We start from the raw sequence: 144,179 nt of genomic DNA on the forward strand, positions 1-144,179 counted from the left end.
GTATTTCCATTAAACAAGTGCCACAATTAAAGATTTGACCATCATCAACTGGTAATTTGCGCAAAGCCAAGTGTGCACAACCTTTAGACAGTTTTCCTGATCAATCATAGTCATTAAATCTCCTACTTTGAATCGAGTTAAATCAAGGGATTTTTTCGATTTTCCAATCATTCGTATATTTTTGAATTTCCTTAATTCAAAATATTCATCGACTTGATCAGCTAAATTGTAAATCATTTTAATAAATTCCCGCAACATAATTATTTGAGAAAATAAATATTTAATAATATATTAATTTTACAAAAATTACGTCACTACTTTTCTTCAAAATATATTCAGATAAAATTCTAATTTAGCTTGAACTATCATCGAGTTTACGTAGGGTAATTGTATTCTATCTGTTAAGGCATCTGCACACTAAAATTAAATATAATTAAATATAACTTAATCAGGACTTCCACAGCTAATTCCTCAACTTCGATCGGCACATTGCAATGAGTCCCGGCATGGGCATTCATCACTCTGTCCCGTGTAATGCCCTATGTCTCATACCAAAGAGTTCACCACAAAGGCTTCTCTACATAAGTGTGCTGTGTACACACTATCGTAATACAGTGCACGTTATTCAACATATTCTAGAAAAATGTACATTAGCCCAATTTTGTCGAATTTCTTTTCAATCCCTCGCACATCTGTATATTTCCACTTGTTGTGAATGAGCACATTCCAGTGTGAGACACACCAACACATGATTCACCAGTCTTTAGGAGGCAATCCCTTCAGATAGAACCCTAACGGAACATTCCAAGTACCACGTTCAGGGTTTTATTCCATCGGCAAGTCTCATGATTCTATCACCACTGCCCGATGTATTCAGTGGTCTTATCCTAGCACTAATTAGGTCAGTACATATTCCTGACACTTTGCTCACCCTGGAAATATATGTACAAGCCGACTAAAAGGATTTTCCAATATTCCATCAATCACATGATTACATTATTAGAGTACCACAAGAGAAAATTAGGGTAGTTTCAATGAAATGGTCCTGCAAGGCCACACAAAATGCCATAAATCCCAACATTATCTTCCTTTCTCTGGTGAAAAAAATAATTTCTCTATTCTCGTTCATTAAAAAAATAGTAAATCTCGGATATTGAAATCTCAGCATTTGTTTCAAACAAAACACTTATCTAATCTGTGACCGCCTTATTTATGTCCACCTCCCACCCTGTGGACATCCTCCCTCTTCCTTAATTACTTCCTATCCAACCTCTATGTATGTCTGATCTCATATCTCTAGGGATAACCAGATTGCTGTGCCGAATAACCCCAATAATATTGAGGCCTTGTTTTCTTTGGATTTTGAGAAAATTTAAGTCCAATAATCAGTTTTAGACTCACAATCGGTTCTCAAAATCCAAAACTAATAGGGCCTAAGGCCTATTTGGTTTTATGTGGATAGGCTCATGAATTTTGTCCTATATTGACAACCAGACAGGGGGTTTTGTGCAGCCAAAAAGATTGCTTTCATTTAGGCCACGTTTGGATACCCACAAGATTTAGATTTGGATTTCTCACATTTGAAGTTGAGATTTGGAACTGGATCGGATCATTTGATTTCCAAATCAGCTACAACAGTGAAAAAAAAATCTGATTTTCAAATCTTTTTTGCGAGACATTATTTGGAAATCCATATTTGTGGCAATTACCTTCACCCTCGCTGCTCCTCGACCCTGCTGCAGCAACATCAAGACCTCCCTCCCTCTCCCGTACAACAGAAGCATGAGGATGATTGATGTATTTTGAATCCAAAACTCAGATCCAAATGCAAAAAAATGAGGTATCCAAACATGGCCTTAATTTTGAGTCTAATAATCAGTTTCAGGCACAAAAGCAAGTCTCAAACTCCAAAGAGACTTTTCTTTTTCGCATTTTGAGTCCAAAGCAAGGTTTTAAATTTCAACAGAAATCGAAAAGCACTATACTCGAAACGGTATTTTATTTCGATTGAAATTTCGAAATTTGCTTATCCAGAAATTTCGTCCAAAATTTAAGGGATTTCACCCAAAATATGATTATTTAATATTATCCCAAAATTTCGGCCTAAATTTTAGAAATTTCCGTCGAAATTATGTACCCTATAAAATAGTCGTTGGAAAGGTTTCGGCAAAGATTTTGTCAGATTTCGTCAGATTTAGCCGAAATTTCAGAAATTTCGGTGAGGACCGAAATGCATTCCGAAACTGAAATTTAAAACCTTGGTCCAAAGCTAATTTTTGAAGTGATAGTAAATGCAATTTGAGGGCGAAGCTCGTGAGCTCAAGCTCAGGCTGAGCTAGAGGTCATAATACACCATCTCCCATAGTTTTTTCAGTCATCCAACCTATTCATTCTATAGGACCTGACATAAGTAAGGTGTTCCTAACAAACCATTTCCATATGGCTCTGTTCACTTGTTTTCCCGGGAAAGGAAAGGAAAGGAAAGGAAAGGAATCTGACGTGGCAAAATGGAAAGGAAAGGAAAAGAAACTGTGATTTTCCCATGCTTTCTCACTGTTCACTTGCCCAGAAAGGGAGGGAAAATATGCAGGAAAGTTATTTTCTCGCTGTTCACTTGCCCAGAAAGCAAGGGAAAATATGCAGAAACCCAAATTTTAAGCAGTTGGGGAACCAAGATGGGTCCTACCGACTAGTTGTCTAGATCCAAATAAGGAGGGCTACCTCTGCAATATAGGCACACTTCATTGTATTATGATGAAGAGCCCACCCCAAATGACAAAAAAACATGGAATAGGCAAATAAATTACAAAGAAACTCTGCATTTTGTGGATAACTTGGGTCCCTATACGGCCATTGTTAGTTGAACATGAAAGATGGCTCGGCTTGAAACAGACTTTCAGGACATCTATTGTATCGAGTAAAAGATATCCCGATAAACTCTTTTTATCTTTTTGAAATTCCAACAAACATGAAAGTTTGTTTATGGAGAGGCATATGCAAGCACTCCCACACAATTTATTGTTATTAGCTGTTGGATTTAAATATTAGACTGCAATAATACTATTTATCTTTTGTTTATTACATAAACTCACTTAATTTCAGGGCTACGACACATTAGTAGGCGAGCAAGGGGTCCAATTGTCTGGGGGACAGAAGCAACGGGTGGCGATAGCTCGTGTCATAGTGAAGGAACCCAAGATCTTGCTATTGGATGAAGCGACAAGTGCACTTGACGCCGAGTCTGAGTGAGTACTTCAGGAGGCTCTGGACCAAGTGACGGTGAACCGGACAACGATCGTGGTGGCCCACCGGTTATCCACCATTAAAGGGGCTGATCTAATTGCAGTGATTAAAAATGGGGTTATCATAGAGAAAGGAAAGCATGAGACTTTAATCAATATCAAAGATGGGGCTTATGCCTCCTTAGTAGCATTTCACATGAGCGGCACTGCATCTGTGTAATCTTCATGTAATTCTCATCTCAATACACTAGAAAAGTGTAGATCGTCAGAACTTTGGAATTGGTTGCAAGATATAAAAAATATATATATAAAATAAAAATGTGATGTTACACCAGTTCCTGAACAAAGGCTGAAGAACTAAATAAACTAAAAAAGAGGTCAACTATCATCTTCTTCGCTTTCATCGTTGTATGATACCAGACCCCCAAATGCCCCATTGTTAACATCAGGCATCTTCTCTACAACACCAGCCGAGGGTGTCTCCATGTTGACAGGTTTTGCTTGAATTGAGCACTGATAACATCAAATTTTTGAAAATTAATAATAAAACATGTTCAATGTTAAAAGGAAGCATGTCCAATATTAAGTAAACTCGAGCCTGAAATTTAAAAAAGGACAAAGAGGAAATCTGGGTCAATAAGTTATACTATTGTTTTCTTGCCTTGAGACCCGACTACAAATATCGAAAGACTACGAGGACGTTTGAACCTGATCATAGAAGTATCCATAGAGCTGTATTATATTTGGATGCCGCAGATTGTTCTACCTGAGACTGTTTCAGCTGGCTTTTGAAGAGAACTTTTAATGCTACGATTTGGTTGCTCTATTTCAGGGAAAATGGAGAAATTATTGGTCATTAATATGACTAATTCACGTGAAAATTAAATAAAAATCTCTTCAATACATGAAGGACACATTTAGACATGATATCAAAAGACTAATTGGTAGACTAATTTTTACTATCATAGCTCACTTGCAGACCATGATGGTGCATGCATAAAAAATCTCAATGTACAGAGCCATATGTCTGTAACTTTACAGAGTGTAAGAAAATTAATATCAAACTTATCCATTGATTTTCTTTCCATATTGAGATCACTTGTTTTAAAATAAATTGCTGACTCTAACTCTAGGCATATCCAGGCTAAGGTTTAAGTAGAAGTTTCCATTGCAAGTATGGGATAATGCAATCCATGGAAATGTAAATCTATTATGTAGGTGTAGTCACATTAACATTGAGATAAATAACAGACAAATGATCTAACTTGCAGAGTATGATGATTCCCACAAAAATTCATCATGAAAACAGCCTTACAGTACTTAACTTTTTGTTAGGCAAGTAAAGATTCCAGTGGTATCCAAAGATACCCCAAAACTCATTCACATATATGAGAACACTCGACAGTATAATACCTTTTAAGTGTATTAATAAGTAGAACTACAACACCAAATACTCATCTTCTAGCTTAGGTTTACAGACTAACCATGACTTGGTAGATCTTTTAGATGAAAATCTGATATTTGAGCAATGGAAGATTTCTAAGGGCATTCAAAGAAGAGATAAAAGTCATAAAACCATGAACATGAATATACCTATCTAATGGCTAGTGTTCAAATCTCAACCCAACACTACAAAGAGCTAAAATTTGAGTGGTTCGCATAAGCTTTACAACAGGAAACATGGTAGCTATATCTACCTTCTTCTTTTCCATATTTTGGCAACCATTTACTTGATATGGGAGAAAACTAACTAAAATTCCAGCAATAGTTCTTAAGGATTAAGCTGAATAATATCAGTAACAGATGAATCAAGTGCTTTGTGGCTTCAACCCATATAGAGATAAATTTCTGGCCTTTATCTAATCAGACAGCATGAGAGCCACTTACTAAGGAACAATGTATTTAGTTTTAAGCAATTGGCTTCAGTTTTTCAGTTTACATACCCAAACAGCAGAGCTGGATATTCAGAACCTGCTGTAAACATCAACCATCTCCTCATGCATCCAGTCCATCAAGACCCTGCATTTGGAAATCAACAATTGGAACCTTCAGATATATTATAAGAAAATCCCAAGTGTGCAAACATGCATAGATAAATCACATATACTGTTGATGAAGAGGTGCCATCCCCCTCAGGCCTTCCATAGTCCACACCATGGCTTGAATCAAATGGGCTGCTCGAGAAAAAAAAAAGAGTTTAGTGCATTAGAATAGTAACATATAACATACATAAATAGAGAATCACAGGAAAATGCTTCACCTGGAAAACCGTCCCTCAAATATATCTCTAGTCACAACCTCAAACATGTCCTGGAAAAGAATCACAGCAAAACCTTTTCCTGTTACAGGCCAAAATCCTCTTTAAAAAAAAAAATTAAACATTAGTTGAACCCATAATCTTAAAAATTAAACCCATAATCTTAAATCACATTTAAGTACTATCAGAAACAACAAAATTATCATAAACTAAAACTAACCAATTATAAGAATCAAATCATCCAAAAAGAAATTAAACATTAGTTATAACATTTCCACCTAACTCATACATCCAAAATATAGTTCATATATAAACGGTTCAACCAAAAATAGATAAATTTCACATAGCCAAACGGCGCATACGGCGCAGAATGCGCCTCAACATCTCCACTCGGTCCATCTCGTCGAGAGAAAGGAAGGCCCTAGCTTCCTTGTGATGCCTGTGAAGGTACACATAAGCATCAATAAGGTCACCTCTAACGAAACCATCAATGTTCAGCACTGCATCTTTGAGGCCAAGGAGGCTGTGTACCTCACTGGTAGAACTTTTGGCATCAGCAACCATTTTAATGCCCAGTCTGCATATAAAACCATAATGTGAGTAAACATACCTCATAAACAAGTGGGAAAAAAGTCTAAAATACTACTATCACAGGTACTAACCTCACACCAATGGCAAACCCCAAAAACCAAGGAACACTGTGGATGTCCTCTTCACGCTTGTCTTGCAAATCCTCATGGCGCTTATCATATGCATTTAAGGCTGCTTCTGCCTCCTTCCTTGTGGCATAGGAGCGATAAGATGCTCCACTATACCTGTTCACTTGAAGGTGACAATCTGCCCAACTGTCGAATATGCCCACCTGCTGTCCCTTGAAAACGACATAAAACTTATCCTTCGCCATTACCTGGTACCACATAAACAACACATAATAGTTGCAATAACAAATGATAGATAAACAACATTTACTTAGATCTCAAGCTTCGGTTTTTCATTCAGAAGCTTTATAAGATAACATACAAAAACTATTGATGCAATCAAACCCATACATAATTTAGTCCATCAAACCCACACCAACAAACCCATACATAAGTTAGTCCATCAAACCCATCACATGGTTAGTTCAAATATAAACGGTTCAACAAAAGACCCAACCACCAAAAAACATCGACCGAAAAAAGGAACTCATAACTGCATAGGCAAGCGCCGCATTATGCGCCCCAACATCGAAACGCGGTCCATATTGTCCAAAGAAAGGAATGCCTCAGCTTCCTTGTGACGCCCGTGTAGGTACACATAAGCATCTAGGAGGTCATCTCTGGGGAAACCACCAATGTTCAGCACCGCATCTTTCAAGTCAGGGAGGCTGTGCACCTCACCAGTAGAAATTATGGCATCAGCAACCCTATTAATGCTGGAAGACACAACTTGCAACTCCGATAGAAGTGCAGCATTAGGACGCTTCTTTGACTTCTTCCCACCAGTAGCAGAAGTTGGGCCCCTGATAGAAGAGGAGTCACTATAGCCCATGGATGCATCTACGGCAGGTGTAGATGAAGAAGGTCTAGCACGTGGCGGAGTACGGAGGAAGCTGTCGTCCATATCATCGAGGCCAACCGGTAGGGTCGATGAAGAAGCAGCCGGTGTTTCCTGCATCGCCTGAGTGGGGACCGCTCTCCTATCTCTCACCTCCTCTCCACGTGCGTAATCATCATCGCATACAGCTTTCATCTCTTCGTAGAGTGGATATCGTTTCGAAAAGAACCTCTGGTTTTCTGGATGCATCTGCAAACAATAATTGTCATTATCATGAAGAGATGATTTAAACACGTAACTTATAAATGACTCGCAGTGATATACGATAAAAATTTATTACCTTCAAGTAATCATTCTTAACTTCTTCGTCAACCGATATCTTGCACAAGGTTTCATCCCAGCCAAAGCCACTGAGATTAATAATGGAGTTCAGAGTCCTGTAGGTTGTCTTGAGTGTCTTTAACCGATTCTTGACATTATCTTTAGTCAAGGTCTTCTTCAGGACATCAGACACTTCATGCGCAACAGCATTGTAAGCGCACTCCTTGAACCCGCACCAGTCTTTTGCCCTTCAGCTATCTGATTCTTAAGGGCTGCTAAAAGAACCCCATCCATAGCTCCATTCCACTCGACATTCGCCTTCTTTTCTGTCGTACCTGCAGTTGTTGCCATCTCGCCTGCAACTTTCCAAAAGCATTCATATAAAAAATATTCACTCAAAGAAGTATAGATAACCAGTACTAATGCAAACATAGAAGTAACATTAACCCATGAACCAATACTATTGCAAACATCGAAATTATATAAATCTCAAGAAAGCAAGGAATATAAGCTACGGTTCCAGCAAACTACACATCGAAATTGTGAAATCCACATCCAAACACAGGTGGTGCACAACTATTGCGACCATGTCATTTCCTAGCGACGACGTGCTTCGAAATCATTCCACATTTGATTCATGATTGCGGTTCGAATGTTACGACCTTCCCTTACATCCTCGGCCCTGGTCATAGGAGGAGGAGGAACAGGTCCTTCTTCCTCCTCTTCCTCCTCAGCTACAAGCGATGCCCGCTCATCGTCAACATCCTGAATGTAGGAGTCGTCAGGCATCTCCCTCCTAATGTGGTTGTGGACGCAGCAACAGGCCAACACTATGTCGATCTGCTTGGAATATGAATACATGGGTGCTGAATTTAATATGCTGAATCGCTTCTTCAAGACACCAAAAGTTCGCTCGATTACATTCCTGGCTGAAGAATGCCTTTGATTATACAACTCCTCGGCTTTCCTAGGTCTGTGCCCTCTAATCTGATTGAGATGGTAACCAATACCTCGGATTGGAGTTATAAAATGGGACGGACACGGATACCCGGCATCACCAAGGTAAAACTTTCCTACAATCAAACAAAGGATTACAATTAAATTAGCTAAGTACTACAGAAACCGCATCAATACAAACAGTCTAATAAGCTAATTATTACCTGGCAAAATGAAAATCCCGTTCGGCTTTGATATAGCAGATGCTAACACCCGTGAGTCCGATGCCGACCCCTCCCACCCACAAAGGACGTAGGTAAACTTTAGGTCAAAGTCGCAACAGGCTAACACATTTTGGGATGGGAAGTGCTTACGACAAATATATCTTTTTTGAATATCCTCAGATACTTTTGCATGAATGTGGGTCCCGTCAATTGCACCAATACAATCTTATAATCAGGACATTCAGATGTCAACCGTAAGTGTTAACATACTGGCCTCAATTACTAACAACCTTCAGTCGAAATGCGTAGCTATCGTAAATGTACCTTAAAGTAAGGCATAAAATTACGATTATCAAGGATTGCCCGTGGTGTCTCCCTTGATGGACGTACTATGAACATGTCTTGTAGGATGAGAACAGCGTCGAGAACCTTATTAAAATACTTTGAAACAGTAGCCCCTGACCTTCTTGTGGTTGCCCTAACAGTACGATTCCTTTCATTGTGTGCAATCACACTTAAGAAAATAGCCACCTGTTCCTCAACAGTGCAGTGAATTGTGTCTTTCAACAATGTTGTGCTTCTGAAAAGGCCCACGAAGGCGCGGAAGCACCGAACATCCATTCGAAGAAGAGCAACACAATGGTTCTCTGCGTGCGTGATACGTCTAACAAAGGTCCTACGGGTTAATTACCCGCTTTCGTAAGGGGCTCTTGCAATATTCTGCTCAAGGTATAGTCGAACCCTAAGCGTAACTGCGGCCGCCGCAGAGATTACTATAGCTGCAGCTCGAAAGATCAACATCCGCCTATCTGCTGGTTGACGAGGCATGATGGTAACCCTACCAAATACTAAAACAAATAACATTTAGGATAAGAACACAACCAGCAAAGACACCATAACCACAGTCACAACCATCGAAACAAAACTCCTACAGCCACCACCAACCACCAAAGCACCAACAAGCAACCACAACCACCGTAACACCAAACAACATCATCCACAAAAATATATCCCCTACCCTGATCAGCACCTCAGATCCACCACCAAAAAAATACATCCCCATTAGCACCTCAAATCCACCACAAAAATATGCATCCCCAACCCACATCACCAACAACCAAATTTTTTTTTCACATTTAATGCTACCGCATAAACAACACGTACATACTATCACAAAAATCTTGCAAGAAAAACTACTCATCTGTTCCAATTAATTCTACTCATATGCTCCAATTAAAACAATGTAGCCCATGGTCCAAATCAAAACAAGAAAGATAATTAGGAGTTGAAAATCAATCACAAAAAAAAACCCCTCTAATCTAGAGGGAGGGAAAGACAAAAACACAAAACCCTAACAATTGAACCCCCAACATAACATATCCTCTATAAATCAGAAACTCTCATCAAGAAAAAAATAAAAAGATGAAGCTCTCGCATGGGGAAGAAGGAACGAAACAATACCTTCTTCGACAGAGGAGAAAGATGTGCTTCGTTGGTATTTGTGTACTCGCCGGAGTATTTACCGTGACCGGAGTGCCCGAGGAAGATGAAGACGAGCGGCTAGGGTTTCATTTCTAGTTTTAAGAAAAAACAACAAACAGAAAGAAAAATGAGAAGAAACAAAGGCAATAACAATAAATCAGGCAATAACAAGAAACCAGATTTGTTCTGTAAAAATGAGAATGGTTTAAACCACCATCGATTTAAACCCGTTAGAATCGAAACCCTAAAATGAAAAAAAAAACCCTAAACCGAACCCTCAAAGCGGAATAAACCCTAAAAGGTTACAAATCGGAGCCCAAACAATTGAAATAGCTTATAAAACCTAAAAAAAATTCAGCACAAACCCCACAAAAATGAAAAAAACAAGAAGGCATTCCACATTTGAAGAAGAAAGAGGAAAAAAAGGAGTAAATGAGAGAGAGGGAGAGGAGATCTTACCTTTTTTTGCCTTGCCGGAGGGGAGAGGTCGCCGGAGATGATGATGGAGCCGGTGGGTTTCGTCGGAGGGTTTGTAGCTAGAACAGTTTTGCGGAGGGGAGCCTGACGTTTTTTCTCGAGACTTTATCCCTCGCTTTTTCCCATGTTTTTCGTCGGAAAATTGCAAAGGAAATGGCGAGAAAATTTCAGTTTCCACATCATTTTTTGACGTTAAATACATTTTCCACATCCTCTAAACAACTTTCTCGAGAAAGCAAGCGAACATGCGAAAATGTGTTTTCCCGAGAAAATTTGGGTTACTTTCCTATCCTTTCCTTTCTCGAGATGACAAGTGAACAGAGCCTATCATAATCCTAACCATTCAATCTATAGAAAAACATCTTCTAGCCCTCCATTTTAAACCTCCACAAATCATAAATCAAACCATAACCATAAACCATAATCTTATAACCTATAGAATGAATGGGTTGGATGAATCAAACAACTACAGGGGACATGGTTGGTTTGGTGAGCTCGAGCTGAGAAACCTTTTGACTTGGAAATCCAAAACAAATAGAAGGCCCTTAAACCCAGTCCCCTCCCCCTCTTGGAGGGAAAAACAAAGGTGAACGGTCTCTCTCTCTCTCTCTCTCTGCTCCATCACAATGGGCAGCAAAAAACGCAGAAAATTGGAACCCCCAACCATACATCCTCGCAACAGATACGCAGAAAATCCCCCAGATTTCCGACTCCTGGCTTCTCTCTACCCCTCATTCGAGCCCTTCGTCTTCTATTCCCGCGACGGCCGCCCTCGCATCGACTGGACTGATTTCAACGCCACCCGAGAGCTCACCAGAATCCTTCTCCATCACCACCACTCCATCAATTGGTAATTCCTCCCTTGTTAGGGTTTCTTTTTCAATTTCAATATACTTTTTTTTCTCTTTAAGATTTCAGACTTTTGTGGTAAACTAGGGTTTTTCCATTACTTAGTCTCTCAGGGCCTTTTTGGATTCATGAATTTTATAAGCTAGTAGCTGGATTTTACAAGCTATAGCCTGGATTTTATTAGGTAAAATCTGAATTTGTACAATCCTGGATTTTACAAGCTAGAACCTGGATTTTACAAGCTATAGCCTGAATTTTATAAGCTAAAAATTGGATTTTTCTAATAAAAAATCTAGGATTGTAAAAATCCTAGATTTCACAAGCTTAAACCAGGATTTTATTAGCCAAAACTTGGATTTTACAATCCTGGATTATAAAATCCATGTATCCAAACTGCTCCTTAGGGTTTTTCTTTCCCCCTTTACACCCTTTTTGGATTGTAAGAATTTGTGAAACACCCAATTACTCCAAAACTTAAGCTGTTGGAGTTGGTGTTATTTAGTCATTTATACTTCAGATGAAATGAACTGTTAAGGCGTTGTTGAGAAAGAGATGGCTTTTCCCTGATAAAATGAACCATTTGATAGAGGGACCTTCAATTTATGATAATCTCGTTCTAAATTAATCATAATTAAAGCATTTTCGTCTGAATCGTGGAAAGAAAAAATTTCCCATCATAAATGTTTTCCTTGCAATCGAAACAGGACCTTTCTTCCATTTCAAGCGATTTTAGGTCCTTTGAAGATTTCAGGTAAATTAGGGTTTTGGAAACAGGTGGATTCCCGATGGGCAGCTCTGTCCCACTGTCCCCAACAGGTCGAATTACATCCATTGGATTGAAGATTTGCTCTCTTCAGATGTTATTCCGAAGATCGATGGCGGTGGCGTTAGAGTCAGGGGTTTCGATATTGGAACCGGCGCCAACTGCATATATCCACTTCTTGGCGCGTCTCTTTTGGGTTGGAATTTCGTTGGGTCAGGTTTGATTGTTCTTCTTCACTTTTAGTGTTTTAAAGGTTTTTCCTTTCTCGAACAGTAGAATGAATTAGTTTATATTTTTTATAGCTTGTGGAATTTTCTCTCCATTTGTTTGTTGTGGATTGTAGTCTTAGACATGGTTTTAAATTTCGTCCGAAATTCGAAACTTCGGATTTTGGTTGGGACCAAACCGAAATTTTGCGAAATCTGAAATTTCGAGAAATTCTTTTTTTTTTTCAAAAATTTAGTATTTTCCGAAATTTTGGCCGAAATTACCAAAATAATTAATTAATGCTTTTACCAGATTTCGGCTGAAATTTAAATCCATGGTCGTAGATTATAAGGGTTATCTAGATCGGTGTAGGAGTTTTAGAAGAAGTGGTCAAGTGGGTTTTCTATTTATAAATAACATGTAAGCAGTCTTCTTGAAATCAACGAAGAAATTTATCTTGGAAATTGTGCTTTTGCACACAAAGGAGGAGTAACCCTTCCCTCGAAGTGGGTCGAGAGGCTGATCTTCCCTCTAAGAAGATCAATCACGCTGCAAACTGTTTTGGGTTTGTAACAAAATTGGTGTTTTTTTTAATGTTAATATTAGCGTAATTCTGTTACATTGGTTGCAGATGTTACCGATGTAGCGTTAGAATGGGCAGAGAAGAATGTTGGGAATAATCCCCATCTTTCAGAGTTGATTGAGATACGAAAGGCTGTTGATCAATCTTTTTCGGATGGAGTTACGTCTGATTTGGGAGAGATTGTTAGCGTTGTACCCGGCATTGAGGAAGAAAGTGATAAAGACGGGTCAGTAGTTGTTGAAGTGGATGCACTTTCTGATGGGAAGAAGAGTTACCAAGGTCCACCTGTACTTATCGGTGTCGTAAGGGATGGTGAGAAATTTGACTTCTGTATGTGTAATCCTCCATTTTTCGAGAGCATAGCAGAGGCAGGACTTAACCCGAAAACTTCATGTGGCGGGACCTTTGAAGAGATGGTTTGTCCTGGCGGAGAACAGGCTTTTATTACTCAGATTATTGAAGATAGTGTCAAGCTGAAACAGTCTTTCCGGTAAGAACTTCTGTGCAATTATCATTCCATTTATTTTCCTTTATACAGTTCTTGAAATGGGCCTTTATCAGTTATTCTATTTGTTGATATGGTTTAGGTGGTACACAACAATGGTTGGAAGAAAAGCAAACTTGAAAGTTCTCGTTCCAAAGCTTCGTGAGGTTGGGGTCTCAATAGTAAAAACTACTGAATTTGTCCAAGGCCAAACATCTCGATGGGGGCTTGCCTGGTCTTTTTTAGCTCCAACCAAGAAGATAATAGCATCTCACGTATCTGAAAAGAACCATCAGACCTTCATGCTTGAGGTATGGGAATCAAAGATTTTACTTGATATTTGACTTTACTGTCAGTTTCATCTCATCTCTTTCTATGTTGCACTTGACAAATTCATTTCAAGGCAATTCAATTTTCTCAATTTCATGAATGTTGGCAGTTGCACAATATGTTCTAGTTTTGTGGATGAGCCTCAGGTAAGGGTGTCCAAACCTTTATGCTTCCCATCAAAGAGGCTTGAGCAGAAGACTGACCCGTGCATGGCAATTTATTTTTTTATTGTTTGCTGCCGAAAAAGGCTTGATGTCTCCCCCTTTCAGTGACTAGTAACTATGCTTTTACCAACTGACCGCTCTGCTTACTACTGTAATTTGCCCGAGATTTTATAGTTTGAGTTCTTTTTCATTTTGTTGGAAGTCCATGAAAACTGTGTCCCTTTTGCTCATTGCTTCAAAGATTGAATGGGTGCTTGGGCTGATAGATGTTTTGATCTTTGATACTTATCTGAGTTTGGTTCTGACTGTACAAAGGGAACCTCTTTGACAAACATAAGGAGCATCTTCACTGGTAGAATGCCTTTCACCAAGAGGGTCTGCCCAGTCATCATCTTAAATATTATAGCTTATTCTAATGCTGATTGAGTAGGGTCTCCTTATCATAGATGTTCTACCTTAGGGTAATGCATGTATGTGGGCAGCAATCTCGTCAATTGGAACAAATAGAAAGAAATAGTGGTTGGTTGTTCAAGCACTGAGGGCGACTATGGTGCCACCTGTGAGATTGTTCATTTTATGCTTGAATTTAGTTTTTCTGTTAGGGAGCCTATAGAGATGCTTTATGATGATTAAACTGCCGTCCATATTGCATTGAAATTTGTCTTCCATGGGTGGACCATAGACAAAGAGGTGGATTTCCATTCTGTAGAGGAGAAGGTGGCGTCAAAGGACATTTCTAACTGAACATTACAAAAAAAAAAGGACATTTCTTACTCTTTGTTGAGTCTGCTGATCTATTGGGGGATATCTTCACCTATTTCATAGCCACAATCGCTTCAAAGGAATTACTGAATTAGTCATGCTGCGCATGATCGGTGCTTCTGATTGTGGAGGATTGTAGAAATAAGGTTATTAGCTTCTTTTCCTTTCTTAGTTTTTTATTTGTTTTCCCCCTTCTTAGTTGATTACTTAGGGCTAAGTGATGCAACTTTGTTTATGATCATTATTTTAATATAGTCCAACTATGAGAGGGCTGTGAATCATACTGTGTCCTTCCCAACTTCTTATTTTGTGCCTTAGTTAGCAAAACATAATATGGCAAAAAATGGGAAGGAAAAAATTCTGGTTTAATACAATATTGATTAAAAAAAATGTAGTAAAAAACAGTCAAATAAACAAAAATGGAAAAAAAAGATATTCAATGAATAGAATGGGTTTAATAAGTTTTGGTTATAAAAAAGGATTAGGAAAAAATGGAAAAATATATGTGTCTCTATATATGTACATATAACACAAAATATTAAGAATACATATAATACAACCCTTTTTATAATATCATGTTTTGCTAACAATGGCTCTCAGGGGTAATTTTGTAATTTAAAAGGGAAGTGATATACTCGGCCCCCATCATTAAAAAAAGTGGTATATTCGCCCCTCTTTCTTCCCCAGGGCACCCCCTCTAATGTATTTATGACTACTCTTTTTACATTACAAGGGGTTGGCCCAGAGAAGATAAAGGGGCGAATATATCATTCACTTTAAAAAATATAAGGCTGGGGCCAATTTGGAAAGTTGCTATTTAAACACATTTAATATGTCTAAAATACATTTTACCGTTTTTTCTCATGTGTTTTTTTTTGCTATAAAATTTTTAAACAGTGTATTCATTCAGAGCACTATTTAAACAGTGTATCACATGCCTGTCCTTCGTGAGCGTGTTTGCTAATGGGATCTATTATTGTAATTATTCATGTAGAAAACTGAGAAATGCCTTTTCAACTTGGATCAAACAAGATGCGCAGCAAAACGTCCAGAGGAGATGCAATGCAAAGAAACACAATCACACAAAAAAGAACACAAAATTTATGTGGTTTGGCAGTGTGTCTACGTCCACAAGAGTAGAGTTTTCACTATTTCGGTTTAGGGTACACACTCTTCTTCTTCTTGGCCAAGAAAGCACAAAGAAAAACCTGACTACTCGTAACCCTAATTTGTGGCTTATATATCCATGCCACTATATCGAGAAAATTACTGAAATACCCTTTAGCGGAGAACCGAAAAAATTAAATTTTCGATCCGCGTGTGCATCACCCACCTTAGTTCGCCAGGGTCCTGTATAATGCCCTAATGCAAGACATCTGCACAACAATTCAAATGATAGATCTTAATAAACCCTCATCCAAATTCCAAACAGAATGTCAATCTTTCTTTGTTTGTAAAATGAATGTCTTGCTATAGAATACTGTAAATTATATAATGCCTTCCGTTCCTTACTTCACTTGCATTGTTTCATTTTTTTTAATCTCATCTTAATACTTTTTATGTGGGAAATATGTTCTCTTAGTTCGATTTCTCTGTTGTTTCAGGGTCTTCAACGTCAATTTGGTGCCATGCAAGTACTTAAATCAGTGGAGTTCTTTTTCCTTGCTAGTGGTGCATCTTGTAAATCTAATTTATCATCATTTATTATTGATGTAAGATTTCTCACCGTTGATAAATTGAGCGCATGGATTTTAATGTTCGTTATGTTCATGTTTCTAATGCGGTGATCTGTTTTTAATAGATCACTGCATCAAATGAACAATGTGAAGCAGTTCTAAAAGATGGCCTCCAGATTTGTGATGGAAGTGCTGGTCAATTTATATGTGAGACTTCCAATGTCTCAAGCAATTTGCACCGTCAATCAGATGAACTATGCTTCCGTGTCTCAGTAAGTTCAACTCTTTTCTTTTGGTTTACTCATAATATCTATTTGGGTTCTTAACTCTGTTTTGCTTATGGCTGATCTATTGCTTATTCCTTAATGTAGGTATTTGAGCAAATTCCGGGCACACTTTTACTGAGAGGATCATTACTGCATAAGCAAAGTCCACTTTCAGGTTCTTATTTCCTTATTTAGATCAATTATGATGGCCTCCAGATGGAAAATCATCGATACACAATATAATATCACACCTGTGTTTGAACATTCTGGTTATATTTACACAACTTTACACTCTTTAAGGCCCTATTTGTTTTGGATTTTGAGAACCAATTGTGAGTCCAAAACTAGGCTCAAATTTGTGTTTAACGAAACAATTGTGAGTCCAAAATTGATTATTGGACTCAAATTTACGTTTAACAAAACCTCAGAACAACTCTATTTGCTGGCACTCATACTCTGCTGCCAAGAGCAAAACTTCACAACAACTCCATCTGGTTGATAGTCACACTTTGAATCCCTATTAGGCTGTTCACCATGCAAGCCGGGATTTCTTTATGGCTGGATAGACTTGCTATCCTCTCTTCACATCAACCTTTATTCTTGACCAAACACATAGAGAGTAATTCTAATTAATTGAATTTTTAACAAATGTAGTTAATTATACATCAACCCTTTTCTTCCAAAAAAAAATTATGCATTAACGCTTAATGGTCATGTTTTATAGTAATTGTAAGATCACATGCCTTTTCTCATATGGGAAAAGAAGGGTAATATGCGCATTTCTTCGGTAGTAGCTGTCATTCCGAAGCAGTTGGAGATATGAGACATGAAATGTGTCCCCTTCCTTTCTTAGCGAAAATGTATTTGCACTCCAATATTTATAATGATACATTGACACTCCTTTCTTCACTCAATGAGGTTAGAGTTTCCCAAAAAACCAATGACATCCAAACATAAAAAAGAGAGTGACAAAGTAAAAGAATGTTTTTCAAGGGATTTTCTAGGCAATTTCGCAAAAAGCCATTTCGCAGTCGCAACTCACTTGTGGCGGAGACAACAGCACCACAGGCTCACTTTTTTTTCCAGGTTTTATCTTATTAATTTGTTGTTGTCTCATGCAAAAGTGGGGTGTAGGGGCTATGTGATCTAGGTATTTAACTTCAAGGCCCTACAATAGGTGGGGCGGATGTTGGAAAGTGCTATTGAATCAAACAATTCTAACCATTCGATATGGGGGGACCACTGCATTGGATTCTAATTCTTTTAGAAACATCCATTTCACAAGAAACCAATATAAGGGTTAGGATCATCCAATGGAGCTGTTGGGCAAGCCAGGGCCGCCCCGTGTATTGTAAAAAGAGTAGTCATAAATACACTAGAGAGGGTGGTCTGGGGAAGAAAAGAAGGCGAATATATCACTCACCCTTTCCATAAAATCAATGGATATCTGTTTCAAGGACGCACTCCATTATAAGCCAACTGACTACCAAATCACCAAGCCTACCTTACTTTTCCCACATGCAGCATATAAACTCATATTATGACAATACTCCAAAGGATTGCAAATGGAGTGATGGTCCACAACACCTTTTCTGCCAAGCCTTTTGCATATCAGGCTGCTGAATAAAAGGCTAATAGAGTTAGGGTAAACCCAAAACACACCAAAACAATTGAGGATGGCATACCAAAATGAGGAGACTTACTCACAGTGTCAAAAGATATGATTGGTGGATTCTTCATCCTTATTGCATAGAATTGACCTATTTGCCAAATGGTTCTTTTTCTTTTTAATCATGTCTAAGTGTTCATTCTTTCTGATGATGCAGTCCAAACAAGTGCAGCAACTCTTGGAGTAGCGGTAACATGCCAAAGTGATTGGTCTTAAGTTTTTGGCTTCCAGAACTCTTTTCGTAGTCAGGGAAATAAAATAAGCGCTCAAAAATTATCCGACCATTGTGGAAGAACTCAAACTCTCTTGAGGTCCTCTTTGATAAGATCCCACCATACGAATTGTACGAATGGCCCATTTAGAAGTTTAGATATCATTTTGCTTCCCTACATGCATAATCACTTAGCATCAATCACCAACTCATAAAAGAGAAGTCGGGAAGGCTGATACTTTTGTGCATTGATCAACTATTGAATTGTACGACGGATGCATGGCGGAGTCCCAATGGGTAATGTCTACATCGAAGTCAAAATCCATATTTCATGTTTCTGTTTTAAGGGAAAAAATTTGGACCATTTATTGATTTATGCGTGTATTCATGTGTATGGGACATATTAATCTTCTCATCATTTCAATTTATATCCTGAATTCTGATATAAGCAGTATTGTCAGTCCAATTAGATAGGTTCTGGGCTGAAACTCTAATTGTTGGATGATCTTAAGCATCTGACATTGAGTATTACTTAAACTGATCATCATTTAACTCTCTTAACATGGGCATGAAAGACAATGCATAAGATTTTGAATTACCAAGAAATGGTGAAATTGTTCAATGTATACGCTTAGCTGCACGTAATGGGGTATGCCATAGGTGCCATCTTTGATGTTTGATCCAATAGCTTCTTATAAAATCAGCTGTGGTCAGATCAAATATCAAGAACAGCGCCCTGATTGAGTGCAGCTAAGCGGGGACACCATATAAAAACGCCCAATAAATGATATTGGTATGGTTTAATCTTTAAACCAATCTTCTCATTCTGGTAACATCTCTTTTGCTTTCCTCCACTGTCAATATAATCTATTTATTGCGAATATCAAGTCATGGCTGCTTTCTTTGCAGGTTTATTCTCATCAATATTCCGGCGACTAGAGGAAGCTTTGAAAAAGGAATTCTTAGAGAAAAGCATCAGACCCTGCAGAGCATAGGGGCTCAGTAATATGGTCATTAGAGACAAAAAGTACAATGCTTTGTGCATCACTTGTTAAAGACCAGGCAGAGATCCTACTAAAGAGAGAACATTTTCAAGATCTGTCCCGAATTTTTCGCCCCGCCACCGACCATTGGCTGATGGGTTTCTCAAATTGTAACTTGTAGACCATTCTTCATATTTTTTTTGCTGAAATAACTCATCAGAGATGATTGCCTCCATTCCAAGTTTGAGTTTTTTGTTCCTCCTCTTCATACATAATCAGAAGTTACTCATGGTACTTTGGCATGATGTTTTGCTTCTTTGCATCCAAACATATGATATTTGATAAAGAGGTGAGCTACAAGCCCTCATCATCATGGATATTCATAAAATAAAGGGTAATCTGGTTTGGTGGGGAGCCCGATGTAGCATTCCCTCAACCCTAACCCTATTCAACCGACGCCTCAGGTTAACCTTGACCCAACCCGCCTCCAAACTTCTCAAGTCTCAACACTTAACTCCTAATCCTATTTTTCCTAATCAGGTCAGGTCGGGTTGTCCAAGGCATCAACCCCAACCCAACCCAAAATTAAATCAGGTTGGCTTTTCCCAACCCTAACCCGAGCTGAAATTAGGTTGAACCCGCCAGGGTAGGGTTGAGCTGACCCAAGTTGCACGCCTAGCAATAGGGGTGGTTATTTGGTTATAACCGAACCAAAATAACCGAAATTTGATAACCGAAATAATTTCCGTTATCAAATATAGGAAACCGAAACCGAACCGAATTTTACTAAAGCCGAACCAAAACCGAACCGATTAAAAATTCAGTTGTTCGGTTATAACTGAATTTTGATAGAAAAAGACAAAAAAATATTTATTTGGACGGTTTGATCGGAGGGCTATGATCAATCTATCGAAACGGTTTTTTAGGCACAACATATTAAAGTTGTGATCAATCAAATAGACGGTTTGGATCATCCTACGGAGTGCCCATACACCATTTTTTGAAAAAAATAATGTTTATTTTTGGTTATTTCGGTTAACTGAATTTTTTCCCGAGATAACTGAAACCGAAACTGAATAATTGAATTAACCAAAAAAAAAAAAAAAAACCGAAACCGAACCGAATTAGCAAAAAACCGAACTGAACCGACCGAATCAATTCGGTTCGGTTCGGTTATTCAGTTTTAACCGAATAATGAACACCCCTACCTAGCAAATAGACATCCATAGGAATTAGCTTAGCATAGGGACTCACTCTCAGTATTGTCACTATAAGAATCCGTAATGAAAATCCCTCCTCGTACGTTGCCCAACAAGGGCCCTGCTAGCCAATAAAGCTAATGTTGTCTCTCTGTAACGTTTCAAATGAAAGATGTTACGTGGCTAGAGAGTCCCACTAGGGATGTGGAGTAAATTACATTAGATTTTCTAGCCTGTGAGATTTGCTCTCTTAGTTGTTTGGCATGGGTAGGGTTGTTAGAGAAACGGTTTGATTGTGAAAAGAGACCCACATGCATGATTGTGCGGACCTTCTCTGGCTTCAATATCTATCAAAACAAAGGCTGAAATCCTCGTAGCTATTTTCATCAACAATTTGACAACCTGTACCTACAAAATTGTCCTTTATGAACCGATCATTTTTTTTTCTATAACCCTTTTTTCAGCTAAGCAAAAATGGGAAATGAAAACCTAAAAACTCAATAGCACCATCTCATCATTTTTCAACCATAACAAACTTACAAATTGGGATTGACAAAGTTCATGGATGGTTGGACGCCCCTGTTGTTTTGGCATCGGGGCAATGTAGGCTCTGCGGTGAACTCAATCGAGCGATCTCTACAAATAGGGCAGAACGAAGAGCGATGCAGCCATTGATCAATGCAGTACTTATGAAAAATATGGTTACATTTCAGCAATCGGATTTCCTCCCCGGCCGAGAATTCAGCCAAGCAAATAGAGCAGTTTTTGGATTCGGAGCAGGAATCTGATGATGTTGATGCGATTGGGTAGATGAGTATAGGGATAGATTGGATTTCGTCGTGGGGAATTTGTTGGGTTGATGTGCGTGGATCCTGGGTTGTGGTGGTATTGGACGGTCGACCGAGGAAACATCTTATAATGGAGATGAGGATGAGGAAGAAGAGAGTTGTCATGAGAAATGAGGTAAAGGCTATACTAAGGATTTTGTCAAGGTGGGAGTTTGTTTGTGTTGATGAGTAGTTTTGTAAGAGGTGCCTATGATGATGATGGGATAGAGACATGGTGTAGAGAGACAGAGAGAGAAATAGAGAGCACAAAAGTATGAGATGAAGAGAGGGGAAAAGAGAAGCATTTATGAAGAGGAAAAAATAATGAGAATTTTACTTGCTGTAATTCTTTTTTTCTAAATTAAGATAAATCTCTAGGAAGGTTTGAGAAAGAGACTGAGAGATATATTTGCATGCTGTTTTATTTCTAAATTAAGAATAGTTGGAGAGGAAGTTTGAGAGAGTTAAAGCTTTGATAATCTTGACAGGGTAATTTTGTTGTCATGTTTTTTAAATTGTTGATTTTGTCTTCTATCTTATGCATGGGCATCTACAAGATCAATGGCCTCAATTCCACCACGAAAATGTTCTCCTATTGGACCTAGAAATTGACTACCAATGCCTTTTACTATAGATCATGAAAGTGACTTTTGCATCGTGGTTCTTGATAATGAAGCATATACAAGGCTAAAAGGATCAAGGACATAAAATCATCCGATCAAAGATGATCTCAATGTCATTTTATTGGCCTTAGGGTTGTCATTCGAATCAACAGATTTGATTACATAAACAAGGTAGAATTGGGGCCCAATTGAGGTTTTTTTTATGAAGGAGCATAAAAGTGACTTTCAACTGAGCTTTTCTTTCAAACAAATATGCCATGCAAAACCCCTCTTTAGTACATATCTGTTTGGTTGGCTATTTTTAAGGAGATTGAGGGGAGAACATCTTCTTGAGATCTGAGATTGTTTGGTTGCCTTTTAAGGTCTTTGACCACTAGCACTGTCGGGTGACGGTCGGGTGATGTGGTGCGCTCGAGATCTTCTCTTCAAATTTCTTCAAATCAAAGAAATTGTGGAGAAGATCTTGGGGAGATCTTTTTGCCCTTATCCCAAACCCCCCCAATATTTGCAAGACAAGTTAGGAAATAATCCTAACGGTGGATGTGGCTTTTGCAAGATCGACGGTCAAGATCATTTGGTTAGTTAATTACTTTTGTGAAAAGTCATTAATGAAAAGACTTTATGTGAAAAGGTATAAACGTAAAGAGACGTTTGGGGAGAGGGATCGGCGCGATGAGGAGTCGCATCTCTTCCCACAAACGCTTATAAAAAGTACTCTTGGGTCCTATTTGCACACAACGAATTTGTTTTCAAACTTTGAGAATCCACGCTTGAAGAGAAAGGAAACCGGTCCCCATCACCGACTATTGTGTAGCAAAGAGAAACCTTAAGAGAAAGAAAATAAGATTCATGGCTTCCGATATGTTTTTTTCTCATTTCAATTTATTCCATATTGTTACATGTGATTTTCTCAATGTTGAATCGCTAAGATCCGTTGCCGGTGTTCATATTGTATCGAACACTTACATGTGGTATCAGAGCCACGGTTTTGGCGAGAAAATGGCGAGAAAATCGCATTAAAAGTAATTGAAGTAGCGTTTGTGAAAACTTGTATTTTGAGTGCCGCCATCAATTTTAGAGTCGGATCGATGATTAAATGGCATTGAAACGTTGCTTGTGTTCCCATGAATCCAACGCAACAAACGGTTCGTCGATCCGATGTCTGGATTGCGTTTGGCGGCGATTTAAAGATGAAAATTTTAACTTTTGGGGAAGTTTTGGACCTTGCCGGAAAACCGTGTGCCGCCGGCGACCGGCTTGTCCCACCGGAGATTTTCCGGCGTGGTTGCGAAGTTCATCGAGAGACGAGTCCAACGGCGTATTCTGAGCCTCAATCGGACTTCAAACGAAGCCGCAATAATAAATCGAACTTTGAGTGTTTTTTCGGATTTTGCTGGAATTTTCACTATTTTAATGAAGAAGACGATGAATAGTGTCGGGCTTGGCGGGCCGAACCGGGCCGCGCGGGCCCATCAAGGATCCGCGACGGGCTTTTCAATTAAAAAGGGCCGAGTAGACCCTCTAAGCTCACCAGACCGCATGGCCCAACCTGACCTGAACCGGCCCATAGGCCTAAACGGCCCAAATCTGTGTTTGACTCGGTTTGGCCAATTTTTGTGAGATTTTTGGCCAGATTATAGTGGTTCTGGAGGTTTTGCACCATTTTGAATCCATTTTTTGGGTCAGTTTTGGCATCTGGCATATGTATCATATAGGTATAGTGTAAATTCAAAAACTTTTGATTTTTCAACTTGGTTTTTGAGTCAAATATTTTAGGGTTTTAGCCCAAGTAAAACTGGTTCCGAACGTTTTGCAACCCTTTGAAACCATTTTTGCTATCCATTTTGCCATTTGAGCACTGTATAATACACTTATAGTGTATTTTTAACACTTTTGACTTTATAAATTTGGTTTTAAGTCAAAAGTTTTGGAGTTTTGGGCTCCGATTAGATTCGTTCCTAAGGTTACAGATCGTTCTGGACCTATTTTTGAGGTCATTTTTGGTATTTAAGCACTGTATGATATAGTTACAGTGTAAAATCAAGACTTTTGGTTTTGTAAGTTTGATTTTAAGTCAAATATTTTGGGGTTTTGGACTTGGGTTAGACCATTCCTATGGTTTTAGACCATTATGAACCCGTTTCCAAGGTCTGTTTTGGTGTTCGGAGTCTGGATTTTAAAATTTCAGTGTAATTTAATAACTTTTGGGTTTTTTAAAGTGGGCCTTGAGTTTAATTTTGATTTCAAACTCTTGAAGAATTAACTAAATGCCATGGAGACCCAGTTATGTAAAGTTTTGATGTTGTTTAATGATTAAAACTCAGTCAATGAACACCTTTGGTTTCTAATTCTTAACTTAAGCACCCCTATATGTTGTTTATATACTTTATGTTTTGCATATAACTTAAGGGTTAAAATGATTAGTTGAAATCATATATGGGACTAAACTTTTAACTTGAATGCACATTAGTTCATGCCAGATATGCTTAAAACCCAAGCTTATGGTTATAATAAACTGATAGTGTGTATTTTCAAATCCTAAAACATTGAATTATGTTTGATCATGGAACTTGAAAGTTGGTTTTGTATACACAAGTTTATTACGTTGTTCATTATTTTTAGTTGAAATTGAACTATATCTTGTTATGATTGGTCACTAAATGAATGAACAAAGAACTACGATTCCAACTGGGAAACGAAATCGCTTAAGGTTACGTGGTTAATTTTGAGAACAGTGTCGCATACAATGACACATTTATGGACTATGAACCACTTTCAATTGCGACTATTTGTCCAAGAGCAACACTTAGCCCAACGGATGACTGTTGTTTTGCACAAATAGGCGGTGTGAGAGGACTAGGCCTGGGTAACCTGGTTTGGGGTTATACTTCTGCCCAACGGTGATGTGCGCCTCAAGTATAGGGTTATCAGGCCCTAGTTGGTCTCATGGGAGAGCCAATTGTGTGCTGTGGCACGGCCCAACGGACGGCCCACGGTGACACGCCTGGTGTCTCGCCAGAATCACAGTATTGTGATTTCCTGAATTGAAAATCGTTTGTGTGTTGTGGCACGGCCCAACGGACGACCCACAATGACACGTCTGATGTTTCGTCAGGGTCACATTTTTGTGATTCTGGGCAATCTAACTAATTTTCCCTTAAATAGATTGATTGAGTATTGTATGTGAGAACCAATTGTGTGTCGTGGCACGGCCCAACGGACGACCACGGTGATACGCCGGTGTCTCTTCATAATCATGGTATTGTGTTTTCTAAACTAGAAACCAATTCTGCATCATGGCACGGTCCAATGGACGACCCACGATGGCACATATGGTATCTAATTAGAAGCACACTTATGTATCATCATGATTTTATACATTTTAGTCATTCTTTTCAGTTGGATTGATTAAAATCGTGGATTGAGTTAATTAAACTCCATTTCTGGACTGAATAGGTGTTATAAGAAGTGAGCATGTTTGGAACTGCAAGTCTGTGTCTGTGACATTGAAGTTGTTGGTATCTTAGTGTCTTTTCTAGATACCGATTATGTTGAGTACTTTAGTGGGTCAGAAACCTTAGCAAGTGATGGAATAGATCTGCATAATTCAAGACTACAAAAGGCTAGACTATATATCATTGAATGACAGGCTCACTAAACCCACATATAAAAGATGCTTATGAATAGTGGGAGTTCAATGTTAGTATCACTCTAGTAGTAATGGTAGACCTCTATTTTTTATGCAATTCGAGATATTTTTAAGACTCGAAAATGCAAAGGAGTTCTTGAATGTAGTTAGTGAATATTTTAGAGGATCATTGGAAGCACTTGTAAATACCCTTATGATGTGTTTTGATAACCTTAAAGTATATTCACCAAAGTTGTAGTTTTGAGCACACTTTGAAAGGCTTTAGATTCAGAACCTTGGTTGTGCTCACTTTCGACACACCTCTTGGTTATTTTAAATGGCAGCATTAGAGTCATGAAGATATAGACTAGTCTTAGCATTATCAATTAAAGAGAGTGAACTTTGTATCAAGTGCCATTATCTTGAATAATAAATGACACATACTTAAAGTATGGATCCCTTAAGTTTGATATGGCCTGGAATTAATACCATATCTTTGTATATTATGATTTCTATTTCGTAAGTACTCCGGAAAAAGATTTGCACATTTAGAATTCTATGTGAGGTCTTGGTGCGAGTTAGGTGCTTAGTAGAGGAGAGTATACCATTATATCGGGAAATAGAATAAAGGTGGCTGTTGAATCTATTATTACTCGCCACTCTTTTCTGAAATTTTGGTTTCATATGAACTAGAAATCTTATTCTAGAAAAACTTGATTCCTTTGGCTATGAATCAAGGTTTGGAAGTATAATGGATTCTCTCTAGTTTTCCATTTCCCATTTAGTGATTTTGGTTCTCTTCAGGGCAATCCTTATTGTCTTGGATTGCACTTCTCTCAAGGTCAGACTTGGCCTACCTTGCATTAGAATAAGATAATCAGTATTGTTAGAAATCGCGTGAACAAGAATTTATCCAATCAGTAGGTTAAGTTTTTTAACCACATATCTGAGGATAGTTGGGTAAAAGAAGAATTCTAGATTCACTTGATTTTATCGATTTAAACAATGATACGGGGTACATTGAAGGAGAAATATACAAAGATTAATCGGTTTAGGGTGTTACCAAGAGTATTGATCTACTAAAAGTCATTCACAATGACATCTTGGATCTTTGGACTCTGACAGTTGGTGGCGGAAGGTGTTACCCTTTTAGTTAAATTTTCTAGCCATATTTAAATGTGTCTCTCTAATCAGAAATAGAGGCCCTATCTTTGTTTGTGATCTATAAGGTAAGAGTCGAGAATTAACTTGACATAAACGATCAAAACAATAAGGGTCATTTATGCAACTCTCTGTTGCCTAAGATTGTAGGTTAAAACTCTTAAAACACCCATGTATTTTGTGATCCAAGTAAGGCTGTGCCTAAGACCCTTTAAGATTTATAGGTCATAAGGAAGCTGAAATTGGGAAACATGCAACTTTGGGTTGTTTACATGAGGCAAAAGTTTATAACCCACGAATATAATGATTAAGCTCTATGACCATAAGTTACAATTTCATAGATTATCTTAAAGTATTTAAGGGTTTTAGGTTCTGTTGATTGACCCATAGTACGTATATTGTCGGGATTAAATGTGCCAAGACTTCTAAAGGATGGTGACCTTAGTGGGAGTGTAATGTCTTTAGTAAAATCACCTTTAAGGAGAACCAGATTGTAGTACCGGTACTGGTGATCCAAGATAAGGTGGTACCAATGCTCATTGGAACATTAAAAGACACATATAAGTTAACAACCCACATTATAGATGTTTTAGTGGTGACAACTACCGAACAATCCTTGAGGCTAAGGAAAGAGGCACATAGTCTGTAGACTTAGAGATTCTGCTTAAGGTTTAGAGCAGACTTCTCGACAATTGTACATAAAGTTTCATCAAGTATTCTCTATGTTAAGTTTTAAGGAATTGTCACAGGATAATGGATATATGTTAAGGTCGGAGGAGTAATATTATTTTCCTCGTGTTATGTGTTTATGGTATACTACTTGCTAGTAGTACTTAGCCATGTTCAATGATATTCATACAAAAGAATTCAGGTGAAGCATCCTACATAATAGGAGTTTAGATTCACCTAGTTGGGACTCGAGGATTGCTGAGATTGCAGAAAGTCTATCTTGGTAAAGTCCTAAGTATTGAACATGGATAAATTACTCAATTTGTAATGTTCCTATAGTTAAGGGTGATATATTCAGTCAGTTCCAAGGTCCCAGGATCGATTCATTATAGGAGTAGATAAAGAGGTTCCCTAATAGTTCCGCAATTGGGGTCTATTGAATATTTAAATCTGCACCTATCTGTGTATAACCTATATGGTGGGCAAATTTAGAAAGTACCAATGTTATTTATGTATGGATCATTGGAAATTTGCCAAAAGGTTATATATTGTCTGTAAGGGACTAAAGGTTTAATGCTCACATAAAGTAAATGAGATAACCCTAGTGTGATTGGTTAATCTAATTCCGACTGTTGTCGGAACACCTAGAGTTCTGCTCTAATATATTTTGCAGAAAGTCCTAAATCGTGGAAGAATGTCAAATTGACACTCAGTTGCTTCCACCTTGGGTACGGAGTTTATTGTGTACTTCAAGGCCTTGTACTATGCCTTGAAGTCGCGGAATTTTATCTCAGGGTTTTATCTTCTTGATAGTCGACAAGTTACTGGGAATGTATTGTGATAATTCCGCTGCGGTTTTACAATTCCAAGAACGACAAATCAAGTAATGTGGTCAATGTATTGACATATTGTCGTGAGGAAGTTCGGAATCAATGTGTATCTGAAGATTACATAAGCACCGCACTTATGTTGGCAGATCCTTTGACTGAGGGCTTGTCACCAAAGCTCTTCAGAGAGCATGTAGCGCGCATAAGGTTGGTTGACACTTTTGATAGCCTATGACAGTGGGAGTCTGCATTAGGTATTGAGATACACTGTTGTGATCACATTTTATTTTATGATTCTGATATATATTATTTTTTACCGCTCCATTTTGTGCACATTACGTAAATGGATTGTGAGTAAGAGGTAGAATGTCTGTAGACTATTTTGGACCATGTTTACATCTTATGCATGTATGCTTTTACATTCATGTTAGTAAGAATTACTAATAATATAATCATGGGGTAGGCTATTGGGTAGAGTTGGTGACCCAATGGTTACATGGTTTATTGTTGGTAGTTTTTGCTAAACGGAATGTTGGGTTTATTATCTAACTAATTTAAAGTTATGATCCTTATGTTTGGCTCAAAGATCTTGCTAGCCAAGTGGGAGAATGTTAGGAAATAATCCTAACGGTGGATGTGGCTTTTGCAAGATCGACGGTCAAGATCATTTGGTTAGTTAATTACTTTTGTGAAAAGTCATTAATGAAAAGACTTTATGTGAAAAGGTATAAACGCAAAGAGACGTTTAGGGAGAGGGATCGGCGCGATGAGGAGTCGCATCTCTTCCCACAAACGCTTATAAAAAGTACTCTTGGGTCATATTTGCACACAACGAATTTGTTTTCAAACTTTGAGAATCCACGCTTGAAGAGAAAGGAAACCGGTCCCCATCACCGACTATTGTGTAGCAAAGAGAAACCTTAAGAGAAAGAAAATAAGATTCATGGCTTCCGGTATGTCTTTTTCTCATTTCAATTTATTCCATATTGTTACATGTGATTTTCTCAATGTTGAATCGCTAAGATCCGTTGCCGGTGTTCATATTGTATCGAACACTTACAAGACAAACCAAACAATGTTATTCCACCCTTAATCTTCCCGTTGACTGATCTGGTTTAGATCTCCCCTTTAATCTCCCCTTTGACCGCGAGGCCTGTTTGGTTGCCAGGTTTTTTTTTTCCCTGGGATTTATGTGGGAGAAAAAAAAACGAAGGAGATTGGTGGGGAAAAAAAAGTCCTAGAAGTATCCCGGTAAAATAAAAAAAACCCATGTTTGGTTGACCTTTGGTTGCTTGAAGTGTTGGGAAGAACAAAATTCTTCTCAAGCATATTTTTGGTTCCTAGCATTATTTTGGTTCCTTGGAGTTTTTTTTTTCCTTCCTCGGATTTCATGCGGGTTTATTTTGGTTCCTGGGATTATTTTGGGCCCACCAACCAAACGTGGGTGAACCTGAGGAAATCCCACAAAAGTCCCAAGAATAAAATCCCACAAAAGGCCCAAGAATATTAAAAAAACCCTAAGAAAAACTGTTGATTTTTTAGATCCTACGCATGGGTGGGACCAAAATCTTGTGGGCCGACTTATAAAGTTTTACAAAATCAACTGACGGTAAAAGTGACTTTCTGCGTGTTTATTTGTTTTTAAAAGAGGTTTTGCAAAAAAGAGTCCCCAAAAATGACTCATTTTTGCCAAAAGAGTCTACATCCATCTTAAGTTACAGAATGACTAAAATGCCCCTTATTCCCAAATATTACTTTACAAAATACTCACAAAAGTGGGACCAACCTCATTTTATTACAATTTACCCAAAAGTGGGACCCGCTATAGCGAGTGACTCACACCGTTACTTGATCTGACCCTCCATCACATAGGCAATTATGACTTACGAGATCCAACCATCCATCATATTAAATTTATCAATGTGATAAAATGAGGTGTTACAGTGGGTCCCATTTTTGGATGATGTCATAGGCCAAAAAGTGGGACCCACCTTTAATTGATCTGATCATCCATCACACAGTGCAAGTGAGCCACAAAAACCAGCCCTGTTGCACTCGGTTTTAGGAGGATGGCTGAAATTTTGTGGCAAAATTGATCAAATATATGGTGGAAGGCTGTGCATGTTACCCACATAAAAAAGGTCCCTATTTCTTAGCCCCTATTAAAACAGGAGAAATTATATGGTGGAAGGCTGTGCATGCACGTGCAGCGGACAAAAAGGGCCCACATTCTTTGGGTGATCCAAACCGTTCAATTGTTGGGCCTTGATGTAGATACGGTGTGCCCAGGAAATCTTCTCCATAGGATGATCCTAACCCTCTAATCCGTGCAGGTTTTTATACTGTGCCATCCATTTTAAACCTCCACAAATCGAAGAGTTAGGAACATCTTATGGAGAAGATTTTTCTAGCTCATACAAAGACTAAAAGGTCATTACATAATACCTTAACAAAAAGGGAAATGATAAATGGACCCTTTTTAATTACTTGGGACACCCAGTAGCAGCGTACGTGGTAATCAGCCTCATTGATACACTGCTGCTGGTGTCCCAAGTGATCAAAACGGGGCGGATATATCACTTCCCTAACAAAAGAGACCAAAATAGGCTTAGTGATATGTTTTTGGGTGAGTGCCACATGTCACTAACTCAAAACAAGAAGTCGAGTAGGCGCCACCATTTTACCTCTTGTTTCAGGCAAAAAACATGTAATATTTTACCTAGAGCTTCTTTTACATGGTTTGCAAACCTTTGGCAAAACTGTTTTTCTCATGGTTACCAAACATGAGAAAGGGTAACCCACATTATTAGTTTTAATATGGTGGACAAACTTACATGCAGTGTAGCTAAAAAATATTGTATATTCGGGCCCATGTTATTGGGTCATCTACACCATTCATTTGTTGGGCCCAGTGGACGTAGGCAGTTCCCATTAAATCTTCTCCTTGGGATGATCACAACCATCCAATTTCTTGAGGTTTAAAATGCAATAGTGATCAAAGATTTATCAAAGGGTTACGAACAGTAGAATAATTTGGTCAATTGTGCATACAATCTCTGGCTTCAATATCCATCACATTCTAGTCATAAGTACGAGACATTACACAAAAGGAGGGAAAGGAATGGAAACAAAGGATGAAATATTGAAATCCTTGTATTACTTCTATCTTCATTAACAATCTTACAACCTACAAAACTAATCAAAAATGGAAAAAAAAAACCCAAAAACTCAATAGCACAATCCGATCATTACAACTCAACAACTAGAAACTTATTCAGAAAACACACACACACACACACAAATGTCACAGGAAAAAGGGTTGATGGTTGGGCCCGGGATTGACAAAAATCATGGATCGTTCGGCGCTTAGGCAGCGGGGCCCTGAGGGTTCTGCGGTGTACTCGATCGAGCGATCTCTACAAATAGGACAGAACGAAGAGCGATGCAACCATTGATCAATGCAGTACTTATGGAATATGTGATTACACTTCAGTACGCGGATTTCCTCTCCGAATGTGAATTCAGCCAAGCAAATGGAACAATTTTCGGATTCGAAGCACGGATTTGATGGTGATGATGAGATGGGGTAGATGTGAATGGGGATGGATTGGATTTCGTCGGGATTTTGTTGGGTGGGTTTGGGTGAGTCATTGGTTGAGGTGGGGTTAGGCCTTCGGCGGCAGAAAAATATTATAATGGAGGTGAGGAGGAGGAAGAAGAGAGCTGTGATGAGAAATGAAGCAAGAGTTATACTTAAGATTTTGTCTAGGTGTATTAAGATTTTGTCTAGGTGTGTTTGTTTTGATGGGTGGTTTTGTAAGAAGTGTCTATGATGGTGATGAGAGAGAGAGAGAGAGAGAGAGAGAGAGAGAGAGAGAGAGAGAGAGAGAAGGAGCACAAAAGTATGAGATGGAGAGAGGGGAAAGAGAAGCATTTATAAAGAGGAATAAATTATGAGATTTTTGCCTGATGTTATTCTTTTTTACTAGATTAAGATAATCTCTAGGAAGGTTCTCAGAAAGAGTCTGAGAGAGATTTTTGCTTGTTTTTCTTTCTTTCTAAATTAAGAATTCTTGGTGAGGAAGTTTGAGAGAGAGCATTGGGTTTTCTAGAGGCATTTTTTTAATATTGTTTCCTATTTTCTCCCTTCATAATCCCTATTCTAATCCTATGATCCTAAAATTCCTGTATTTGGATTATGGCTCTATCCCTCTCTCTAAAAACGCATAAATACCCACTTTACTTTAGAGATGAAAATGGGTGCTTTTGTTCTGATTAATTAGGTAGAGGCCAATCGAATTGGATAGTTTGGAGGGATGATCCCTAGCAGGTCTACCATAATGGCTTGTTCAGATTATCAAATCATAAACCCATATGTAAATTTTTGGATAAGCTCAATGGGCCCAACTTAACTGGGTCTGACTATGTTCTATAGATAATCATACCCATTGTGATTAGATTAGATCTTAATTGAACTTCCACATAGAAGAAAGTCACTTTTATGCTCCTTCCTGAAAGACACACTAGTAAAAAACATAGAAGAAAGTTACTTTTATGCTCCTTCCTGAAAGAATGGCAACCATAAGTGATGATCCTAGGCCCTTTATACATCGCGTTTTTAGTCAACACATAAATGTTGCTCCTAGGCCTCCTTGTAAAAGCCAAAAGTTGTCTTTTAGAATTGATGGTAAAAGTGACTTTCTGCCTAGTCCTTTATTTGTATTTTAAAAAGTAGCACTTGTAGAGGAATTTTACTGTTTTCATTTATGATCAGATTTTTCTGGAGAATCCATATTGGTAATTAGGATGAATAATGAGTAAGAAGGGTATAATAGTCATAATAACAATTTCATTATTATATAAAGAAGGTTTTGGACGCGGCCACATTAAATTGATTAATTGAATCTGATATTTCTTGTTACTTAAGAAACCTAAATCGTCACGTAGGAGGATTGCTAGCAAAACGGAAATCCGAACTGAAAAAAAAAAAACACTTCTAAAAATGAATTCCGTGCCGAAAATAAAGAGAGAGGTGAAAAGAAACATGATTTTGCCATTTTCATCGCGTTTTTGCCATCTGAAGCGGATTCGTACACTCTTTTCCTTCTCTTGCGCAAGTGTCACGATAAAGTGGCCGCTAGGGTTGCTACTTGGGTTGGGCTCAAATCAAACCGACGGGTTCAACCCAATTTTCACTTGGGTCGGGTTGGCATTTCCTCAGGTTGGGTTGGGTTCGAGTATCAATAATCAAAACATAGCAGTGCCAATATCAGTAGCCAAAAATATATTGGTGCGGTGGTGCCCATTCCATTCTATGATCCAATTGTGACCTAACAAAAATAGGAAAGAAAAAACATCTCTGTAGGATGAGCTAGCCCTCCAATCTCTAGATGTTTTTATGATTTATCATCCCATCTATATAGATCGAAGAGTTATGAATCATCCCGTGGAGATGATTCTTGGGGCATGACTTATTTACGTTGGGTCCCAACAAATGAATGGTTTGGAATTTGGACCCTCAAATTGAATGAGGAGCATTTTATTTTTTACACACCACATAAAACTTGAGTTTAAAGTGACAGGTTTTTTTTTATCATGCACCTTGGTAGGTAACAAGTGGAGAGCATGAGAACTCCCTAAAACTAGTGAAAATAAAAAAAATGATACTTGACTTTTTTGATGATCCAACTGCGCCCTAACAAAAAAAAGGCATTTATTATTCCTTTAGGGCCCGTTTGGATACCTCCCATTTTGTATTTGGATTTGGAATTGAGTTTTGAATACAAATTGAATATATCCGTCAGCTCATGTAGAGGGAGATAGAGAGGAAAGGGGGTACTTCCTAGTGGAGGGGAGAGGTTGAGGAGCAAAGAGGGTGAAGGAAACTACCAGATCTGTGGATTTCCAAGTTCTTATTTCCACAGCATATTTAGAAATCTGATTTTTTTCACAGTCAGCTGCTGAATTAGAAATCCAAGAATTTGATCCGATCCAAATTATAATGCAAAAAGGGCTGCAATGGTGAGAAATCCAAATCAAAATCTTCTTGGCATCCAAACGACGGAATTTCTCATATGGTCACAAATCCATGGGGCTTAATACGATCTAAATGGTGCAGACACGATATAATTCTATAGTAAACAAACCCCAAGCAACACAATGAAGACACTAGTTTATATCGTTCCACAAGATCTCCTACAGTCATAGGAGAGAAACTATCTTCCACTATGAGCAACAAACCCAAAATATTACAAGAAAATAATTGCCAATTCCATAACCCTAAAATTTACACTCTCAACACACACAACACGGAAGATCAAACACAACCTAGACAACTGCATCACTCATTCAACTCTTGTCACGCACTCATTTTCAGAGTTGCCATATAGTATTGAAGATTGTTGTCTAGGGCCTAAGCAGTACTTGATGGAGGACTTGAAATTCATCCCAAGAAGGGCTCATAGCCCTCCTATGGTTACAGGATTTGGAAGGTGTTAGGCACAAGCCCGACTGGTACGTAAAACTGGTCTTGCTAATACTTAATCTTATTTTCAACTATTTTCAAATGATCAAGACAATCATTTGACCATTTTGCATGGTTTCACTATGATAAAAAGCGACTCTATACTATAATTTGTAAAGCATAAAGAAAAAGTACAAGTTAATAACATGGTAATAGAACATAACCAAGCTGAAAGTGAGATCCATGGCAATATAACATAACCAAGTTACTCTAAACTATACTTAAAACTGTTATTGTTAGTAACATTTAAAGTGTTATTGTTAATAACACTTAAAGGTTTTATTTAATAAAGTATTTTTTTAATTAAAAATACTTTATTTTGTTTAAAATAATAAATTTTCAATGACAAAAAAAATAGGGATTTTTTCCAATTAGTCCCTACTTGACAATTTAAATGCAAAATAGTCCCTAAAAAACATATTATCTATTAGCTTGCTTTTAAAAGATAACTGCTATTACGTCCCAAAAACAAACAGACTTGAATTTGCTCGTCAAAATATTAAAAATGGGCCTAGCAAAAAAAAATAAAATATATATATATATATATATATATATATATATATATATATATATATATATATATATATATATATATATATTGAGAATGGCAAATTTACCCTCTTTCCCTTGAATCATTTTAGCCCATTTTCAACATAACTTGTTACGAAAATTTTCCAAAGATAGGTGAAACTAATATCTCTCTCTAAGAAATTATTTGAAGACAAAAGAATTTCTACTCCCTAGTATTAAAATACAGTGGGGGCACATTGTTTGGGTGATCCAAAGCATTCATTTGGTGTACCCAAAAAAAATCAGCTCCGAGCATCCCATCCCTTCTATTTGTGGAGATATAAACCTTTTGGAAACATTTTCTTTCTTTCCCTGATTTAGAGGGATATTATATGGGTGCTTAATTTTGATGGATATTTTCATAAATTGAAGGTCGGTTCAAGTCAAAATTTAATAGGACTGTTTCAAGTTACTGCAGAGGAAATCCACTCAGTTGTGATGAACTGTGATGGAAGCAAAGCCCCTGGCCCGGATGGTTTCAATGGACAATTCTTCCAGTCCTTCTGGTACCTCATCAGCAAAGACACAACCAAAGCAATTTCTCACTTCTTCCGCTCTGGTAAGCTTCTCCCTAAAGTTAATGCTACAAATGTCACCCTAATTCCCAAGACTTCTGATGCCTCCTCCCCGGAAATGTTCCGGCCAATCTCGCTCTGTAACTTCCTATATAAGCTAATCACCAAAATCCTGGCTAACAAACTCCGCTTAATAATGCACAAGATTATCAGCCCAAATCAATCTGCATTTATCAAAGGCCGCAACATCCAAGACAACATCCTTTTAGCCCATGATTTGGTTCATAATTTTCACCTCAAATCCAATGTAGCTGGATTGTGTATTAAGCTTGATCTCAAGAAAGCTTTCGACATGATCAGAAGAGAATCCCTCCTACTCTTTTTGAAAAAAATTGGATGCAATGATATCTGGTGCAACTGGATCCACGAGTGTATAGACACACCATCGTTCTCCATCCTTATCAATGGATCCCCTGTCGGTTACTTCACCTCCAGAAATGGAATTAGGCAGGGTGACCCTATTTCTCCCCTCCTCTTCTGTATTTGCATGGAGATGTTTTCCTGCATCGTTGAGAATGCTATCCACTCTAAGTCCTTTTCCTCTCCTTTCTGTCGTGGAGACTTAATTGTCTCACACCTCCTCTTCGCAGATGACATGCTTGTCTTCTCGAAAGCTTCCCCTGCCTCTGCTCAAGGTATTAGAAATTGCATCCATCAATTCAATGATTGCTCTGGTCTTGAAGTGAACATTAGCAAGAGCAAAAATTTTTACTCTGAATCTGCTAAGTCTCTCAGAACAACAATTGATCCAATCCTTCATATCCCGGAAGGCCAATTCCCGGTGAGATACCTTGGCCTCCCTCTCATCTCCACTAGACTTAAAGGTTCAGACTGCTCCCCCTTGATCAGTAAGATACAAAAACGCATTGCCAGCTGGGCCAACAAGCTCCTCTCCAGAGCTGGGAGAATTGAATTAGTCAAGTCAGTCCTCAATTCATTCCATCTGTTCTGGTCAGCTTCTTTTAACCTCCCTGCTAGTGTCCTTGACAAAATCGACCAAATCATAAGAAATTTCATTTAGGCTGGGTGCTCTGAGAGAAAGTCTTTCCATCCAGTTGCTTGAGACACTATTTGCAGACCCAAAGATGAAGGGGGCCTGGGAATTAGAAAAATCCGAGACATTAACCTTGCTTGTCAGCTCAAAAACCTCTGGTCTATCGTTAATGGTAAAAGTACATTGTGGACTGAGTGGTTTACAAGAAAATATCTGAAGAATAAAAATTTCTGGACTAGGAAAATGCCGGCTTCTCCCTCCTGGGGAGCCCGAAGCATTTTCAGAGTTAGAGAGGAAGCTGGATACCATATTTGCTACATCTTGGGAGATGGTAAAGGCATTGACTTCTGGAAACAACCATGGCACCCTGCTGGCCTCCTAACCCATCTATACCCCGAAAGTTCCTTGCCGAATACTGTCTCCCCCACTGCTACGGTGGACCAACTGTTGAATGATGGTGAATGGGATCCAAATATTCAGTTTACCCTCCCAAACATTAATACCATTCTCAATACAGCTCTCATCTCTCCCAACCCTTCAAACTTAGCTATCTGGAAACCCACTCCATCTGGGGATTTCTCCCTGTCCAGTGCTTGGAAATGCATTCGTACCCACAATCCCAAACCCCCATGGACTCCCTCGATCTGGTTCAAAGGCCATGTCCCAAGACATAGCATTGTATCTTGGCAAGCCCTCCACAGCAAACTGAGTACCAAAGCTAGACTTCTCATGTTGGGATCCATCCGAGATATCTCCTGTCCTCTTTGCAGTACTGGTAGAGAAGACAAAGATCATCTATTTTTCAATTGTTCATATTCAGCTTGGATCTAGAAAACTCTTCTGATGCGCTTCTCCGTCCGGAAAACCCCATCTCGAACTCTAGATAAGAATGAAGAATGGATTCGCCTCAACTCGAAGTCTTGTTCCAGATATGGGACTGCCCTTCGTATGGCCTTCTGTGCAGCTATCTACTTCATTTGAAAGGAAAGAAATTGCAGAGTTTTTGAGAACAAAAAAAGACACAAGCAAGTTGTTCTCACTGACATTCTATACACCATCAGAACCAAAATCCTACATCTGAACCTTGATGTAAACTCCAGTTCTATGGAAATCAATCTGGCCAAGACTCTAAACCTCCCAAACTTTATCCTCAAAAAAGACCCCAAAACCTGTAATTGGATTACTCCTGATCCTGGCTGGTGGAAACTAAATACAGATGCTTCCTTAAAAGAAGACAAGGCAGCAATTGGAGGATTACTTAGAGATGCAGCCTGCAACATCATCGGCTCCTTCTCCATCAACAAAAGCCCGAAGACAATTCAGGAATTAGAGATGGAGGCTATTCAGAAAGGTATCTGCACTGCATTGAGACACAATATCAGTAATTTATGGCTGGAATCTGACTCCCTGTACTCAGTCAGTGTGATCAATGGAAAGGCCAGATGTCTTTGGAAACTAATTCCAACCCTTGCAACTATTAGCGCCAAGTTATCGGAACTCCCTGCTTGGAAAATCACCCATTCTTGGCGAGAAGCAAATGGAGCAGCAGATTCCCTATCCAAATTCGAATGCCCCATAAAAGGTGAAGACATCCCATCTGATTCCCTCCCTCTTGATCTGATAAACATCATCAGATCCGACTTCTCCGGCACAATTTACACTCGTTCATAACGCCCTCCAGCTGCTGTTTATGCCTTGGCTAGTCTGTTTCTTGACTTTAGGTTATTGTGGTATTGGGAACTTGTATGATTTTTCTTTTATTTCCCATGTAGCTGCCCTCGTGGCCCCCTTCTGTATTGTTCAGTTCTTTTATAATTACCTCTGGTAGGGGTCAGCCTAACCCCAGCTTGCCTACCAAAAAAAAAAAAAGTTATCTTTATTTGTGCGCAAATTTAGATAGGGAGATGAAATTTTCACCACCTGCATTACGTGCACACCCCTTATAAACTGATTTGACGTGAAAAGTGGGCAACTTTATGTCAAATCACGTTATAAAGGGGTGTGCAAGCACTGCAGGGGTGTGAAAATATCATCACCCTTTAGAAAGGAAGTCTAAACTGAAGGGAGCCCTTGAAAAAAAGAGGTGAAAGGGCTCCCCCATTGGCTAGACTCAATTTAAAACTATCCTCAAGCCAATCGGATTTTTCTCTAGACTTACGGATATATGCCAGCAGTTCTTCCAACCGCTAAACCAAATATAAAAATGAAACTAGTATCATTCTCGTGACAAACCTTCCTCTCATTCTTTTCTCTTCTTCACCCTTTTTTTCTCTCTCCAAAAACCAATTTTTCCTATGCAAGTTAGAGTCTCTTAGTTTCCTTCTTTTGGGTTTCTTTATTTCATGTAATCCAAAGATCATATGGCTTCCATGAATAGTTTTCTTGCTTGTTTGACTCTTATTTTCTTCACGTCTCTACATGGGTTTGTGGAGGCTGATAATCCAACGATCAACTTTGATTGGACTGTTTCTTATTCTCAAATGGCTCCTCTCGGGATTGAAAAACAGGTTTGTTTTAAGTTTCTTTAATGGTTATTATTTATCTATTAGGATTTGATATTTGATATTTCCAAGCCATGTTTTTTGTTAATGTTATGATGTTTGTTTTGAAGATTATTGTGATCAACGATCAGTTTCCGGGTCCGCTGTTAAACGCGACGACGAACGATATCGTTAACATAAACGTTCATAACAATATAACAGAGCCATTCCTTCTTACCTGGTAAATGATCATCTTTATTCTTGATTTCTAGGGTTTTCTTTTTTTTCTTTTTGTGGTGCAAGTTCAAATATTTTGCAACTTGACTCGGGCTCGAATTGGGTCGAGTCATGTCAACACGGACGAGTCCCGAGTGAATTGTTTGTATTCGGCAACTACGCTAGAGGTCCTTATAATTTGGTTAGATTGGGATATTTTTAATTTTAGCTCACTCCAGATTAAATCATCTTCCTATGTTTATCTTTATCTCTCATGTTCTATATAAAAACTCATTAGGGAATCTTTGTAAATCATCCAAGAATAGTAAAAATTTCCATTATTTTACAAATATAATCCTAAGTTTACAAATATAATCCTAAGATTTTTAAACCATCACGTTGTAGTCGTCTAGTAATTTATGTCCAAATATGAGGCTTCAAAGATACTTCAATTTTACACAACTACCGAGTTGATAGCGGGTCAACCCATTTTGCAAGGAATCGAGCCAACCCGGATGAGTTTTGAGTTATCATTGGTGCAATTTACATGCTATCTATGTATTTATTTTGAAATTTGGATTTGGGTTTTAGGAATGGAGTGCAACAGAGGAGGAATTCATGGCAAGATGGGTTGCAAGAGACAAATTGCCCAATTCTACCGGGCAAGAACTGGACTTATAGTTTCCAAATGAAAGACCAAATTGGTAGCTTCTTTTACTACCCGTCCTTGCTTTTACAAAAGGCAGGAGGGGGATATGGGCCAATCCGAGTCAATAACCGAATTCTGATTCCGATTCCGTTCCCTAAACCGCTCGACGAGTTTGATATCTTGATCGGAGACTGGTACAATAGTGATCACAGAGTAAGTTGTAATTTGATTTTTCTTTTCTACTTACTCTTTATAAAATAATTTGTATGGTTTGATTGGATATTTTTGTTTATTTGGTTTTGATTGATTTAGGACATGAGATCATCTCTTGATGAAGGAACCCTTTTGCCCCCTGACCCAGATGGTATCCTCATCAATGGCCTTGGCCCTTACGAGACCAACTTCACCTTACAGCCCGGTGAGATTTCACATACAAAACTACACACGTATGTTGTCGAGTTATAGTAGAGAGGCACAGCCTGTTTTGTTATTTCAAACTTCTTAGTTTGTAGTTTGAACCAAGGTTTTAAATATAGTACGGAATCCGAAATTTCGGGTTTTGGTCGATAATGAAACCGAAATCGATTAAACCGAGACCATGGTTTGAAATTTTGGTTTCGGCATATATTACGGACCTAGCGAAACCGAAATTTCAGCCGAAATTCGGTAATGGCACAGGAAATGTCCATTATTTGGGCGGAAATTTCAGTAATTTAGGCTGAAATTTGAAAAGGAATAAAAAACTAATATATAAATTTTCAAATTTTTCCGAAATTGACGAAATTTCGACCGAAATTTCCTACATTTTGCCAATTTCGGTTTCGGAACGTTTCGGACAAAAATTAAAACCATGCACTGTAGTTTATTTTGGCCAAAGTTTCAAAATTCTGTCGAAATTTTGTTTATCCCTAAATTCCATCTGAAATTTTAGGGATTTCACCCAAAAATCCGGATTTTGATAATTATTTAATATTATCTCGAAATTTACTATCGAAAAAAATTAGGAGAAAAAATAGCCGTTCAATAGTCGAATTTCGGCCGCATTCCGAAACCGAAATTTGAAACATTGGTTTAAACTATTCAATGAAAGAAAAGAAAAGGGTGTAGATATCAATCCCTAATCTATAAAATAATTTCCCAATTAATGATTTAAAATTATGCAATGGTAACTTTTTGAAAATTATTTTCAAAAGCTCTCTAGATAGTAAGCAATTTGGGGGAGGATCCAAACATACGCCCAATCACATTTTATTTATTTAATCCCTTATGTATTAGGTGCATGTACGAGTGATTAAAGCGAATCATTCCTCTCTTTTGTACACGAGCTGTGAACCTGCTTCATTCCTCGACTCTATCTAATCTGATATGTCTACGAAGCATGAGTTCATGTAGTAGTGTGGCACATGTACGTGTAATCAAGATAGTCATTTTTTTTTATGAATCTAGACCGTTCATTATGTGGGACCTTTCGTGGATAAGCCACAACCCTCCCCCACTTATTACAATTACATTGATGAAGTTTTAACTTAGTTAATTTTTCTAGACAGGGTTCAAGATCATTTTCCTTTCTCTTTATTTAATTATTTAATTAAAGGGGACCTAAGAATAAGGAAAGAGTTCATTAACATATTTTCCCTGTCCAAAATCCTAGAGAACTCTCTGTAATTAGAGAAGAAATCATTAAAAAAAATCTAATCTATAAGGGTTCTTTAGAAAATTTTGATTAAAATATAAAATTTTAAAAATGACACCAAAAAATTCACGAAATTTCCACAAAAAAACTGTAACATTAATGAAGAAATTAGTTGTTGAAACTTTATGAAGAAATTTGGGATTTTCAGAAGAGGAATTGCTTTGAGTTTTTCCTTATTTCATTTGCAGGTGCCACATATCGGCTAAGAATATCAAATGTGGGACTGAAAACATCACTGAATTTCAAAATTCAGGACCATCCAATGCTTTTAGTTGAAACCGAAGGCTCCTACACTGTACAACAATACTATGAGAGTTTGGACATTCATGTAGGCCAGTCTTACTCAGTTCTAGTTACTGCAAATCAATCGGCTAATGCATACTACATGGTTGCGGGTTCCCGATTTCTCGATACAGAAATCTCCGGCGTCGGAGTTCTACGATATGCTGGCTTCCAAGGTGACCCAACAGGCCCCCTTCCAACGGGACCCGACCCAATGGACTACGCCTATTCTATTGATCAAGCAAATTCCATAAGGTATAATATACTTCAAATTATTTATTTCCTGCGTTTAACTTTAAAATGCATTATAGTGAGTCTTCATGAAAATTTTCTAAAGGATTCATTAGCCGACCCCAACTAGTTTGGGACAAAGGCTTAGTTGAGTTGAGTATAGTGAGTTTTTATTTCGATAGGGTATACATAACATGGTTCTTAAATTTTCTGGATAATGGAAAAGTCCCTTAATTTTTCATTCCCCGTTTTAAACTTGGCCTTGTCTGGATTGCAAGAAAAACATTTTTGACGGAAAATTTTTTCTTGGGATTTTCTTTCTTTCCACAGTTTAGAAGGAAATGATATGATTACGGTTAATTTAGATTGATATTATCATAAATTGAAGGTCCCTCTAAATACAATTGAATAGGATTGGTTCAAGTTATCATTTTTAGTATGCACAAAAATTAGAAACATTTAAAATTATTTTTCCTTTCCAAGCTCTTACAAAAAATTCTTCCAATCCAAAGAGGGCCAGAGAATCCGGAATAATTAAATTTTTTTCACATTTTTGTGAATTAAATACCAATTTTCATAGTTAAATCCAAAATTTCAGATTAAAATTGTTTTTGACAGCATTTTCTCATACATTATTTGTAGTTATAAAATTTATTTCATGGGTATAAATATAAAATACATTATGGGATGGGGTACATAACAGTCATAAAATTCTCTGGACAATGGAAAATTTCTTGAAATTTTCATTCACCCCTTTTAAACTATAAAGAGTCCCTAATAATAAAAAGACTCATTTTTCAAATTAAATGCCAATTTTCAAAGTAAAACAAACAAATGTCCAATTAAATGCTAATTTGACATCATTTTTGCATATATTATTTGATAAATTTTAAGAAAGAAATTGTAAAGAAAACTTATCTTATTCAAGAAAATACATGCACTTGGCATTCCTCCTATGCTTTGTGTTGAGTTACTCAGAAAATGTGTACACATATGGTAGTGTTTTAAATAGAAAAACAAATGGGGTTTTATTTCTAAAGTTTCCCAATCATTTCCCGAATTTTCGAGCATTTTACCTTGCCAAATTATTCCCGAATCCATACTAATTTGTATCTGTTGAGCCTTCTGTAATGTGATTTGCTCCTGTGTTCTCACAGGTGGGACTCAGCAGTTGGAGCGGCGACGCCGAACCCACAAGGCTCTTTCCATTACGGCCAAATCAATGTTTCCCGAACCATCGTTCTCCAAAATGGCGTAGCGACCTTTGGTAACCATACACGATACATTGTCAATGGCATATCTTTCGTGCACCCTGACACGCCATTGAAGCTAATAGACTACTTCCGGCTCCATGATGTGGTTGTACTTGATACCGCCCCAGACTTCCCCGATGGCCGTCCACCTGTGCTTGGGACTTCTGTCATATACGCTACATACCGGGAATTCATCCACATTGTCTTTGAAAACACCCAGCCTAAGCTCCAAGTGTGGCATTTGGATGGATATATTGCCTTTGTTGTAGGGTAAGTTGGTTTTATAAATTACTTATGAATCTAAAATAAAAAAAGGGCAGCCCGGTGCACGAGGCTCCAACCATTGCAGGATCTGGGGCGGGCTAGATTATGCAGCCTTACCCATGCTTTGCAGAGAGGCTGTTTCTGTGATTCGAACCCGTGACCACAGGGTCACAATGGAGCAACCTTACCGTTATGCCAAGGCTCGCCCTCTCACTAATGAATCTAAAATAACCAAAAAATAATAATAATAAATAAATAATGCTACAAATGAAAATGAGATTTTAATTGCCTTTAAAATAGACTTCTATGTTACAAATAGCATTCTCAGGAGTTTCTCGGCAAGGGAAAATCTCGGGATGTGCTGAATTTTTTTTCTTGTTTATATTAGGAAAACAATAATATGAAATTATTTAAAAACATATAAAATAAGAAAAAATAAAAAATATCATGATATTATCGTGGTAAATGAAAATATTGCTATTTTTTTTTTTATCAATTTTCCAGATTGTTTCAGGATTCTTTTGTTCTATCAAAATATTGTGATACAATCGCTATGTTTTAAAAATATCAGAGATATTTGTGACTTGACTGCTCTTCTTTTCTGTTTCAAAGAAAAAAGAAGCAAAGGCATCGTAGTCATTGCAGTATTAAAAACTAGATTAGTTAATTGGACTGATTATCTTATAAAAATTGTATGCATATAATCTATTATATGCAAATGGTTTTGAAGCAACTATGACTATTTGCACATATGGCTATAATAGTTTCAAAAATGGTATAGTTAATGGCTTACAGAGAGACCTAATGACCCATGCATTAAGATTAAACAAAATAATTTTATTTGCAAATAAAGACCGATATTTTGTTAACATAATTTAAAGGACTTGATCTGGTAATCTTATGAATGGATGGACTCAACAGGATGGGTGTTGGCCCGTGGGATGATAGTAAAAGATCCACGTACAACCTGTTCGATGCCGTTTCGCGTTCAACTGTGCAGGTATGTGATAATTTCTGGTTAATTAAATTGTTCAACGCTAGTCATGAGTATTCACTTTTTGGGAATTTCTCCATAAGGGTACTTTGTAAAAATTGGAAAAAAAATATAATATTAATGAGAAAAATATAATAAAATTAGGGAGATGATATTTTCACCCCCTTGCAGTACGCATGCGCCCCACTTATAACGTGATTTGACATGAATAGTGGGCAACTTTAACGCTTTTTGACGTCAAATCACATTATAAGGGGGCCGCATGCTTACTGCAGGGGTGAAAATATCATCTCCCTAAAATTATAGCATCATTATCGCAGTAATTTTTTATGATAAATGATAAAAATATCATGATGTTTTTTTTTTTTTTTTTTTAAAATCTTGAGATCATTTCAGGGTTTTTATTTTATCCAAATGTTAAGATATTATGAAATAATCAGAGATAATTGTGACTGCTCAACACACACACACACACGCACGCACATAGTGGAAGTTTTGCTGTGGGTGGTGAGACTTATCACTGTTGGATCGAAGATCCAATGGCGATTTGAACTGGGTCACTCCTAATTCGCTAACTTTTCATTGTGATACTAATAATTCACTTGTAGCAAAGTCTTACTAATGGTGTTTTGCGCTGATCTAACGTAATCTTTGTGTAATAAATACATTTATGTATGGTTATGCAGGTTTACCCCTTTTCGTGGACTTCGATAATGATGGAATTGGACAATCAAGGGATGTGGAACATAAGGTCACAAGATGCAGAAAAGAGCTACCTAGGCCAAGAGTTGTACATGAGAGTGAAGGGGAAAGGTGAGGATGACCCTTCTTCTGTGCCTACAAGGGATGAGGCACCAGTACCAGAAAATCTCATCAGGTGTGGGAAGGCTCCCTCTGTATGACCTCTCTCGCGTTAGGAATCCGTGTGCATCTTTCTCTCTCTCTCTCTCTCTCTCACACACACACACACGAATTTGGTTGTTAGGGGTAGGATAAAATTTACATAGGCTAGTGTTCATTGGAGTCACCAACAAACAAAATATTAAATGAATTTAAGTTTTTCATGTTTGTTCAAGGTTTAGGATTTAGGGAAATATTGGACCAACTTTGTCATTGAAACTTATAATTGTTTTGGATTGAATGGTGATGATAAGTGTGCCCACACTTTCTTTAAATTTTGGGATTTTTGCTGATTAGTCCCTACATGGCAAAATAATTGCTTATTAGTCCCTAAGAAAAGCGTATTTGCTTAACAGTCCTACTTTTAGAAAATATTTGCTAAAAGGTCCCTAGAACTCACGAATTTGACCCCAACCCATTTAATCATTTTTAGCATTTTTTGGATTTCCCTTCCAAGTTTTTAGGAAAAAAACTAGGAAATAAGCAATATTATCTCTTCCAATATTTACTTTCTAAGGAATTTGCACCACTTGTGTGAGAACTTCAAGTCTGAAATAAAGGGGGTTTTTTCATCAGAATTTAAAAACAAGATGGTTTTTTCACCAAGGAAAATGGAATCCTGTGCTGAAGAAAAAGATGGGATCATCTATTGTTACATGTGCGCATACACCAAAAAAAGAGAGGCATGTACCTTGAGAAATGCAAAAAACATCCAAATCGATACGTCATATTTACATCTTTATTTTCAATACGGTATCAAATTTTAGAAGTGTTTTCCTATTTTGAAATTGGTTTGTAAGAAATTTTTTGAAACTGCAGCTCTTTCCTAGCAAGATGGATTAGTGCTTCTCTTACAAAATGCCTTCTACTTTGGCCTCGTTGGAATGTAGGAATTTTATTGAAAAAGTTCGGACAGGAAAAAAAATCTAAAATTTCTTATTTCTTACACATAAAAAAGAGATAAGGTAAACCAACCCCTATCCAATTTTTCAGTTAGGGACCTTCGGTTTATGATGGTATCCCTCTAAATTAATCAGACATAATTCCTCAATGAAAAAAATTCCATAGAAATAATTTTCCATGAGAGATATTTTCTTGCAATCCAACCAAGATAGGAATTTCTTAGAAAAATTAGAAACGAAAAATATTCATAAAATTTCTTTCTTTATTTATCTATGAAGAAAATATAACTCAAACCGACCCTATTTAATTTATTTTAGAGGGATTTTCAATTTTTTTAATTCCTAAAACGATTTTGTTGTTGAAGATTTTTTGACAAGAGTATTGGAAGAGATAATATTGTTGCTTATTTCCTAGTTTTTTTCCTAAAAAATTGGAAGGGAAATCCAAAAATGCTAAAAATGATTAAATGGGTTGGGGGTTAAATTTGCCAATTTAAAAGTTGTAACGGAGAAAATTGAAGTTCGTGAGTTTTAGAGACCTTTTAGCAAATATTTTCTAAAAGTAGGACTGTTAAGCAAATATCCTTTTCTTAGGGACTAATAAGCAATTATTTTGCCATGTAGGGACTAATCAGCAAAAATCCCTTAAATTTTTAGGAGTGATGGGACATGTTGGATCTAATTTGCAGTACCACACGATCTTGATTGAACGGGTGATTAAGATGTTAGAGTAATTAGGTCAAGCAAGAGGCTGCTTGAAGCATTACACCCAAGGTATCTAATTTGGAATACCAAGTTTGTTGCCTCCAGCCCCTATATATATATATATATATATATATATATATATATATATATATATATATATATATTAGATACACTAGGGTTTTAATAGGTTAGTGGGCTCTAGCCCAAATAGGCCCACTACACCGGTCCATTATCTTATTGGGCTTATATTAGAACATACATGGGTTATATTATATACCCAACCATCTCCTCCTATGTTCTACATATAGCACAATCCAATAGATAGATATTGTAATATTCAAAATAAAATATTGAATCATCCACATCACCATATGGTCTATATCATAAAAGATCTGTAATCCAACTGAAAACATGAATCCTTTTATGACAAACCAAGAGTTTTAGATATACAATAAGCTAAACTCAACCAAAAGGTAGTTTCACATATAAGTGAACCCTACTGATCTTAGATGAATTCATTCATGGGGTATGATTCTCATCGAGATCCAAAATAAAGTTCCACAAAAAAGTGAACTCTATGCATACTGAAATGCAAGCATAGTCTTTATGACTTTAGAATATTTACTCATCAAGTAAGTCATCTTCATCAAAGTCCAAATCAAGACAAGCTTCTCCTTTTTCGCCAATCCCTGTGAATTACCAAATATGGATTGCATGAAAATGAATCCAACCAATAGTGTGAACATGAAAGTATCTAGTTCTACCTGAAGAAGAACTTAGTGCATTTCCATAATTCACGAAAGTATCTAGTTCTACCTGAGGAAGAACTTAGTACAATTCCTTAATTCACGAAAGTATCTAGTTCTACCTGAAGAAGAACTTAGTACAATTCCATAATTCACGAAAGTATCTAGTTCTACCTGAAGAAGAACTTAGTACAATTCCAAAATGGCTGAAAAAGTATCAGTATCACTCACACCATAAGCATCATTGTCAAGTTTCAATAAAGAACAAGACATAAACAGCTTCTTTTGCAAAGAACCATTCATCATTGTCGAGTTTCAATAAAGAACAAGACCTAATAGTTTCTTTTGCAAAGAACCATTTCATGTTTCTTTTTGGAATGTTACAGTTCTTATTATCCATATTTGAGTTAAGCTGTATCATCAAGTTTGGAATGTACAACCTTTCCCAAAAAGGACATGTCATCAAATGTGGAATGACACACAACAACTGTAAACATCATCAAAACATATCAAGTGCCTATCTTGGCCAAAAGGGAGATTCAAAAATTCAAAATAACATGAATGTAGGTTAAGTCTTGTCTGTACAGACTTTAACCCCATCTCCCCCACAGTTTTGAATATTCGATCTTTGTTCAGTCCCTTGGACAGAGCATCGACCATATTATCCTTCGATCTCACATCAATCAAAGTGATAACCCCGTGTTCAATGAGATAATTCAGCATGGCATGTTTCAGCCTAAGATGTCTCCTCTTACCATTAAAGAGTGAGTTCTTCACAATCGTAATTGTAGCTTGATTATCACAGAACACACTTAAGGAACTAATCCTTAACTGGGTCAGTGGAATGTCCATAATCATAATCAAAATCTTTATCTCCTCTGCTCTCATTTGCAGCTGAAGCTAGAGCATAAAGTTCCAATTCAACTTCCACACAACAGCAGTAGATTTGCTGTCCCCTGATTCTGATCCCCATGATTCATCAGAATATTCTTCCATGAGAAGTGGATGGCCATCATAGTTTTGAGCATACTCTTGAGTACACGAAAGGTATCTCATCAGCCTTATAAGGGCATATCTATGCTCATGGCCAGGATTGCTAGTAAAATAACTCAGCATGCCAACTATAAAGGCTATGTCTGGCCTAGTGCAACACAAACATGAGACGACCAATCAGTTTAGAATAATCTAACTGGCTCGCACTATCTCTTCCTTAGAGATCGGCTTCTTGGTATAATCAAAATGGTGTCTCAATCGGTTTGCACTCACTGCATCATAAAAAATGAAAGTAGTTCTTCATATAATGGGCTAGGCCAAGGGTGATTCCCTGTCTTTCAAAAACTTACTTTCATACCAAGAATGATGTTAACAACACCCAGGACTTTTCATGTCGAAGTCTTTACCCAAGGGTAGTTTCACATTTCTCATCACAGAGAGAGATTGGAAAGAAGAATCAACATCTACATACAAACAAATAATCATGACCTTATTCGACATAAAACGATAGTAAAGGCATTTATCCGAGTTATATGTCAGAAACCCAAAGTTCTTTACTACTTTGCCAAATTTCTGATGTCACAAATCACATACAAATATCTACTTGCATCCCGTAATCTTAGCCCCTTTTGGCAAATTGACTAGTTGCCAAGTTAGATTTTCTAACAGAAAGCTCATTTCATCATGAATGGCTTCTGCCCACAACATAGAGTCCCTAGATCTCATCACGTCCTGATAGGATGATGGATCATTCTCCAATTGGTAGGTCACAAAGTCCTCACCAAATTCTTGGGTACTCTATCACATGGAGGAGCATATAGAGATTTAGGATGTGATTTGCAGTCAAAGCTGCCTCTCCCCAAATGCAACTAGGCATGCCGGCTAATAGTAACATGGAGTTTAACATTGAAGTTAACGTCCTGTTCTTACACTCAGCTATGCCAATTGATTGAGGCAAGAGAGGAGCAATAGTTTCAAGGATTACGCCATGAGAGGCACAGAATTCCTTGAACTCTATCAATGTGTATCTTCTCCTTCTCTATCACCCCTAACTCTCACACTTGTCAAATGTAATTGACATATATAATGGTATCTTATGAGTATTAGTAAGTTAGACCATTTTCTGATAGTGCACATGTCCCGATCGGTTGTGTAACAACTTATGAGCAATTAGCGGTGAACTAGCCTAACTAACAGTCTCATTATCTAAACTCAAATCAAACATACCATCTATCAAATATGCTCAATCAAGATAGTATGAGTTAACAATCAAAGTTCCTCAACCACACATAAATGAAGTACATATGCCAGCATAGTCTAAAAAACATAGTCTAAAAGACTAATAGAAATTAAATTCTTTTGAAGAGCAAGAACTACTTTAACAATTTTTAAAGTTAGTATTTGTCCTGAAGAAATGACCAAGTTCGCAGTACCAGGGTGAGGCACCTCTACCTCTGCTCCACTGGCCACTGTAACGGTCTCTTTCGCGGCAACAACATCAACTAGTAGTTTTTTGGAGTTGCAAACATGACAAGTAGCTCCTGTATCTAACCACGAATCTGAAGAAGTAATGGCCTTACCGTTACCCAACATAGCAACAAAACTCTTAGGCGCAGTCTTACCCACCATCATATGAGCGTCCTTTTATTGTGTGTCAGATTTAGCCTTTTTAGGGTGTTTACACACTGCAGCAAAGTGACCGCATTTCCCATAGTTGTGGCGCTTCCCCTTCTTTTGCTGAAAGATAGTCTTTTTGGCCTCCAACTTGAGATGTTCACTTTTTAGGTGACTTGGATTTCCGAGGAAATTTCTTGGGATATATTACCGCGTTAGCAGCATACTGTTGCTGTCTAACCATCTTTAAGTTATTCCTGGCTCGATTCTCATCTTCGATTCAAATGAATCGTTTGAGATCATCCAGTCCCACTTGCACATTTTTCTGATACATTTCAGATTTAAAAGAGTGTCATGCAGATGGTAACTTATATATGCTTGCACCCACAAGAAACGAGTCACAGACTACTATTTGTTCATTATGCAACTTAGATCTCAAATTCTCTAGATCAGTTACTTGATGAGTGATTTTCGTGTCCTCTTGAAACTTGAAATTCATGAATTTGTCCACAAGTTGAGTCTTGGACAATTCATCCTCATTCTTGAATTGAGCATCTAAGTTGTCACATAGGTCTTTAGCAGTGTTATATTTACTAGAGGTTTCTGCAAGACGGTCTGAAAGACAATTCAACAAGTAGTCTTTGCAGAAATCCTCATCTTTAAGCCATTGAGATTCATCAACTTCTTCATCCGTCTCAGCAAAGGTACTCAAAACGGTGTAAAAATAATTCACGTATTTTAGACCGAACTGAGTCTTTCGCTTCCATGAGTTAAACTCAGATCCACCAAAGGATTGAAGTTTGACCATCTCAAAAAGCATACCATTCTTTCCCATTGTATTATTTATATGAAATAAAAAAGTGGAAAGAGTGCACCTAATTGGCGAAGCGCGAGAACCCAATCCAAGTTGAAAGCAAGATCCGAATCCAAAAATCGAGCTCCAAGAGTACGATATGGGTTTTGTACCCAAAAGAAGATTTCGTCAATGGAAGTTCCTTCAACAGAAAATTCAACTACAGTCTTGTACCCAAACAGGGGGTTCAGCCACCACTTAATTTCTACAACTCCATTGTTGGGGGTTCGGCCAAATTATAATCGGCAATTGAAATTACAAATTGCACCGATCAAAGGAGTCTGATAATCACGCCCAAAAAATTCCACCAAAAAACTGAATTTCAGTTGAGGGGTCTGCAAATTAAAAGGCTGAAGAAGAAGGTGAAGCCACCAAGGCACCAAATATTTGGACTTCACAATTCATCAAAGCTCCAAAATTTGGCAAAATTCGTGTCAATAGTAGCCTTGAAGAGATGGACAAACAAGGGTTGCCACAACCAAGAGCCAATCACAAGCACTTGGGCAAACAAAAGATGGAAAGGGCTGCTCTGTGTGGTGTTCTCAACAAGCACATAAAAGCAGGTTGTTCGAAACCCTTTTAAGAGAGAATTTTGGTCGTGGGTTTTCATATCCCTTTGGGTTTGGGTTTTCTCAGTCGAAACTTGTGCAGCAAGCTTTCCTTGCCCACGATTACTACTCGTTGGTTTTGTCTCTCATCTCATGCTCTGTTTTTTGCAAAGTTTTTCACATCTCAGAAAAGAAATCCCAATCGGATTACACACAGACGTTGGAATTCTGAGAAAAATCTAGGGCGTGGGTATAATCCCAATTGAAGTACACCACAACGACGTTTGCCTCTAACACCAACAGATACGTCTTTCTTGTGGTTTTTTATTTTCTATCGTCCACGATCCCTTCTTTCGTTGTGGGGTTCCAAAAAACGAGAGAGAGACGCAACATCACACACGACGTTCTGTTGATGGGATTCTAAGAGAATCGGCAATAATGGATTCTCAAAAACAAAAGTGGAAAACGGAGGCAAATGTATCTCTTGGGGGAAGGGGAAAAAACCAAGATGGAGTGAGGTGAAGACGTTCCAGAAATTAGGGTTCTACATAATGCTTCAAGATTGTTAGAGTAATTAGGTCAAGCAAGAGGTTGCTTGAAGCATTACACCCAAGGTATCTAATTTGGAATACCAAGTTTGTTGCCTCCAGCCCCTATATATATTAGATACACTAGGGTTTTAATAGGTTAGTGGGCTCTAGCCCAAATAGGCCCACTACACCGGTCCATTATCTTATTGGGCTTATATTAGAACATACATGGGTTATTTTTGTTTGATTATGAGTTGAAATTCATCAACTAGATCTTCATTACCCATTTTAGGTACTTCTAAAATTTGTATTTGGGAGAAGTCATTTAAACAGTCTCTCTCTCTCTCTCTCTTATAAATCAGGAAAGGGTAATTTTACTATTTAATAAAAAAAAACAGCTGTAAAAGAGGACACATAAAAGGGGGTGACTGTTGAAAATTGTAAATCTAAATCAATGTTTATGGTTTTGTGAAAAATCTTTGTAGAGTACTAGAGATTATTATTTGTGGAAAATGTAAGTAGTTTTTGTGTTTTCTATAATCCTTAATGTCTAAGCTAGAATATCAAAACGTAAATGTAGATTTCCTATGATGTTGCTTAGGACTCCTAAAGGACTCATGGGGACCAAAAGGCATTTAATATATTTAATTATTTTAGGAGTGTCTTGGGTCTATAAATATGAAGTGTGATTTGTGTAGTGATTGTAAGCTTATAGAGAGAAGCTTCAAGGGTAAAGTTTCAAGGGGAGAAGTGTAGAGATTCTAAGGAAAAAGAGAAAATAATGTATTAGTAGTTTTTGATTTATATAAAAGTCTTTTTATTTTGGTGTTACATTTGTGTTTTAGTGGAGCTCTATAGGGGCCCTTTGGCAGTGTCTCCTAAGCTCCCTTACCTTTTATGAAGTTATGATCACGATACTACATAATCGATCCAGCTAATTGGGGCCAATTGGCTCCAATTGGAGAATGTAATATCAGCCTACATGATTGTAAGCTTATGATCTCGAAGTCTCCAGTTTTTTGGGTTCTCTTTATTCGTTTTCTATGAATGAAGGGGAAATTATATGGTGAGCACCTGTTGGACAGTTTTGCTGCGACTGGAATGTGTCATCTAAGATTCGATGGTGATAATAAGTGATCACAGTATGATGAGTTCGTCGGATTATGTTAGGCAACTTGTAACCACTATCAGATCTTGATAATCTGATGATGAGATTCACGTATAGTACGTAAACTATGGCTTTGTTTCAGGTAAAGTTTTTATTTGATTATTAATTGCAAGAAGCAATTCATGAGGTATATTATCTTCAGCACCATTTTGGTTAGCATTTTGATCCCTGTTTTATGGGATGATGCTTAGAAGGCATGCTACATTGCAGCTTGGAGTTCAAAATGCTTCAGTCCAATCTAGGCTTATGGCACTCTATAAAGCCCATTTGTGACTCAAAGGTCCATGAACCAACATAGGGTTACATCCAAACACACCCTTTTAGATAGTCCACAACATTGCACAATAGAAGTGATTTGTGACTCAAAGGAGGTGCTACATCCATGGGGATAGCAAGCCAAGAATCCAAGCAGCATAGGCAACCCTTGAAACAGCCTATCCAAGGATTTCTAATCCTGTGAATAGTCCGAAGGTATTAACTAATGTTAGTCAACATGGTGCAGGATGCATTTATTGTGGTGTACCAAGCTTAGTTGTGGACCTTGTAGCAGACCATTATCAAAATCCATCACAAGTCACCTCACATGCTTTAACTACCAAATAGGACAAAATACACTCGCATTGCCATTAAAAACGAGGAATGATTGTAAATGTGGATAATGATAGACGCTAACATGATGCCATGTGCTAGACACATAGTGGAATTGGGGGGGCCATTCTTCTACCCAACATCAATAATGGAGAGTAAGATAAATGATATTTCGCACTCCCTTGTTTCAGTAATGACACTCCTCTTTATTTGCAAACAAACAATAATTTTGGTGTGGCTGCCAAAGATGATAAGTGTATGGAGGGGAGTTTTCTATTATCCCCGTTCACTTAGTTGACGTGCTAATGGCATCATTGGATACTACTAAAATCTATTTTGGGATTAATTTAGCTGACTCATATCGGCACTACCATATTTTGATAATGGCAATTCTCACTTTCTTGTGCACTTTTCCAATTGGATTTTGATAGCATCTCGAGTACTGTAGCAGCCATGAAACAAAGTGAGTGGTCTCAATTATCAAAATATGGCTGTGCCGATATCATTTCCCTTAGTTTATTCATCAGGCATTTAGAAGTTTGTTTTCAATCATAAGAAACCTTTTTTGAATGCAAAAAAACTGATACAATTAAAAAGTAGTAAAAAGAGGAAAATTGAAGGGAACAACAAAACACAAAATTAAATTTCTTTTTGGAGAAAACTGAATGAATCAAGTTTAATGCTTCAGTGATAGATGATCCTAAGAAAAACCCAATGATAGAGTTTACAGCAGATCTTATAAATGTATAAGATAGTGTAAATACATAAGTTTAAAACCCACAAATCATAAATCACATTCATTAACAAAAACCACTTGAATTTCCTTATTTACATAAAAAAAGGACTAGGAGGAAGAAGAAGAAGAAGAAGAAGCAACAACAACAACAAGATCATCATAACAAACATGAAATTAAAGAACCCATAAATTGAATATCAAACCTTCCCTTATAGAAATGAATCTCAAGCCTTCCCTTCTACTCTAGCATATGTAACTCCCACACAAGCATCAACAAAATCTTCATCGATGAAATCAGTTGAAAATACCTGCAACCGATCAACACAACCCCTAGCAAATGCTTGAGCTATGAACAACCTCGCATACCCATGAATTCTCTCCGTCACCGGCTTTACGCATACCACCGGATTATCAGCCTGCGGTGTCACCGTATTTTCAACCCGATAAAAGAATTTCCTATCCGATACCCGCGGTTGTTTGCTCAAATTATTTATATTGCACTCGAATTTCGTCGAAGGCAAATCGGTGTCAATCCAATTATCTTTTAAATACCCGGAGCTCCATAATGGATCCCCGGGTTTCGCCTGAGGCGAATTTCTTGGTTTCCATACACAAATTATTCTTTTTGGAAGCAACTCGGAGACGGGTTTTTGAAAAACGCGCTCGTCCTGATGGATCAAGAACTCGCTGAGTTGTTCTACTAAGTACTTGTCGAATTCGGGCGGGTCTTGGTGGCCGAACTCAGTGCGAATCTCTAGAATTATAATCTCAGACTGAGTCTCACCTAGGAATTTCTTAATGTCTTTTATGACGACGTCGATGTTGTATGATTTGAGGATTCCATGACAAACTCGGCGATCCTCTTGGACTCGGATGTCTAAGACTCGGGTTCCTTTGATGAGTTGGCGGTAAATTGAGGTAGATTGGCATTGCGCGAATGGTCGAGAGATGAATCGGATTCCAATCTTGTTCGTCGCCGAGTCATGGGTACCGGGCCAGACGATTTTCCAAATTATAAGTTTTTGAGGATCGAGATTCGACATCCAGTTTTTACGATCAGGAGGACGGTAGTCGGCGCCGGGGTATTCGGTGCCGGAGTTTTCTTTAAGGTCATAGAGAGTTTTCTTCTCGGTCGAGATGGATTTTCGACGTTGGACTTGTTTGGAGACTTGGGTGCCCATGAATAGAATTCAAGAACACCTTCTTCTTCTTCTTCTTCTCTTTGTTTTGGTTTGGCTATGGGTTGGTCTTTAATATATTGCATATTGTAAGATAAGATGGGAACATTGGTTTGAAGGTGGGGGTGAAAAGGGTCGTTTTCATTAGTTGGGGTTAACGTGTTTGGCTGTCAGCAGTTGTTTTTGTTTTCTTTTTTTGACAATTTTGTGGTGACCACATGATTTTGGATTTTACATTTCTATGTAGGAATTTGACACCCTGTAGTTTGTTTGATCTGGTGGGGGTTTTGGCCTATGAATCTGTGGGGGAAGATGATTTTGCTGAATATTTGAATGATTACAATCAAACCCAAATTGTGCTTAGGGGGGATGAACATATACTAATCCAACCTAGTTGCCTAATCTCTCTAGGTTATCTCATCTTAACTTATTTGCCTAATCCACCACTGATCATCGGTGAGATCACAACCCAATACAGCAGTGATATCAAACGTATTCTACAAAATTCCTATTTCTCAACATCCTAAGTAGTCACAAGGGATTTCCTAGGCAGTTTTGGGGAAAGCCATTTCGCGGTTGGCTTTTGCATGATAGAACAGCCACTCAATGAATTAAATGAATAAGACAGATTCTGCCAAAAGCTCAAGCTGTTCTCACATGCATAAGCCAGCCGCGAAATGGCTTTCCATGTAAGTGCCTAGCAAATCGCTAGTCATAATTAAAAAAGGATGAAACTCTTGCTCTACCGTTTCGGCATGTTTCATCTGATCGAGAAGGGTGCAAATTTTTCAAGAATTGAAATTTGGAGGGCAGGAAAAAATATTTTTAAGGATAATTCTTTTCATTTTCAGTCTTAGGATTATTTTTTTCCTTTAACAATTTGAAACGAAATTATATGATTTTTTGAATGATAAACAAAATGATATGATCATAAGTTGGGATTTGCTAGCGTCGATTATAGTAATGGGTTACTGCATGAGAGACCAGCCACCTCATGAATAAAGACAAAATCTGCTGAAAAGCGAGTCTGTGTGGCTCTCACATGCAACAGCCTGTCCACGAAATGCCTTATGTGATGGACGCTAGCAAATCCCTTATAAGCTTTTTAGAGGGATATCATTATAAATTAAAGGTCCCTATATATAATGCTTGAAGTGTAGGGATTCAAGTTACTTTGTCATGTTTAATCAAACAGTGAAAGCATGAAACTCTAGAAAAAAATTCTTTTCCAAACGTTTTCATAAAACTCCTGCAATCCAAACAGGGCCTAAAGGGAAGTTATTCTTTCTGCCCCATTTTTTGTCTTTTCCTAAAATGACAACATTTCTACCCTCTTTTATTTGTCTTTTCCTGAAAATGGACTTTATTTCATGCTACAAGCCTACAACAAAATATAGCTGAAAGTAATGTAAAACGGGGTCGAAATATCAAATCCCTTTACAAAATTTCTCGAAACATGGGAAATGATATCGAAACTCCAATGTTTTGATAAGATGCGGAAGCATTTTGGGATTTTACAGTTCTCAAAAAGCTCTTACAAGCCCTTTTGATTAGACCTGGCAAACGGGCGGGCCGGGCCGGTTTTGACCCGGCCCGTATGGGTCTGGGTCAAAATGACCCGGAAAATCTTACGGGTCACTTAGGTTGGACCCGGTCCCGGCCCGTGCGGGCCGGGTCGACCCGTGGGTCACCCGGATATTTGACATATTTTTTAAGATTCTTTTTATTTGTAGAGGGATTTGCTAGCTACTTTCGCCAACCATTTATGTTGACTGTTTGAGAGATTTGTCTCATTGTAGCGTGGTTCAAACTTCAAAGATTTTGCAGAAGTACGATTTGTGAAAAGGTGGCTAGCAATAAATAATAATCACAGGTACTAAGTTTTAAATGAGAAATTATCGAAAAATGGCACCAAAGTAGAAAAATTAAGGGAAAAAAACCGAAAAGATGTTCTAAAATAAGACAATTACGGAAAAAATTACATAGAACAACGAAATGTTACAGAAAAAAATACATAGAAAAAGTAAAAGTTATGACAATTACAGAAAAAAAAAGTTCTAAAATAAACCCTTATGCACTCTTTTAAGGGCACCCGCGGGTCCACCCGCCCCGGCCCAGTTTTGACGGGCTGGGTGGATCCGCAGGTCAATTTCAATCGGGTCACTGATTGGTGACCCGGACTCATAATTTACGGGCGGGCCGGGTGGACCCGCAGGTCTGGGTCACTTTTTGCCAGGTCTGCTTTTGATACTAAATGACATGCCCTTTAGATACTAAATGACAAGATGGCATCTTATCAAAACTGCTGAAATCATTTCCCTTTACCACAAAAGTACTCTTTAATTAAAAAACTAATTTTTTTGTGTACAGTTTTTAAAGGGAAATGATCTCAGCGCTCCAATGTTTCGATTAAAATGCAGAAGCATTTTGTCATGTAGTATTTTAAGGGCTGTCAGATGAATATTACAATTCTCATAAAGCTCTTCAAGCCATTAAACACTATACGACAAGATGCTTCGCGTATCTTTATCAAATATTGGAGTGCTCAAATCATTACCCTTTTTAAATTGTTATTGTTTCTCAAAGTTATCATAAGAACATACACACATCAAAGTTATCAAATTTGTTTTATATTCATTTTACGTCAAAAGAATAGAAAAGGTTTAATTGCTGGTGTATTTGAAGAACAACTTAGTATTTTGGGGCATGTTGAAATATTTTTCAAACAGACATCTTGCCTAAATCATGAATTTTTGTGAATTAACATTTTCCCTTGGATGTGATGGCTGTAGTAATCTTTTCTCTTTTTAATTGTAGAAAAATTACTGCAAAGAGAGTGGACTTAATGCGTGGAGAGCATTTAAAAGACCCTCTTCTTTTAAAGAAGGGAAAATGACTAAAAAAAAAAAAAAAAAAGCTTTGTACTGACTATGACGTGGCAGGGGGTGTTTTCTAAATTACCAATTTGAAGTGATGTTGACAGGTTTGGATGGCTTTCGGACGAAAATGCCCTCAATTTGAAAACTCAAACGTTTTTACTTTTTTTTTACGTTAGACTTAACGTATATGGCCCGTTTCCCAACCTTTTTACCGGTCTCTCTCTCTCTCTCTCTCTCTCTCTCTCTCTCTCTCTCACCAACGAGCAGAGTTGGTGGGCCCAACAGGAAACATGCCCTGCCCATACTTTTCAGAATGAACGCCACACCATAGGACGATCCAAACCGTCCATTTGATGGGCTACAACGTAAATAGGTTGCGTCCCAAGATATAATTTCCATAGGCTGATCCTAGCCCTCCGATCTAAATAGAAACTACATATTATGCAACCTCTATAGATTGGAGGGTTGCGATCATCATATGAAAATGATTTTTGGGGCACAACCTATTTACACTGTGGCCCATCAAATGGATGGTTTGGATCATCCTATGGAGTTGGTCGTACAGTAACATTGCGGCCCAATCGTAGGCCCCACGCATGTTTTTCAAAATGAAGTGTACGGTCCACACCATAGGATGATCCAACCTGTCCATGGTTTGGATCATCCTATAGTGTGGCTCGTAAAGTAACATTAAGGCCCAATTGTAGGCCCCACTCATATTTTTGAAAATGAAGTGTATGGTCAAGAGCATAGGATCATCATATGGAAATGGTTTTTTTGGGACACAACCTATTTAAGATGTGGCCTATCAAATGGACGGCTTGGATCATCCTATGGTGTGGGCCATAGTTCATTTTGAAAAAAATCGGATGGAGAGAGAGAGAGAGAGAGAGAGAGAGAGAGGGGCTACATAATATGTAGTTTCTATTTAGATTGAAGGGCTAGGATTAGCCTATGGAAATGATATTTCAAGATGCAACCTTTGTGGTCCATCAAATGGACGGTTTGGATTATCTTATGGTGTTGCGTTCATTTTAAAAACTATATTAAGCACTCTAAACCATTGCTTACCTTATATTAAACACGTATAAACACTCTAAACCACTGCTAGGCTTATATAAACCACTTATAAAGACTCTAAACCATTGTTTACCCTATATAAACCACTTATAAACACTCTAAACTATTGTTTACCATATATAAACCACTTGTAAATACTCTAAACCACTGCTTACCCAATATAAACTACTTACAAACACTATAAACCACTACTTACCCTGTATAAACCACTTATAAACACTCTAAACCACTGTTAAGCCTTTATAAACCACTTATAAACACTCTAAACCACTGTTAGGCTTATATAAACCACTTATGAACACTCTAAACTACTGTTGACCCTATATTAAACACTTATAAACACTCTAAACCACTACTTACCCTATATAAACCACTTATAAACACTCTAATCCACTGCTAGGCTTATATAAACCACTTATAAACACTATAAACTACAGCTTACCCTATATTAAACACTTATAAACACTATAAACCACTGTTTTCCCTAAACAAACCACTTATAAACACTCCAAACCAGTGCTAGGCTTATATAAACCACTTATAAACACTCTAAACCATTGTTTACCCTATATAAACCACTTATAAACACTCTAAACCACTATTTACCCTATATAAACCACTTATAAATACTCTAAACCACTGCTTACCTTATATAAACCACTTATAAACACTATAAACCACTTATAAACACTCTAAACCACTATTAAGCCTATACAAACCACTTATAAATACTCTAAACCATTGCTAAGCCTAAATAAACCAATACTAAGGATTATAAACCACTACGGACGATTATAAACCACTACCAACGATTATAAACCACTACTGAGGATTCTTAACCACTACTTAGGACTATAAACCACTACTCATTTAGTGGTTTATAATTGTCAGCAATGGTTTAGGTTGCGTAAACCACAGAAGCTATATAAACCGCTTATAAACACTCTTTTAGTGGCCGTTCAATAGTGGTTTATCGTAGTGAAATAATGGTTTATCTTACGAAAATAGTTGTTTACAGTAAAATAACAATGATTAGAAAGTGTTTAAAGCAATTTAAATGTGATTAAATTATGATTGAAGGCTTTGTGGAATGGAAGACAGTGGTTTAACGTGGAGAACCTTCATTCAAGTTTGTAAACATGCTTATAATGGAAAGGAAGGGAAAGGACGAGAAATCCACACTTTTCCATGAAATGGAGGTTTGTGCAATGGAATGGTGGTTTGTAGTTAAGCTTTTTGCGATTAAGATTCCAATAATGTTTTTGTGCAATAGTTGTTGCAAATGGAGGCATTTTGCAATGCAAGGAAGGCTTTAGCATTTAAAAAGGAGATTTTGTGCAATGGAATGGAGCTTTTGGCATCTAAAAATTGTGGATTTCGTCGGTTTCAACAATGGAAGTTTTAGGGTTTTTGAAACGTAGGTGGGAGGAAGAAGAGGGATAAGGTTTGGTTTTTGAATTTGTAGTGTAAAGGTAATGATTGCAAGAAAGGTGATTTGAGAGAGAGAATCAAGGGCATTTTCGCCATATGCACTCTTGATTGGTAATTTAGAAAACACCCCCTGCCACGTCATAGTCAGTACAAAGCCATTTTTTTTAATCATTTTCACTTTAAATAACTAGCTATGGACTTTTTTTGACCTAATAAGGCACTGGGCTTCTTGCCTGCATTGGTACATACTTTTCATCTGGTAAGCCCCAAAAGCTACTCCAAACAGGTGATCCTATTTCTGACCGTTGGATCAGAGGACATTTTGTCATGTGCACTAAAATGGTTACTTGTATTTGGAAAATGCTAAAAAATAAAATCACTTTTATGCTCCTTCCAAAAAAATTTTGGGCCCCACTTCTACCTGGTTTCTATTATCGGATCTATTGATCCAATTGATCAGATGATCCTAGGCCATTGATCCATCAAGCCTTTGTTTAGGGTTCTGTCAAGAAAGATAAACCATTGATTTTTGCATTTATTTATTTTACACATGCGATGGATGTGTGCTCAGGATGGGACCAAGACCATGTGAGTCTTTTCATGACGTTCTACAAGATCAACTGTCTTGATCTCACATACATCCTCCACTTTTTTCCTTTACCCGAAAACTGCATTTAACCAAAGTGACTTTCGGCATAGATGTTCTCTTTATAGAGAATTGTCAATAAGACCAAGTTATTTTATAGAAGAGTAGGATAATTTTGGCATAAAATATGGCCATCAGTTTTTTTATTTTCAAGTAATATTAGGAAGGTGATGCGGATTGTAGGTCCAATAAGCGTCATCAAAAACAAAATTGTACATCCAATAAGAGGCATATTTGCCCAATAAGACTCGTAGGGAGGGATATGAAGGTTTTACCTAGGACGAGTGTTTTATTTTATCTATTCATTAGAATACGAGATTTTAAGAAAGGGTAATTATACCTCCAACCACTTTGCCAGCATTTACACCCATTTTGTTTGTATTTTCAGGGCTCTAACAAAACAAGGTGATATCAATATCCAAACAGAATAGTGTAAAACAAAGTGAAGAGTACCATTAGCAAAAGAGGATAGTGTTCCTGCGCAGCTGGAGCTTCCCTGGGCTTAAGTGGCTTAAAAACCCTCCCATTGGTTGGTATAACGGGTCCACCTTTGCAGGTCCACAAAAAGTGACCAATCGGAGTCTTTAAAAGCCACTTAAGCGCAGCTGCGCAGGAGCACTTTTCTCTTAGCAAGATATGGCAGTGCTGATGTCAGTCCCTTTTTAATTTACCAAAAGCATAGAATCATGATGAAAATGCATGGATTTGCTAGATCAGTATGTGAGTTCAATTTTTGGTATAATATAATTTAAATATGTGAGATTGATGAATCATTTGCAAAAAATTATGTTTAATTCAGAAATTCACAGTTAATTTGAAAATTGTGAAAATTCTTTTAACTTATTGTGAATTTTAAAGTTCAGGGAAAGGCTCAAAATTTTGGGATTTATTCAAGAAATTTTCAATTCTCAATAGAAATTTGTAATCATAAAACCATGATAAGTTGCTGGCATGGGGAAATCCTGAGAAGAAGATTATGATTTATTGTTTAGGAAGATTAATGGCAAGAGACAGTTGTGAGGTTTGACCATTTCCAGTCTCTTTCAATCATGGCATCTGTATATTATTATTAATAAAGTTTCAGAGGTGGCCTATACAAGGATAAAAAAAAACAAGAAATGTTAAAATAATTTAACAAAACGATGGAACCAAAGATCAAGGGAAATGAAATACAAGAAATGGAACCATCAAATGAATATTTTAAAAGGACTTCAAATGTCTTTCATCAGCTCTGGACAGCAACAGTAAACATATATCCACAAGGTGGAAAGACAGTGAAACAGAAGCATATTCCACAAGTAAAAAAGAAAAGATCTGAGACACCCATGGAATATGTGGCTACCATTTTCATTGTTTCAGTTCCAACAACAACAACTGTCACACATATGTTCCAAAACTATACCCTTTGTCATCTGCCATTAAAGCATTTACCCTAACCACACAAATGTTTCAGTGCCAACAAATGTTTTGAGATTTTTTTTCTCAAGGCGTGTGTAAATTACCCTTTGTTGTTGTTTCAGTTCCAACAAATGTTTTGCCTTTATTTTTCTCTCAAAACATGTGTAAAATTACATTTCCAATACACCTTAACGAGTGACCTAGAAAAGCCCTTTCTTAATGGGGTTTACGGTGCAATGGAAACGTAATTTTACACATTTTTTTTAGAATGTTTGAGATTTTTTTTTCTCAAAACATGTCTAAAATTACATTTCCAATGCACCTTATGAGCCACTCGTTAGCAAAACCCTTTCTTGATGATATATATAAACACAAAAAGCAAGAACAATTGAAAAAAGAGATTAATAAAGCCGACTTGACTCGTTGGTCCGTGATGATATACAAGAAAATATAAGGGATCCGAACAGACCGTGACCAAGAGAGGTGGATCGGACCCGAAGTGGATCCATTGACAGACCTACAAAAAAATGGGCTATAATCATGTAAGCTATTGGTTAAAATCCAGTGACCATTTCTACTGTCCAATCAATCTGTGTAATTTTGTGGACATATTATTCAAAAGACAGACAAAATGGTCCTAGCCATCCAATGGCATGGTATTGGCTGAAAATCTAGAGCTTGTTTAGAATGCAATATTTAGGCTAGGCCTATCCATGTAAGTAACCCATTAATTGGACGGCAGATTGATGGGTATATGAACCAATTGCAATATATGATGGGTAATTATACACAGATAATTACTTAGATGTGTATAATTACTTAGATAAGAATAAACAGCACAATCATGCAAAAAGAAACAAAAAAGGAGCTACTTACAATGTGTATTACAGAAGCCCTTCATATGAACACTAAAAAAAGGATTGAAAGGTACAGCTGGGTTTGGAATTTACATTACCAGACGATACTCTGTAGGCTGATAAGCTTTGAATGGTTGCCATATTATGTATGTCGTCATCTTTGTTTCTTCGCAGATATCGAGGGAGCCCATTGAAGTGACTACAATTTGTCCAGGATTAGATGTCCATGCAGGCCACTGGGAGAAAAACAAGTTTCTTGGTTTTATCTTCTCTTGTACAGTAAAAACAAAAGAACACAACACAGCTGGGCACAAATGACAGAAAAACACAAAGCAACTATTGTATTGGTGCTGGGTTGGTATGGATCATTTGCCATCAATTACCTAGGGTCAGTTTGGTTGCACTTTGTTGCCTTGTACAGTAGTGGTTAATTAGAACTGTAGTCAGCATGTGTAATAGCAATGACGTAGTCTCATCGTAAAGTGGTAGTAAAAGTACAGGGTTTAAGCGACAGGGACCCAATTCCTACTGAATTAGCAATTCAAGCAAGCTCTAGTAACATCCAGCATTCCAGCTTGAACATGACAGCGACAGCTCATGTAAAGTTTCCAAGATTGAAAGTTCAAGCAGTACACACTTGCTCTAACAGAATTAGAAGAGGAAGACAAAATCCACAAATGAAAATTAACTAAATCAAAAGATTGTTCCTTTAGAAAATATTTGGAGATTGTATCTACTGTAATTTCATTATCAAGGTGTATTCACTGTGTTCATCGTGCTAATTTTGCATGTGAGAGGAAGAATAATAGGGTGTTTTGGCAACAAAGAGATCTTCTAAAGCTGGTTAGGGGTGCCATAAGAGGTGACTCCTTACGATTCTAAGTATTCATAGCAGGTAAGTTTCTTCATATTAGTTTCTTCATAGCAGGTATGTCCCCCTCTTTGTACTTTTTTATCATATTAATAAAATTTAAGTTGCCGGCCTGGGTTCAAAGACAAATTCTGGTAAAAAATTCATCTTATTGTATGGTTAGACCAACTCAATCGATGCAGTTTTTGTGTGTTGTTCAACTATGATGAGAACCACTTGATATTTTTTTCGAAATTAACAACAAGAACTAAACTATATTAAGAAAAAATGTTTAGCTTTCAAAGGTTATGAAGACATGAACAAATGAGAGTCACCACTTGAGACATACATTTACTGTTAACAATCCAAAGAAGGTAACATCATCTTATAGGGGTCTTACAGAACAACCCTCAACATATCAAAAGAAAATAGCGCAGTAGTTTTTTCTGGCTTTGAGTTTTAAGGAAAACTTCCTTTTCAGTTTGAACCCTCTGTTCAATAATTTCCACAGTGAAATCATCAATTGCATGAAGCGATGCCTAAGGATCCCGCAATGGTTCATACGAAGAATCTTTCTGTTTCCTTTCTTTCTTCCATAGATTCCTGGTTTCCTCATGTGATGGTGTGGGTGGCAATTGAGAGGCTTCACAAAGGATAATCATAGAAGTACAAGCGAAAAAAGAGGAACCCTTGCTCCGCAACTCCAAAGATACAGGAAAAAACAACAACCCATCTAGGCCTGAATTCCGACATGCAAAATGCTAGCAACCCTTACTCCCCAACTACAAAGAGATGGTATAAGACTATAAGCTGAACACTGTGAGAATCCTTATAATGCAATATTTACGCTATGCCTATACATGAGATAACCCTTTATTGGATGGCATGGATCGGTGGGCATATGCATCAAGTGCAATAAAAGATGGGTTAGATTCACGGCATCTGCGCATTAAACACAAGATCATTACTTCGTTAAGAATAAAAAGAACAGTTATGCACAAATAACAAAAAGGAGTTACTTGCAAGGTGCCTTACAGACGCTCGACATATGCACATTAAAAAAGGTTTGAAGACTACAGTTGGGTATGGAATTTTTATTACCACACCAGACTCTGCGGGTTGATGGGCTTCGAATGATTTTTTTTTTTTGGATGGTAACTGAATATATTAAAAAGGGAGAGACCGAAAAAGTCCCCCCTGCGCACCCCACTAAAACAGAATTACACAAAAGAGAAAAGGAAAAAGAAAACACAATACAATAAGAAATTAAGGGGGCAGAAAGTCGTAAAGCTCCAGAGCCTGCTTGACAGCACCCGCTTTAGCCAACTTGTCAGCGACTTCATTAGCTGATCTCCTTACATTTTGGAACGACATAGAGCACCCAACCGTTATATCCTTGATTTCATCGAAAAAACGAAGAAATCTCCAAGGAGGAACCACCGAACCCTTAAGCCACCTAATGACATTTAGCGAGTCTCCTTCCACGAGAGTGCTCGTCACCCTCTCACTCCCTAAAAGCAAAATGCCTTGATATGCGGCTCTAAGTTCAGCTTCGTTCGAATCTGCTACGCCGATAGGCCCGGAATAAGCCTGCAAAACTTCCCCATCGGAACTCCTCAAGACACCCCTGATCCCGGCTAGACCGGGGTTGCCCAAGCTTGATCCATCAAAGTTCAACTTGGAAAAGCCAACAGGTGGATTGACCCACTTCTGTGAAATTACAGGATCGGGGACTTGACTATTGCAAACCACTTTCCACCCTGCCCACAAGTCGAAAGCCGAGACAAATTTGAAAATTGGCAACACCTTCGCCCAGGAAATCGATAACGCGACTACCTTGATATATAGATAGTAAGAAGAATTTGCACGCCCAACGAAAATCCTATTATTTCTTTCCGTCCATAGAACCCACATCATGGCCAATAAAGAAATCGACCACAAAACTTTCCCTTTTTTCCTCCATGGAATAAAAGACTACACTTCAAAAAGATCCTTCATATTAGAAGGGAACACCCACGCAATACCGAACCTCGACTGGACCCCTCCCCAAACCTCTCAAGCTACTTTGCAATGAATAAATAAATGATCCACCAACTCCCCCGCTTCTATGCACAAAGCGCAATGATCGATTATAATCTAGGAAGCACGGGTACTCTCCCGGGGCTCCCGCATCCGCACCCGACACGTATGGGGTGCGGGTACGTCTGGGGTACGTACCCCATTTTTTTATAAAAAAAACCAGTTTTGGTGGTTGGACAAAAAAAACCAAAGAGAGACTCCTCTTTTCATTCGATCCTCCCCATAAAAACCTCCTCTGGGTCAATTCGATACGCTTTGCAATGCTACTAGGGCATATGAATAAAGATAATTGGTAAATAGGAATATTAGACAACACAGCCTTAATCAATGTCAATCTTCCCCCTTTTGATACCAAATTCCTTTTCCAGGTATCTAGTCGTCTTTCAATTCTTTCCACAAAGGGAGCCCAAGAACCTATTTTTGGTCTTCCCCCTCCCAAAGGGAGCCCAAGATAAGAAGAAGGAAAACTATCCAAAAGGTAACTCATAAGATTTGCCAGATTCTTTGCTTCATCCTCTCCCACATTCACTGCATATAACCGAGACTTTGAAAAATTCGACCTTTGACCAATAATGATTTCATAGCATCTCAGCACCGCTTTAAGATTCAAAATTTGCGATATCCGGGGGGTACTAAATAATAGAGTATCATCTGCAAATTGCAGATGCGTCACCTCAACTCCATTCTGGCCACATTGTATCCCCTTAACTAGCCCCACAGATTTGCCTTTCTCCATTAAAAGACTCAAGGCTTCAGCAACAATAACGAACAGGAAAGGAGATAACGGATCCCCTTGCCGCAAACCTCGTGACGATCTAAAAAATCCTTTTGGAGAACCATTTATAAGAATGGAAAACCAAGCCGACGATAAGCAACTTTTTATCCACCCCCGCCACCTGTTCCCAAACCCCATTTTCCCAAGGAAATGATCCGAACAATGCCATTCCACTCTATCACAAGCTTTTTCCATGTCAAGTTTGCACACAACTCCTGCAGTACCCGCCTTTACCATCCAATCCACTGTTTCATTGGCCACCAAAGAGCAATCCAAAATCTGCCGCTGGCTCACAAAAGCACACTGATTTAACAAAATAATAAGAGGAAGAACCACTTTTATCCTATCTGCCAATATCTTTGACAGGACTTTATAAAGGCAACCAACTAGACTGATAGGTCTAAAATCCGAGACCTTCACCGCGCCTTTAATTTTTGGCAACAGAGCTATGAACGACGCACTAGTGCCTCTATCCAACACCATACCTTCAAAAAAGTCGCTGAAAAATTTAAGGAGGTCCCCTTTCACAAACTCCGAGCAAGATTGAAAGAATGCCAGACAAAAACCATCCGGCCTCGGAGCTTTATCGCGGTCCATCGAAAAAACCCCTTTCTCCACCTCTTCCGAGAACGGCCTTTCCAACGCCACCCATCTGTTCTCATCTAGCACCTTAAAATGCACATCATCTAATACCGGTCGCACTATGTCTTTCGAAGAATATAAAGTCCTATAGAAATCGAGAATTTCCTTGGTGATAACTTCCCTATTGTATGATAATGCACCGTCGACCTCTAAAGCCGCTATACGATTGTTTCACCTTCACGCACTAGCTATGCTGTGAAAGTAAGCAGAATTTTTGTCCCCCTCCTTCAACCACAAAGCTCTTGATTTCTGCCTCCACGATATTTCATCCTGCAGTAAAAGACATCTATGTTCTGCCTTGTATCGACCCAACTCATTCAGCTCTTCCTCTAAAGCAGTCCCCTCCTCATCCGCCAAAGAGATAGCTCGAATTCTGTCAAGTAACCACAACTTTCTTTCAGATCTTACCCCGATTCTATAAGAGTTCCATTCTTTGATTTTCTTCTTTACAGCTCTGAGCTTTTCCCCTATGACAAAATCCGTCGCCCCTTCAACCTTATGCGATACCCATCAACTCCTCCATCTTTGGAATTTCAAGCCAAGCCAAGCCAAGTCAAACCTAAACGGAGAGGGACCCCAAGAATCCAATCTTGGCTCAAGCAATAGCGGGCAATGATCCGAGACTGAATGAATAAGAGCCTTTTGATATGAGTCCGGAAAGATGGATAACCACTCTGAGCAAAACAAAAACCGATCAATCCGACTCTTTCTAGTGTTTCTAGACCAAGTAAATTTAGCCCCCGACAAAGGAATATCAATCAATTCATGACTAGCAATAAAATCAGAAAATTCACCCATATACTGATTGGATCTTCTACAACCCAGCCTCTCTTCAACCCATTTAATTTCGTTAAAATCCCCCCCCCCCAAGCACCACGGATGTCCCCACTTATTTCTGACTACAACTAGTTCTTCCCATAAATAAACCTTTTCATTCCTCACTGTTGGACCATATATACCTGTGAAGGTTACCAAGATAGGTTCCCCCACCTTCCTCAAGACGATTGAAACTGAAAACCTACCTATCCATGAGTCTTGCACTTCCCACCTTGATTGATCCCACATCACTAGAATACCCCCTGCGGCTCCAATGGCATCCAAGGATAGGAATTCCCAATTTGCATTGGCTCCTAAACTCTTAACTAAAGACTTATTCACCACCCCCATCTTTGTTTCTTGAATACAAACTACCTCAGGTTTATTATGTTTTACAACTTCTTTAACTTGAGCCTTTTTTTCCAAAGACCCCAACCCATTCACATTCCAAGAAATTATCTTCATGGGCAAACCGATTTGAGAGCTAGATGACCCCTGGGACCTCCTCTTTTACTACTCTTCCTATTTGAAGATTTGGAGTTTCTACCATTAGACCCATCATAATTAACATCGGATTTGAGTTTGGCTAATTCCCGCAGCATCTTCTTGATCCCCTCCAAACTGGAAGGGTCGGAAAATATTCTCTGATCTAATTCTCTTCCCTCCGCAACCCTGAACATATTTATTAACTGATCCTCTGGTCCTGAATAAGTCAAGCCCAAAGCTCTGCTAGTAGAAATGATGCGGTTTACAAACACCTCCAAAATCTCAGATTTAGGATCAACCCAGGAAATGGGTTTAGGATTTTCCTCCTGAGCAATAACCATAGCCAGATTATTGCACCTGTTATTGGACCAAGATGAGTAGTCGTTGCCCCTACTATCCTTCCCACCGATATCCTCCCACCTATACATCTGCGCAAATCTGTCTAAAGATACATTGGATGAAGGGAGAACATCATTCACTTCCTCACTTTGCAAAAGAAACTGACCTTGACTCCCCCCTGTCAAAATAACATCTCCCAAAAGACCCTCCTCACTGTTACGTACTTCCAGAAAAGCTTCTGCAAACTCGTCCATCAGATTAGTGATGAGATTAGATTCGCCCAAAAACCTTTCTGCCCCTTGGTCCCCCAGACTAGGTGTTTGAAGGATCGGATAACACTGGGCTCGCACAGACAAACAGACCGTAAGAGAAGAAGAAAAATTCCCAGAGGCTTTCAACCTGATTTGGGAATCTACCGCACTACTAACCCCACTTGGATAAGATATAGGAAGCCCGATAACCGAATTGTCCAAAAAGTCCACCAGATCACGTGGGCTATGGGCCTCCAAACAGCTCAGATTAAAAAGATCCGACGAACGTGATAATTCCATATAACCCAACGGAGAGGATTCGATTGAATGGCTAGACCCACAGATCCAAGGGATAGGAGAAGAAACAAACTGCGACAAAGGGCCCATCTACAAATACTGATCATCCGACGGTTGAGAACCCACTAAACTTATCAGAGGGGTATGAGACTCCACCACCGTCGAGAAACCTACTACTGACGACCGCCTTACTGGAGACAAATGAGAACACGCCACGTTGTCCCTCTGCATGGTAATCATCCCATCGTTCAAATCGCCGTAAGCTACCCCCTTATAGCTCATGCTACCACCACGTGAAGAGGACACGTCGCAGGGTAGGCTAGAAGAAGAAGAGGCGTACGAAAAATATTCTCCCCCTTGATTGCTATACTGCGCACCCCTCTTCCCGGCACGACTCCGCCATTAAACTCGATCGAACCAGACCAAGGTTGGCAAAATAGTTCCGCCGTCTCCTCTGATTGACGAACTTTAGAAAGCCAAGGCCGAGAAAAACATCGTGATACCACCACCCAGAATACTGTTTCATCTATACACACCGAAAGTTTCATTACATCGGGAGCAGAATTGGACGCCATTAATAAGATCATAGCCGACTCATACCCATTACCCTTTTCGCAAGACCCATCTGTTGTTAGCACTCTTCCGATTCTGCATCCTATCTTTCTGAAATTGACCATAGACCAAGCATGAGGAGGCAGACCTTTAATCGACCACCAAGAAGATAAGAAATTCCCTGAAAATCCATCCTTCCACTCAGATACCATTTCGAATGGACTAGCTTCAGCACTAGCCCATTGAACCTTATACGAGTCCAGCAAGAGAATCTGTGAAGAGGCAATAGCAAACTCCTGAGGAGCCACCTGCGTAACCTTTAAACTTCCTGTGTTTCCTGACATCTTTTCCAACCACCTTTGCAACTCCTCTGCATCTATTCCACCTTTAGTTTTCCCCCATAGAGTGCTTTTAATACTGAACTGAGGAACTAATGCTATGGAGTCCGCCCAGATTTCTTCCTGACAAAAAACTGTATCCTCATTAAGTCCTGGCTCAGCATCATAGCCTTCTAACCCCTCCTCATTACGAGCTACGTCAGTGAATACCCCTGTTTCTTTTTCCACTTCCCCAATTACAACTACCTTAGGCAAAGGTTCTTTCAACTTCTCCTTGGATGAGATAACTAAGGGGTTTTTGAAGAAATTGGAGGGAACGTTCATGTCAAAACCCGACCAAACTTTCCCACACCTGCAACATTCCACCCTTCTTCTAAAGTTGATAAACTTGCACTTAGAGCATTTCCAATCCCCTAAATTACTTTTTTTCCTTCTTTTGGCCACCCTGAACAATCTCTCATCTCTTCTACTACGTTTTACTTTCCAAACCTCCTGTAATCTTTTTCTCCCTGATTGGTACGCTTTAGCCAGAGAATCCCTGTTGTTATTCCAGATTCGGGGCTGAAAAGCATTCCGATTCACCCATTTGAGTTCATGTTCTTCACAAATTCCTCCATCAATAGAAGCTGCTGGCCAAAACAGATTGTAGGCGTTGGTGATCTTTATTCCACCTACCTCTAGCAATTTCCAATCTGACAGTCTCACAATGTGCAGACAGAACTTCTCACCTCTCACCACCAGATATGAGTCGGAAACAGATGAAGATAATGAGATGGAAACCGAATTAGAGACAGATAGTGAATATGATGAACCAGAAGTGTATACAATGGAGGATTCTGACACAGGACCAGAGAGTTCTGCCACAGAAATTGAAGAAGAAGAAGATGAAGCAGAAGAAGAAACAGAGACAACAGAAATAGGGGAGGATATTGCAAGAACAATAGGGAGACCGCTCCCCAGAACGACTGGGACTCGCCAGAGAAGACAATCCTCACCAGAAACACACAACCCAGAGGCTTTTCTATCAACCAATCCCCACCTGCTCCCCACAGGATTAGCCCAAACCTTCACAGTAGAAGTCCAAGCCCCATGTTCTCTTCTTTCTCTTCATTCCTATCTCTTCGGGCTTCGAATGATTGCTTGATCATATCTGTTATATTTGTTTCTTCCTAGATTTTGAGGAAGCCCACTCCAGGTTACCACAATTGGTTTGGGAATTAGATGCAGCTCCCTGTAGGAAAAAACGAGTTGCTCGGTTACAAGTTTATCATTTCTTCTCCACAGTAGAAACAAAAAAATGATACAGGTGGACACACAACAAAGAAATGACCAGGAAAAAAAAACTATTATGGTATTGGTGATTGATTGAAGATCATTTTCTCTCAATTACCTAGAAGTACGGGAGAGGAACAACAATTACTTCGGAATTAGAAACTCATGTGTGCTCTGATGAGTAACATCCAGCTTGGATGAGACTCAAAACAGTTCATGTAAAAAGTTTCCATGATTGAAAGTTCGAGCAGTGCGCACTTGCTCTAGCAGGAAATCATGCCAAGGAAAAAGGGCCCTTGTTTGTCACTCAACGGAATTAGCAGAGGAAAACAAAAGTCCAGTGTGGTACTTCAATGATAATCAGCAGCCAGTGTGGTACTTCAATGATAAAATTTCACCGCAAGTGTTCTTCTCTGAGGATGGCAGAATGGAGCGTGCAAGCTTTCTTGAGGTATGCCAATTTCGTTTTATTGATCTGATGCATTTTCTGGATAATTTCATTAACATACGTCAGAAGTCGAACATAGTTCTGATGCCGAGTGTTGAGATGAAGATTTTGTAAAAAGTGTTGGATGTTTGTAAGAGCAACGGCGGCGTGGCGGACGCAATGAGCAACAGTGGGGCGGAGGATACCATAAAAGCGGTGGGCTCAACCAACCAGAAAGGCGAAACTGAAAGGACGGAAATTTTGCGGGGAAACAATCGAATCGATGAAGAAACTCGGTTTCTCCCTGGAGATTGGAAGTGAAAGAAATGTGGTTACCATAACTTTCGGAGGCGCGAGTGTCGGAGGTGCGATTCGAAGCAGTATACTCCCGTTAACCAGAAGATGAAAGAGAAAAGACACGAAGATTAGGATGATCGTCTGTGGCCGGAGGGCGGAAACCCTAAAATCGTTGAAAAAGATGACGCTAGGGTGAGAACAGGTGAATCAGAGGTTGAACCTGCTGAAAACAAGTCTGATTGGAAAAGTTAAAAAGAGAGAATGGAAGCTTAGGGAGATATGGCAATGGGCGAAATGGTCTTGGGATTTGCCTGAACTCCTAGAACCTTTCATTATCAGTAAAAATGAAGTTCTCTCTAGTTTTCAATCTGAAGAACAAGCGTCAAGGGTGTTTGAAAGAGGGGCTAACGCTTTTGGAGAATACTTATTATCATTAGTTCCATGGAATCCGGCCTTCAGGACCGGAGCAAAGGCTATATGGATTCGATTTTACGAGATACCTCTCCATGCATGGGCTGCATCTACGGTGGAATCCATTGCAGAACTATTCGGTACTGTAATGGAAATTAAGACGGACGGAGATAACCCTCAAGGCATTGAATATGCCAAAGCCAAGGTGTTCACCTCTGAATGGGCATTTTTTAAATCTGTGATTTGCCTGAAGGTGGAAGACCGGTATTATTCCATTGGAATAGCCGGCGAAGTTGGGGAAGACCTGAAACTTGCGGCGAATTGTGGGCCCCGAAATACGGAGTATTATCTATTAAAGCAAAAGATTCTAAGGGTGGTTGAGAGGTCGTTTCGGAAATTGGTCGAAGCTCGAAGGGTGGAAACCAGGCTTGGGCACAAGTTCAATCGAGGAAGATGAAATCCACGGCCGTGGATGGCCTGTCTCTCTCATCCAACGATCAACAATCCATGGATGAGGATTGGCTAACGGAAAGGCGACGCAAAGGGAAAGAACCAATGAAGGAAAAGCAAGACCTTGCGCGTGGGAAGTCACATGAAATATTTTCAAATTTCAAAATATTGAAGAGGAATAATGCGGCGGAAGAGGATTGGGAAACAATACGGTGTGATGGGTTTCAAATGATTACAATCCGACGGTTGAGAGGGTGCTTATTGTTGGGGTGTAAATAAACCATTGGATGATGGATCGAAAATATCCAGAAATCCTAATATCGGGAAGGGCAATTCGGACCAAAACATAAACAATGGGGGGCAGGTTGGCAACCAAGAAAAGGTGAAAGGTAACGTGGCAAGCACGATCGGTTAGTTGGCAAGGCAACGTGAAGATAACTCTGAACGCCTCTGGAAGGGCGGCATGCAGGCTGACAGATGGCGGCATCAACGGAGGGATAAGGAAACACCTGGTGATATAGAGAGGGATGTTGAAATGGCACTGGTAACAACTCCACAATCGAATTTGAATGGAAGAAGGAAGAGACAGAGAAGGAAGAAGGAATATAGAGGAGAAAGAATTCGTGGAGGTTTGAGTCTAACCCCATGACCCACATGCTACATAATAATGAAGTTCTCTTAACTACATAAAGTGCCAGTAGGGCCATTTATGATGAGCCCGATCTTTTTTTTGAAAGATGACATATTTTCATTGATATTATGAAAATTACATTGGGGACCAGGAGTCCCATCTGACTTTACATAGTATCGAATAAAGCTGGCCAGGGCATACCCTGAGCTTTCTGAACAAAAACAACAAAAATCTGGGTCCTTTCTTCCTGCACAATGCCCTGGGCGGGTCTTACACTACAATCAATCCAAAAAGAAGCTTTCCCCAACCATGCCTAGCCATCTGCCCTGCACTACGATCATTCCAACCTACATCCATCGTCTTCCTCAACCAACCTCAAAAAACCCCAACACTTGTTTAGCAGCAACACCACCACATTCCTTTATTAATAGCAGAGTAGAAGAACTTCCAGGAGGCATTGCCTCGACAAGCGAAAGACCATGGTCTCTCAATACTTTCATCAGCGCACCTGGAATCTGACATTATATGGGACAATTACTCCTGCTATCTCTCCAATCCACCATTCTAAAACACCACCTTAACACCGACCAACAGAACTAAAACCAACTTCATGGATTCCACAAACTAAACAACAAAACACCTGACTTTCCCTTTGAACATCCTTTTTTCCTTCCCCACTCCACTAATAGTAAATAACGACAAGCTTAACCATATTTAAACCCATCACTTCATTGGAGACAAATGTTTGTAACCCTCAGTACCCCCACTTCCTCTTAACAAAAGACATCTCCCACCCTAAAAGTCTTGTGAGCCAGATTAGTCTCCTCGACCACCAATTCTGCCAGCTTTTCCTTCCAACATGGCGATTGAAGTTTCAATTTCTTTTGTCCAACCCCCTTTCGACTTAAGACAGATTTTTCAATGGGGTATCTCCTGCTCTGGCCCACTGGAATAAGGCGACCTTTTCTTCGCTTCAACACACTGTTGTCATGGTTTTAAATTTCGGTTTCGGTACCGGTTTCGGACCTCACCGAAATCGAAATTTTGAAATTTAGGGCCGAAATCCAACGAAATAATGAAAACATTATTTTATTCAATACGAATTTTCGATCAAAATTTCGGTCAAAATTTTAACTGGTTAAAAAAAACAGGTTTTTGTAGAGAGAGAGAGAGAGAGAGAGAGAGAGAGAGGCACGCCTCTTTGAGAGGGATGGGAAAAGGCACACGTATTAAATACAGATTTTAATAAGAAAAGAAAAAAAATGCAAGGCTTTCTCTTCTCGACTTCGCTGGCTGAAGGAGACGACCAAAATGGATCTCTGAAAAGTATACTCCAGCTGCATAGAGAGCGTGGGGTAGAAAGACCTATTAGATAAAGATGAGTACAAAAAAATCTCTCGTATTAGAGAGAGTCCGTGCAAGTGTCAGTGCTACAGATTAGAGGACACTTTTACCCTTGCATATATGCATAGATACGGATAGCAACTAAGGGGTAAATCGTAAAAAGAGAGGGAGAGAAAAAGAGACGAGTTAAAATAAAATACTATTTCGGGTATGATACGTTTCGGTGTCGGTCCCAACCGAAACTCGAAATTTCGGTCTGGAATTTCGGATTTCAGTCGAAATTTAAAACCACGACTGTTGTTGGGCCAGCTCCTTACCTTGGTGATCAGTCCCCCTCTTAGTTTAGGAGTGAAGCCACCCGAACAGTTTTTTAGAGAGCCCAAGAATCTACTCGCTATTGATTCCAGACGTATTGTTTTCTGATCCGAGTAATCCGTTTTTCCCTTACGCGATGTCCTTAGCTTCGGGGTGGGTTCCACGTGTCCTTCTTTTACATTTTTCAACGGTCCCAAGTTACTTCCAGCAGTGAGTGGGCCATTTAGCTGAATATGCTCCTTTTTTTAATTATGCAAGGCCGCCTGTTTTTCCAAATTTGAACCTGACTGGTGAGGCCCATTGGGAATATTCGAAGCCCTGCTTTTCGAACAATGTTTAGTGAGAGTTTGATCAACGGTTGAAGATTTCCCTTTAGCCGCATCCAGATCAACGGTAGGGATTTTCCTTAGCCTTGGGCCCTGAAATTGCTGGATGGAGTTGCGAAGACTCGCCGGATCAACATCCCAGCGGGAGTTGGAATGGAGGGGCCCCATTTCCGGTTTAAGGAATCCCGCCGACCCATCTCTTTCCTCCCACAGGAATGTTTTCGCATTTATTCTAATCTCACAGATTCAGGCAATTTCACTTCGTTGATTTGTTTCTCCTGGATTTCGACCCCAATAGTAAACCAACAGCTTTGGACCTAGAGACGAACAAATGACCTCGACAAATTCCACTCCGTTGTGAATATTTTTGCCGATGCAAATCTCATACAATGATCATGATTTCCTTCCATTTTGGTCTCCAACACTGGCCCAAAATTTTTCCCCAAGGCTTCAACTATCGATATTGCCCACGCATGAAGAGGGATTCCGTGGAAATTGATCCAGATTGCTCTTGCCCCCTGTTGGTAACTTGGCCTCCACGCATCAAGTGAGAGGAGATAGTGACCAAGGCCTTGTCCTCCCTTCCTCAATATCCTAAAAGCCAGCTCCGTAGACTCAAACATGGAGAACCTCATTGTTGCTAAGGATACAAGGTTGGGTCAAGGATGGTATATCTCAAAACCGTTTTGCCCATAGCCAAGGGTCTTCTAAATCCCATTCTTCCACCTTCATCCTGCCTATCAGACAGGCATTTAGAATTTGTCTACGATCCTCCACCTCCTTACCAGTAATTGATATTATTGGGACTCCTCCTTCGTCGCGGACTTGAATTTCACCTGAGTCAGGCCACCGTCCTACCACGTCCTCGGGCAATTCCCACGGATTTGGGACCTTTGAAGCAGAGACCTTAATATTCGGATTTTGACACCATCGACATAAGTGTCTCCTTCTGAAGTTGTGGTAACCACATCTTTTACAGATCCAATCTCCTGGTAGCAAGAACATTTCATCCCAATAGCCCTCTCTCCGAACCACGAAGCCACTTGCTTGTCCCCTATGCAAAGATCATCCGTCAGCCCATATCATTCTTGGGAATGGTTATGGGGATGATCGGAGAATGGCAGAGGAGATGTAGAGTTGCTGGATTCTGGTGGCTTTGCCAGAGATTTACTGGAGAAAATGAATTTGATGGGGTCTGTGAATAGGTAGGGGAACAGGGTTTCTAAAAATTACACTGGTGGAGGAGAGAAAGGGTTAGAGGAAAACACCTGATCTAGGTTTTCATGAAGGTTTGATGGGGATCTGAATAGGGTATAGGAGATGGGAGTGGAGAAGATGATGGCTCAGTAAGAAGAAGAAGAAGAGAAGAAGAAGAGGAAGAAGATAACACAGAGCTAAACACAAAACAACATCTTGCAACTCAGAGGAATAGAAAACGAAGGTTTTGGGGTTTTCACAGAAAACTAGACCCGCAATCTCTCTTCCTCCCTATAAATCTCCCCTCTCTCTACTCCGGCGACCGTTTTCCGTTCAATTTCCGGCACCGGAAATCCTTGAATCTCAACAGAGGTGGTCCTATCATTCCCGCTTCAGATGAGATGTTACCGGACTGGATTATGATGAGCCCCATCTTGCTAATTAAAATTAACATAAAAGTAACAAAATTACACTAAAAAATAAAAATAAATCAACCTAAACAAACTAACTTTTAACATTCTCCCTCAAGTTAGAGAATAGATAGTAAATCCATGCACATGTTGAAACCATGGTTTTAAATTTCGGATTTTGGTGGAGACCGACACCGAAATCGATAAAAACCGAAACGGTCATTTATATCGGCCGAAATTTCGAAATTTCAGTCAAAATTTCGGTTTTTCCAAAATTTGCCCCAAAAAATCTGTTTTTTAAATATTAATTTAATATTTCACCTAAATTTCGGTAATTTCGGCCGAAATTTAATATTGAATAAAATATTAGTTTCGGGTTTAATTTCAAGGTCCGAAATCGGTACCGAAACCGAAATTTTAAACCTTGGTTGAAACAAGTACTAAACTGACTTCGAGCAAATGCCTTTGTAAATATGTCCACTAGCTGATCCTATGAATCTACATACATAGTAAATATTAGCAATTTTATGACTTTTTCAGAAACAAAGTGAAAATGGACCTCAATGCGCTTGCCAACCGTAAAACTTGTCTCTTCTATAAGAGTCCTCTATTGCACCAACTATCACAAGGTATGAGCGCTATTGCACTGCATTCTGCACATCTTACACTTCCATGGATTGCCCTTGACTCATGGCCATGTTCACTCCCAAAAATACGGTCATGTACTAGAATCACCTATGCTAATTAAAGGTGTCAAGGCAGATGTCTAATTGAAACCCTCCAATCCTCAAGAAGGTACCATAATCCACACAAAGGTAGTACAACCCTTACAAAGGCACATCATTACTCTTGAAAGAACAGTAGATAGCCCACACAAAGAAGGAATAGCAGCCAACGAAATGGACAACCCTTCAAATGAATGTGTATAAGTCGATATAAAGGCACGAGTACAACAAAGGTGTCAAGGCAGATGTCTAATTGAAACCCTCCAATCCTCAAGAAGGTAGCATAATCCACACAAAGGTAGTACAACCCTTACAAAGGCACATCATTACTCTTGAAAGAACAGTAGATAGCCCACACAAAGAAGGAATAGCAGCCAACGAAATGGAACGACCCTTCAAATGAATGTGTATAAGTCGATATAAAGGCACAAGTACAACAGCCCAACTTCAGAGATATCAATCCTCGCGAAGGCACAACAGTTCGATTAAAGAATGCACCGCATTTCAAAATAGGCCACTCACACCAGCAGTGAACACAAAGCCATAGTCTAAGGTAGCATCCATATTAAGACTGCACAATAGTCCACAGAAAGAAGCTGCTCTACACAGTAAGTACCACAATCCACAAGAAGACTACACAACAGTCTACACGAAGGTTGCACCACAAGCAGCACACAAAGACTGCACAACAGCTCACACAAGGGCAATACAACAGCTCACACCAAGGCTACAAGGCTACACATCTGGCCACACAAAGGCTAAATATCGGCCACAAAAAGGTTATAAATTGTAGAGCTGTAACAAGAAGACAGAGGAATCCACAAAGTAATGCATAAATAAAGCACAGCAGCTCATGGTCGCAAGCACTAGAATCCATGAAGAACACAATAGTCTACACACAGACAGCCCAATTCACACTAGGACACCACAATCCATATGAAGGCAACACAGTCCACACGGGGACATACAAACCAAATGAAGGCAGCAATCACACATTTGTCCTTATGAAGAGAAATTATCTTCTCAGGAAGGATGGAAACAGAAACATTTCGGTCATTTCGTGCTGGTTCCGGTAGAAATTTAAAACCATGTAGCAGCCCATGTCAAACAGAACAATCTTTTCACAAAGTCACTGCAGCTACACGAAGGCATAGCAAAATTCAAACAAAGGCCCAACAATCCACATATAAGCAACACAAAACCATAGTCCCGAGTTTATGAAAACAACTAAATAACAATTCATCCTCTTGAATTAGAACCAAAAGAGTAAATGATCAGAACACTCTGGCACAACAAACACATAGCATGCCATGGTTTTCTGTGCATGAAAAAAAAAGGTTTCAAGAAGAAAGTAGATGAATGGTAGGATCAGATTTCGAATAAGATTAGTACTAGAGTTCTGAATGGGATCATGACAAGGGTTTCAAATAGGATTAGGACTATAGATTAAAATAGAATTAGGACTAGGATACCAAATAGGACTAGGGCTAGGGCTTTGAAGGGATTAAGGGTTCAAATTGGAAACAAGATCCAAGAGGGATGACTGATAGCAAAGAAGAAAAAAACTTTAAGGCAGTAGATCTAATCAGGAAAGAGAGAAAATCGAAAGACGAGAATAGAGAATGGAGGCTTAGGGTTTTAGATTGATTAATATACCTTTTGAATCTTGTTTAAGATCAAACAAGCTCTGATACCATCTTAATCTTTTAGCAATGCACCCAGATCAGATTTGTATTGAAGGAAGAGGAAGAGAGAAGAGAATTAGAAAGAATGAAAAAGAGAAAGATAAGTTTATGTTTGTCCAACTCCTACAACCCACATGCTTTAGACAATAGTGAAGTTCTTTAGGGGTTGGGCCTGTAGCTCAATGGTTGAAGCTTTATTTCTCAACCTTGAGGTCCCAAGTTCAATCCAAATTACCTACCAAAAAAAAGAGTGAAGTTTTTTTTAATTACACCAAGTGACATTAGGGCCATATATGATGGACCACACCCTAGTGATGTAACTAAAACAAAGACATTACATAAAAAATATAATGTAAGTGATACTAAACTATCTTACCTCTTAACATACGTATAAAGATTGGTTCAGGCAACCTTGGTTGCCCAAGCCAATAAGCCTTTTCTGTTTCTCCCGAAAAGTTAAAAAGGACTAATCCACTAGATCAATAGCAAACCCCCTATCACCCCTTTCAATTTGTTGTCTCCAAGCCCCCGACCCCGAATGCTGCTACAAGCAGAAGCTCATCCAGTAGGGAGCATCACCTCTGCCGACCATGCCACCTCCATTTTACGTACCCAAGATTAGCTGGAAGATCTTCTTGATTTCCTTAGTAGTAGATTTCCTTATTTCTTGCTATAGCTAGGATATTCCCCTTAATATTAGTTTCCTTTTATTATTATCTTGTTTCCTAAGTATCCTTTAGGATTTGGGAAGTTTGGATTGTTTCCTAAATAGTAGAAATGCTAATTCTATAAGTATGTAATCTCTTTCTTTTTAGCGTATGAATGGAAAAGCAAGGACTGTTTTAGGAGATTTGGCCATCTCGAATAGGCCTACGTTGTTTCTTTCTCTCTTATTTTTACTTTTATCCAAGGGGTCGTATCATCTGGTATCAGAGCTATGGCTAATGAAAGTCATGCTACCCGAAACCAGCGGATGGAGGCAAAGATTCAATCTCTTAAGGAAGGCTATGAAGCGCACGGACGTATTCTTGAAGATATTCTAAAGAAATTGACGGCCTTAGATGCAACATGCCAAAGTTTAGTCGCATCAAAGGTTCAGGACGAATTGGATGATGCCCCCGTAGCACCACAAGTAAATCAAGGAAATCTTGAAGATGTCCAGACACATCTCCGTACCCTCCGTCTAGAATTTCCTAGATTTGACGGATCCGATCCAGCCGGGTGGGTTTTTAGTGCTGAACAATTTCAAAGGTTCAATAAAATACCCAATGAGCGTATGGTAGATTTGGCATCGATCCACCTTACTGGGGATGCAATACCATGGTTTTATTGGATGGAAAAGACCATGGGTGTAATGGCATGGTCACAATTCAAGCATGCTTTATGTGCTCAGTTTGGGCCGCCTGGAAGCGACGATCCAGGAGGAGCACTATCAAAATTAGAACAAACGGTATCTGTTCGGGAATATCAGTCGGCGTTTGAGCGATTGGTCAACCGAACCATACAATTATCTGAATCATTCTTAATCGAATGTTTTATTTCGGGCCTTCGTGATGATATCTAGGCCGGCGTTAAAATGTTTCAACCGATTACTCTCCAGCATGCATCCCAACTAGCCTTGTTACATGAGGAATTATCTCTAGCTAGTGGTCGATACTCGCGCCCCTCACTACCAAATCCATCGACGTCTACTTCTACGGCGGTTGCCCTCATGAAGGAAGGACCATTACCAGCAAAAAAATTAACACCTACTGAAATGATCGAGCGGCGCAAGAAAGGGTTATGCTATAATTGCAATGAGAAGTATAGCCCGCTCCATCAATGTCGAGGACAGTTGGCGATATTAGAAGGATTTGGATTTGAAAACGAGGAAGAAGAAATAATAAAAATACAAGGATCTTAGTCCTTGAGGACAAGGACTCTTAAGAGGAAGGGAATGTTACGTACCCAAGATTAGCTGGAAGATCTTCTTGATTTCCTTAGTAGTAGATTTCCTTATTTCTTGCTATAGCTAGGATATTCCCCTTAATATTAGTTTCCTTTTATTATTATCTTGTTTACTAAGTATCCTTTAGGATTTGGGAAGTTTGGATTGTTTCCTAAATAGTAGAAATGCTAATTCTATAAGTATGTAATCTCTTTCTTTTTAACGTATGAACGGAAAAGCAAGGACTGTTTTAGGAGATTTGGCCATCTCAAATAGGCCTACGTTGTTTCTTTCTCTCTTATTTTTACTTTTATCCAAGGGGTCGTCGTATCACTCCATGATCCTCGCCAACACACACACATGTGTGTGTGTGTGTGTGTGTGAGAGAGAGAGAGAGAGGGAGAGAGAGGGGGGGGGGGGGGGGGGGGGGGGGGGACCGAGTGTGTGAATGGAATCAAAACTCAATATGTTCATCATAAAAAAAAAAGTACATGACACAATTCATACTTACGAGGTTGGTCAAAATGAGCAAATTACCACTGTCAAAAACACAACTACTACTAATATGAACCACACAGGATTCTAAGTGTTTGTAAGAAGGATTGTGTGTGCTACTATATTGATTATGTTGATGAAATAGTAGCAATAGAAGGCAATACTCAATCTACCCAAGAGCTGAAATACAATCCTCTCAGGGTTTTTGTAATCAAGGACTTGGGTCCCGTGAGGTAGTTCTTGTATATAGAGGTTACCAAGTCAAAATGTTGGATTTTTATTTCTCAGCCTAAGTATGTTCTTGATTTGATAAAGGAGACAGGTGAACTAGGAACAAAACCTGTTTCTCTTTTAACGATGGTGGAATTTATTGAATCAAAAAAAAGAAAGGAGACACGACCTAGATGGTCAAAAGGGGGAAACAGGAAAAGAAAAAGGATTACAAGAAAGCAAAAATAATAGACCCTCACGGGGAACATGAACAAAGACGATCAATGAATCACTATCCACCCCGTTAAGAGATAAAAAGTCAGTCTCGTCATTAATTAGCCAACCGTAGCACGTGTTGACACAACACTAAAGGGTAGCGAGTTTGAAGATCTCCGCAATAGTAACTGTGAAGCTCGAAGGGTGGCCAGTGCAATCTCCGACAATGTGAATGCAATTGAGGGAATTCCACTCCACAAGCGAATCAAGGAGCAACGGATCCACCAGACAAATCCCATGCATGATGGTGAGGACCTCCGCCTTATTGGAGTCACAACTCCAGTAGGCCCAAAGAGAACTCAACTAACCATACTATCCATACCTCTAATGAATGTCGGTTGGACCTAAATTCCCTAACCTGGAACCATCAAAGTTCAACTTATGAAGACCGTGGTCTTGGGGGCACTTTGGAGACAGTCTATCCCTATGAGAAGATCAATCCGGGATGACATCCCATGATTGTCGAAACGCATACCCGACAACACCTCCGAACTCTGTGAAAACCGCATCCCATCTAATAATTGAGGAAAAGATTAGGCTCTAAATACCACAAACCGCCTTCTCAAATCCCTTAAAGATCCTATAGTTCGATTTTTTTCAGAGCAATAACAAGACCACCAAAAGTCTGAGGCACCATAAAATTGTCCCCTTCCAAGAGTTAGGGGAGGATGCCCAGGCGTTGAAGAATTTGCTAATTCGGCATGACATAACCCAGCACATGTCAAAGAGGCCAGACACAAAGTACCACAACTCTTTGTAAAAACATTGGTGGAAAAACACATGATCAAAAGCCTCCTCGAACACACCGCATATACAACACTAGTTGACAACCACGCGATTCATGTTACCCATTTGACAATTCGTGAGGAACTTATTCAAGCAAGTTGTCCACCAAAAAGTACCCTCTTGGAAGCTTGGATCAGGAAGAAGATGTTGAAGGCGAAACTAAGTGCATGAAGAAGGATCTGACAGAGAAGGACCATTATATTCTCCCTGCGTCTTGATGAAAACCGACTTCATTCTCCTCGTGAAAGTAATCACTTATCTACCTCAAGGTCAAAAAATGCTGCAAAATTTACTCGAGATAATCAAAGATGTGAACCCAAGTAGAAGAATTCCATTTTCTTCAAAAGGTGCAAAACTTGATGGGACTTCTCTTGGTAATTCCCATCCATTATCAAATGGGAATATGCAATCACTGGAGCAAAATCTCAAACATTTAAGTGTTCATCATTATGATAAAGAATGGGAAAAAGGTATTGGATTGCGTCCTTGAGGGTTGGAACTTGGAAGATGCTTTTGAGTAGTGGGCCAATAATTTTTTTTTGGTTATTTTCATGGTAAAGGCCATTTTTGCCTCCATGAAGATCTTGATGCATATGGAAGGTCAAGTCTCACTTGACATTTTTCTTTAAATGACAGATTCTTCTGGTTCAAGTTTGGCCAAGCTGAGGACTGCTCCTTGAAGGTTCATGGTTTTTTTTTTTTATAGGTAAGCTGGCTTGAACTTTATAACCTCGTGGCTGTCGCAATAAGGGTTTTCCAAATGAGATGTGGGCTCAAGCTCAAGGTTCCAAATGATTGACTCAAGTTCAAGGCTCATCATCGTTATTTGGATGCAAAGAGTTAATTCTTTAGAAAGTTGGTCTCACAACTTAAAGCTTGGGAAAGAGCTATTCAAACACTTAGTATGGGTTCAATTCCCAGAATTGCATTTATAAATCTGAGGAAGAAAACCAATACAAATAGCCTAACTTATGATTAGAGGTCGTGAATTTGTTTCAATCATTTGACCATCAAACAAAATATTTTTAAATTTAACTGAACTTGGAAATTTTGGAACATAGATAATTTAGGGCCCGTTTGGATACCTCATGCATTTTGTATTTTGATTTGGATTTGAGTTTTGGATACAAAACACATCAATTACCTTCATGATTATGTTTTAAGAGAGAGAGAGAGAGAAAAAGAGAGGGAGGGAGGGAGGGATGTCTCGCTACTGCCGGAGAACGTTGAGGAGCAGCGATGGTGAAGGAAGTTGCCACAAATATTGATTTCCAAATAATGTCTCGCAGAACAGATTTGAAAATCGGAATTTCTTGCACTGTTGTAGCTGATTTGGAAATCTAAGGATCTGATGCAGTTCAAAATATCAACTAAATCCAAATCTAAATCTTGTTGGTATCCAAACATGGCCTTAAGGATCGATGTTGTCTGCAACAGGGAAAACAATCTCAAAGGATGAAGAATAAAAAAAAGTGATGCACTGATGCACATGATCATCTCCTCCAACCAGTCTGCATTTGTGTAGGACCGCCAGATATTAGACAGTGCACTAATAACCAATGAAGTGATCAATCTGTATTCCCAGACTAGCAGAAGAGGAGTGGTATGCAAGTTAGATTTGGAGAAAGCATACTATCGGGTTGAGTGGGATGTCCTAGATTACTTTTTGGGGCGGATGGGCTTCAGGACAAGGTGGAGAGCATGGGTGATGAGATATGTCTCCTATGCTTGGTTTTCCAATTTTGGTCAACTGATCCCCAAAAGGATTCTTCAAATCTACTCGTAGCCTAAGACAGGGAGACACTCTTTCCCCTTTTCTTTTCATCATGGCTTTGGGGACGCTTAATAGAATGCTAGAAAGAGGAACATTGTGGGCTCACTGAGGGCTTTGCAGTTAGCGAGCAGGGGGTGGAAGCAGTTTGCAGACGACGCCCTTATGTTTACTGTACTTGACAAGGATAAAGTGAAAAGGCTTAAAGTGGTTATTAGATGTTATGTAGTGACAGGACAAAGGGCAAAATACAAAAAACCAAAGTTGATGGACATTCACATAGAAGATTCAGAAAAGCTAAGGCAGGCTAGGCTCCTTGGGCTCCGTTGGACCGTTGTCATCCTCATAATTGAGACTGCCTCTGGGAGTGGGTAGGCCTAAGAAGAAAGCTTGGGATTCAATAGTAGAAAGAGTGGAAAATAGATTACCCACATGGAAGTGGAATTTAGTATCGATGGGGGTAGAATAGCACAGATAAGGGTTGTGCTAGACAATATTCTGATTTAACATTTATCCTTGTCCAGGTGTCCCATTGGAGTGATTAAGCACATAGAGAAGATCCAAAGAAATTTTCTTTCGGGAAAAGCTGATGACAAGAGGAAAATCCACTTAGTAAAATGGATGGACATTTGCAAACCACTCAAGTACGGGGATTGGGGATTCGCAACCTTAGGAATGTTAATAAGGCCTTACTAGGAAAGTGGTTATGGAGATTCAGAAAGGAAATACAAATGCTCTAGCCTAGGGTAATCGAAGGAAAATATGGGGCCCTTCTAGGTAATTGGCACTCTCAGATCAATATAGAGCAGCCACTTGACGGTATGGAAAGACATTATGAAGCAAACGAGTCTGATTCAGGAAGGCATCAGATATAGAGTGTACAAAGGCGACAGAGTGAGGTTCTGGCATGATAAGTGGTGCTAGAAAGCAGTGCTAAAAAATCAAAAGATCACAGAGAAAAATCATCAAATCAATCGACAATAGGAACATAACTTGATACTGATGTTGGAAACTAGTCCGAATTTCCATTTTGAAAGAGATGTATCTGACGATGTTATAAATTTTTGGTACCTTCTTCCAAGAAGAAAACAACAGATCCTAAAAGAGCTCAAGAAGATAGCAATCCTTGATTTTCTTTGGTTGATTAACATTCAATGAGTTATTGAAGAAGAAAATTGTGTAAGGTTGTTCAAGAGGGAGTACTAGAAAGTAAAGGTAAAAGGGTCAATTAAATTCATTGAAATAGACGTCATCATCCCATGACAGACAAACAATGAGGACATGAATGAAAAGCAATGTGTCTAACCCAAACGTGCGGCATGATTTAGATGAAGAGGAGTTTAAAGCTATTTCTGTAAAGGGTCACCTAGAAGGAAGTTGTTATCTAACAAGAATTTTCCTCAAGTGTAAGAGCCAGAACTTGCATTGTCAAATTCCTAGGGTGATATTGTGTTTTACAATAGGTCTAAGCAAAGGAGACCTTTGAATTATTGAATAATCAAGGGTAAAATACTATATATGGAAAGCCCACAAAGGATTCTCAATAGAATCATTATAGTGACTCGATTGATGATTCTAGAAATCGGAACTAGATATAAGAAAAAATTATGTTCCTATATTTTCAATTGTCAGTTGGAACATTCTGTTAGTCAACCTTTGAGCCGTGGGCTTAGAATTTGGACTGAGTTCAATTCCTCCTTTCTAGACATAATCGCTTTGTCTATGAAAGTTTCAGAATTGTTTTTATAGCATCTGTTTCAAACTTCAAATACTGTATGATTAAAACATTAAAGGAGAATCCGGTAAAAGGCTCGGATCTTTGTCAATGAAGACTTTCTTATTTTAAACTTTGGTTGTAAATTTGAGCTCCTTAATGGCTATTGTTTAGAAAAGGAATATATACTAAAATGTGTTCCAAACTACAGGCCCCAGCTTACAACCCAAAAAAAAAAAATGGAAAGCCAAATAACAATTCATTACACAATTTGGAAGAGGGCTAATAAAGAGATTACAATCATACCCATTCTATTCTTCAGTGACCCACAATTTAAAAACCAGAAAACAGTGCAACACCCATTTTGCCCCATCATCAAAGGAAGACAATAAACACATTAAACAGATCATTTGCAGTTTCCCAAGATCGAAAATTAAATAATATGTCTTTCAAATCCATCCCTTTCAGTCTAGGAAACTCACCCATATCAATGGAGATAGATATTCAACTATTAAACATGAGAAAATAACAGAAGAAAACCCATAAATGGAATCAAGTGAAGGAATGTGTGACCTGTATGCAAATGATGTCTGCTTCAAGGGCTTTCAAGAGCTTGAGAAGAGAACCATACTGAGAGACTCGTAACCTGAGGCCCTTCACATTTTAAGTAACGATTTTCATCCTTCGTTTCCTTCCCAAGGTTTTCTAATGGGAAGGGTTTCATGCCGAGAGGAGATTTCTGCATTTTTTGCTTGGGGACTTCTTCCAGTAGAAATTAAGTCTGGATTCAAAATCGATTTTCGAATTTGATTCTCAAAACTGATTTTCAAAAGTGGTTTTTAAAAGAGAGAACGGTTTCTATACACAAGCATAGAATTATAGTAATTTTTTATCTATCTTAAACTTAAGATAGAAAAAATTTCTATCTGAAATTTTGCACGAGGGGGCAAAAATTATAGTAAATTTTGCACAAAAAAGGGAGATAAAAATGGTAAAATTAAAATTTTAAACTTATTTTCTATCTTAGGGAGGATTGGAAAGGGGGGCAAATTTTTTAAAAAAGGGGGTAAAGATAAAAAATTATTAAAACATAAAGGTATATATTTTTTTTTCAAAATACTAAGGGGGGCAATTGTCCCCCTTTCCTCTCATGTGGCATCGCCCCTGCTCACATAGATAGGGTGTCCACAAAAAATCAGCTCCATAGGATCATTCCAACCCTATGATTTGTGGAGGTAAAATGAATGTGCATAAACCTTCACAAATCTGTCTATTTTTTGCCTCCACGGTTCAAAGTGTTAGGATGATCCTATGAAGCTGATTTTCTAGGCACACCCTATCTATGTGAGGGCCCATCTGTGGACCCCGATCTTGAGAGAGGCGCGGCGGTGAGGGACGTGCCCCCACGTGCGAACAGTCTCTATGGATCATCCACGTGAATGGAGAGCTCTACCAAGGAACTCTCGAAAGAATAATGCCTCTCACAGCATGAGTGACGATATGAAAGGTGAGATACCTCTCGATTCGGGGACTAGCCCAGATTCGAGGCGTACCTTAAACAAAGAAGAGTCGCCATCCAAGGAAAAAGGCAAATGGGCCTTGGATCCCATACTATGCTCTGTTGCAACGGATAACCAGAGATATAAAATAAGGTTCGTGCCTGGTTACGAATTCGGAAGGTCTAAAGAGCACCTCATCCGCCCAAGTGCAAACACCTGGTCTCTTATGCCATTTACTTAATAATTTTGAAGAGCTTTGGGCGAAAATCATATGAAATGGGAATGAATATCTCCGAGAAGACGTCTATCTAATCATGCATGTCTCGGAGATGAAATCAAAGGCACACAAGATAAAATAAAAGAAACATGTGTCACCTAAGCATAGCTAGGTTATAAGTGACATGCCTAATGGGTGTCTAAGTTCTGATGAACAAACACATGCATGACACACCAAAAAAGTATAAGGTCTGCGCAATAAAGTAAGAAAACACTGCAAAACATAGAAAATGACTCGATACCATACAACCCTAAAACTCTAATCTATACCTAGGCCCGAGTCTTTAGATGATCTGATGTTCATCCAAAGAAGCCTACGTATCCCCGCCTCCACGAGAATCAAGGCAACGTAGTTCTTCACACCTATTCTAAGCTATGATGCCTAAGACATCTAGACCTCTATCCTAGACTCGATCTAAAAGACCAGACTAGTTCTTAAAGCTTCTTGTGTGATTATTTAAATTCCAATGGATTGTAGATTTTAGGATACCCTATATGTCTTAACTAAATGCAGGTTAGCCCTAAGCTAATGCAGGTGGTTCCTATAATCTATGTGTAGCTAGGCTGTACGCCCTAAGGGAAACAATGGGATCACTAGCGTATCCAAGAATTAATCATCAATCGGCGATATGAATCGCCAACTGACTGGACGGAGGCACTCCTATAACTCTAGGACAGACTCCTAACTCTAACACAAACACAAACAAACCACACAACACATCAAAGACAAACTCAAAACTCTAAAACTCTTTAACTAGGATAAACTCCTAACTCTAGAGGAAGATCTTGTTGAAAACAAGGTTTTGAAGATTTTTGGTATTTTTTCTTAAAATGGGTAAATGATTTATTTACAAAAGGTTTGGCTGGACCTGAGATAAGAATCTCAAGCTGCACTACGTACCTCGTGGAAGAGGATCAAGCCAACGTAGTTCGAAACAGATTTCCTAACTACTCCTAATGACTCAAGATTTTTTTGAGATTTTTGGTTTTTCAGATGTTTTTGTTGTTTTTAAGTATTTTTGACTCAAGGGGGACAAATCCTATCATCATAAGGGGAGGACAGACTCCTGATATCCCGCAAAGGTTGGACAGCATCCTATGCTTTGCGGAGGGAAATGAACAGAATAACAACTCTGCAAGGGTTGGACAGCATCCTATACCTTACAAGAGCGGATAGAAAAAACACAAGATTTGATGAGAGGTTGGATAAAATCCTAACCCCTATGATGATAGGACTGACTCCTGAAAGAAAAACAGACTCTCTAGCTAAGGACAGACTCCTAGGCTAAGGACTGACTCTGAAAATAGGATTCTTAAGAAGGAGGTGCTAATGAGACAAAGCCTGTCTCCTAAAAGAAAAAGAGATAAAGAAGGGTGATAGTGAGACTATCAAGCTAAGATAAAACTCACAAATAACAAGGAAAAAAAGAGACCTTGCGCATATTTAGCAAAGGTAAAACATCCAGCCGGGCCGGACAGCTACCTAGCCCTAGGGTGCAACAAATGTGCAACCCAATACCCATAAGGGTAAGGGGTATGTTGCCAAGCCGAGTAAGATGTTCTCCCAAAACCAAATGATGCGCAAAGAGGAGGTTTAGCAAGAAAATGAGACTAGGTAAGTCTCTTAGACACAGAGGTAGGATAGAGAAAAATACTAATAAGGAAAAAGAGACCTTGTGCATATTTGGCAAAGGTAAAACACCCAGCCGGGCCGGACAGCTACCTAGCCCTAGGGTGCAACAAATGTGCAACCCAATACCCATAAGGGTAAGGGGTATGTTGCCAAGCCGGGTAGGGTGTTCTCCCAAAACCAAACAACACACAAAAAGGAGGGTTTAAGACCTATGAGACTAGAGGTAGTCTTCTAGAGGTTAACTCAGGTTGATTCATTAATGAGACAATGCCTGTCTCCAAAGATTTGGATCTAAAAGACTAGGCAAGTCTTTTGAGAAAATAGAATGCTATTTGGACTGTGCAAGTCCCCTAGAGATAGGCTTGGGCTAGCGCCTTCATCGCCTTACAAGAAAAGGGGATTCTAATATCTAAAGAAAATTAACAACAATCTATAAGACTGTGTTAGTCTATCAAAGAGAGAAGAAAAAACTGCCAGATAATTGCAAATTTCACTCTATTTTTATAAAAATAAATCAAGTGCTAAACAAAGAAGAATTTTCAATAAAAAAACAATACACAATCTAAAGCAATCATAAAATGATAAACAACATTAATTAGTTCAGACCAGCCGCTGGATAGCCTAATAAAGTAAAATAAAACAATATCAAACACTTCTAAACCAACCACAAACCCCAATACGGGGACTCCAATGAAATCAGATGATGCCAAAGTAATCATCTGATATCATATACACATGATAATATTTCTAATCCCGCCTTGAGATCAGACAGTACTCATGTCGATAATATCGAACAGAGTAGTCATCTGATCTCCTTCTTCCTATTAAACAATTCATTTAAATAAAAGAGAGACAAGTATAATAAGCTTTGAGATAATCTCACCTGAACAATCCATTTATTACCGTCTTCAAAACCTAACTCAAAGCTTAGTATAAAAGAGAAGTAGTAAATTTCCAATAGATTATAGAAACACATTAAATGATATTTTCAATTTGTACAAATTTTAATACATAACAGGGCATCAACTTGTGTAACTATTAATACATGCAATGTTTATACTGAAAAGGGAAATTGAACTCGTGTGACCGTCCTAAGATTTTCCAAGGCTAATGGACTGAATCTTAACATCTCAAAACAGGGACAGCACTATGGACTAACTCTTATGTTAAAACAAAGGCTGATTCACGGACAAAATTTTATGCCAAAATTGAGCTGAATTATGAGCAAAATGTACCAGCTATGCCCCGAGGAGAAAGGACATATTGTGTTTGAATGCAATCAAGATACAATAGACATCCAACAGATCTAAAATAATCTTGTCAAATTGTGACTGTTACAGATATATGACAACAAGCACTAGTTCTCACAAGAAAAGAATAAAATGACAGAATAGAAAAATAATTGGGAAACAGAAAGTCTCAATCAAATTCACCCCTGTTCGAATTTTAGTGATGATCACATCAGTAATTTAAGGTACCAATAAAGTCAGGCTAATTTTAACAATCATATCAAAACTACTTCAATTCACATCATCAGATGACCATAGGATTGAGAATTATAGCCCAATAAGGATAAGATTTTGGTAATCCTATAATTCACATTTTACCTGGAAGTGCTAAAATCTAATAAAAAAAAAACACGCATGATTTAGAACTAAGCTGACGATCATAGTCATAAATCCTTGAAAATGAGGTTCTAAAGTCCTTTACAATCTATTTGAACTGGGCTTTAACATGAATATAATCTCACAGACAACAGAGCACCATGAAATTGGGAAATGGCAGAAGAAGGCATTACTCCAACTGATAACAATGGAGTCTAGCTGTTCAGATCATATTTATGATCCAAACTTCTAGATTTCCAAGTTATGCCTATTATAAACAGAGGGACATCCAAACTTCTAATTAACAAGAGAATGCAACAATTAAACACCTCAACTTACTTTGATTTGAATTTAATTCTTGAATTTAAAAGAAAGAATAGGGTTACCTGAATTGAAGTACAGAGACGCCGCAATTCCAAAATCAGTGATGACAAACACAAGTCATAAAAGTAGCCAGATAAAATGAAGGCCAGAGATCAAGATGATAACGGCGGAATTGACAGATCTGACCGGAGAAGGAATGAATTCGCCGGAGATTTAATACCAGAGATAGTAGAATTAGCCAAAACTTGTGAAAATAGATTGAATCTGTGGTGAATCTTCCAAATCATCGGATCGAAAATGAAACTGATGACAAAGCCGTGATGAAGAAAGGAAGCTAGATTCCAGCAATAATCGCCGGTGAAGATGGACCTTTGATCGGAGGATATGATGAAATTGCCGGAGAGGATCGGAAAAAATGGAAAAAGATAAAGGATGGACGAGTGCGGTGGCTAACCGGAGGTGAAGGAGGTGATGTAGAGAAACTTCGGCGGTCGAATTTTATGTGAAACTCATCGGAATCTAAGAGATTCCGTTCGAAAAATTAGTTAGGGTTTGGATCTGTGATCGAAGCTTGCTGGAGAAGAAGAAGGAGAAAGAGTCGGCAAATAGCCGGGGCTTGACCGGAGCTATACAGAGCATGATCGGAGTCGCGGAGTTGCCGGAACTCAAGCTCACCGGAGGAGGTGGATTTGCCGGAGAAGATGACTTCGGTTAGGGTTTGAGGTGAAAAAATGGTGGAAAAAGATAAAAGGGATGGATGTTTGGAAGATGGGAAGAAGAAAGAGTCGGCAACTAGCCGGAGCTATGACCGGAGCTATGCCGAAATCCGGCATATTCGATCGGAGAAGGAGAAGGAGAAGAAAAGAAAAGGGTTTCACAGATCTCGTTCTCTCTCCCTCTGAAACGAAAAATTTCCCCTTTTTTTTTTAGCCTTTGATCCTTTATAAAGGGAAATGAGATATTAATGCTCCCCCCTCTTTGACTTGGGACAACCCCCTCTAGGATAATCCACCCCCCTTTTGCCGGTTTATACTAAGGCATTCCCTCGGCTCGTTTACCAGGCAAATGCGCTCGGATTTCGACGAAAATTTACAGGGACCTAGCTGGGACCTTGACCTAGCTAAGGGCGGAGTTTGGGATCCTAGCTGATTGATTTGGTTGGATTTTTGTTCAAACACGGGAGGCTCAAGGTACGGTCAAAATGGGGTGTCTACACCATCAAATGAATGCTTTGGATCACCCAAACAATGTGGGCTCCCACTGTATTTTAAGCTAGTGTGTAGATAACTTAAAACCGTTTTCTCTTTTTAAAATTGATTTTCAAAATCGATTCTCTACAATTTAAGGGCATGCTTGGCAAGGCTTCTCATTCAACGAGCGAAAAACAGAATGATGAGAATCTTGGAAACGACTATTAGTCTCCCCAAGGAATCCTTGCTTTTAGCTTAAAAAGAAGGTAAAAGTTTAGAAACGGGCTTAGCGGGCCAGATTGCCAAACAAGACTTTTTGAGATACTTTTACGTTTTCTCATTTTTGATGCCTAAAAAAGGGGAGAATGTAGTTATTTAATGGTTGCCAAGCACACCCTAAGGTTGTGTTCAGTGACTATTCTCAGCCTCATTCATAGAAACGGGATAATGAGAATTTTCATTTAAAAATCTCATTATTCCGCATCATTCAGCCGCAAAAAAAATCGAGAAAGAAAGAAACGGGAGGAGCGAACCCAGTTTGTCGAACTTCATGTGTAGTGATTTTCAATATTTTTCATTCACCACATTGAAGAATGACTTAGGAGAATGGTTGCAGAACAACCCCTAGTTTTGATTCTGGACTCAAAATTGATTCTCAAAATCCAAAACAAAACGGGGCTTATGGAGGGGATGAAAACTCTTAGATGGATAAACATAACCAGAAAATGAGTACCTGCATTCAGTTGAATAGAGAATAAATAAAGGGCAATGATAAATTCGCACCCCGGGAGGAGTACGCATACGCACCCCTTATAATGTGATTTGACGTCAAAAAGCGTTAAAGTTGAGCACTGTTCACATCAAATCATGGTATAACGGGTGCGTTTGCGTACAGTAGGAGGTGCGAATTTATCATTGCGCTAAATAAAAAGTTACTTAAGGCCGTGATTGACAGCCAGTGAGGTTTTTTCATTATAAATTGGTGTCTTCAAGTGGTGAGAGATGGGTAGAGCAGGTGGGAGAAAGACAGACTTAAGAGGGCACGAATGAGTTGAGGGTGAGAAGCGGCTAAAAAATCAGGAAAAAGTAGTTCATGTTTTGAGTGGAATTTTTTGTTTCCTGATTTTTCAGGCTCTTCTTGCCCTCTCCTCACTTAGTCCCTCTCCAATCTATCACCATTTGATAAGCCAATAATATTCTAGGGAAAAAAAATCATGATAGCCAAACGTGTCCTAAGTGTACACTTACGGGAACCCCGGGGTCCACATATAGACCCACTCAAAACTAAGGCCCAGCAGTACTCTATTATTGAAGTGGGGCCTATATATCATGTGAGCTGGCAAGTGACCATATCCACAAATAATGTGATCATCAACATGATGAACCATACAGCACTATCAAATTTAAGGGGCCCCAAAACATAGTGGAGTCCATATATCATGTGAAATAATATGAGTGCTAATGCCAAACAGTTGAAGTGCCAATATCGTAAAAGTAACAAGTGTTCACGTGTGTATCGTGGTTGTGTACCAATTATGCCACCCATTGAACCAACAGCATCAAGGCCTCAAGGGTCAAAAATTTTAAATTAGGGGAGCAGCCAATAGCTCTAAGATCAAATAATGCCTTCCATTTTTCCGTATCCTCGAGGGAGAAGACACTAGTTTTATTTTTCTTTAGGATCTCTTTCACATGAGCTGTTTTTGGTGGAAGAGCTCAGAAGAGAGTGGGTTTATTTTCTTAGGTTCTACTTGGACACAAGTACTTTACCTTGTGTTTGATTTACCTAGTGGAATAGTGATAAGTAGTTTTTTGTTGCCAACCTCCTAGAGCAGTGGGAGAGGGTGTCATTACCAATATAAAAAGAAAAGAGACAGAAGGAAGAGAGAGAAAGAGTGAAAGAGAGAAGGCAAAATTTTCCTTGTCAAATTCCTCCTTTTTTGAGAAATTTGGCTTGGAAAGTATAAGGAGGGGATATTGATGCCAAGTCACCGGACATGCAATTATTACCTCTGAAACTTGTTTGGTAGTCTCCAGGGATTTGGATGCTAAAATGGCAACCAAACACCATAAAGTTATCAAAAAGTGCATTTTTTTTCTTGGGTCCTTGGGGATGTTAGGCATGTGGCAGCCAAATAGTCTCTTGGTATGTTTGGTTGCACAAATGCTCAGCATTCATTGGAATTTCAAATGCCAATGAATGCTGATTCCTTGTTTTGTTGCCAATATTGCATTGAAGTTTCATTTAACTCCCCAACATGTTCCAGAGGATCTCTTTCACATGAACAATATTGCACCACGCTTTTGGCATCCGTTGTTATTGGTGGCTGGACTCTGTGGAAGCTTTCACTCTGTCTTTTTTAGATAGTCCTTTCAACAAGTCACCACTCCTCTGCACAAGTTGCTCTTCTGTGACTCAAATAAATGACTTGGTGATTGCTCTGATACCCATGAGTCATAACTGATTGAACATGTTAGGTTCAAGTATGGGACTAAACCAAAATGATCGAAAATTAAATAAATACTGCCATATATGTCTTTCAAATCCAACCCTTTCAGTCTACGAAACTAACCCATATCAATGGAGATAGATATTCAACTATTAAACATGAGAAGATAACAGAAGGAAACTCATAAATGGAATGAAGTGAAAGAATGTGTGACCGTATCCAAATGATGTCTGCTTCGAGGGCTTTCAAGAGCTTGAGAAGAGAGCCATAATGAGAGACTCCTCACATTTTAAGTAACGATTTTCATCCTTCGTTTCGTGCCCAAGGTTTTCTGCATTTTTTTGGCTTGGGGGCATCGTATACTAAAAATTAAGTCTGGATTCAAAATTGATTTTCAAATTTGATTCTGAAAACCGATTTTCAAAAATGATTCTTAAAATTGATTTTCAAAATCGGGTTAAGGTTGTGTTTGATGACCATTCTTAGACTCATTCGTAGAAACGGGATAATGAGAATCTTCATTTAAAAATCTCATTATTCTGCATCATTTAGCTGAAAAAAAAAAACAATAAATAAAGAAACGGGCGGAGAGAACCCGAGATTATCAAGATTTCTCTTTCACCGCATGGAAGAATGACGGAGGAGAATGGTTTGCGGAACAACTCCTAATTTTGAGTCTGGACTCAAGAAATGATTCTCAAAATCCAAAACAAAACGGGGCTTATGGAGGGGTGAAAAACTCTTAGATGGATGAGGAGAAGCAGAAAATGAGTCCGTGCATTTAGTTGAAAAGAGAATAAATAGAAGGTTATTAAGGCTCTGTCTAACTTTCTATAATAATTTCTGCACATATCAGTACTATAAAAGGGATTTTGCAAGTCATTATCACGCGCCTGGCCAACCCCACGCTATATGTCCCTCCACCCCATGTTTTCATGATAAATTAGTGTCTTCAAAGTGATGAGAGAGAGGTAGAGCAGGTGGGGGAAAGAGAGACTTGAGAAGGCACGAATGAGTTGAGGACAATAAGCGGCTAAAAAATCAGGAAAAATTTGTTCATGTTTTGAGCGGAGTTTTTTGTTTCCTGATTTTTCAGGCTCTTCCACTTAGTCCCTCTCGAATCTATCCCTCTCCCACCATCCCTCAGCATTGGATAAGCCAATATTCTAGGAAACAAAATTCATGATGGCCAAACGTGCCCTAAGTGTACACTTATATCACATACAGTTCACATATGACCATCTGCACGCCTAATATGGGGTCCACGTATAGGCCCCACGCAAGAATAAGACCCAACAGTACGCTATTATTGAAGTGGGCCTTATATATCATGTGAGCTGGCATGTAACCCTATCCACAAATCATATGGTTATAACACATGATGGATCATACGACACTATCAAATTTAAGTGGGCCCAAAACATAGTGGAGTCCATATATCATGTGAAATGATATGAGTGCTAATGTCGAACAGTAGGAGTGCCAATATTGAAAAAGGGGTGTTCACATGTGTATCATGGTTGTCTGCCAATTGTGCCACCCGTCCTTGAATGTGAACCGTCGATTGAGGGCGTGAAAGGCCTGCAACTGACTAGTCTTGTCTTGTTGGTTCTATTCTACTAGTGGACTGGATGACTAGGTAGCAACCGATAAGTCGAGCAAGACCGGGCGAAACAAGTAAGCATCAAGGGTCAAAAATTTTAAATTAGGGGAGCAGCCAATACCTCTAAGATCAAATAATGCCTTCCATTTTTCATATCTTTGAGGGAGAAGATAGTAGATTTATTTTTCTTATGGATCGCTTTCACATGACCTGTTTTTGCCAGAGGAGCTTAGAAGATAGTAGGCTTATTTTTCTTATTAGGCTCTGTTTGGACACAGGTAGTTACCTTAGGCTCTGTTTGATTTACCTCGATTTACCTTGTAGAATAGTGATAAGTAGTGTTTGGTTGCCAACCTCGTACCTCAATGGGAGAGGGTGTCATTACCAATATAAAAAGAAACTAGAGAGAAGGAAGAAAGGAAAGAGAGAATGAGTGAGAGAAAAGGCAAATTTTCCATGCCAAATTCCTCCTTTTTTGAGAAATTTGGCTTGGAAAGCAAGGAGGGGACATTGATGCCACGTTGCCAGCCATGCAATTATTACCTATAAAACTTGTCTAGCAATTTCCAGGGATTTGGATGCTAAATTGGCAACCAAACACCATAAAGTTATCAAAAAGTGTATTTTTCTTTCTTGGGAAATCCTTGAGGATGCCACTCATGTGGCAACTAAACAGTCCTTGCGTGTTTGGTTGCACATATGCTCGCATTCATTTGAATTTCAAATGCTAATGAACGTCGATTCCTTGTTTGGTTGCCAATATTGCATTGAAGTTCCATTTGACTCCCCAACATGTTCTAGAGGATCTCTTTCACATGAACATTTCACTATGCTTTTGGCATCCGTTCTTATCGGTGGCCGACTGTGGAAGCTTTCACTCTGTCTTTTTGAGGTAGTCCTTTCAACATATCACCCCTCCTGTGATGGCTTACGCTTGGTAACTTTTGCTATGATTTGTTTTTACCATGTAGTCCTTTCAAGGTAGTACTCGCCACAAGTTGCTCTTCTGTTATTCAAATACGTGACGTGGTGATTGCTCTGATACCAAATGTTATGTAATTAATACCAATACACAAAAAGCCTCATGAGTCATGACTGATGGAACATGTTAGGCTAAGCCCTTTAAACTTATCTCATTTCAGGCTGGGTCCAACCTAGTCTCATACCTATGCAGGCCCCCTTTTAGGACCATAACATCGACCGATGATCATCTTCGTCAATATTTGTTCTTGATCATGATGGGGATGATCTCAGGTAAGTACCAATCTATTTTCCGAACATAGAATGTTGTTTCTGTATGCATGTATGATACTAGATCTAGGTTCAAGTATGAGACTAAACCAAAAAGAAATTCCAGCAGAATTATCATTTCCCAATTGTGAGATGAATAAGACAATGAATATATCACAAAAACAACAGGTGACCCGTGCACACTGAAGATACACCAATTAACAGATGTCGACCAAATTTCTTCCACCGAAAGCTATCAAAGTCAAGCTTAGAATACATAATTTATGTTAAGTGGTACTATAATTTCCATAATTCACGCAGATGATTAAACCAGATTCCATCTTTCTTTCTTTAATTTTTTTTTTTTTTTATAAATTTTGGTTCTTAACCTGTGATAAGAAAGGATTGGACCCTACAAAACTATAATGAAAAACACAACACACAAAGAAAGAAATATTACAACATAAAGACATCAAACAACCATATGTAGATCACTAGACTATCTTGAAATGTCACAGATCAGTCAATATTACTGAATATTTTTATCTCTCTTTATTGATATTTTATATAGAAGAAAGGTAAGCTTTCCATGTTCTTATGTGGACGATGCATTTGTCCTGTAGAGTGACTCTTTGGCTGCTTCTAAAGGTCTTATTCTTTTTTCATTATTTTTATTCTTATGAAAACGTAAGCCATGGAAATCAATAGTTCAGGGTAGTGTAGAGATTAGGTAAAAATGAGAGTACATGTCTTATTGACATAGGAAATGGTCTATTGGGGAGCATGTTGGTCTTCTAAACTCTGAAGTTCAATGGAGTGTTATTATTATAGGGAAAAATACACTTAGACCCCCTGTGGTTTTTGACACTTTCAACTTAACCCCTAATGTTTAAAAGGTTACAAGTAGACCCCTGTGGTTTCAATTTGTGTAAGGTAGACCCCCTCAGTTGACAGTTCATCCATAGATTGAAGGGTTAGGTTGATCCTATGTAGTTGAATTTTTGGGCACACCCTATCTATGTCAGGGCCCATCAAATGAACGCTTTGGATCATCCAAACAATGTGGGCCCACTGTGTTTTTCGTCGTGTTTGGATTAGGGTATGGGGTTTGGAGGGTGTATGGGGTCTTCATTAGCATTAATAGTGTTTCAAAAGAGGGGGCCTACCTTATACAAATTGAAACCACAGGGGGTTACTTGTAACTTTTTAAACATTAGGGGTTAAGTCGAATGTGTCAGAAACCACAGGTCTAAGTGTATTTTTCCCATTATTTTAAGGAGCAGATTACGACAGCCATGGACAAAAGTTTAAATTTCAAAAAGGAATCTGCTATCTGCACTACTATATTTTGATAATGACACTACATTTTGTTTTACACTTTTTTGATTGGATGTTGAAAACGTCCTGAGCATTTTTCACAGACGTGAAAAGCTAATTAAAAAGTGGAAACAAATGAGTAGTGCCATTATCAAAATATGTGTTTCAAGCATAGAACCAAACCTCAATTACACCTACTATTTGAAGGGGTGGTCCCATAAAAATGGCAACAACCTCTCCATGAAACCATCAAACTTAAATTTGATAGCTCCTCCTTAGGGAACCCTTGCAGAGCAAAGGGGTATATACCACAATCATGGTTGGATCTTGTGGCCATCAGTCCTCAATCGGAGATGGTTGATGATCTCTCCATCTCCCCTTTGCTCAAACATCCGCATTGATCTTGCTGCCTCAACGATTTTCAATCGTGAGGGAAATTTTGTGTGACATACAATATTTACACAGGAGAATTAATCACATTGTAGACTGTATGTTTTTTTACATGGGTTGGATATGAGAACAACTAATGTTGCCTATCGCACACCCTATCTTTCAAATGAAGCAACTTTGGCTATAGTTATCTGAATCGCTATTATTAGAAAAAGTTAGAAAGAGATCTATCAGGCCTATAGGTTGACCAATTAACTAAAGTTCATTAGCAGTTCATAAACCTCTCAAAACTGATCCAATTTTTAGGTAAAAGCTCAACCAAAATATCCTAAAAATCAATCTGAGTTGCACTCGTATCGTTTTTGGCTACTTTAGCTTGTGGAGTCTCATTAGATTATAATTCTCTTTATTAAGGGCTGGTAACAAGTTTTAGTAAATTTCATATTTTCTTACAAATTTAAGAAATTTTTGCTATTTTATTCAGTACGTACAACTTATAGAACGGAGAGTTTGGTTAGGAAATCTTTAGGCTCATTTATGGCTTTTTATGTATTATAAAGGGACTGGAATATTATCAATAAAATTTCAGTTTTAGAGAAGTTTTTTTTCCTGATGCTCCTTGTGGATTCAAGGGGAAAGTTGAAAGCTTACAGAGGAAACTGATGAATCCTAATTACAAGGATTAAAGACTATTGGGTGATGTCAAAATTCTAAAAATTTTCATCTTGTGGTACCCAAAATCAAGGTGGTTGAAAAGTGATGCCATGCCGTTTTTTCCAAACCAAAAGATAGTTTTACTCTTATGTCAAATAAAGCATAGCAAGACTTATTCTTCATCTCCTTCTCTTATTTTGCAACTCCAAAGAAAATGAAGAAGAATAGTAGGAGGAAGAGGAAGAAAAAAAGAGGAGGAAGAGAAAAAGAGGAGGAGAAGAAGAAGAAGAAGAACTCGGGGTTATTTCAGCTAGACTCGGCATTATCCAAGCCTGACTCGAGGTTATCCCGTTTTTATTCAGGGTTATCGCTAATTTATTCCAAATTTGGGGTTATCTCGATCTGGCTTAAGATTATTCCGGTTTGACTCAGGATTAACTCTGTGATAAGGGATAACTCCAAGTCAGATGGGATAATCTCGAGTATGAACAAGATAACTACAAGTTAGAATGGGACAACCCCGAGTTTTGCACAAATAAGCGATGATCCTGACTCAAAATGAGATAATCACTAGTCAAAACACGATAACTCCAAGTCAGGCCGAGATAACCCCAAGTCAGATTGGGATAACCCCGAGTCTGATCCCGAGTTCTTCCTCTTCTGTTCCATTTTTTGCAACGTCGATTCTTCCTTTTTCCTTCTTCCTCTTCTTTTCCTTTTTTTCCAGCGTCTTCCATTTTGTCTGGCGTCTTCCATTTTTTCTTGCATCGATTCTTCTTCTTTTCTTTCTTCTTCCTGTCATTTTCATTTTTTCCGGCGACCTCATCCTTTCTTCTTTCTTTTTTTCTTCTTCTTCCTCCTCTTCTCTAGAATTGCAAAAATGCAAACCGGATGAAAAATGGGAGATAATGAATAACTATTGATATGCATTATTTAACTTAGGGCCGAACTTTACGATGCCACTTTTTCAGCCACCTTGGTTTTGGGTACCACCACACGAAAATTTTAGAATTTTGTCGCCGCCAAGTAGTCTTTAATCCTAATTATAAAGCCTAATGAGCAGTGCAATTCACATAACTTAGTACAAGGAAATGGCATTGATGACATCTTGCCAAAAATATGGCTGACATATTTGCTAGGCAAATTTGTGGAAAGCCATTTACATGGCTCACTTTTGCACGAGAGAACAACCTCCATGGGCTCACTTTTTAGCACATTTTGTCTTATTTATTTTATTCATCGGATGTGATTGGTCTTTCCTACAAAAGTGAGCTTTTAATGCAAAAGTGAGCCAGTCTTTCCATGAAATTGCCTTGCAAACCCATTATGAGAATCACCCCACATTATCGTGATCAGTTTTATTAATCTGATGGATGATCACTAGTCTGCTTCCTACCCATTGATCACTAGTCTATCTTCCTCATTCATCTATTAGAATCTCATTATATCAGGAAGACTGGAAAGGATAAAAGGGCTTGGATCTTGAATTGGTCTCTTCTCAGTCAAAATCATTCTTTATCCATTTGGCTTCCTCTTCCCCTCCCTCGTGGTTGCCTAAAGTTTGTAGCATCCGAGCGCCCCCCCCCCCCCCCCTCCCGAGTTAGAGTGTTCGGATAGTTGGCTTCCCAATCTAGGCTCCAGACCATAGGCCATCTCCGTCGAAGTAAAATTCATATCATCCACAATTGTGACATATGTAGAAGTAGCGGAGTCAGCATCCCACATGCTTATTCATTGCAGGTATGTTCATTATATTTGGAGTTGGATTCTGACCCTCTTTGGGATTTTCTGGGTCTTTCTAGATCATTTGCCACACTGGAGCTCTCCATCTCACGTGGGATCGAGGCCGCGGGGTCTCATCCCGCCGTCCGCCTCGAGAGTCCCATAGTGCTCCTTGTGGATTCAAGGGGAAAGTTGAAAGCGTACAGAGAAAACTGATGAATCCTAATCACAAGGATTAAAGACTATTGGGTGATGTCAAAATTCTAAAAATTTTCATCTTGTGGTACCCAAAATCAAGGTGGCTGAAAAGTGATGCTATGCCGTTTTTTCCAAACCAAAAGATAGTTTTGCCATTATGTCAAATAAAGCACAGCAAGACTTATTCTTCATCTCCTTCTCCCATTTTTGATCCAATTTCTTATCTGCAGCTCTAAAGAAAAGGAAGAAGAATGGTAGGAGGAAGAGGAAGCAGAGGAATAAAAAAAGACGAGGAAAAAGAAAAAAAGAGAAGAAGAAGAAGAAGAAGATGATGAGAAGAGAAGATGAATAGGAAGGAAACAAATGAAAGTTGCCGGAGAAAATGAAAAAGAAGAGGAAGAAGAAGGAAAACAAGAAGACTCTACGCTAGAAAAAAATTGGAAGTCGCCTGAGAAAATGCAAACGAAGAGGAAGAAGGAAAAAAAGAAGAAGAAACGATGCCAGAAAATAGAAGTCGTTGGAAAAAAGAAAAAGATGAGGAGGCAGAAGGGAAAAAAGAAGAATCGATGCCGGAAAAAATGGAAGGCATCAGAAAAATGGAAAAGATGAAGATGAAGATGAAGATGAAGAAGAAGTAGAAGAAGAAGAACTCGGGGTTATCTCGGTCAGACTTGGCGTTATCCCAGCCTGACTCAAGGTTATCCCGTTTTGATTCTTGGTTATCGCTTATTTACGCCAAACTAAGGGTTATCTCGATCTGACTTGAGATTATCCCGGTTTGACTCAGGGTTAACTTTGTGATAAGGGATAACTCCAACTTAGATGGGATAACCTCGTTTCTGACCGAGATAACTACGAGTTAGAATGGGATAACCCCGAGTTTGGCACAAATAATCGATGATCCTGACTCAAAACGAGATAATCAATAGTCAGAACAGGATAATCCCAAGTCAGGCTGAGACAACCCCAAGTTAGATTGGGATAACCCCGTGTTCTTCCTCTTCTTTTTCATTTTTCCAACGTCGATTCTTCTTTTGTCCTTCTTCCTCTTCTTTTCCCTTTTTTCCTGCGTCTTCCATTTTGTCTGGCATTTTCCATTTTTTCGAGCATCGATTCTTCTTTTTTTCCTTCTTCCTCTCATTTTTCATTTTTTCCGGCGACCTCATCCTTTCTTCTTTCTTTATTTCTTCTTCTTCCTCCTCTTGTTCCTCCTCTTCTCTAGAGTTGAAAAGTTGAAAACCGGATGAAAAATGGGAGATAAAGAATAAGTATTGATATGCATTATTTAACTTAGGGCCAAACTTTCTTTTAGTTTTAAAAAATAGTACGATGCCACTTTTTCAGCCACCTTGGTTTTGGGTACCACCACACTAAAATTTCATAATTTTGTTGCCGTCGAGTAGTCTTTAATCCTAATTACAAAGCCTAATGAGCAGTGCAAGTCACATAACTTAGTACAAGGAAATGGCATTGATGACATCTTGCCAAAAATATGGGTAACATATCTGCTAGGCAAATTTGTGTGATTGTTCTTTCTTACAAAAGTGAGTTTTTAATGCAAAAGTGAGTCTGTCTTTCCATGAAATTGCCTGGCAAATCCCATTATGAGAATCACCCCACATTATCATGATCAATTTTATTAATATGATGGACGATCACCAGTTTGCTTCCTACCATTGGTCACTAGTCTACCTTCCTCATTCATCTATTGGAATCTCATTATATCAGGTAAGACTGGAAAGGATAAAAGGGTTTGGATCTTGTATGCCTCTGGTCTCTTCTCAGTCAGAATCATTCTATATTCATTTGGCTTCCTCTTCCCCTCCCTTGTGGATGCCTAAAGTTTGTAGCATCCCAGCCCCTCCACCCACTCACCCAGAGTTAGAGCGTTCGGATAGTGGGCTTTCCAATCTAGGACCACCTCCGTCGATGTAAAGTCCATATTATCCACAATTGTGACCTATGTGGAAGCAGGAGAGTTAGTATCCCACATGCTTCTTCATAGTAGGTATGCTCATTATATTTGGAGTAGGATTCTGACCCTCTTTGGGATTTCCTGGGTCTTTCTAGATCATTTGCCTAATTTGTTGGATAGTTGGTCTTTTGTTCCTTGGCCAAAAAAAGGGAAAGACCTTATGGAATTTAACGCTGCTAGCTTCCGTTTGGATCATCTGGAAAGAGAAAAACACTCACACTTTCAAGAATGTGGCCAAAATTGCATCTTTCTCCTTCTATAGGATCATATCATTAGTGGCTTCTTGGGCAAAAATCCTACCTGAATTCTCATTTTACTCAGTTTTTGACATAAAAAATGTTAGAAAGAGATTTGCTATAGTAGGGAGAGTGAAGAGGTTGTTGATCCTGGATGAACTCCCCAAACCCTCGGCATTTGAAATTCAACTTTGATGGGTCTAGGATGGGAAATCCGGGGCCGTCAGGGATTGGAGGTCTTCTTAGGGATGGAAATGATCAAATGAGCATTCTCCGGTCCTTTTGGATTTAAAGATTCCAATGAAGCAGAAGTATGGGTAATTTTCTCCAAGGACATAAACAGGTGTCAGACAGAGATAATGGTGGTTGGAAGGCCGATCTCCTAAGCCATGGAGATTTGCAGAGATGATTGACGAGATTATGGATCGGGTTGAAAATTATAGCATTCTTTTTCGTTACGCAAGGAGGTCGGCGAATGAAGAGGTGGATCATCTTGCTCGAGCTGGAGTATCTAGAACTGAGCTAGAATTTTTCGATTTTCTTCCTCCATGAGGAGATTCTGTGGTTGTACTTTTGTTTAGTATTTTATTATTATTATTGTGATAGGTTCCTTGGCTATCTTAGTCATGGAGCAGTTCTATTAGTAATAAAAATTTAGTAGTTCAAAAAAAAAAAAAAATTTGCATTTCGTTTGGGGCTTTGATAAGGATCTGCTAAGTAATTTCACGGAAAGCCATTTGGTGAAATTGCCTAGCAAATCCCTTATAAGTGGTTGGATTATTATCGGTAAAAGTTTTTTTTTTACCAACTGTTGAACAATGGCTTATAAGTTATAACTAACCCCTTAAAAATAGCTAATTTCAAGTTCTAAAAATAGAGAAATTATATGGTGGCCGTGAACGTAGAGAAAAAGTACTGTGGAGCCCGCCTATTTATATGATCTGATTCTAAACCATTCATTTGTTGTTCCCTGTGGTAGATTAGACGTGCCTCAAATTCTGTTCTCCATAGGATGATACCAACCCTTCGATCTTCGATCAGCGGAGGTTATTATACCTTCAATTTTTGTAACTTTATGAGCTGTCCATATTATCGGTGGAGGCTAACAAATGAATGTTTTAGATTATCACAATAGTTGGGCCCTGCTGTACTTTCTTCTCCACTGTAATCCTATGAAACTTGGGGGTGCAACTTGGGTCGGGCTCAACCCAAACCCGATGGGTTCAACCCAATTTTGGCTCCGGTTGGATTGGCACTTGGGTTGGGTTGGGAAAAGCCAACCCGATTTAATTTCGGGTTGGGTTAGAGTTGAGGCCTTAGCAACCCCACCCGAACCGAACCCAACCTCCATCCTCTAATTTTATGATGATTTTCTCAAGATTATGTTTTTTTTTCTTGTATTTTTTTGTTTGGCCCTATATGAATCAGAATCCAACCTGACTCAACCCGAACCCAACCCGACTCAACCCTACCAATTACGAGGCGGGTTGGGTTAGAGTTGACCATCTTCAACCCGGCACTCAGGTTGGCTCGGGTTAGAGTTGAGCGAATGCTATCTCTAGTTGGGTTAGGGTTGGCCTCAACCCGACCGGACCCGACCCGAGTTGCACCCCTTGAAACTCCTTAAAATAATTCATTTCCACTATTTTTTTTTCTTCTGGATAGTGAGTATGGGAAACAAGAGAAAACGGATAAGGCAAGTTTTGTAAAGAAGGCCCCACCCTGCCAAATCTACGGATTTGTTCCTTGAATAGTAGGGAAAAGGACTGGCCTTATCCATTCCCTGCATTTATGAGTTTCTACCTTTCAGGGCTTTTCCACCTGAAACTGAAAAGGAAGGAAAATCTTTTTCAGTGAGATTGAGAAGTGTTAGCAGAACTGCAGAAGGGGAAGTAAAACTGGAAAATTCTACAAATTTATTTGAGCAGTGACTGCAGCACCCTCTCAATTTATTTTGCTCGTACTCTTGAGAGTATAAACTCTTCTTCTATTTGTAGTTATATTACGAAAAAAATAACATATATTTTTGGAAATTTTATGGTGTAAGCCCCTGCATTTCTTTTTTTTTGGGCTCAACCACAGGTGAGACCACTTGTTCAATGATCTAAGCCGTTCATATCTTGGCCCAATTCTAGCCCTTGAACTTGAACCCCTCAAATGAATAATGGTCTAGAACATAAGAAGGTACTGGTGCAAAACTATACACATATTGGACGGTTTGGATTGTCCAATTGAGGAGATTTTGGCACTATGATTTTCCCTAGATTCTTACTCATTTTCTCTTTTCACAACCCTTCACAAAAAGTTCTTTACCCTACATTTGTGTAGACTTTCTTCATTCATGCACACGACACATGCCTATCCTCTTATTGGACCTCACAGTTTGGTCACCCTCATCCTCTACTATCCTGCCACGTGGCAGTTCACAGATAAACCTTATCCCCACACAAACATTGATTCCCATATCCACCCTTCATGAGTATTTGATTTCCGGATATTTTTTCCAACAAAAAAAAAATCTAAATTATATTATTTAAATAATAATAATAATAATAGCCCCCTTCTATTACAATATTCACCCCCCTATTTTTCAAAATGGACTGTACAACCCACACCATAGGATGATCCAAACCGTCCATCTGATGGGACACAATGTAAATAGGTTGTGCCCCAAAAATCATTTCCATCGGATGATCCTAGCCATCCGATCAATACAGGTTTGATCATATAGACTATCTCTATAGATCGGAAGGCTAGGATCATCCTATGGAAATGATTTTTGTAGCACAACCTATTTACATTGTGGCCCATCAAATGAACAGTTTTGATCATCCTATGGTGTGGTCTATACAGTCCATTTTGAAAAATACGGGGTGAATATTAAAACAAGGGGCTGAATTTATCACCGCTCTAAAAGTAATTCGCATTCTAAAAAAGAACCTCGCAACCCTGCTGACTCAGCCAAAGGACAAAACTGATTTGGATAAGCATTTCCTAACAAAATGTCTGTGACTTTAACCAGACCAACTTTAACCATGGTTAAATTCCCCACGCCTCCCTCTCTATAAAACCGAATCAAAAACCTTAAAGTCTAACCCCACTCCTCTACTACCATGATTATCACACCTTCTCCTTTTCTACACTCCCCAAATCTCGCAGGAATTTCTCTCCGATCGCCGGGAAATCGACCGTGTGTCAGATTCCGGCCCGCCAAGGCATACGCCACCTCATCTTCTTATCTTTACACTTCACAGCCTAGAATGAATTCTCTCTACGATATTCTCGGGCTACCGATTGGCGCCACGTGTCAGGAGATAAAAGCCGCGTATAGGAAGCTAGCACGTGTTTGTCATCCTGATGTTGTTGCGATAGATCGGAAGGACACGTCAGCTGATGAGTTTATGAAGATCCACGCGGCTTATTCTACGCTGTCCGATCCTAATAAGAGGGCGGATTATGATCGGACGGTTCTGAGAAGGTTTCCTTCATCGGGATTGACGGGATCGGACGGTTCTCGTTTTTCAGGGTATGGACGTAGGACTTGGGAGACTGATCAGTGTTGGTAGTAAATGATGATTTATTATGTAATTAGATATATTGATGTGAATTAATTGGGAAGATTAAGGGTCTTAATTAACAGAGATTAAGGAATAGGAAAATCTTGTACACATATGTGGTGGTCCCTTGAACTGGGTTACCCGCGCGTGTTAGTGGGTCTAGTTAAGCGAGAAAACAACGCCAAGGGCGAACGATAGCTAAAGTTGCACCGTAATTGTGTGTATACTACTGATGAATTATATGTTCATTTTGCCACGGATTTTTAATGTGTTCAGGTTCAAATTTTTGTGAACGGAGAACAGTTGGATTTTGAAGAGCTATGTTGCTTTTGTTTTTCAATTTTATTTGGGTACTGAAAATTCACCCCATTAAGGATAAATTCACCCCCCCTACTACAACAATCGGGACACTTCCACCGATTGCTCTTTATCTCTTCCCTTAAACTTTTGGTCAACTGAATGGTTTAGATCTTTGAACAATTGAATTTGCCCTCTTGAAATTTCTAAAGATGGTTGATGCCTATCTTGTCAAATATCTAAACAATTCAGTTGTTGAGGCCCACGAAAGGGTTCAAGGTACAACATTGACGTTGTAGCTTCGCAAATAGGGGTGAACCTGACTCGCAGAATCCATTTTCCAATCCGAACCCAACATGACCCGATTTCCAACATGACGAGGTTCGATCCGACTCAAGAGAACCATGTTTCCAACCCGACCCGACCCAACTCTAGTTTTTAAGCTTTAAAAAATAAAAAAGTATAAAAAAATGTCGGATTTCAATTGGGTCGGGTTGCCAAACCCTCAACCTGAACTTGAAACCAACCCGGGTTGGGAAAAGTAAACCCAAACCAGACCAGACCTTTTTTTGGGTTGAACCCGTCGGGTTTGGGTTGAACCCGACCCAAGTTGCACCCCTATGACGCAACCGGCTAAAGGGGTTGTTCTTCCTTCAATTCTTCTTTTAGGTAGGAAAATGATAACCATGGTGTCTATGACTCTATGTGAGGCTCCTCTTATTATTATTGGGACCCATTTGAGCTAATAACAGAAGAGAGTGAAAATGGCACCAGCTGTTTTTCCTACTTTCCGTTTCCCATTTAATGGAGTGGAAAAGTTGGGCCATGAGAGACACGAAGCCACCAAACTGCACTTTTTGTATAAGTGTTTTGTTACTTTAAGAAAAGATTAGATAGGTAGTGGATGGAAATATCTATTTGGATTAGACTTGTTTTACTTTTAAGAAAGAGTGAATAGGTAGTGAATAGATAGTGGATTGGTAAGGTGATTGGGAGTCCAAGCACGTGCTTCTTCAAATTCAAAGTCCATGGAAAAATAGAACTGAATACAAATCAAAGAAGCGGATGTCTATGAATTTAGTCCTAATTAATCTCTATAGATTGGAAGGTTAGGATCATCCTACGGAGATGATTTGCAGTTATTGATGTTGTGGCCCATCAAATGAACGGTTTGGAGCATCCTAAGAAGTGGGCTCAACTGAACTTCCTAAAAAAGACTGGACTTCACCAGCACACATCATATAAGATCTCTCTCTATTTGTGGGACACGGTTCGTTTCCATAGGATGATCCCAACCCTCCAAGGTTTCCATAATATGCAGTTCCTCTATAGATAAGAGAGCTACGGTCATCCCATGGAAATGATGTTTTCGGCACAACATACATACGCTGTGGCCCATCAAATGGACGGTGTAGATCATCTTATGGTGTAAGCCCTACAATACTGTTTGAAAAATACTGGACTCTAAGGGCTTACACCATATAGAATCTCTCTCTAGAGAGAGAGAGAGAGAGAGAGAGAACTTTAATTTAGCATTCTTATTAGGATAGTGATAAATCGACCCCCCAAAACTCTCTCTCCTCTCTCTCTAAGCACTGCCCCATATGGGGGTCGATTTATCGCTGCCCTTCTTATTAATATATAGAGACATAATTTTGTGGTCCTATGCGGGGGAGGTATAGGCTCTGTTCACTTGTTTTTCCGGGAAAGGAAAAGAAAAGATTTCCTTGGAATCTGACGTGGCATTAGGAAATGAAATCCAGGGAAACTGTGTAGGAAAAGGTTTCCCGCGCTTGTTCACGTGCGCAGGAACTGTGCAGGAAACCTTTTCCTGAGAAACTGCTTGCCCACCTTTTTTCACTAGTTTTCCCGGGAAAGCAAATCCGACCAAAATAGTGGGATTTGGTTTCCCACACTTGTGAGAAAAGAGATATTTCCACATCATTTTTGGCAATTTCTATGTCATTATTTGACATTTTCCACCTAGGCTTGTTACTCTCTCAGGAAAGCAAGTGAACACCAGAATTCTGTCTTGTCAAGGAAAAAAGAAGCTGTTTTCTAGGGATTTGCTTTCCCGGGAACGCAAGTGAACAGATCCATAAAGACTAAAGAGCGCGGGTAACCCTACAAATGGTTGGTTGAGGGGAACTTGCTAATCGCTATCAAATGAATGTGGTCTTTCTGTTCAGGAAGCATAGCATCTCTCTTCAGATATTCTTATAAAGTTGGTCGAGGAAAACTTGCCAAATCGCTCTCAAATGAATGTGCTCTTTCTTATCGCGTATCTATAAATAATTAGAAGAAATGAAGCAGATAACAACAGGTCGATTGAGATTTTGGTCTTCTAGAAGCTGTCTTCAATTAAGGTTAATGATTAGTTGCACTAGTCTTATACAAAACTATTCATAACTCATAAGCACGTGGGTGCACTTGTGTGTGTGTGAGAGAGAGAGAGAGAATACAACGGGAATGCGTTTTGAGATGGGGAGGAATCGCAGACAAAATTATGTGTTTGGGAAGGAATAGGAAACGAATTTGTTTCCAGCAATGATGAAGGATGAAACGTCTGTATGTTAGACTTTGGAAGAGATTATTTTGGCATTTAAGGAGGAGGAAAATTCGGAATAAACGCTGGAATGAAAGGTTTAATAAAACAGGGATATGGAAGGGTTTTTTTTTTTGGCAAAATGTTAGCCAATAAATGCAAATAAATAGGTGTGGTTGGTTTTGGAAATGCCAATTCTCGAATAAATATCCAAAAATTCTCGAATACCACCAGTCACTCTTACCATGATGAGTTGTACATTAACATAAACACAATTAACTAAGCATCCATTAAGAAGAATCGACTGACCAGCAAACTGTACATAGTTGTTCTACTAAGGGCATAGCAGAAATGAAGGGGAAAAAACTAAGCACAAAAGCGAGGGGCAAGGGCTGTTTCATTTTATTTTTAGTATTGAAGATCCACTATCAGATTAGAATGGTTAGAAGATGCTAATCTTTGGATAAATATGGGGCTTTCTCAAAATATTTTGTGGGAAACATGCTCTTGCCGTATATGATAGGGATAATTAAGGACCACATATCCCATCAATCTGTAGAGACGAATACATGTGGCCGAAAATACATTAACATGTACAGTTGAAAAAATAATCATCCATTGGAGCATTAAATTGCATTTTCTTGATGATTGGCATGTTATGTTTGCAAATGAAGAGGGAAGAAAGGGTGAAGAAAAGCAAATCAATTACCACCTTAGTTTCATTCATGGAAAATATCTTGAGACCATGGAAATGTTGCTACCTTGGGAAGTCATGTATATGTCCCAGGAATTCTATCGATGATTCAGATAACACTTCAAACAAACTATAATTTGGCTTCGATTGATATTTTCTCTAACTGTAATATTTTTGGGAATGGCAAGCATTCCATCCATTCAAAAGCAAAGGATTTTGTATGGTGTAAGCTCGTATAGTCTAGTATTTTCAAAAAGTACAGTACTTTTTGGATGATCCTATGGTGTGGGATATACAGTACATTTTGAAAAATAAAGAACCATACCAGCTTACACCATATAAAAACAGCAAAGGCAACATGTCCCTGCATATTCAATATTGTATGAACAGCATTTGTCTTGATAATCACATGGTAATCTGTTACATCCTATAGAACGCCATATAAAACCCCATCGCAGAAAATCACTGGATAGAGCTAAGCTAATTACAAAAGTTTGTAGAGTTTCCACCCATCAAAACAACCTATTTAACATGTAACTTAGGAAGGGCATATCAGTATTGGCAATTGCAAAACTCTAGACCTTCCACTCTCAAAACAGTCTTTGTAGCATGTCAGTACTCTGCCCATGGCACCATAGTTTTCCACCAACAGAAACCTCCTACTCAACGTCTAGTGCTAGAAACAAAAACAATAAACAGGTCGAAAAAGAAGGAAAACAATAAGAGAAAATGGTTTAAAGAGAAATATAGAAGGTGAATCTTAGATGCGTGAGGAGGATAGGTAAGAAGCCCAGTCAGTGGCGTGCAACCTCCTCATCGAGATTCCACATCTCGTTATGAAGGATCCTGGCGAGTATGGATTAGGGTCAACACGATCTTGGCGAGTATGGCTTAGGAAGTTTGACGGACCATTTTTTAAATTGCTTCAACATCTCGTGTTGAAGGATCCTGGCGAGTATGGATTAGGGAGCTGCGACAGACCATATTGAGGCTCACTCTTCAACAACAACCAAGTTCCCATTGCTCTGACATCTGACTACTGCTATACATGACAAATCGATCTTCCAATAGCTACCGAATAGGATAAATCAGCAACTTCACCGGATTGGAGTGGTAGTTGTAGACATGTGGGAGGAAGAAGATGAGAAAGGCCTATTTATTTGATAGCTTGGAATACAAAACGTACTTTTTGTCAACACATTTAGAAGGTGTGGGATCGTGGGTTTAATGGAGGAAAATAAAAGATGTTTCAATATGTTTTGTATTTCCTTGCAAATCTAACGGAAGAATTAAAGAAATTTTATCAATGAAGGTAGGAAAAGGAAAGATGTTAACATGTGTTTTTATTTCCTGTAACGGAAGAAGTAAAGAAAGGTAAGAATATCAAGAGATTATAACAGTTACGCGGTTGAAGGGAGAGAGAATATGGGATAGCAAGCAAAGTCGGGCAGATGTGGGATGTGAATGGGAAGGGTTGCATACATTTGGGAGGCTACTAATGATAACAAATTTAAAGGGAGAGATATTATAGGAGATTTAATTGCCGAGAGAGTTAGAAGAGAGAAAGAGATATAATAGGAGATTTAATAGCTTTCTTCCCTATAATAGAAGATTTGCCAAAACTGATAAAGAGGTTTTTTTTTAATTGCTGGATAGAGGAGGGGCTGCCACGTGGCACCACCACGGCTTAGAGGATTCCGCATACTAGTTGCAAACCCGTGCGTTGCACGGGGCGGCTAAAAAGAAAATGATTCATAAAAAATTGTGGGAAGCATGTTGTAGAAAAAGAAAATTGAAGAAGTAAATGATTCACGGAAAGATGAGATGAAAGCTTTAAAAATGAAATAAAATGCATTCATAAAATGGCCATAAGGTTTTAATTCGTTTTTTGAAGTGAACTATGTTTGGAAACCAAGTTAAAATTTTCATGGAGCCTAAGCAGATCTAATGTCTTTCTTACTTTCAAGGTACCATAAGTAAATATCATATTGAATCCTTACCACTTTTCCGTAGCTTCCACAACCAATCTAACATTCCCAACATATTCATTGATCATCTTCTTCACATTAGCATGCTTTGAAAAAGAAAACATCAAGGTATCACTCATTGACATAAACATTACATGAAGATGAATGCCATAATAGTCAGCGTCAAAGTAGAGCAAAAATATTAAATTTATAGATCCATTATATTGACAACAACTCAAATTACTAAAAGACATAACCTTCCCCAACAAATAATACTGAAAAAAAAAATTTGTCAATATTTATACGCGGAATTCTAAAAGAACTGCATGATTCCTTCTTATTGAATTCAACAATATAATAACACACAAAATGAGTTCAAAACATAAAATTATGTGGTAATGTGTCCACTGTGTTTTACCTGTCTCCGCGTAGGCATGTTGTTTCTTTCATGGGAACTTCTCTGTAGATCACTCGATTTTTCTCCTGAAAAGATGGCCATTTTTTGTAATCTTTTTGAAGATTAGAGCTACCAGCCCCTCCTTTAAAGGAACCATTGCTGGCAGTGTCCTTGTGGCAATCATTCAACATGCATTCCTGAGAGAATTGATCTGATAACTCGCGAACATAATCCACCGACTTGTCAGATTTCCTCGGACTAACCAATTTTTTAAATTGGAACTATACAAATGTAAAAGTGTTGTAAATTTGATGATATAGAAGAAATCTGATTTTTAAAAAAATTTAATAAAAAATCAGAGGGTATGGTTTTGGTTGAGAACAAAAATAGAAAGAAAAAATAAAAAAACTGAAAAATAAAAAGTACTAATACCTGAAATGACAAAGACGGTTGTGATGGGTGGGAGTGAGTAGAGGAGTGTGTTTGTGAGTAGAGGTTTTTTGTCTATATTAGAGAGAGGGAATTAGAAGGGGAGAAATGTTTTTGATAACCACAATATTTGGGCTTCCTTTTACGCAGGGAGAATCTGCCATTAATTAAAGCAAATCGTTAATTTAAGCAAATATTTTCCTATTCTTATGGAAATTTGTTTTGTTTGGGCATACTCTTTTTAATCTACCCTCTATGGTTTGCCTAGATTTTTGGTCCCTAAGCTAATAGGAGAGAGATGCCCAAAAAATTTGGAAGAAATGCCTTTGCTAACGGAGAGAGAGGTGGAAGGAAAATAAAAACATTGTAATGGAAAAGATATTTTAATAGAAAAGGAAGTTGCCAAACTGCTATGGGAAGTTTGAGAGATATTACTTGAAAAGATTTGATAGAGAAGAGATATTTTCTCACATATTTTATGCTGAAATAGTCAATATAAAAACGTTATAGTGAGAAATCGAGCCAAGGGGTATAGTAGTTTTCATTTTGATTGCTTTGAATAGAGAATTTTTAGGGAGTTTCCTTTACTGTGTAAGTAGCATAGAGAGATTTTAGGAGATTCTATTTCATTAGATATATTAGATATTAGATATGATTATTAGATTAGATTTCTATTCGAGAATCCTAAGAAGAAAGGAAACGGGGAATAGAGGGGGTGCCACATGGCGGAACCTCGTCGTCCAGATTCTGTTTTACATATATATTACTAGTTGCAAACCCGTGCGATGTACGAGACGGCGAAAAAAATATGATTTTGAATTGTATTTCTTAAAATGATGCAATTTGAAAATGTAGGTTGTAATTAAAAAAGATGAAAAAATCATAAAAATGTGGAAAAAAGTGGGAGCAGACGGTTTACTACAGTGTTCGATTAACGGCAATGGGTGAATGCAATGACTTGTATTCATTCATTGTAATCCCCCACCCAACTTCACATACTACACTTGTTCCTAATAGTCCTAGATTAAAAATTTCCGATGAGTGGCGGCGGACCAATCATTTAATGGCTTGTTCGAACAGCCCACCAATTCATAGAAATACCATACTTAAACTATCTCATTCTTGAATTATAGGGAAGTTTAGTTTGGGCAAAAATACACAGAAGGATAATGTACATTTTTCCAAAACTTCTTCCCCAATTTGGGAACACAACTGTTTTAATCTCACTCCCAGAGGGTAGATGATAGATATGCCCCCTTTTAAACCATGGACGCCCATGCGTCCAGTGATTTATTTGTGTTTGAGAAATTAAACTTGAACAAAAAAAAAACCCAAGTGAAAAATAAGTTGTGTAGAATTGGATGAGCCAATGATAGACACGACTGCCTTTTTATGTGCATGGCAAACTCAAACGGTAAATTTGTTTGAAAGACCCAATTTCAACTAACCCAAAAGTCGTCGAGCATGAAAAAGACACTAAAGCCAGCCCTAACTTGCAAAAGCCAACAAAGCCTATTGCACAAACTTAGACTTTGCAATGAGGAGGGGGTTGTGAGGGTAATTGTGGACCCAGATCCCGAGGACGGTGAGCGAGGGACACGAGATCCCACGTCAATCCTCTAAGATCTCCACAATGTGAAGGAGAGCTCTACCAAGGAACTCTCGAAATGGTGCCACTCACAGCATGTGTGGCGATATAAATGAGATACCTCTCGATTCAAGGGCTAGCCCGGAACCAAGATGTACCTATAACAAAGAAGAGTCGCCATCCAAGGAAGTAGGCCCTAGATCCCACGAAATACTCTGTTGCAACGGATAACCAGAGATACAAAAGTCCGTGCTTGATGACGAATGGGGAAGGTGTTAAGCGCCCTCAATTCGCCCAAGTGCAAGCACATGGTCTCTTATGCAATTTTTAATTAATTTTGAAGAGTTTTGGGCTAAAATCATGTGAAATGGGAACGAGCATCCCCGAGAAAACGTCTATCTAAGCACGCATGACCCGGGGATGGGCAAAAGAAAATAAACATCCAAATCCTAACTCACCGCATCTAGAAAAGCAGTAACATCCACACGCACAGCTACAGCTAAGCAGATAATCAAGATAAGATGAATAAATGTTACAACTAAGCAGGTGAGAGGACAAATAAGCACAACAGTAAACTACCAAAGCAATAGAATAAACACATTAGCATGCGAGCCTATTGTGGGACATGATCCCGCGAGAGGGGCGTGGGGCGCGAGCCGCCGCGCGCTCTCCTTTGGTCTCTCGTTCCCACGCGATTGGCGTGTGCATTTTAATATTGATTTGAATTCGTCTTTCCTGTGGACTTGGGATCACTAAGGCAATCCGAATTCCACACGAAAGAGACTGACAGAGTCGCCACCTAGATGTGGGATCTAGGACCCATAATTAACCAGAAATCTAGACTCGCTACCTGGTTACGAGAATGGAAGGTATGGGGAGTTATCCACCACATGCACCATTCTTGTCCGATAATCGGTCTTCGATTCCAAAAGCTAACTCTTTTAAATTTATTTTAAATGGCTCATTCAACTCTATGTTAATGTGCGAACTAAGTGACATGCATCCTAGAATCTAATTTCAATGTGAATCCTAGATGTGTATCTTGATTTATTAATTTGTCTGGATTCATTCTACGTGAAAGTTCTCCTAGAATTCTAATTTCATGGAAAATCCTAAGTGATTTGATTAAGCATTTACAAGAAAATTAATATACAAAACACCACAATTTGTTTGTGGTGCCGACTCGCGGGTGGTATGCCATCAGACATCCAAGCTGCCTACGTACCCAAGCCTTACTGGGATCAGAGTCGACGTAGTTCGGTGCACCTAAGCTAAGCTACTTATGCCTAACTCAACTAGGACACCGACTTAAACGGATTTGACTGTTTCAACAGTTTTAAAAGTAGTTATTTAATTCAAGTTGAGGATTTTATTATCTTAGGATTTCATCTAAGATGCTGTATGATTCTTATCTAAATGCAAGTTGTTCCTTAGACTAATGCAGGTTTGCCTACATCCTAGTTTACTAGGCTTGTCTTAAGGAAAGATTGGGTGACTAGTGTAACTAGACCTATGGTACGGTTGCTATTCATAGCAAGCGTCCGTGATGAGGCTGGACTCCTAACTCTAGGACTCCCTAAAACCTAGGACACGGCACGACACCAGTGTTCCTAAATTGGGCTCTAATGGTTCTTTAGATTGGAAACCATAATCCAATGGTTCCGAAAGACACAAGATAAATCGATTTAAGTTCTCGAGGTTAATGAGTTTCAGATTTCGAAGATTTTCAGTTTCTAGACATTTAAGGATTACCAATGGTTCTAGGGTTCACCAATTTCGGCCTTGAATGGCATCCAAAGGAGGGAATCGTGCGCTCTTTCCTTGTGCAATTTAATACTTAGGTTATAGCATCTTATTGCCTGGCAGAATCTCAGGATTTCCGTGGACAATAACCTCGGAGCCAACAACATGCTATAACTTAAATATTCAAATTGTCAAAGATCAAGTTGCAATTGGGATACGATTATGGATGCACTGGCCATTTTTCCAGGAAAATCTAAAGATCCTAAAATTTCTGTTTTAATGGATTAAGGAGTGAACATGTGACAGAATTTTAAAGTTCTTTAGGAATTTTTATATGATTTTCAATTAATTTCGAATTTTCCATGGATTTTATCAATTTTAAGCATACGAGCGGTTTTACAAGTGAAATTGTTGCAAATAAATTCGAAATGATTTGAAATTTCTACAGCAGCAAGATGAAAATGTATGTAGCTTACAGGATGAGTTTTGCATATTTTTACATTAAATTCACATTTAATCTTGATTAATCCATTAAATATCCAGATTGCACAATTAACACATAAACTAGTAGAAATACAACTCTAAATTCTATGAAATTTCTACAGAAATACTATATGAATCAAAATAGCATGCATTGAGATTTTCATGAATTTTAGAAATTATTTACTACCAATTTCGGATTTTACAATTTCCAGACCAGATTATAAATTAACACTACATCCCATATTAAAACAGATCCAAATAACACGAAAATTTTACAGTAACAAGTAATATGGAAGATAAGACTACTGTAAAAATTTTATGAATTTTAATGATGATCGGATGTTAGTAAAAATTCTCCTAAAATCTGATAAGTTTCAAAGAAAATATTAAATAATATACCAAATAAACTCCAAAAATCTTTATAAATTCATGGTAAAATGAATCAGTAACATATTATTTTCCCACGAAATTTCATTAATTTTAGAATCTGTTTGGTATATAATTTAATTTTTCTTCGTCAAAAGATGTTTTTTGAAGAGTTTTCCATTTTTAAAACACAATTTGCGGAAAAAATCAGAAAAATTCGGAAAAATACAGAAATATTTTGAGAACAATGCACCTACCTGTGGTGAAGATCTCCGCCCAATCCAAAAAAATATAAAAAATCCTGCCGCCGCCGATCCGCTCCGCCGTCTTTCGCTTTCTCTGGAGTGTTTAGAGGGAGTGATTGAGGGAGTGAAGAGATAATGGAAGAAGAATATTAGGGAGAGGGATGGAAGAATATATTGAGGAAAGGGATTGGAGGGAGTGATTAGAAGAGATAATGGAAGAGAAAGAGATAATGGAAGATAAATTTCCTCTTTCTTTTTTTATGGATGGGAAGGAAGATATATATAGGGAGAGAAAGAGAGAGAGAGAGATATGTTGGTGGAGAGCTCATCATGTTGTCCCTCTTAGTGGAGAATCCATCATTATTGTTCTTAGTGGAGGGCCCATCATGTTTCTTAGTGGAGAATCCATCATTATTGTTCTTAGTGGAGGGCCCATCATGTTTCTTAGTGGAGAATCCATCATTATTGTTCTTAGTGGAGGGCCCATCATGTTTCTTAGTGGAGAATCCATCATTATTGTTCTTAGTGGAGGGCCCATCATGTTGTCTTAGTGGAGAGCTACCATCATTGCTCTTCATAAGAGGCCTCACAAGAGGCCCCATTGAGGCCCCACAACGCGGGCCCCACAACGCGGGCCCCACAACGTGGGCCCCACAACGCGGGCCCCACAACGCGGGCCCCACAACGTGGGCCCCACAACGTGGGCCCCACACTGTGGGCCCCCGGTTGATTCAATTTTAAACAAATGTTCAATGCGGGCCCACCAAACGGGTACAAATTCTCCCTTGCTCGGATTCTCACGAATAACCCTTCTCCGCACTTTAGCGGAAAAAATCAGAACAATGCAGAAATGACCAGAAAGATTTGAGAAAGCGTAAGGGACGAACACCGGAATAGAAAACATTGAAAAATTGATAGCGAAACCCTAATTTCTTTTTTAATCAAAGCAGAGCAAAATGGGGTGTCTACAGATGCCCCTCTTTGGTAGAGATGACGTAGTCATCGAATACCAAAGTCAAAATGACAGAACCATTTTGCGTAGCTTTAATCGACAAAAGACTTTACGGAACCTAGACGCAAGCATTTACTACCTAATGTAAAACCCAAAACGAAGTCCTAGAATTGGAATGTAGTAAAAAAAATCCCGCTGCGGTGCCGCTCGACATCACATTTATATGATGTTCAAAGAGAAAAGACCATTTTTGAATGGACTCAGAATGAAATACCATATTTTTACGGCTTCCAAGGAAATGAGACATCACATTTGTATGATGCTCAAAGAGAGTAAGAGACCATAGTTGTATGGACCTGAAGAGAATGGAACACCGTATTTTTTACGGAGTTCCAAGGAAATGAGGTATCATATTTGTATGATGCTCAAAGAGAATAAGAGAACATTTTTGAATGGACTCAGAAGAGAATGGAATACCGTATTTTTACGGAGTTCCAAAGAAATGAGGTATCATATTTGTATGATGCTCAAAGAGAATAAGAGAACATTTTTGAATGGACTCAGAAGAGAATGGAATACCGTATTTTTTACGGAGTTCCAAGGAAATGAGGTATCATATTTGTATGATGCTCAAAGAGAATAAGAGAACATTTTTGAATGGACTCAGAAGAGAATGGAATACCGTATTTTTTACGGAGTTCCAAGGAAATGAGGTATCATATTTGTATGATGCTCAAAGAGAATAAGAGAACATTTTTGAATGGACTTAGAAGAGAATGGAATACCGTATTTTTACGGAGTTCCAAGGAAATGAGGTATCATATTTGTATGATGCTCAAAGGGAATAAGAGAACATTTTTTAATGGACTCAGAATGAAATACCGTATTTTTACGGCTTCAATCTTCGGTTGAGATTAATGAATTTGGAGGTTTTTTTATGAATTTGAATTTGACGTAGAATTGGATTTGATGAATTTGGGGAATTTGAATTTGACGTAGGATTGGAGTTGATGAATTTTGGGATTTTGAATTTTGACGTAGAATTGGACTTGATGAATTTTGGGAATTTGATTTTAACGTAGAATTGGATTTGATGAATTACGGAATTCCAAGGAAATGAGGTATCATATTTGTATGATGCTCAAAGAGAATAAGAGAACATTTTTGAATGGACTTAGAAGAAAATGGAATACCGTATTTTTACGGAGTTCCAAGGAAATGAGATATCATATTTGTATGATGTTCAAAGAAAGAAGACCACTTTCAAATGGACTCAGAGAGTATATGATAACAGAGATTATCAGGAAAGGGGGAACTGGAATCTCCAATTAACAATTTTGGAAGCAAATGATTCAATACCACCATGCAGCAAAGGTCTTTCAAGGCTTGAATATGAGATGCCACTTTATTAGCAACCTGCCCCAGTTTAAGGCCTTCTAACCTTCTTCTATTCATTGACCAGAGATCATTCTTGCAACGATTTTTCACCATTCGTGACAGTCGCACCTTTTCCAAGTTTCTCGGAATCCGTTAATGAACCTGCCTTCAGAGTGATTGCACCCTACAACAATTCTTTAAAATAGCATTTGTAAATTTTTCTAAAAATAGAACCACAGACATTGGTAATAAAAATACAAAATAAGAAAGATTACTCAAGTGATCTCGTGATGCTTCTGACTTATCAGTATTTTCTTTTGGGTTAGGTTAGCCTCTTTTAAAGAATGTTTCTCCACTGATAAACATCTTCACTTATTTTTTAAGACAGTGATACTTCATATATCCTTCTATCAACTTTCGGATTGTTTTGAAATTAATGCCCTTAGTTTCGGGAATCATTGTTATTTTTGCCTGACCTACTGAGAGTTCAGAGGTCGATGTAATTCTTCTGGCGTGAACCCCATCTTACCACGACCAAGTATTCCTTTTTAGATTTTCAACTTGGCGGACCGTTCAACCTTAACTTTTGCCTGAATCGCCTTTTAGGTTTTCAACTCAGCAGGCTACCCCCTTAACTTTTGCCTAAGCTGCCTTTTCAGGTTTTCAACTTAGCAGAGGAATGATCCTGAATTTTGCCTAGATCGCCTTTTCAGGTTTTCAATCTAGCGGATTTTCAAGCTCCATTTTTTTTTTTTTTTTTGAACACCAAAAGGACTTTACAGGTGAGGTAGAGCTTTTCAAAGAATGGCTTAAGGTTTTGCAAGAGTTTCGACCGAACCTGTGAACAGGTTGCCTACGTATCCCAGTGTAGGAATCAGGTCATGCGTAGTTCAGGGGAATGCCCCTAGTACATTGGGTTTTGAAGGAAAATTTTATGTAGGCTCGAAAGGGTTTGCAAAAGGTTATATATTTTTTGATTTTGGGTTATGAATTTGGGTTTTATTCGGCCAAAAGACGGCCTTCTGGTGTTCAAGCATAGAACCTCTTGAGTTGATCAAGATTTGTTGGTTCCGGCAATATTTCTCCATTTAAATTACGGAGCTTGACGGCTTTTCCGGGTAAGATTTGGTCCACGATGTATGGCCCTGACCAATTAGGCTTGAATTTGCCTCTTGGGTCAAGCACTGGTGCTCGATTTTCTTTTAGAACAAGATTGCCTTCTTCGAGATCTCTGATTTTAACCTTTTTATTAAAAGCCCGGGCTATTCTGCGCTGATAACCCTGCACATGGTAAAGTGCTTTTAACCTCTTTTCATCTAGCATGTTCAGCTCTTTATATCTGGCGTCTGTCCATTCATTTTCTGGCAACTTGACTTCAGTCAATACTCGGAGCGAAGGTACACGGATCTCCACAGGTAGCACTGCTTCCATACCATAAACAAGAGAGTAAGGGGTTGCCCCAGTTGAAGCTCTAATTGATGTTCTGTAAGCCCACAATGCGTACGGCAACTTATTCGACCAATCCTTATAAGTTTCTGACATCTTGCTAATGATAGTCTTGACATTTTTGTTTGCAGCTTCCACCGCTCCATTTGTCTGCGGCCGATAAGGTGAAGATTTATGATGCTTAATCTTGAACTCTTCGCAAAGAGTGATAACTTCTTTCTTGAAATGAGATCCGTTATCTGAGATAAGTTCATGGGGAATTCCATATCTGCATATGATGTTGGTTCGTATGAATTTAGCAACTGATGCGGATGTAAGCTTTGCATAAGAAGCGGCCTCAACCCACTTAGTGAAGTAGTCAATTGCAACGAGTATGTACTCGTGACCACTAGATGACTTAGGGGAAATTTTGCCAATAATGTCAATTCCCCAAACCGAAAACGGCCAAGGAGAAGTAAGAGAATGCAATTCGGTAGGTGGTACATGGATGAGATTCGCATGTATCTGACATTTATAGCATTTCTTCACAAATGTGTGACAATCTGCTTCCAATGTTGGCCAATAGTACCCCAGACGTAGGATCTTTTTTGACAACATCTTCCCATTCATATGAGGTCCACACACCCCTTCATGAACATCTGTGAGAATTTCTTCTGCCTGATCTTCAGTGACACATAAGAGTTGAATTCCGTCGAAGGACCGTCGATACAGCTCTCCTCCACAAATGACAAAGTTAGCCGCCAATCTCTGCAAAGTCCTTATCTCCTTATTCGACGCCTCATTGGGATGCCCCTGGCCCGAGATGTAGTTCTTTATGTCCGTATACCATGGTTTACCATCGGGACATCTTGCAGCTATCTCTATAGCATCAACATATGCAGGAGCCCATTGCTCTTGAACCGTGATGGGCCTCATTTTCATATTGTGAGGTATGTCAATCATAGAAGCTAACGTCGCTAAGGCATCGGCGAATCTATTCTTCAACCTTGGCAAATAACTGAAAGTGATGTGCTGGAATTGCTTAGCGAGAATATCCAAGTATTCATGATATGGCAGCAACTTTTCTTCTTTGGTTCTCCATTCTCCTTGGGTTTGGCAAATGATTAACATTGAATCTCCATATACGTCAAGATTCTCTATGCCTAAGGCCAATGCTGCCTCAAGCCCAACAATGCATGCTTCATACTCTGCCATATTGTTGGTGCAATTGAATTGTAACTTAACTGCAAGGGGAACATGCTCATTTCGGGGTGACACAAGCAATGCCCCTACTCCTTGCCCTGTTTGGTTTGCTGCTCCATCAAAATAGAGGGTCCAACCAGTTTCTGGATATTCATCTTCTACCATCATGATCTCTTCATCTGGGAACATCGTCTTGAAAGGCTGATTTTCTTCTCGGGGTGCTTCTGCCAATTGTTCAGCAATGACTCGGCCCTTTACTGATTTTTGGGTTACATGGGTGATGTCAAACTCAGACAACAACAATAACCATCTGGCAGTCCTGCCTGTCAAGGCTGGTTTTTCAAAGAGATATTTCAGAGGATCCATCCTTGACAGGAGCAAGACCTTATGTGATAAAATGTAATGCCTGAGTCGCTGAGTAGCCCAAACCAAGGCTAAGCAGGTTTTTTCTAGGACAGTATACTTCTGTTCATACTCCAACATCTTCTTGCTAAGATAATACACAGCCTTTTCATGCTTGGTTTCTGGATCTTGCTGCGCTAACATACAACCCATTGTGGTTTCTGTTACTGACAAATAAAGCAGCAATGGATGTCCCGGTATCACTGGTGCTACTATCGGTGGTTCAGACAAACTTTGCTTTATCTTTTCAAAGGCCTGCTGACATTCCTCTGTCCATTCTTTGGAAGAGTTCTTCTTTAAGAGCTTAAAGATAGGTTCACAAGTTGATGTCAGATGAGCGATGAATCGCCTTAGGAACTGTATCCTTCCTAGGAATCCCCGAATTTCCTTCTCGGTTCTAGGCGGCGGCATCTCCTGGATAGCCTTAATCTTCTGAGGATCTACCTCTATACCCCTTTGACTCACCATGAATCCTAACAACTTACCAGAGGTAACCCCGAATACACACTTGCTAGGATTCAGGCGAAGCTGGTATTTGAGTATTCTTTCAAAGAACTTCTTGAGGTTCGGGATGTGATCCCTCCTTTCCCTAGCTTTTACAATCATATCATCGACATAAACTTCGACTTCTCTATGTATCATGTCATGGAGTAAGGCTGTAGCTGCTCTTTGATACGTCGCACCAGCATTCTTAAGACCAAATGGCATTACCCGATAGCAATATGTCCCCCATTGTGTAATGAACGAGGTCTTAGCCATGTCCTCGGGTGCCATCTTAATTTGATTGTAGCCCGAGAAACCATCCATGAAAGATAGTAATTCATGCCCGGCCGTATTGTCCACCAAGATATCGATATGTGGTAGAGGGAAATCATCTTTTGGACTTGCCTTGTTCAAATCCCTAAAATCTACACACATTCTCACCTTTCCATCTTTCTTTGGTACAGGTACTATATTTGCGAGCCATTCTGGATATTCCACCACTTGCAGAAATCCAGCATTCAACTGCTTAGTAACCTCTTCTTCTACTTTCAGGACCCACTCAGGCTTCATTCTCCTTAGCTTCTGCTTTTTAGGTTTAATCCCAGGCAACAAAGGTAGCTTGTGTTGAACAATGTCTTCGCTCAACCCGGGCATATCTTTGTAGGACCAGGCAAAAACTTCTTTATATTCCTTAAGTAGGTTTATTAATTCATCGCGCTCTTCAGATGATAGAGTATTTCCAATTCGTATTTCCTGTATTAAATCTTCTGTTCCGATGTTTATAATTTCGATTTCATCTTTAAGAGGCTGGGCTCGGCGCTCCTCCTCTTGTTTGAGCATATGCTGTAATTCAAAGGGAGTTTCGTCGATCCCCTCTTCCTCGTCTGAGGAGGGAGTGTTATCATTATTATTAAAGTCAGAAGCAAACACAGAGACATACTGAGAATCAGATTTCATTGAATTGAAAGAAGTTACATCATTATCATTGGACTCATCCTGAACAGGCTCAGGATTCACATAGTAAATAAACTCAGAAAATGACTCGCCTGGACTAGGCACTGACACCGATTCACTCGACTTGACTAGACTTGACTTAGCAATATAATAAGGTGGAAAAACATCAGAACTCCAGTTTGAAAGATTTTCTGTTGCAGGTGCAATCTGACTCTGAGGTTCAGTAAAGGTATCATTACTCTGAATAACTGCCACCAGCACATCTTCACAGTCAGTCTCTTCTTGCTTTTTAGAATGATCTAAAACGGGCAACTCCTGACAAACAACATCAGGCACATCTTCTTCGAACAAAGACCCCAACATATCTGGCTCAAGGCAGACTATCCAATCCTCAACAGTTTTTTCAACACAATATACCGGCGGTTCTGTTTCTGGGAGAGCAAGGCCACTGAATATTTCAAAACCTGGTATCATGATCCCTGTTACTGAGTCATACCATGGTTCAGAAAACCCATAGTATGGAGAAGTCTCACCTTCTTTGATAAAGTGACCATTCATTGATAAGGAATATGGAGTCATCGGGAGTATCCTTCCAGTGCGGCGGATTTCTTCCTTCAATTTCAACAATTCTTTCATGGATTCCTCCTCCTCCTCAGTAGGTATATACCCAAGACCGAAAGCTCCAGAGTTTGCTTTGATTGGGCGCCAGTGAGACGCTTTGCTTGGATCACGGCCTAAATTCATACCCGGAAAGTAGTTCATTTTTCTCATCATCTTGGCAACCACAGGACTGATGGCAAAAGGCAAATACAACTCCTCCCGAGAGGCATCTTCATAGGAAATAGCAGTAACATCGAATGCGAAACCATTCAAGTTGTAATCATCTGCTTTTGTAACTGGAAGAATCCGAGTTTCTCCTGTTATCTGCCCTATTTCTGGCTCTTCGTCGCCTCTGACAGTGATCAATTTTCCTTCTTTAATGAACTTCAGTTTTTGATGAAGGGTTGAGGCAACAACACCTTCCTTATGCAACCAGGGTCGTCCCAGAAGTATATTGAACGAGGCCTTGATATCAATAACTTGAAATTCCACCTCAAATTCTTGACCGCCTATAACGATCCTGGTGGTAAGGACTCCGACCACATTTCTGCGGGTATTGTCATATGCGAGGATACCAAGGGTTGATTCGGCAAAATCAGTGGGACCGAAACCCAAGGTAATGGCAGTTCTTAATGGACATACATTCAACGCGGATCCATTATCTACCAGCACAGACGGTACTTTCTTGCCTTCGCAAACAACAGTGACATGAAGAGCTCTAGCATGATTCCGACCTTGAGGAGACAGCTCCTGGTCTGAGAAACTAATGGCCCTGGTGGCGTGTGTCAGAGCGACAACTTCAGCTAGTTGCTCTGGAGATATTTCTGAGGACACCTGTGTGGTATTCAGTTCTTTCAACACAGCCTCTCTGTGTTTCTTCGATGCTATCAACAACCCCCAAACAGATATGACAGCCTGAGTTTTCTTCAACTGCTGAACAACTTCATCATCTGGGTCCTTCACGTATTGCGGCTCCTCTCCTCGAGCCAATGCCCCTGGATTTTCGACTCTTAATTCAGCAGGTTTGAAAATTCTTCCACCCCTTGTCACATGTCTGACTTCATCCAATTCTGGCTCACCATAGGTGATAATTTGAGGGACTTGTGGCTCATAGGTGATTACCAAGGGAGGTACAGACTCCCTCAGGTATGATTCATCACAGAAGATGATTTCGGGTTCAGAAATGGGTTCTAAAGCACATATGAGGGTGAGAGGGTCAAACTCAGGATCTCCTATGGTTATGGCATTAACGGCAGCGGGAGGATTAGCATGACCAGGTAGCGGGTTTTGGGTAACATTGGGTCTTGGTTGGAATGCAATGACTTTCTCATCAATAAGTTTCTGGATTCTGAATTTCAAGGCGATGCAATTGTCTGTAAGATGACCAGGACCCCTGTGATACTCACAGTGTAGGTCGGCTCGCCAATTGGCAGGTAAAGGATTGGGGGGAGGCCGGGTGGCAGGTAGGGTTATGCGACCTGAAGCCAGACACTGCTTAAGCACCTCCGAAGATGGAATGGGAAGAGGAGTAAATTCTACCCGGGCTTGTTGCCGAGGTGCGGTCGCAGGTTGAGCATAGTCCATTACTAGAGGTTCCTGGGATTTAGAGGATTGAGCATTGGAATGGGAGATACTACTGACTTGGGCTGGTGGGGATTTTTTGAAATCTCTAGGATTTGGGTTGCTACGGTTGAATACACCTTGAGCCATAGCCTCCTCTATCTGGGTGCCAGCCACAATGAAGTGTTTGAAGTCTGGATAGTATTGCAATGACATGTGATACTGGAGCTGGGGGGAAATATTTTTCATGATTATCTGGACTTGCTCCTCCTCAGACGGGCGCTCCATCATCTGAGCTGCTATTCTCCTCCATCTTTTCACAAAAATCAGAAAGGATTCTCTCGAGTCTTGTTTTGTTCTCTCTAAATCCTTTCTGGTGATTTCTGTCCCATCATCATATTTGAACTGCCTGATGAATTGCTCGCCGATATCCTTCCATGTCCTGTAACGAGTCTTGTCCAAGACCATGAACCATCTCCTAGCAACCTTGGTTAGGGAAACTGGGAACAATTGAGCCATTTGCTCAGGAGATAAGCCTTGAGGCTGACACATGATGGTGAACATTTGTAAATGTGTGATTGGACAACCCACACCATCATATTTGTCGAAATCGGGCATTTGAAAATTAGCAGGAAGGCGGATTTCGGGAAATAGAGTAAGATCACTGGGATTGAAACTACCCTGGTCTTGAAACTGAATGTCTTGAACTTTTCTGGTAAGAGTCTCTAATTTCTCTATAACAGACTTATCAACCATGGACTGAGAAGGTCTACTGCGATTCTCGCTATACTGCTCTTTTTCCAAATCTTCTTCGGTTTTATCATGGATATTGATGAACACTGGCTGGACAGGTGCTGCTGAAGTAGCTGCTTGGTGCACAGGCCCTTTATCCTTGGACAACGATTGTCCGAACTTCTCAGAAAGTTGAGCCTTGATAACTTGGTTCTCTTCCTTGAGTTCTTGAAGCTGCCGGAGAATCAAGGTAAGAGTATCGGTGATAGCAGCGAGTGGAGGACTGTCCTGGTTTTCTGCCATTGGTGAGGATGAGGACGGGAAAGAATGAGATGCTGGGGTTCTCAGAGAAGGTGGCGGGGATACAGATTTCCTCTGTAATCGAGAAGAGACCCGAACCCAAGGAGTATTAGGGTTAGCTATGGTGTCTACGGCCCTGTAATATTTGAAAGACATATTTAAAATCAGAAAGAAGTAGACACTGATGTATGCATAGACGAAGATACTGAAAGAAAAAGGTGAACTTTTATTGATAGATCATTAAAGCTTGAGTACATGGTTCGATCTTTCAAAGATAGACTGATAAGAGAAAACATGACATTAAGCACTCTTTCTAGACTTCTTCTTTGGACGACTATCTTCCTCAACTGACTCCTTGAAAGATTTGATGACTCGAACATCCCAAGCAGATGAAACGGCTTTGACAATCTTGGGCTTGAGATCCTCAGGCGGATAGAAATGACGAAGGGGAGGCACAATGGATTGCTCCCTTCCATACTGACGCTGAATCCTGGCAGGAATATAAAAGGAAGTCTTTTTGAGGCCAAGAAGGCGAACGTAGTTAGCTTCTCCAGTATTGAAGACAGCTTCTTGGATTCCAGGGATTTGCCAATAAATCTGATCTTCATGGCGAGAACTCAACCACTCAGCCCAATCGCCTTTATGATTGAAAGAAACATCATGACGCCATTCACTGAAGGTGTATAACGTATGATCAAAATGCACAGGAGCTGCAATTTTTAGCTTGTGGCATAACCACACGTGAAGTAATGCAGGACATCCTGAGAAGGACCCAACAAAAGATCGAACATAAGAGCCTGGACCTGAGCTGGCACGAAGATGAGCCATCTCATCCAATCCATTGAAGGTTTCTGCAAGCATAGTAGGAATTGGATTGGCGCCACGATCCATCTGATCAACGAGGTCCAAGAGAACAGCTGACGCACAGCGAGAAGGCTGGACAGTGAGGAACCTAGCAAAGGAGCAGAATCTCAGAGCGCGACCTCGGGCTTTTTGAATATCAACAGCACCAATATGCCCAACAGGAGGGTAAATGTCAATCAGTTGTTGCATGGACACTTCCTGGTCTTTGATGAAAGAGTTCATGGATTCATCTGGATTATTCATCAAGCGAAGGAACAAAGGACGATAATCCGACACGTAAGATGGCTTCACCAGAGGGCCATCTACAGGATATTCCAATAAGGCACACCATTCTTCAAAGGTGGGACACATTTCTTGGTTGCCAAAACGGAAGACATGATGATCGGGATCCCAACACTCTGATGCAGCATAGAGTAATCCCCAATCGAGCTTGATGGTGGCCACGTAACCGAAGAGATTTTTCTCTTGCTCACTTATGGCATAGATATGGGATTCTCTTAATGTACCACGGATCCAATCAAGAATTGTACGAGTAGACATGGTGTCTGTAAGCCAGGAGAAAGGATACAGGGATAATCAGGATTACATGAACATGAGATTAGGATGAGTTCCTACCAATATAAAGGAAGTATGGATACTCGATCGAATCAGATAATATAAGATTAAAAATCGTACGATCGAGATGAGATGAGATAGCATAAGATTGCTTTCAACGGATGGATCATGAATGACTAATCCTATGAGATCTTTGGAAATGAATGGGATTTAAATCCTAACCCCAAAGGGAAAGTTTTTTAATCTTTGCACATTTTATCAGTGTTACCTGAAGGCATCAACCCTAATCCTAATCTAGCGGAGTGGAGAGAGGATCTCGACTCATGACTTTGTTTGTGTACCTAGGACCGATCGTAGCCATTAGAAGATGGTCTACGGCCTAATCTAGACACAAATAGGTAGGATATCCTAAACTAGGCTCACACACGTGATGCACATGTGTTCGTATACTACATGCATGTGTGGGTTAATCTAGGGGTAAGGCCAAGAGTTCCCTTAGCGCGAATCCCTGTTCGATATACTGTACCAGTGTCCGGCGTATCAGTACGTGAACAAGAGATCCGTTTACGTACCATAAAGGTACTAGGCTAAGGGTGGAATGCTTCTCTAGCACAGAGGCACCAGGTGATGAAATCCCAGTCAACCATGCTAGATAACACTCCGGGTTCCTAAAATAGGACGTGTGTGCATGTGAGATGCAGGGGTTTAGATGAAAGTGATGTAAGTGTGTGCAATAAGTTCGCGCAATCTATGATGCCTTCAGGTTTTGTTAGATTAAGTTTGAGTATATGTGATGAGAAAATAAAGCATACAAACTAATCTAACAAGCATAAAAGAGATAGAGTTTTCATGAGCCAGTTAAAATAGATTCAAATGAGTTATCCTTTGGAATTGTAATGAAGTTAGGTGGTCCCCAGCAGAGTCGCCAGACTGTGGGACATGATCCCGCGAGAGGGGCGTGGGGCGCGAGCCGCCGCGCGCTCTCCTTTGGTCTCTCGTTCCCACGCGATTGGCGTGTGCATTTTAATATTGATTTGAATTCGTCTTTCCTGTGGACTTGGGATCACTAAGGCAATCCGAATTCCACACGAAAGAGACTGACAGAGTCGCCACCTAGATGTGGGATCTAGGACCCATAATTAACCAGAAATCTAGACTCGCTACCTGGTTACGAGAATGGAAGGTATGGGGAGTTATCCACCACATGCACCATTCTTGTCCGATAATCGGTCTTCGATTCCAAAAGCTAACTCTTTTAAATTTATTTTAAATGGCTCATTCAACTCTATGTTAATGTGCGAACTAAGTGACATGCATCCTAGAATCTAATTTCAATGTGAATCCTAGATGTGTATCTTGATTTATTAATTTGTCTGGATTCATTCTACGTGAAAGTTCTCCTAGAATTCTAATTTCATGGAAAATCCTAAGTGATTTGATTAAGCATTTACAAGAAAATTAATATACAAAACACCACAATTTGTTTGTAGTGCCGACTCGCGGGTGGTATGCCATCAGACATCCAAGCTGCCTACGTACCCAAGCCTTACTGGGATCAGAGTCGACGTAGTTCGGTGCACCTAAGCTAAGCTACTTATGCCTAACTCAACTAGGACACCGACTTAAACGGATTTGACTGTTTCAACAGTTTTAAAAGTAGTTATTTAATTCAAGTTGAGGATTTTATTATCTTAGGATTTCATCTAAGATGCTGTATGATTCTTATCTAAATGCAAGTTGTTCCTTAGACTAATGCAGGTTTGCCTACATCCTAGTTTACTAGGCTTGTCTTAAGGAAAGATTGGGTGACTAGTGTAACTAGACCTATGGTACGGTTGCTATTCATAGCAAGCGTCCGTGATGAGGCTGGACTCCTAACTCTAGGACTCCCTAAAACCTAGGACACGGCACGACACCAGTGTTCCTAAATTGGGCTCTAATGGTTCTTTAGATTGGAAACCATAATCCAATGGTTCCGAAAGACACAAGATAAATCGATTTAAGTTCTCGAGGTTAATGAGTTTCAGATTTCGAAGATTTTCAGTTTCTAGACATTTAAGGATTACCAATGGTTCTAGGGTTCACCAATTTCGGCCTTGAATGGCATCCAAAGGAGGGAATCGTGCGCTCTTTCCTTGTGCAATTTAATACTTAGGTTATAGCATCTTATTGCCTGGCAGAATCTCAGGATTTCCGTGGACAATAACCTCGGAGCCAACAACATGCTATAACTTAAATATTCAAATTGTCAAAGATCAAGTTGCAATTGGGATACGATTATGGATGCACTGGCCATTTTTCCAGGAAAATCTAAAGATCCTAAAATTTCTGTTTTAATGGATTAAGGAGTGAACATGTGACAGAATTTTAAAGTTCTTTAGGAATTTTTATATGATTTTCAATTAATTTCGAATTTTCCATGGATTTTATCAATTTTAAGCATACGAGCGGTTTTACAAGTGAAATTGTTGCAAATAAATTCGAAATGATTTGAAATTTCTACAGCAGCAAGATGAAAATGTATGTAGCTTACAGGATGAGTTTTGCATATTTTTACATTAAATTCACATTTAATCTTGATTAATCCATTAAATGTCCAGATTGCACAATTAACACATAAACTAGTAGAAATACAACTCTAAATTCTATGAAATTTCTACAGAAATACTATATGAATCAAAATAGCATGCATTGAGATTTTCATGAATTTTAGAAATTATTTACTACCAATTTCGGATTTTACAATTTCCAGACCAGATTATAAATTAACACTACATCCCATATTAAAACAGATCCAAATAATACGAAAATTTTACAGTAACAAGTAATATGGAAGATAAGACTACTGTAAAAATTTTATGAATTTTAATGATGATCTGATGTTAGTAAAAATTCTCCTAAAATCTGATAAGTTTCAAAGAAAATATTAAATAATATACCAAATAAACTCCAAAAATCTTTATAAATTCATGGTAAAATGAATCAGTAACATATTATTTTCCCACGAAATTTCATTAATTTTAGAATCTGTTTGGTATATAATTTAATTTTTCTTCGTCAAAAGATGTTTTTTGAAGAGTTTTCCATTTTTAAAACACAATTTGCGGAAAAAATCAGAAAAATTCGGAAAAATACAGAAATATTTTGAGAACAATGCACCTACCTGTGGTGAAGATCTCCGCCCAATCCAAAAAAATATAAAAAATCCTGCCGCCGCCGATCCGCTCCGCCGTCTTTCGCTTTCTCTGGAGTGTTTAGAGGGAGTGATTGAGGGAGTGAAGAGATAATGGAAGAAGAATATTAGGGAGAGGGATGGAAGAATATATTGAGGAAAGGGATTGGAGGGAGTGATTAGAAGAGATAATGGAAGAGAAAGAGATAATGGAAGATAAATTTCCTCTTTCTTTTTTTATGGATGGGAAGGAAGATATATATAGGGAGAGAAAGAGAGAGAGAGAGATATGTTGGTGGAGAGCTCATCATGTTGTCCCTCTTAGTGGAGAATCCATCATTATTGTTCTTAGTGGAGGGCCCATCATGTTTCTTAGTGGAGAATCCATCATTATTGTTCTTAGTGGAGGGCCCATCATGTTTCTTAGTGGAGAATCCATCATTATTGTTCTTAGTAGAGGGCCCATCATGTTTCTTAGTGGAGAATCCATCATTATTGTTCTTAGTGGAGGGCCCATCATGTTGTCTTAGTGGAGAGCTACCATCATTGCTCTTCATAAGAGGCCTCACAAGAGGCCCCATTGAGGCCCCACAACGCGGGCCCCACAACGCGGGCCCCACAACGTGGGCCCCACAACGCGGGCCCCACAACGTGGGCCCCACAACGTGGGCCCCACACTGTGGGCCCCCGGTTGATTCAATTTTAAACAAATGTTCAATGCGGGCCCACCAAACGGGTACAAATTCTCCCTTGCTCGGATTCTCACGAATAACCCTTCTCCGCACTTTAGCGGAAAAAATCAGAACAATGCAGAAATGACCAGAAAGATTTGAGAAAGCGTAAGGGACGAACACCGGAATAGAAAACATTGAAAAATTGATAGCGAAACCCTAATTTCTTTTTTAATCAAAGCAGAGCAAAATGGGGTGTCTACACCTATGTAAGAGATAATGCTAAGAAAATAATAATCAATCTCATGCTAGGAAAGTAAGTAAGCTAACAGTAGCACATAAGAAGTCAAAGATAAACACACAATGAGCTAAAAGATACAGGAGAAGAAATGAATCGGAAAATCAACGGTACACGAGGACCGAGAATGCCAGGGAAAAGAAAAAAGGAGCGTACGATAGGCTCAGGGAGCGATTCTAATGAATCCAGCTCTGCGATCCTGATCCGCTAAAGATCGGATAAGTCTCACGATCGTCATAGCCTATCGTTGGGCTCAGCGAGGACAATCCCTGTGAAGGGGCCACGCTACGTCATCGCCCGTCCCAAAACCCGATAAAATGTCGGAAAACCACGATCGAAGTCGGAAATGAAATGAAAGGAAGGCTCCGAGTGACCTGGTAATCATTCATCCTTGCCCATTTTGATTTTGGGTGTGAAAGGTTTGAAAGATTTTTTTTAGAAAATGCTTAAATGATTTTTTTGAAGGGTTTAAATGATTTTATTTAAAAGTTTGACTGAACTTGGGATGACGGTCCCAAGCTGCCTACGTACCCTGTGGAAAGGGATCAAGCCAACGTAGTTCGAAACAGCTTTTCGAAAAACGCTTTGAGTATTTTTTGATGTTTTTGTTGCTTTGTATTTTTTATGTATTTTTATCCCTTTTGATTGAAAGGGGGTTTTGGCTCAAGAGGTTGCCGTCCGTCATCGCCTTAACCCGACGAGTGCTTCCAAAATCGATGGGGATTCCGAAATGTGAAGAGAATCCCAAGGAACGTGTGAAAAGATGAACCCGAGAAAGGGAAGAAGTGAATCCCTAACCCTGCAGAAAATGATCATCTCAGAGAGGAAGGAATCCTTAAGCCCTGTAAGACAGGATGGCCTCCAAGAAGGGAAAAATCCCTAAGCCCATGAGAAATGAAGAGATAAGCAAAGAGACATGAAGGGCAAAGGGGTGGCTCAAGAAACATTCCGTCATCGCCCAAACCCGACGATACGCTCCTATCATTGATGGGATCCCAAAATTCAAGTAGGATCCCCAGGACCGTGCAATGACTGACTTTGAAAGTAAGAGGGACAACAACTACAATAAAAGTCCCACGAAGAGCAGACCCCGATAACCAGACATGAATCAGGGGATAGAACGTAGGCTAGAGAGACTGTGTCTAAGCCGGACAATGGAATAAAAGCTAAGCCAATAACATATACACTAAGAACACAAAATATGATCAAGGTAAACGAAATACATGTCAAGAGTATATGATGTGAATACAAGACCGAGCGACTTTTAGCGGAGATTAGAAATTATTTCAAACCACGCCATGTCTCCTCACTAAAGTCATGTTTGCCTGAGCTTGTCACAACCGATTGTGAACTCTATACCGATTATTGGGCTCAAAATTAAATGTAATTTTTGAGTCCAATTACCAGTTTGGGACTCCCGATCAGTTCTTACAATCTCAAACAAACATGACCTGAGTTAAAGAAAAAAATCTACTCAGGTTTTTATGCCTTAGGAGACAGGGCAAGGCGATGGAGGCATAGATGGGTAAAATTCAACTTCTTTGCTTTTCAACAAACAATGTGTCTTTACGAAAACCCAGTAAATTCAATCAACCACAAGGCTCATTAGACAAACGATTCTAGGTAGACCCTTTTTATGAGATGAGTTGAGGAATGGCATATTATCAGGGAAATAAAAGAAAAGAATTATTACCCATTTTTTTTCTCAACGAGGTCGCGGAATCGCTGGATTCCGAAGGGATTACCGGAGAAGATGAATCTTTGCCGGAGTAATTGGAGGTTGCGGCTGTAATTGCAAGCTTGGATCCGATTCAATAGAGGTTGATAGGGGTTAGGGATATATGGAGGTGATTCAAGGGTTTTAATGGTGGTTGATTTGAGAATTGAAAGGGAAATCGAAGTGGGTTTCAAGAGGGAAAAGAGATGGGGATGGTCGGAGTTAATGGAGATGGTGGAGGATGGTGGTCGGAGACGATCGTTGATGGTGGTGGTGATCGGGTATGGGGGGTGTGGGTTTCGGATCTGCAGAGATGGTGGAACGGGGAAGGTAGATGTGGGTTTCAATGGCTGATTTGGGTTTAATGGGGTTTGTAAAAGCAAGGTCTCGAATTAGATAGAAGAGGGTTTGATAGTGATGGGTTTGGATGAAGTTAGTAGGGAGGAAGATGAAGATGGCTTCGCCGGATTTGGCGTTCGGATTCCGGAGCTCCGGCAAGATTGCTGAGGAAGACGATGGGGATCTCTTTCTCTTTCTCCTTCTGCTCTCTCCTACTCTCTCTGTTGCTCTGTTTTTTTTTTCTTTTAAAAATAAATGAAGGAGATGAAGTTGGAGGTGAGGTGGAGGAGATGGCGGCGGCAATGGAGGGGCCAGCTGGAGGAGGAGTGACCGGAGAAGAGGGGTTAGAAGAGATGGGTTTGCGCCGGAGATGGGTATGGTGGAGGGATTTCAATGGAGGTGGAGGTGGTGGTGCCGGATTCCGGTAAGGCCACCGGAATCAATGGAGGTTGGGGGTGAATTTGAAATGGGTTTAGGAGTTGAAAATTGAGGAGGTAGGGGGTGGCCGTGGAATGGGTAGAGAAAGAGGTTGGAGTGAGGCCGGAGAAGATGGCCGCTTGGATGAGAGGATGGGTTGGATAAGCTTGGCCGGCGGATCCGGTCGGAGGTAGAGGTTTGCAGAGGTGGGTTTTGATTTGGGTTAGGAGGTAAACAAAACAAAACAAAACAAAAAATGAGGTCTGTTGAGGGTTGGTACCGGAATCCGGTGGCTGGATTCCGGTGGCCGAGGTTGGAAGAAGGGTTTGATGGAATTTGGGGTAGGAAAATGGTGGAGGATGGTGGTCGGTGGCGGTGATAGAGTTGGTTGGTCTTCTTCTCCTTCCTATCTCTGCTTGTTTCTTGCGGCTCCCCTCCAAAAACTCCTCTGCTACCCCTTTTCTCCTTTTTTTAGAAAAGCTCCCCTCCCTTGATTCACACGAGATTTATCATTTTTATAGCTAGGGTTGCCACCCTCCTTTAATCTCAGCCATCCATTTCATTCTCTTCTCATCTCAGCCATCCATCTCTCTCTTTTAATCTCTCTCTTTTAGCCTTAATGCCCTCTTAGAAACCCTAAAACCTAGAATATTCTAATTGATCTAAGCCCTACACCTCACCTCTTTGATCTAATGGCCTATGCTTGTGGCTTGCAAAGGAAGCAATGAAAATTTCCAATAATGCCCTCCTGCAAATGGGAAATGATATATTATGCCCCCTTCTCTCTCATGGGCAGCCCCCCATCTAGTGTATTTTATTTCTTTCTTTTGCACTTGAGTGGGCTGCCCCAAGTAATAAAAAAAAAGACAAATATATCTTTCTCCTTTTAATACAAGGGTTTGGTATTGTCACACCTTCCTTGTTCAAATCAACCCCCTTCCATTTGCAAATGAAACAATCTCACCCTCGCTTTGATAATCACACAAACTCAGCTTGTCCTTTGACAGATTTTAATTCGAAAATGTACCCATTTAATCACGGTCTAAACACTAAGAGACAAGGTAAGTTAGTAAAATATCAAGGAGAGGTCGAGTTAGCATCATCCACACTTGAGAAATTTGTATAGAGAGGTGCCAATACCAAAACTCAGGGGTATTTTGTAACTCTTTCAAATTTTTGCGAAAATGAGATAGAGGATCAGGGCAATTGAACGAAGGATGCTAATGGGGTTCAGAGATCACCCAGGCTTTCAAACGATTTCCAAAATATATGGAAATGGGCATTTTTAGGGTTTTCGGGTTTGATTTTTCAAAAATTTTGAGATTCGGTTCTGGGATCTCGACTCAACTTCGGGATTGGGATTTTATTCGATTTCGAGAATTTATTCGATTTTGGGGAAAATGGTCCGGTCAAAATGGGGTGTCTACAATAATCAACTAAATCCAATGTACAGAACCTCAATCCACATCTACTATTTTCATCAAAATCCAAATGTTTCTTCGAAAAATAAAGTAGTCAGTATCTGTACACATGATAGTATAAAGAATCATATCGCCACTTGATAAACAGATCCAAATAGTGGAGAAGACATAAGAACAAAAGATATCATGCAGAGAGTCATGGGGTAGGGAACAACATTAGAAATGCAATTGAAATTTCATTAATAGTTATACAAAGACATTGAAATTTTATCAAAGGAGTTAATGAATCAAGGGAATTAATCAAAAGACCAACAAAATTGAAAACTGTCAAAATTTTCAAAGTAGGCTCATTATTTTTTGGCTGTTTTTCTATGCAGCACATACAGAAATTAACCACAATCTATAAATAAAAATATGTGAAAATAGGTAAAATGGAGAGAAGCAGTGTGCAGGGGTCCGGGTTTTTTTTGTTCACAGACATGTGAGTTAGGCATTAGGGACTTAATTTTTCCACATCTACGCAACTAATCATAGATTAAGCATTCAGAATAATACAACATAACATAAAAATATTTCAATTCTTTTAATACGAAAATCTTTCTCAGACACAAAGTCCTTACTAATAATTTTTACTAACATTAAGACAACTTAATTGATTCAGAAATCCGATTAGATATCAGCCACAAAGTAGTCCTTACTGGTAAATTTCCCTAACAATAAGACGACTTAATTTGATTCAGAGAATCGGATTAGATCTCAGACACACAGTCGGCCTTGCTGATAAATTTTACTAAGAGTAAGACAACTTAAACAATGAATTTAATCCTGGTAATCTGATATCTAATTCAAATGGAAATACTTGAAAACCCACAAACTTCATAAAACATAAACAGGAAGGCTACTGATTCTCAATATCTCAAAATTCAATCACAAACATCCACAAAAAGAGAATCTATCATTATTTTCTTAAAAATTTGAGGAAACGAAGATTTTATTAATTTCTAACTAACAAAGAAATCAGTACCTCTTGATGCTCAAGTGATGGACCTAATAAGAAAAAGAAGAACAATAAATTGAAGTTTCTTAGTTAGAATTGGGTACTGATGGAGATGGACAGAGACATATATATATATATATATATATATATATATATATATATATATATATATATATAGAGAGAGAGAGAGAGAGAGAGAGAGAGAGAGAGAGAGAGAGAGAGAACGGCTTCTACATACAAGTGTAGATAAGTTATCTACACACTAGCTTAAAATATAGTTGAGGCCCACATTGTTTGGGTGATCCAAACCATTCATTTTTAAGGCCCTCACATAGATAGGGTGTCCACAAAAAATAAGATCCATAGGATCATCCTAACCATTCGAACTGTGGAGGCAAAAAATGGACTAATTTGTGAAGGTTTAAAGACATCCATTTTACCTCCACAAATCGTAGGGTTGGGATGATCCTATGGATCTGATTTTTGGTAGACACCCTATCTATGTGAGGGCCTTTAAAATGGATGGCTTGGATCACCCAAACAATTTGGGCCCCCACTGTCTTTTAAGCTAGTGTGTAGAGAACTCTCTACACATATGTGTAGATAAGTTATCTACACAGTAGCTTAAAATACAGTGGGGGCCACATTATTTGGGTGATCCAAACCATTCATTTTTAAGGCCCTCACATAGATAGGGTGTCCACAAAAAATCTGATCCATAGGATCATCCTAACCATTCGAACTGTGGAGGTAAAAAATGGACTAATTTGTGAAGGTTTAAAGACATCCATTTTACCTCCACAAATCGTAGGGTTGGGATGATCCTATGGATCTGATTTTTTTGTAGACACCCTATCTATGTGAGGGCCTTTAAAATGGATGGCTTGGATCACCCAAACAATGTGGGCCCCCACTGTATTTTAAGCTAGTGTGTAGAGAACTCTCTACACATATGTGTAGGAACCGTTTTCTATATATATATATATATATATGAGGAAAAGGAGTGTGCGGTCGAGCGCACCTAAGCTTAGGTGCGCTCGAGGGTCCAAATACATGGGTCCCACATTTTTTGTGCTTATCAAAACCATTCATTTGCAAGGCCCCATCATAGATAGGTTGTGTACAAAAAATCAGCTCCATTGGATCATCCTAACCCCTCCATAAGTGGGGGCAAAAAATGGGCAGATTTGTGGCAAACTGTGTCTGTCCATTTTGCCCTACACTTTTGGATGGGTTATAATAATCCTATGGAGCTGATTTTTTGTACACACCCTATCTATGTAAGTGCCTTTCAAATGAATGCTTTGGATCATCCTAACAATATGGGCCCACATAAGTTTGGGGCCCTTGACCGCACCTAAGCTTAGGTGCGCTCGACCGCACACTCCTTTTCCTCTCTCTCTCTCTCTCTCTATATATATATATATATATATATATAGAGAGAGAGAGAGAGAGAGAGAGAGAGAGAGAGAGAGAGAGAGAGAGAGAGAGAGAGGGAGAGAGGAAAAGGAGTGTGCGGTCGAGCGCACCTAAGCTTAGGTGCGGTCGAAGGCCTAAACACATGGGTCCCACACTTTTTGTGGTGATCAAAACAATTCATTTGCAAGGCCCCATCATAGATAGGGTGTGTACAAAAAATCAGCCCCATTGAATCATCCTAACCCCTCCAAAAGTGGAGGGCAAAAATGGGCAGATTTGTGGCAAACGGTGGAGGGCAAAAATGGGCAGATTTGTGGCAAACGGTGGAGGGCAAAAATGGGCAGATTTGTGGCAAACGGTGTCTGTCCATTTTGCCCTCCACTTTTGGATGGGTTAGGATGATCCTATGGAGTTGATTTTTTGTACACACCCTATCTATGATGTGGTCTTGCAAATGAATGCTTTGGGCCATCCTAACAATGTGGGCCCACATGAGTTTTTGGCCCTCGACCGCACCTAAGCTTGGTGCAGTCGAGCGCACAATCTTATTCCGGAAAGTGAAGCTACACCGCCGGTGTAGCTAACTTAGCTACACCGCCGGCTTAAAATACAATGGGCCCACATTGTTTTGGTGATCCAAACCATTCATTTGATTGGCCCTCACATAGATAGGGTGTCCACCAAAAATCAGCTCCATAGGATCATCCCAACCCTTCAAACTGTGGAGGCAAAAATGGACAAATTTGTGAAGGTTTTTACACGTTCATTTTTGCCTCAACAAAT

The 144,179-nt window shown here is 39.0% G+C and overlaps 7 protein-coding genes and 2 long non-coding RNA genes across 10 annotated transcripts; 4 read left to right on the forward strand and 5 right to left on the reverse strand.

Annotated features, from left to right (window-relative positions):
- Positions 1-5,681: 5,681 nt before the first annotated feature.
- Positions 5,682-6,436, reverse strand: LOC143886168 (uncharacterized). The gene is made up of 2 exons (XM_077390121.1): positions 6,162-6,436; positions 5,682-6,076 (listed from the first exon to the last, which is right to left on the reverse strand). Exons 1-2 carry the CDS (start codon positions 6,416-6,418, stop codon positions 5,839-5,841), a joined length of 495 nt encoding a protein of 164 aa, XP_077246236.1. The 5' UTR covers positions 6,419-6,436; the 3' UTR covers positions 5,682-5,838.
- A 167-nt stretch (positions 6,437-6,603) lies between these two features.
- On the reverse strand, positions 6,604-7,714 carry LOC143886170 (uncharacterized). Its single transcript, XM_077390122.1, has 2 exons — positions 7,376-7,714; positions 6,604-7,284 (listed from the first exon to the last, which is right to left on the reverse strand). The coding sequence occupies exon 2, from the start codon at positions 7,282-7,284 to the stop codon at positions 6,685-6,687; it is 600 nt and encodes a 199-aa protein (XP_077246237.1). The 5' UTR covers positions 7,376-7,714; the 3' UTR covers positions 6,604-6,684.
- A 3,226-nt stretch (positions 7,715-10,940) lies between these two features.
- FIO1 (methyltransferase) lies at positions 10,941-19,727 on the forward strand. 2 transcript variants are annotated; one of them, XM_077390444.1, is made up of 9 exons: positions 10,941-11,325; positions 12,099-12,304; positions 12,926-13,367; positions 13,465-13,672; positions 16,222-16,329; positions 16,419-16,565; positions 16,665-16,734; positions 18,386-18,736; positions 19,349-19,727. In XM_077390444.1, the coding sequence occupies exons 1-8, from the start codon at positions 11,102-11,104 to the stop codon at positions 18,442-18,444; spliced, it is 1,464 nt and encodes a 487-aa protein (XP_077246559.1). In that variant the 5' UTR covers positions 10,941-11,101; the 3' UTR covers positions 18,445-18,736; positions 19,349-19,727. The 2 variants fall into 2 exon arrangements, with proteins under 2 accessions (XP_077246559.1, XP_077246558.1); XM_077390443.1 differs by lacking the exon at positions 18,386-18,736 and having other exon boundaries at positions 10,943-11,325.
- Positions 19,728-35,887: 16,160 nt separating this feature from the next.
- LOC143885910 (uncharacterized) lies at positions 35,888-38,689 on the forward strand. The gene is made up of 3 exons (XM_077389947.1): positions 35,888-36,945; positions 37,102-37,665; positions 38,119-38,689. Exons 1-3 carry the CDS (start codon positions 35,888-35,890, stop codon positions 38,687-38,689), a joined length of 2,193 nt encoding a protein of 730 aa, XP_077246062.1.
- Positions 38,690-39,233: 544 nt separating this feature from the next.
- SKS18 (SKU5 similar 18) lies at positions 39,234-46,255 on the forward strand. The gene is made up of 8 exons (XM_077390123.1): positions 39,234-39,525; positions 39,630-39,739; positions 40,306-40,576; positions 40,676-40,781; positions 42,245-42,593; positions 43,727-44,092; positions 45,008-45,086; positions 45,767-46,255. Exons 1-8 carry the CDS (start codon positions 39,379-39,381, stop codon positions 45,980-45,982), a joined length of 1,644 nt encoding a protein of 547 aa, XP_077246238.1. The 5' UTR covers positions 39,234-39,378; the 3' UTR covers positions 45,983-46,255.
- Positions 46,256-55,328: 9,073 nt separating this feature from the next.
- LOC143886172 (PLC-like phosphodiesterases superfamily protein) lies at positions 55,329-56,622 on the reverse strand. The gene has a single exon (XM_077390124.1). The coding sequence runs from the start codon at positions 56,542-56,544 to the stop codon at positions 55,588-55,590; it is 957 nt and encodes a 318-aa protein (XP_077246239.1). The 5' UTR covers positions 56,545-56,622; the 3' UTR covers positions 55,329-55,587.
- An 8,198-nt stretch (positions 56,623-64,820) lies between these two features.
- On the reverse strand, positions 64,821-89,800 carry LOC143886173 (uncharacterized). Its single transcript, XR_013253695.1, has 2 exons — positions 89,500-89,800; positions 64,821-65,068 (listed from the first exon to the last, which is right to left on the reverse strand). It is a non-coding gene; the product is annotated as an uncharacterized LOC143886173 (long non-coding RNA).
- LOC143886174 (uncharacterized) lies at positions 66,008-80,717 on the reverse strand. Its single transcript, XR_013253696.1, has 2 exons — positions 79,897-80,717; positions 66,008-66,624 (listed from the first exon to the last, which is right to left on the reverse strand). It is a non-coding gene; the product is annotated as an uncharacterized LOC143886174 (long non-coding RNA).
- A 20,540-nt stretch (positions 89,801-110,340) lies between the features above and the next one.
- On the forward strand, positions 110,341-110,793 carry LOC143885911 (chaperone protein dnaJ 11, chloroplastic-like). The gene has a single exon (XM_077389948.1). The coding sequence runs from the start codon at positions 110,341-110,343 to the stop codon at positions 110,791-110,793; it is 453 nt and encodes a 150-aa protein (XP_077246063.1).
- The last annotated feature ends 33,386 nt before the right edge of the window (positions 110,794-144,179 follow it).

Source organism: Tasmannia lanceolata, unplaced genomic scaffold, assembly GCF_043159265.1.
Source record: "Tasmannia lanceolata isolate RefF3 unplaced genomic scaffold, GAP_Taslan_0.1 ptg000011l, whole genome shotgun sequence".
NCBI classification, from domain to species: Eukaryota; Viridiplantae; Streptophyta; class Magnoliopsida; order Canellales; family Winteraceae; genus Tasmannia; species Tasmannia lanceolata.

Bases quoted from the DNA above. Each gene is read 5' to 3' on its own strand.
- LOC143886168 (XM_077390121.1), bottom strand. From the start codon at position 6,418: ATGTGGTACCAGGTAATGGCGAAGGATAAGTTTTATGTCGTTTTCAAG. The intron at 6,077-6,161 runs GTTAGTACCTGT...TTTTATATGCAG, and splicing joins GGGTTTGCCATTGGTGTGAG to ACTGGGCATTAAAATGGTTG.
- LOC143886170 (XM_077390122.1), bottom strand. From the start codon at position 7,284: ATGCATCCAGAAAACCAGAGGTTCTTTTCGAAACGATATCCACTCTAC.
- FIO1 (XM_077390443.1), top strand. From the start codon at position 11,102: ATGGGCAGCAAAAAACGCAGAAAATTGGAACCCCCAACCATACATCCT. The intron at 12,305-12,925 runs GTTTGATTGTTC...CATTGGTTGCAG, and splicing joins TTGGAATTTCGTTGGGTCAG to ATGTTACCGATGTAGCGTTA. The intron at 16,566-16,664 runs GTAAGTTCAACT...TCCTTAATGTAG, and splicing joins AACTATGCTTCCGTGTCTCA to GTATTTGAGCAAATTCCGGG.
- LOC143885910 (XM_077389947.1), top strand. From the start codon at position 35,888: ATGAACTGTGATGGAAGCAAAGCCCCTGGCCCGGATGGTTTCAATGGA. The intron at 36,946-37,101 runs GTCAGTCCTCAA...CACTATTTGCAG, and splicing joins GGGAGAATTGAATTAGTCAA to ACCCAAAGATGAAGGGGGCC. The intron at 37,666-38,118 runs GTTCAAAGGCCA...TGTAAACTCCAG, and splicing joins CCATGGACTCCCTCGATCTG to TTCTATGGAAATCAATCTGG.
- SKS18 (XM_077390123.1), top strand. From the start codon at position 39,379: ATGGCTTCCATGAATAGTTTTCTTGCTTGTTTGACTCTTATTTTCTTC. The intron at 40,577-40,675 runs GTAAGTTGTAAT...TGATTGATTTAG, and splicing joins GGTACAATAGTGATCACAGA to GACATGAGATCATCTCTTGA. The intron at 40,782-42,244 runs GTGAGATTTCAC...TTTCATTTGCAG, and splicing joins CAACTTCACCTTACAGCCCG to GTGCCACATATCGGCTAAGA.
- LOC143886172 (XM_077390124.1), bottom strand. From the start codon at position 56,544: ATGGGCACCCAAGTCTCCAAACAAGTCCAACGTCGAAAATCCATCTCG.
- LOC143885911 (XM_077389948.1), top strand. From the start codon at position 110,341: ATGATTATCACACCTTCTCCTTTTCTACACTCCCCAAATCTCGCAGGA.